Below are 144,179 nucleotides of genomic sequence, written 5' to 3'. Positions count from 1 at the left end.
TCTCTCCCTCTCAGCTCTCTTTTTTTTTTCTAACGGACATCTGTTCACAAATTTTTCATGAGGAGAAAAAAGAGCTGATTAACTGAGGATGAAACATCCTCAAGGGGAAAAGGAGGGAAAGGGAGGCATGAAAACACCCGCAGCACCGAGAGAAACAGAGAGATGAAAAGTGCCACTGTGAGGCCTTGGAGTCAAATCTCAGAACTCATTGTAAATGATTCAGTGGGTCATTTTTCGACATTAAAAGCAGCATTTGTTATTAAATTATTGACACAACCTTTGGCGAAAAAGAAAAACAATAAGAAGTTGACCTAAATGCACAATGAATGGCATTCTGTTCTGTTTACCAGACTGTTTTCAGTTTGTGGTCATTAAAGGACATTGTGTCCAAGTTTCCCAGTCTTAATCGATATATATATATATATATATATATTTTTTTTTTGTAATTCATCAGCAAGAAACCGTTACAAGGTGCAATGCGACATGCAGTTTGTCTGTTCATTCTGACCACAAAACTGCTGCTATTCTTAAAGGGTATATACCCAAAAATGAAAATTCTGTCATTAATAACTCAAATTAAGATATTTTGCCTTTTGATTTCAAATTAAGAAATCTGAGAGATTTTTTGTTCCTCTGTTGGCAGCTACACAACTACACTTAGATGCTTCAAAAAGTTCATAAAGAGATCGTAAAACTAATCCATATGAATCGAGAGGGTTAGTCCAAATTTTCTGAAGAAACATGATAGCTTTAAAGATGAACAGATTTCCAACCGAATGTTTTTGACGTGCGTGTTGCATTGCACAAGAATGAACCTCATTGGTTCTTCCGCATGTCAAGTGAACATGCTTGAGCTTCCGTTTACCTCTGATGTTGATGAATGTTTATATGTGAATAAAAGCCTAAATTCAATCTGATATCACATAAAGAAAATTTGGACTAAACCACTCAGTTCATATGGATTCGTTTTACAATCTCTTTATGAACTCTTTGAAGCGTCAAATTGTCAGTTGTGTAACTGTCAATGGAGGGACAGAAGGCTCTTAGATTTAATAAAAAAAATCTTCATTTGTGTTCATTTGGGTTTGTAATGACATGATGGTGAGTAATTAATGACAGAATTTTCATTTTTGGGTGAACTAACCTTTTGGAGAAGGATTTTGGACCAATGACATTGGGCAGAGCTAGATAATTTGACCCCAGTAATTACCATATTAAATCTGACTAACGAAGAAGTAATTTGCACAGAATGTATCTAGAATATCTATTTTCCATCATATTAAGCATACATTTTATTTTGTATTTCCATTTGCATGTTTTAGCACTGTAGCATTAATTTCTGAAAAAAATATTGTTTTTCTGATAAAGCAGGCATAGCTTTTTGCCTCCAAAACAAGGGAGTCTGTTCCTGTTTGTCATCTAATAAGAATGAATGGAACCAGCCAAGCTGAAAATATGCACCAGCACTAATATTTATAAAATGACTGCTATTATAATCCTCACAGCAGCACCCAGATATGACTTTCCTGCAGTGTAATTGCACTGCATGTATTTTGTGTCTGAGGATAGGAAACAGCATATGCTTCTTTATTTATTTATTTATTGTTTGTTTGTTTGTTTTTTAGCCATTTTGAAAAAGTATTTGGACAATAATAGGAATGGGAATAGTAAGGATTATAATTTATGGAAGATAATTTTTTAGGGAATTTTTTTGGTTCCAAATAATAATGGTGATTCATTAACAACTCTTTTAGTATTGGTCTATTGGTCTTAAAGGTGCCATAGGTGATTCTCTGCAGAGATCTTTTTATTTTATTTTTTTATGCTGGTTGAAAGTCTCCTCATATCCTGATAGCAATCACTCTGTTAAGCGGTTTAAATGTATTTTATAAATATGTTGTCTGTGGATGGCGCAGGACCATAAAATGTTCGTTCAATCGTTGCGTTAGGTCCGAATGGTCCTATAGCATGTGTTCCCTGTCGGTCAATGTGTGTTTGCATACCTATTCATGCAGACATAATAAGTCATCAGCGCGTTAACGTAAGCTGTGCAGACAGAGCGAGAATGACAACAAGTGGCACTGGCAAAGGATCTACGATCTATATATCTTCATCGGAGCCAAGCAGACTCTCATCATGGAAACCCTGTCATGAAAGAAATATTACTACACACTGACAAGTTTTGCTATAGCTGAACAAACCGAAAACTTGTTGCGCGAGGCTTTGGACGGCGATTTGCAGGGAGAGTGGGACGTGCGCTTTTACTGCTATCAGGCTAAAGTTAGCATTTTCCCAGATGTCCTTCAGCACTTTTAACTACTGTATATACTAAACAAAACAAAAAACAATCTTTTTTGTTTTTTTAATAAAGTGCCACTTATTACACCAAATCTTAATGTGTATCACATTTTCCCAAGTCTCACAATTCTTAAGTTCACATAATTCTCAGTTAATTTTGAGTTGGTAAGAAGTAATGATTTTGGTTCAGTGAGTGATTCTTTAGACTGATCCAAATGGCCAATTCATAAGTTCATTAACAATTTATGAATCTTTTTGACTGATTCATTAAAAAGAAATGTTTTATAAGAGTCATGTACTTTATGTACAATTCAGATCAGCTCAGCTCAGTTAAACATTTAGATTAGCAGTGCAATTACTGAAACTGATCATCATGATAATCATTCAGTTTTGGTATTATTTATTCATTTATTCATACATTTTACTTGTTCTTGAATCTGAACCTGATTCTCCAACCCTAATAATTATGAAAAAGATACACAATTCTTAATTTAGACAATTACTTCACACTGTTCCTCAGACAAAATTATCATATGGTTTCAGAAGACATGGATTTTAGTGCATAAGTCATATGGGGGGCAATTATAAAAAAAATACTTTATTGTATTTGAAACATATTCCCTTTTTCAATAGTACATTGCAAATATACTAACACAATTTTTTACTATCTTTAAATATATTAAAAGTATATTATATGCTTTTACCTATTTTCACAATACAACTCTTAACTCTTTAGTATATTTTCTAAAAATATGTTTTGAAAATGAAAATTCTGTTTATTTTTAAGTGTATTTGCTAGCACTTTACTTATTTTAGGTATATTTTAACTGTGTGCTGGAAATGATCATTGTAACAATGCACAATGCAGTATATTGTACAAAGTAATATTTGTCTATTAATGTGCATTTGTTATTGTGTTATGATGCAGAGCAGGAAGCAGGAAGCAGGATCCAAATGCAGCAGTGTTTTATTAAATAAACTTGAATTATGACAAAGACTAAGAATGAACTTGAACTAAGACTCCAGGACACAACAGACAACATAACAACATCAAGAACTCACAAAGACTGAACTAGACACAGGGCTTAAATACAAAGGCAAACAAGCTAAACAAGATAACAAGGGGGCGTGGCTAATCAGAGACACCTGGGGAGACCAATAGACATAACGGGGACTGCTAAACATGGAAAAAGACCGGGGAACACAGACAGAAAACATGACAGAACCCACTCCGTGACAATTGAAGACAAGTGTGCAATTTGTAATATTTGGAATAAGCCAAAGGAATTACTGAGCATATACTTTGTACATTTTTGCTTAACACCTTTATTATTACCTTTTCAGCACTTTGAATCAATAACGGTTTATTGAAACTTGTCGACTTGCAGTCCCATAGACATATAGCCTCTAGGCGTACTACGCTTTATGTCCACGTATAGCCTATATTATAACTAGGGCTTTAAAACTGCAGTAAGCTAAATTAAGGAACACGCTTGTGCTTTTAAAACGCAAACAAAATGGAAAAAGAGTGCTGGTGTCATGACGTGTTTTCAAAAGTTTAACTTTCAACTTGATAAGGCGTTTTAAAACATGGTGCGAGAAACTGAAAAAGCAGAAGAGCTGCAATAACGGTCAAAGACGGCCTACAGCCCCAGTCTAGCACCGCCACTGTGCTCACAGAAGCATGTCTGTGTATCTTTTAGCAGTAGCATGTCCGTACTTGCTCTGCATGCAGCAGCAGCGTAGCAGATCTAGTCCGCCAAGACAAAATACATTACATTGCCATTTACAATAACATGCTAAAACTATTCTACTTTCACTCACTCCTACGAGTCTACATCCCTACCAGAAGCCTACGATCGGTCAATGAGCGATCGTTGTACCATCACAGAGAGCCACAAAATCACTCTCCAGAACATTCTCATTCATGGTTCCATGCTGGTGGAATGATCTCCCCACCCTCATCCGGAATGCAGAATCCCTGACAACATTCAAAAGACAACTGAGCAATGCCTGAACTTTTTATTTTGAGCACTTTTTGCGTTGTTTTTGTCTCTTCACGATGACTCGCTTAATTTAGTCCTAATTTGTTAGTCGCTTTGGACAAAGGTGTCTGCTAAATGTAAAATGTATTCAGAGAGTTGTCATGTTGGGTTTGAAACAACATAAGGCTGTTTAAGGATGTCGAACAGTCACCGCCATGTCTCTGCTGACAGACCTTGTTAAAGTGTGTGTTTGTAAGAAAAATAGATATGCGACTAATTAATCTGATGAAAAGCACTATTTGTTTCTTTGTTACGCAGCCAGCCTCATTTCAGAATGTGTATACAGTAGATCTAAGTTCGTTGAAACAACAATCACTGCTGCAACGGTGTTTGGATATAAGCGAGCCTATCCAATTAATTAGCCTGTTCTATCTCTCATTTCAGCCCTTTAATTAGTTGTGAGTTAATGAGCTGCACACTAATGGGAGTGATTCCTTATCAATTGAATAGCTTTCAGCAATTAAGGCCGTCTCAAATCAGCAGGTGCAAGAAAAAAGGCCTCAGTCTCACATCCTGATATTGATTTGAGCATAAGGCGGTGATGATTCAACTGGACTTCATAGACAGTGGAAACCATTAGCACATCTTTAAGTAAGACACAAATCACACTACTCAACGGATGGCAGACATTTTAGTGGCAAACAAATTCAATGCATTTCAATGCAGGGTAATTGTGAGTTATGATGTTTACTATGGCGAGTCATGCTGTTGCACACAAATCTCTGCATTATATGTCACCTTTTCACTAATGAGCTTAGCAGCAATGACACATACAATTACACATCCATAAGCAAGTACGCTTTCTTTACATTTATTTTATATCCCTTGGTGCATAAGGGCACATCTTATGAACCAGACACTATAGACAGAAGTGGATGTCATTATCAGGCCTTGTTAGAGGTTGACAGATTTCATGATGCTCTCCTGATGAAGGCATGTTTTTTTTTTTTTGTTGTTGTTGTTTTTTCACCAGCCTCAGAATATGCATCAATTTAGTGTGCAGTTTACTGTCTAATTTGACTTCCTCCACTTCAGCATGTGTACCCTTGGGCGGGGGAAATTGGTAGCAAAAGCTTTGCATGCATTTTATGCCTTTTTGATCCAGCTGCTCATTTCTGTCTGATGAAGTTGGACTTTAATTCAAAGTGCCATTCTCAAAGCTGACAGAACCTGTTGTTTTGAAGTATTACCCGCGTGCTGTCAGAGAAACATTCTGGCTTCTCTGATTACTTATTACGGAATAAAAAAAGTTGACTTTAACATTTACCATTTCATTCTTCTTTCTAAACACTTGAAATCCTGATTATTCATAAATTATTATTCTATCGACCAATAAGGTAAAGCAAAAAGATGCATTTTCCACTTCATAGAAAGTAAATGTTTTGCAGATAATATTGTACACATATTTATAATATTTTACTATTTTCAGCAGATGGGTCTTTTGCAAGGGTATTGTCATATTTGGGATCCGAGGCATCAACAAAATTTTGTTCCACGCAAAAGAGAAAATCATTTAGTTTTAGCATTAGAAGGACATGAGGGTAAGTAAATAATGACAGCATTTTTTTTTTTTTTTTTTTTTTGTGAACTATCCCTGTAAGTGCTTACAGCTGTGTTATCAATTCCATTATTGAGAATAACTGATGTTTTTTAGCAAATGTAAAAAGATATTTATATATGAGCCTATGCAACACAATTCTGTTTTTCACTACTTAATTTCCCTGCATGCAGTTTAAATTTATAAACTAGTCTTTTACTTAGTCCATTCGCAATGATATATTTTTTGTTTTGTTTAGTCAAGGAACTTTCAGTTCCCAGAATGCAAAAACAATTTTTATTGTATGTGTTTTTGAGAAAGATGAGAGCAGGAGGAGACTTGTTAGTGTCTAATGTTTTGTTACAGTAGGTTGGGATTCAGAAGATGGTTTGTTATTTTGTGGTGAAGAGTGGAGCTTGTGTTCAGACTGATGACAAGCTTGAGTAGTAGTTTTGTATGCTGTTTTAATCTTTTCCTAACACTTACAACACAGTATACTTCACAAAATATAAATTTTTCGATTCATCCCAGTGAGTCTTTGTTTATAAAATAGATTTTCTTTTAATTGATGGAATATATTTATGCCAGTAGGTGGCAATAATGTGCATGTCTGCAAGTCTAAAATGAAATTGAATTTGTTCACAATATGTGCTATTTCTAGTTGTTAACTGCAAGAGATGTGTTGTTGTTGTTGTTGAAGAGTTGTTGTTACTGTGTCCACTCTATTCCATTATTTTCCCCCTATATGGAAAGGTTTTTAAGTACACTTTACAGTTAATTTAGTATTAAGAAACCCAATTTCCCTTGTGTGCAACCACTAATTGAGTTCAGCCAAAGAAATATTTTGTTAACGTGTTTGAGTCAAAAAGCTCCATATTGTCTGAAAATCTGCTGACCGTTTTTCTGTGATGGACACGCTGAGTCCCAGGCCAGGCCTCCAGAGGGATCTGGGAACCCTGTGACTGGTATTATTTGCAAAGAGGAAAAGGGCATACATTATAAACATCATAGACATCCTGAATGCTTGAGAACAGTGACTGTGGGAAAGGGCTTTGTTTAAACCAATCTCTCAAATACCATTTCAGACCATAGAGATATATATATATATTATTATAATATATATATATAGTGAGGAAAATAAGTATTTGAACACCCTGCTATTTTGCAAGTTCTCCCACTTGGAAATCATGGAGGGGTCTGAAATTGTCATCGTAGGTGCATGTCCACTGTGAGAGACATAATCTAAAAAAAAAAAATCCAGAAATCACAATGTATGATTTTTAACTATTTATTTGTATGATACAGCTGCAAATAAGTATTTGAACACCTGTCTTTCAGCTAGAATTCTGACCCTCAAAGACCTGTTAGTCTGCCTTTAAAATGTCCACCTCCACTCCATTTATTATCCTAAATTAGATGCACCTGTTTGAGGTCGTTAGCTACATAAAGACACCTGTCCACCCCATACAATCAGTAAGAATCCAACTACTAACATGGCCAAGACCAAAGAGCTGTCCAAAGACACTAGAGACAAAATTGTACACCTCCACAAGGCTGGAAAGGGCTACGGGGAAATTGCCAAGCAGCTTGGTGGAAAAAGGTCCACTGTTGGAGCAATCATTAGAAAATGGAAGAAGCTAAACATGACTGTCAATCTCCCTCGGACTGGGGCTCCATGCAAGATCTCACCTCGTGGGGTCTCAATGATCCTAAGAAAGGTGAGAAATCAGCCCAGAACTACACGGGAGGAGCTGGTCAATGACCTGAAAAGAGCTGGGACCACCGTTTCCAAGGTTACTGTTGGTAATACATCATGCATGGCACGGAAGGTTCCCCTGCTTAAACCAGCACATGTCAAGGCCCGTCTAAAGTTTGCCAATTACCATTTGGATGATCCAGAGTAGCCATGGGAGAAAGTCATGTGGTCAGATGAGACCAAAATAGAACTTTTTGGTCATAATTCCACTAAACGTGTTTGGAGGAAGAAGAATGATGAGTACCATCCCAAGAACACCATCCCTACTGTGAAGCATGGGGGTGGTAGCATCATGCTTTGGGGGTGTTTTTCTGCACATGGGACAGGGCGACTGCACTGTATTAAGGAGAGGATGACCGGGGCCATGTATTGCGAGATTTTGGGGAACAACCTTCCCTCAGTTAGAGCATTGAAGATGGGTCGAGGCTGTGTCTTCCAACATGACAATGACCCGAAGCACACAGCCAGGATAACTAAGGAGTGGCTCTGTAAGAAGCATATCAAGGTTCTGGCGTGGCCTAGCCAGTCTCCAGACCTAAACCCAATAGAGAATCTTTGGAGGGAGCTCAAACTCTGTGTTTCTCAGCGACAGCCCAGAAACCTGACTGATCTAGAGAAGATCTGTGTGGAGGAGTGGGCCAAAATCCCTCCTGCAGTGTGTGCAAACCTGGTGAAAAACTACAGGAAACGTTTGACCTCTGTAATTGCAAACAAAGGCTACTGTACAAAATATTAACATTGATTTTCTCAGGTGTTCAAATACTTATTTGCAGCTGAATCATACAAATAAATAGTTAAAAAATCATACATTGTGATTTCTGGATTTTTTTTTTTTTGATTATGTCTCTCACAGTGGACATGCACCTACGATTACAATTTCAGACCCCTCCATGATTTCTAAGTGGGAGAACTTGCAAAATAGCAGGGTGTTCAAATACTTATTTTCCTCACTGTATATATATATATATATATATATATATATATATATATATATATATATATATATATATATATATATATATACATATACATATACATATACATAGATTTCTCATTAGCAGCGGTTTCTATGGGCCACTATACGTAAGCCGTCCGCCATATTGGAACGGTCAAAGCCGGTCCGAGAAAATTAGTTGACTGAGCGTCTGCAACCGTATAGTTAGACACTTGAGCAGGTGACTTTGCTAAACTAACACAATACAACAAGACGAGGGCATCAGCTAACACGACATTAAAAAGATGTAAGTAAGTACAGTACCATAGTAAAAACCTGTAATTTGTTGTTAATGCATATAAAAACACAAACCAAAACATTCTCACATGTGAAAGGTTGTCCCCTTTTCTTCAGGAAAAATCTCAGCGGTTTCACAACCAGAAGCAGCGCAATGTTGTGGCATCATCGATTCTTAATGTGAATGACGTCACACTGACCATTCCAAGATGGAATGTGGCATCTAAGGATAATCTAATTTTAAAGGTCTTGTGGTAAAAGGGCATCAGGAATTAAATTATGAATGTGAGTGAGACTGGGGCAGAATTTCTTGCAGGTGACCAGACCACCATAGGTCAGCTTCCTTAGAAAGCAGCTCTATTTGACCTTGGGTGAAAACATTACTTGTTGGTAAATGTGACAAATGCCTAAAGGACAAAAATAACATGAATTCTCTTATTGCCTTGGTTGACTTACATAAACTGAGCCTTTTCCTTTAGAAGAATGTTCTATGGGGGACATTTTGCTTTTTTCCTAAACCAAGTGAGCTGCTTAACCAGACAGGAAGCTAACACGGATCCACGAAAACGATTAAAAACATTTAGTTAAACATGCCAGGCCAGTAGTTGGCGATGTCACTTTGTAAAGAAAAACGTACTCGGTTACTAACGTAACCTCGGTTCTCTCTAGAAGAGGGAACGAGTACTGCGTTTGAAAAACGCTACGGGAAAAGTCTCTTTTCACGAAACACTGAAGCAAAAATTATCCTTTCATTTTCATATATGTAAAACGCGTTGCGGCAGCAGCAGACAGCTGAAGCAAGACGGCTTGTCCGCTCATTGGCTGCTCTGCGGCAACTGCATAAGCCTATCGAGCGCAGGCTGATGCAACATCAGACCAATGAGGGCGCTTCGCGCCCTCCTCGCCACTTCCCGCCGAGACGGGCGTGGCTTACCTCTATAAAAGGAGCTCGAGAAGGCTGATTCACTTGATTTTGATCGCCGAAGCGAACCAGAGTGAACCAAACGCACGGCAAGGGAACGCAGTACTCGTTCCCTCTTCTAGAGAGAACCGAGGTTACGTTAGTAACCGAGTACGTTCTCTTACGAGAGTTCTCTCGTACTGCGTTTGAAAAACGCTACGGGAACCCCTTGCAAAACGCCGTGCGTGCTGGGATAAAAACACTGATCACCGGAAGCTATTTCAGGCATACAGTGCATAATCACCAGATAGACTCACACAGAGTCAGGGAATAAGGGGGGGAGCCTTAATTCCCTATACTGTAGCGTCCGCGGGCTTAACATGACCTCACAGGGAGAGTCTAAAGACAGGAGGGGTTTCCTCCGTCCTTATATAGACATGTCCACAGACGCGAATATGACATCACATAGCCAGGGTAGGGAGCCTGCACTAATGTGGGAAAACGTGGGTCTTACACAGTTCTGCCCAGTATAGTCGGTAGCGCATTGCGCCTGTAAATAGATTACACCGACAAAAGCTTAGCCTGTAAGGCGGGAACCTCTAGGTTATAAAACCTGATAAATGTAGACGGAGAGGCCCAGCCTGCCGCCGTACATATATCCTGTAAGGAAATCCCGCTGGACCAAGCCCACGAGGAGGCAACGCCTCTCGTAGAGTGCGCTCTGACTCCCAACGGGCATTGAATGCCCTTGGCAGTATAAGCCAGCGCTATGGCGTCAACTATCCATCTGGATAGACTCTGTTTCGAAACAGCCGTTCCTTTGGAACGTCCGCTGAACGAGACAAAGAGCTGCTCTGTCTGTCTGAAGGCAGCAGAGCGGGACATATAAGTTCTTAAAGCCCTAACAGGGCAAAGAAAACTCGAGTCCCCTTCCTCACTCGACGCCGGCAGGGCAGCCAGGGAAATAACCTGAGCCCGAAAAGGCGTGTTGAAGGATTTCGGCACATAGCCGTGCTTAGGTTTGAGTATGACTTTAGAGTCATTAGGACCAAACTCCAAGCACGTCGGGCTCACGGAGAGCGCGTGCAGATCGCCTATGCGCTTCACTGAAGCGAGAGCCATCAAAAACACTGTTTTGAAAGACAAATGTTTGAGGCTGATTGACTGGATAGGCTCGAAAGGGGCACCTTTCATGGCCGCCAGGACCATAGAAAGGTCCCACATAGGGACTGAAGGAGGTCTGGGTGGATTCAGTCTCCTAGCTCCCCTGAGGAAGCGGATGACTAAATCATTCCTTCCCAGTGACTGACCCAGCGTTGAACCGGAGAACGCTGAAATAGCCGCCACATACACTTTGAGCGTGGAAGGGGATCTGCCCTTATCCAACAGCTCTTGTAGGAAGGAGAGAACCTCCGCTACCTCACATTCGAGGGGTGAAAGGCTCCGAGCTGTACACCAGCCGGAGAAAACCGACCACTTTGAAGCGTAGAGCCGCCTGGTCGACGGCGCTCTAGCCTCCGTGATGGTATTCATGACTCCCTCTGCGAGACCAACGGGTATCCGTTGAGCGCCCACACATGAAGGGACCACAGTTCCGGGTGTGGGTGCCAGATCGAGCCCCTGGCCTGCGAGAGGAGATCTCTCCTCAACGGCACTGGCCATGGAGCGATGTCTGCTGACTGCATCAGAACTGGGAACCATGCCTGGTTCTTCCAGAACGGTGCTACAAGCAGCACTGGGCATTTTGTTTTCCTGACCCGTTCCAACACCTGAGGCAGGAGGGAGACGGGGGGAAAAGCGTATAGCGGGCAGCGCGGCCACCTTTGGGACAGCGCGCTGTCGGTCTTTGAAAAGAATGCGGGGCAGTGAGCGTTTTCGTGGGACGCGAATAGGTCCACCTCCGCTTTGCCGAATCTCTCCCACAACAGCGGACTGTTTGTGGGTGTAGAGACCATTCGCCTGTAGGAACGTTGTTCCTGGACAGTCTGTCCGGGCCCACATTCAGAAGCCCGGGCACATGTACTGCTCTCAGCGAGCGTAAGTTGTGCTGAGCCCATAGTAGGAGGCGTTTCGCCAGCCTGTACAGGGATATGGAATTCAGACCGCCCTGGCGATTTATGTAGGACACCACTGCCATGTTGTCCGAACGGACTATGACGTGTTGGTCCTTGATGTGGGGACAAAAACGCGTCAGCGCGTTGTGCACTGCCAGCATTTCTAGGCAGTTTATGTGTTGGAGCTTTTCTCGTTCCGACCATAGGCCGAAGAACGGTCTGCCCTCGAGCAGCGCTCCCCATCCCGAGGTGGATGTGTCCGTAGACACCATCCTCACCCTCGAGGAAGTCCCCAGGCTTACACCTGATTGGTACCAGTCGTTCGCCATCCAAGGCACCAGGGCTGTGACACAGTCCTGATCGACCTTGAGGCGTAAATGACCGGACACCCACGCTCTGCGCGGAACCCGCGCTTTCAACCAGGCGCATGCGGAGCAAGCCCAGCCGGAGAACTGACGATGCTGAGGCCATGGGACCCAGCATCCTTTGAAATTTCCTGAGCGGGGTGAAAGCGCCGCGGCGGAAAGACTTCGCCGCGCGCTGAATGTTCAGCACGCGCTGTGGCGACAGCCGCGCTGTCATAGACTGTGAGTCCAGAACTATACCCAGAAACGGAATCGTTTGACTGGGGTTCAGTGAACTCTTCGCCCAATTGACCGTGATACCAAGATTCTCGAGGTGATCGAGTAAAATGGCTCTGTGCTCTATGAGCTGAGATCGTGATTGGGCTAGGATCAACCAGTCGTCCAAATAGTTCAGCACTCGCATGCCTCTGAGTCTGAGAGGAGCGAGCGCTGCGTCCATGCATTTCGTAAATGTACGAGGTGCCAGGGACAAGCCGAAAGGCAGGACTGTACACTGGTATGTCTGACCCTCGAAGGCGAATCTCAAGAATCGCCTGTTATGTGACGCTATCTGTATTTGAAAATACGCGTCCTTCAGATCTATCGACATGAACCAGTCTTCCCGGCGAACATGCGCGAGAATTTTGCTGGTTGTGAGCATTTTGAAACGGCGTTTCACTAACACTCTGTTCAGTCGTCTTAGATCCAGAATGGGTCTGATACCGCCGTCCTTTTTGGGGACTAGAAAGTATCTGCTGTATATCCCCTGTTCGCTTTGAGCTCGGGGAACAAGCTCTATCGCCCCTTTGCTTATCAGTTTTGATATTTCGGCGCGAAGTAGGTGTGCTACTTTCAGCGGTACCGAAGTTTCGACGCGCGCTGTGAAGCGCGGAGGGCGTCGAAAAAAACTGTAGCGAGAAGCCTCTCTTTTTAATGCCTAAGACCCAGTCCGAAACCCCTGGAAGCGCTGCCCATGCATCTGCATGGTTGGCTAAGGGCCGGATACAGAGCGCGCTCTGTTCGCCGTGCGACAGTGGTGCTACGGGGCTCACAAACGTAGGTGTTATGCCTGCGGCATTTGAGGCGGGGGGCGCGCTTAATACAGCGGGCGGAGCGCTCGTCCTCGACCTTACAACAGTGCTTGGCTGAGTGAGGGAGGGCTGCGCGAGTCCCGTGGGACTCATGTGTGCGAGTAGATGTGGGCTGGGAGCGGACACATTTACTGCTTTGGGCGCGCTGCCTGTGTAAGCAGCGCGCGCGCTCATAGGTCTCGTTTTTACAGAGAGCCTGTGATCTGATAGACATAGTGTTCGTGGACACTGAGTAGTGGGCACTTTTACTATGTGGGGAGCGCAATCGACCTGAGTCGATTTTATTTGCGCGAGCCCTAAGTGCAGGGCTGTGCTTGTGTGTAGGGATGGGCACTGAGAAGTGGGCATCGACACTACATTTATAGCACCATCGGCCGTGGCCGGGACACCAGAAAATACCGTGAGTAAGTGTGGGCGCGGGAGAGCGGGCACAGTTACTGCAATGAGTGCACTGTCTGTCTGAGCAGAGTGAATGCACACAGGTTTCGTCTTTACAGAAACCACAAGGCATGCAGAACATAGTGTTTGTGGGCACTAGGCAGTGGGCACATTCACTATGTTGCGTGCGTGATCGACCCGAGTCGAATATATGAGCGTGGGCCCTGTGTGAAGGGCTGTGCTAGTGTGTAGGGATGGGCACTAGCAGTGGGCATCTTCTCTACACATATAGCATCATCGGCCGTGGCCGGGACTTCGGTAGAAGTCCGGCCATGTACCACGTGCTCGTGGGCTGCAAAAAACACGTCTGCAGTTGCCTCTCGGGGAACAAACAGAGTGATTTGCATTCGGCGGCATAAATATTTTCTGCCGGCCGGCCTGGGGTTCGAACCTCCGATCCCCTGCGCACAAGTCTAAGAATCTACCACTGGACCACAGTGAAGATACATAGACAAAGTCAGCGCGAGCATTATCCACACTGGCGTTTGCTTGCAGGCATGTACCACGTGCTCGTGGGCAGCAAAAAACACGTCTGCAGTTGCCTCTCGGGGAACAAACAGAGTGATTTGCATTCGGCGGCATAATATTTTCTGCCGGCTGGCCTGGGGTTCGAACCTCCGATCGCCCGCGCGCAAGTCTAAGAATCTACCACTGGACCAGTGCAAAATGCATCTCTGCAGTCGCCTTCAGGGGACTTACAGAGCAAAGCATTGGCGGCATAAATATATATGCCGCTAGACCGGGATCCGAACCCCGGTCTCCCGCGTGGAAAACCTATAATTCCACCACTGAGCCACAGGGGGATACAGGCTTTTGAAAGCGGCGTCAACAGACTCACTTGCTGCAATAATATTTCCAGTCGCCGAACAAGGAACTGAGAAATGTGAGAGAAAAGAGGTCAGACCGACCAACGGTGGGACTAAGAACACTCTTTTCTCCTTCGCCGGTGAATGACGCGTGCAGAGGCAGGGTAGCTTTTCTTGTAACGTAAAGAAAAACTAATCCCGCCATCCGCTTCCAGGAAGGGCAGCCTCGGAAGGATGCCCGGCGAGTCCTCAGAGTCACCGTAGGCAATTGGCTCGGAGTGAAGGCGTTCGCCGTCAGCGAGCGCGAGCGCTGCATGAGAAGGCATCTTGAAAAAGACGCAGCTCTTTTAGGGGTGTGTGTTGCAAAGCGAACACACACACACACACATACACAAGAACAAGAATGTAAAGGATATGGCGTCGGAAAGCGCAGCAGGTACGGCGGTAGAAGGCGGCGTTGGCCAGCGGCTTCAAGGGCTCGTCCCGCTGAAGTGCTTGCATCAGACGACGCGTGCTTCCTCGTGATCCAGCGATGCGTGCGCTTCGCTGAAGAGATTAAAATCAAGTGAATCAGCCTTCTCGAGCTCCTTTTATAGAGGTAAGCCACGCCCGTCTCGGCGGGAAGTGGCGAGGAGGGCGCGAAGCGCCCTCATTGGTCTGATGTTGCATCAGCCTGCGCTCGATAGGCTTATGCAGTTGCCGCAGAGCAGCCAATGAGCGGACAAGCCGTCTTGCTTCAGCTGTCTGCTGCTGCCGCAACGCGTTTTACATATATGAAAATTAAAGGATAATTTTTGCTTCAGTGTTTCGTGAAAAGAGACTTTTCCCGTAGCGTTTTTCAAACGCAGTACGAGAGAACTCTCGTAAGAGAACTACATGCTTATAGACTGAACACGGAATGCGCATGACGTCGCGGTTTGTTGTTTACACGGAGACAATAACAATATAATTTTCAAAAACTTGCATTTCGAAAGCCGGTTTCAAAGGTTTGCATTTTCAGGACCCCAAATCACTGTTATCTGTAAATAAACGGCCAAAACGCATAAAAAAGTTTTTAGTTGAAAACGCTGCTGTGTAAACGGCCCCTAAATAAAAACCAGCCATTTTCCCCATTAACTTACAATGCGACAAAAAAAATCTCATTGCCAGAGCAGTGTCAGAGCACTTTGTTGAAGGCTTTCCATTTCTTTGGTTTCTTCTCAGATGATGTAGTCGAAATCTGATGGGCTGGTTACAATGGCAAAGCCTTCTCCTGTGTTTCTGCTTTAATTAAACGCGCTCTTAGAGGAGTGACAGCACTGCAGCCCCATTGTGTCAGTTTCCAGGATGCAGATCTGGGGAAGTGGCTGATGCAGACTTTTTAGACTCAGTTTTGACAATGTACACATTATACCTCAGTGCACACAAGTGTCTTTCTATTTGCTTTCATCAGAGATGGGAGGGAAAAGGGGGTGACCCATTTCTTTAAAACTGTAGGATATGGGTCAGGAAACTGATTGTACAGTCTACATGGAAGCAGCGTTGGGAGGTATGTATGGTGCACTCCATCTTATGAAGAAAACTGCTAAGAAATATGGGTGATTTTCAAACAATTTGTTATCTCAACATGTTTGCCCTGAATACAAATGCATTTTGCTGAAAAAAATGAAATAACAATATAGCATGACCCTGTGTGTGTATGTATACCCTTACGAAAAAGTTTACTTCAAGTTAATTTTATGAAGTATACTTAAGTAATGTTCAAGTATATTTTAAGTATACTTTATGTAGTAAGTATACTAATATCAATGTGTACTTGTAGTAAACTTGTAAGTGTACTATTTCAATACTGCTTGGGACTAAATTGGCCCACTTTTAGTATATAAAAGCATACGTTTAAGTGTAGTAAACTCAAAGTACACAACTAGGTTTCTCAATTGTAATGCATCTGTTCTACAAGTGAACTTATACGTATACTAGTAGTTTACTATTTTAATACAAGTAGTACATTTTTTTTTAGTTTATAAAAGTACACACTGAAGTGTACTCTCAGTAAACCACTAGTTTAGTAGTTTATACTGCAAGTATACTTGTAAGTTTTCTTTAAGTGAACATAACATTATACTTATAGTTTACTATTTATATATTATTTTTGCACTTGCAGTACACTACTATGTTCAAATGTAGATATTATTTTTTTTATACTTGGGGAAAAATACCTTTAACTGTGCTTTAACTAATTTTAAAAACATTTTATTAGCTTCATGCAAAACCTTTTTTATCAACACTTGAATGTTGGTAAGTTTCATAAAGAAAGGCAACATTTTAAACAAAAAAGTTGAGAAAATAACATTTTTGTCAAAGACTACACCTTGATCAGATTCAGAAATGTGATCAAAACACAGATGGAGTAGATCGAGTCCAACACCCCCAAAGCTTCACAGTCGTTTTCTCTTCATGGGTTCGACATTTCATTTGGTAACATTAAGCAGTTTTGATTTACATGCTGTTTAATGATCACGTTTTTACGTTTGCGTGAGCAATCTTCTATCACTTGTTTCAGCTTCTTCTCCTGTGTTTTGATCCAGAGATTCTGTACTAGAAGATGTCATAGCGCCCTACCGTATAACAGTGATAGCTGGAAAATTCAGTCAATGGTGGGGAAAGAGTAAAGTAGAATTAAAGTAAATTCCTATGTACACTACCAGTGGACTAGCCTACACAAAAATTCAGATACGCAGAATTAGAAGCATATGTTTTATATCAATATTCTAATCAATATTTTCAAACAATGTAAGTTTCATAATGAAAAACAATGTAAAAAAAGTATATTTAATAGGCTACTCGATCAAAAGAGTTAACACAACTACAAGCCAAGTATACTTTGAATACTTAATTATACTTTTAAGTATATCTCGATCAAAAGATTGAGTACAAGTACAGGCCAAATATACTTGGACTTTTCTCTCAGTAAGTCAAGTACACTTAAGTGTAATTTTAAGTTCTGAGAAGTAAAATGTAGACTGAAAGTATACTTTCTTATTTTCAGTTTAAAAGAAGTATACTAATATAACACTTAAACTTCTTTTTCGTAAAGGTATGGATTTTTTTTATAAAAAATTAAAATAAATTAAATATATTACAAATAAATTAAAGAATGTGAGCTGTGTGATTCCTGATATGAAATTCTCACTGGTAGTAACAGATGCAGGACTGTGGAAACTGTTTGGAATTTTAATAATTTGAAGAACAGACGAACAAATCAATGGGCTGAACAAAAATCAACGAAGCACCTGGGAAATGTGCCATGAACATTTAAAATCTAGATCATCCCCCGCTCAAAATCCCAAACAATTAAGAGCCACACATCAGAACTATTATAAGGGAGACAATTCCAGGCCCTTTCCTTTCTTATTTGTTGCGTGTATCTATTCGAAGGCTTTGATGGAAGAGAGTGTGTAGAATTAATAATTTAAGACTGGCTCATCTAGCGTTCACCGGATATCTGCTGCTTTCATGGTGCCTTCAGATTTTGAGAATTTTCTTTGGGTGTTAAATTACAGCCACAATAAAAATGTTGCTTAAAGATGTAAATGATTGTCCGCTGTCTTCCAAAAACAAGACTGTAAATTCGATATTTGACAGGGTTCAGCTTTACTGGGCGACTATGGATTCCTCATTCTTGACAATAAGTCTTTCTTTCCCCATCGGAGTGGTTAATAATGCAGAAGTGCGGTATGTTAGATTGCAGCTGGTGGTAGACGAACACATTCTCAAAGAATGGTGTGGCTGAGATTGAGGCGTCTGCTTGGCCTGTAATCTACAGGAACGCATTACACTCATGAATAATCCTCTTTCAAGACTTCTTTCTGTGAATAACCACCACTCTCAGGCCAGAATTACATTTAAAAAACAATTAGTAGGACTAATATTTTGAATTAACTGTTAGTCTAGATGATAATTAACTTTTTCTCACAGGTGCTCTCATTCAAGGATAGAAAGGCTGATGTAAGTGGAGGCAATTCAGTGTCTCGCCATAAAAATTATTCTGAATTTTCCCAGGTGGGAGCTTCACAGCAGTGTTTCTACTGACGGCCACACAAGAAATGACATGAGTGAGAAATGATAAAACATGAAAGGTGCGTTAAAAACCTTCTTTAAGGAATCCCTAGAGAGGGTCAAAAAGCATACCCATTTCCATTTTGAATCTATGTGAATGTATTGAACAAACCTCTAGTCCTAAAAATTAAACTTTGGTGTCATGCTACAGCTACCTCAAATAATGTGGCTTGTTGCAGAGAGGTGTGTTATTACTTTTCAGAGTGATTGGATTTACAACTTTCCCCTTGCGCACGGAAAAACAAGTTTAGATTTGTGATGAATTGCAATAAAATTATACATTTTATATTGAAGAGATAATCTCTTCCCTGTATTAGGACTTGCGCTAGTAAAGAACGTTCTACCACGCTCTCACGCTGCATCCAAAATCACATACTGTATAGTAGGTACTACATTTGGTATGTTGGTAACACTTTAGAATACTGTTCCTTCATTAATGAATAACTACACATGAACAAATGAGTAATGCACTATTAACATTGTAGTAACTACTATTAACTAACAAGAAACTCTGATTAACGAATTAGTAAGTCATAGCGTTCAGTCGAATGTGGTAGTTCACTATTAGATATCAATAACAACTATTTTTCATACCTCACTGAAGACTACTAAGAACTACTATATACAGGTTCATAATTAATATTAATAATGCATAATATATAATAAGGTAATGGTAACTCATTAGTAATTAATCAAGTGTTACTACATCCTTCTAAAGGAACTACTAATAATTTGGATCAGTATTCTAAAGTGAAAAACATGATAAATACCTAATATTGACTGAAGTCATTGTAAGTTTTAAGGCTTTTGTAAGGTTTTGGATAGTAATGACTCAAGTGTTACTACATATTTCTAAAGGAACTATTAATTATTTGGATCAGTATTCTAAAGTGAAGATCACGGGAACACACTAGTAATGACTAAAAAGTTACCAAATCCACTGGAAGGAATTACTATTCAAAATCTTACAAAAATCTCAAAAGCTTACAATGACTTCAGTCAATATTAGGTAGTTATCATGTTTTTCACTTTAGATACTGATCCAAATAATTAGTAGTTCCTTTTGAATGATGTAGTAATACTTGAGTCATTACTAGTGGGTTACCATTACCTTTTATTATAAATTATGCATTATTCATGTTAATTATGAACCTGTAGATAGTAGTTCTCTGGGAGGTATGAAAAAAATAGTAGTTATTGATTAGCTAATAATGAACTACTACATTCATCTGAGCGCGATTACTTACGAATTTGTTAATCAGAGTTTCTTGTTAGTTAATAGTAGTTACTAGAATGTTAATAATGCGTTACTTGTTTGTTCCTGTGTAATTATTCATTAATGAAGGAACAGTATTCTAAAGTGTTACCGGTATGTTCTATGAATGCGTGTTGTATAGATGAAATTCAGACATACTACATCCACCATGTTGTCACTGTCATGTGACCTATGCATCAGTTGAGTTGGTTCACTGCCATTCACAACTCCTCTCAGTGTTCTCATGGGATAATAAAGTGTCCATCGAATGCACACTTCAGAATCTCTGCAGAATTAGACGAATACTCGAATACTATGTATTTGTAGTGCTGTCAAATCGATTCATCGAGATTAATCGCATCTAACATAAAAGTTTGTAATATTATGATATCGCATGTAATATGGTAGGGAAGTATTCAGTTTCGAACATAGCAAGGGTTGTGCCATTGCCATTGCCATCACAACAAACTGAGCAACTGTTTTCTTTCCCTATGTGATTCTGCCATTAGGTGGTTAATTACCTGAGATGTGATATGCACAAATATAGCAGCTTGTCTATGTATTACAAGTACACTCTTTTACTCTTTTCTAACTGTGATGTGAAAAGGATATATCGGGTATTCATGTTGACGTTTATTAGCTAGTGCTGCCTTCTTATCTGCACACTAAATCTGTCAAAGGCACAGATGAACAGACTGCCTGCCACCAGTAATGGAGGTGGATATGCTTGACAACATGAAAATAATAAAGACTTCATTTTTTAGCTAATGAGATTAAGGCATATCAGCCCGTGAGGCACATGTCATGCACTATACATTCTTGCAGTTCTTTTCTATTTATTAAACATCATTTGAATTGCAACTACCCAAGTTTTTTCAGTGTCACTGCTGCCTAATGCCTACGTGGGTAGTGATCTACATAAACAGCATGTAATGGAGATATTATAATCAACAAACACACAATGGTCTCTGTTACAGATTAAGTTGGCAATGCATCATATCACGGTTATCATAGTTATCCATAAATTCTATAGGAGATATGAAGAGAAATTTCCAATAGATTTGGGTATTTTAAGAATGGAAATCATGCTTAATTTTGTGGTATTCCTTTACAGTTAAAATGTAAAACAATAAGCTCTAAGAAGACTGCAGTGGACATCAGCAATTCAGAAATAAGACAACTATGGAATCACACATCTAAGTATGATTTATTTATTTATGTTTTTTTTTTTTTTTTTTTTTACTTTTATTCAGCAAGGATATATTAAATCAATTAAAAGTGACAGTTAAGACATTTATAATGTTACAAAAGATTTATATTTCAAACAAATGTTGTTCTTTTGACATCCTCAAAGAATCCTGAAAAAACAAAAACAGTTTTTAACATGATTTCTGAATGATCATTTGACACTGTAACAGCTGCTGACAATTCAGCTTTACCATCACAGGGGAAAAAATACATTAAAATATTTTAAAACAGCAGCCTCTGTAAGCATGAAAGACTGTTCAAAAACATAAAAACATCTTACCGACCCCACACTTCTGAACAATATTTGTATTTATATGTGTGTTTCATTATTTCGCAGATTTTATAACAAAAAGTACAAAGTACAGCTAAAAACAAAGTACAGCTAAAAATAAAACAGCTAAGTTCAGTCTAATGGAATTGTTTTTCCACCACAGTAAACCAAAGCCCCAATGTATGACAGGTTGCTGACTGTAACTATGACAATGAATTGAATCCATATCAATATCGATCATTAACACCAAACTGTTTCGACAGGCAAAATATGATGCAATTATGCTTATAATATAAAATAAGAGGATAATACAAAACCTGAAATGATTGAATTGCAGTGGTCTGATTTATTTCTTCTACTTTTAAAAATGATACTTCTTGGCCACTGTGGTTTTGCCAAGTAACACACATTCCTGGATCAACATATTTTGTTGATCCTGGAACAAAATTCCTGTCTGAACATTTTGTCCTATCCCAACCCATAACTTTTCCCAAAAATCAGAGGGAAATGATAGGTGAAAACACTGAGAGAAGCACCTAACCCTGGTTGTAAGCAAAAACTTGACATAGCCTAAACTGTAAACTTGTCCCTCAAATCTGATTGGTTGATTGAAATGTTATTCCAGGATCAACAAAGATGCTGATCCAGGAACTTGTTGTACTTAGTAAAATCACATTCACCAATGTTTCTTGCTGTTATGTGGGAGAAGTAAGTAGTTTAGTAGCTCAGTGATGCAACATCTTAATTTCCACTTAATTTCCACAGGAAGCTTTGGATTCAGACACTGATCGGATTTGGATTCAGACACTGACACTGGTCTTAATGTGGGCCATAATGAGATTTCAGAATTGATCATTCTTTTTTTGCAACCTAATTTCGCAATCTGAGAGCCCACCCAGTAGAACAGCTCTGTAGGTTTTGGGCTTATGTCTCTTTTATTTTTATTTTATTGTTTTCTATATGGATTCAGGATCAGCATCTGAAGCTAATAGGACCATTTTCTATCAAATTCTTGACTTGCTGGCATGACAAGTCTGTGTTTATACTGGCATGCACTATGCGTGGATCAATGCCATGGCCGAGGTCATTCATCTGAGCTGTCTGCTGTGTCCCAGAAACACTGAGTGAGAGAAAGATAGTGTGCTGTGAAAAAGGAGAGGGAGGTTTGACTCAAAATGAATTTGGAGTCTTTCAAAAAGCAAGGATTATGTGAAAACAAGCAGCAACATCTTTGAATCGGAAAATATCTCTCGGTCAGAGTCAGTATGGCAGATAATCAATCGCAAAGCTTATGATATAACACAGGGTCATGTCCTCATTCACATTTAGTGGTTTAGGTTGATACTCAGAGGTCTATTACCTCCTGATGTGACTGGAAGATGTTACAAAACATTTACTCAAGTGTATAAGTGTTTGAACCGGTATCTAACCTCAGTTAGACACTGGTTGTGTCCTAATCTGCATATATGCACAACACTGCAATGTCTAAAAACAATCTGCCTTGCACAAACACACATTTAGGACAGATAGTATGCAAATTGGTACACAGCCTTGGACTATAACTTTTTCTTTTTTTTTTTGTGATAGTGAGCCTATTTATTTGGTTGTGAATGTTTGCATTTAAAAAATAAAAATAAAAATAATACATATATACACATATACACATATACACATATATAGTTATGGTATGTTTATACTGTATATATTACTATTCAAGGCATGGTTTTGTGAAAAAAAAAAAAAACTCAAAAAGAGAGAAATGAGCTTTTGGGCTGTAGATTTCAACATTGTCTACTTTTGAAGCACAATCCTCTAAGTTGTAGTTTATTGTTTATTAATAGCTGCATGATCACAGGCTCTCAAGTGACATGAAGCTTATAATCTAACTCATCTAAATCTCTCACATCAATGGAAATATTAAGTATCGCTCACATGGCTCATTGCATGATGGATCTTTGTGGTATTTTAAATCTCAAGACATCATGATCAAAGGGCAATTAAACAACAGAGTAAGCAGCAAGGATGGGAGAGAATTCAGCCCTTTCATCCTCCAACCCCCTACCAAATAAATATGTAAATAATTACATCAGATTTCTGCTAGAAAATTGCTAACAAAAATGTATCTATTTTTTTTTTTCAGACCTGTATGGTTCATGTTTTTGGACATATAAAAACTAATGTGGTTGTACCATGATACAGAAATTATATCAGGTAATATAGTACACAGTATTCCTGGAAATACCATAGTACTTTGATGGAATTTTAGTACCATGGCATTTTTAAAAGTATCATAGAATTAACATAATTAGTAACACTTTGCAATAAGGATTTATTAGTTAACTACATTGGTTAACATGAACTAACAATGAAACATATTTCCACAGCATTTATTATTCTAAACTCATGTTAATCTCAACATTTAACAATGCATTGATTTAAGATCAAAAGTTGTATATGTTAACTTAACTTTATATAGCGCTTTTCTCAGTACTCAAAGCACTTTTACATGGAAGGTGGAATCTCCTCAACCACCACCAATGTGCAGCATCCATCTGGATGATGTGACGGCAGCCATATTGAGCCAGAACGCACACCACACACCAGCTTATTGGTGGAGAGGAGACAGAGTGATGAAGCCAATCAGTATTTATGAGGATTATTAGGAGGCCATGTTGGACAGAGGCCAAGGGGCAAATTTGGCCAGGATGCTGGGGTTATATCTCTTTTTCAAAGGACAGAGAATCAGGACCTTGGTTTAATGTCTCATCCGAAGGACGGTGCTGTTTGACAGTATATTGTCCCCATCACTATACTGGGGCGTTAGGACCCACACAGACCACAGGGTGAGCGCCCCCATCACTATACTGGGGCGTTAGGACCCACACAGACCACAGGGTGAGCGCCCCCATCACTATACTGGGGCGTTAGGACCCACACAGACCACAGGGTGAGCGCCCCCTACTGGCCTCACTAACACCTCTTCCAGCAGCAACCTGGTTTTCTCAGGAGGTCTCCCATCCAGGTACTGACCAGGCTCAACCCTGCTTAGCTTCAGTGGGCAACCAGTCTTGGGCTACAGGGTGATATGGCTGCTGGCTTTTTTTTTACTACCATTTACTACCATCAACAAGGGATAATAAATGTTGTAAGAAAATATTTATCATATGTCATGCCAGTTAATGCATTAACTAATGATAAAGGTGCTGTATGTAACTTTTTCACTCTACTAAAGTATAAAAATACCATAATATGTTTGCAGATATTTGGGAAACATGCTGAGTTCACATCGTTTCTCTGAAAAACACTTCTACAGCCAGTTATTTTCAGCCAGTAGAAATGTGCGTTCCATGTTGGAATGTCTGTTTTTGTTTTGGTCTGTGTGATCTCGCCCACTGCCAGTTCACCCAATAGTATTTTGACACCCCGGGATGCCAGTTGGCAGGAAACACAGCATATTGCAGCTAGCAAACAAACTGGGTCAGAGATTGCAGATTCTACCCAACCTAAAAAGCCCCGGTATCCATCTAAAAATCTCTATGAACGAGAGGATATTAAAACGCGGTTAAATCCACTTATCAACTTACATAAGTCTCCTCGGCTTCATTGTCAATTGTGCTCGTTCATGTTGCGTGTCCTCAAACTGGCAACCCGCGTGAGCGTCGAGTCTGAGGAGGAGGGGGCGGGGGAAACAACGATCTCCGATATTTTGAATTTGGACTGCAGTACCTATTTCTTACAGACTGCACCTTTAACAAATGAGACCTTATTGTAAAGTGTTACCCAATACTTTTTTGTAAGGCTCATATTTTTTGTAAGTATTGTAATACCATAGTATTATTTAAGTATCTTAAAGTACCATATAAATAACATATGTTAGTATGATAATCATTATCATGGTAATCAGTAGCCATACACTCAAGTTTACACAAGTTTTTAAAAGGGTTTTTTGCAGAACAGAAGAACCATATTCTGCAAAGAACCGTTTTAAAATAACCATTTGTGCAAAGAATATAAAAAAAAATCTAAAGAACCTTTTGTGCAAGGGAAAGGTTTCATGGATGTTAAAAGTTCTTCATGGAACCATAGATGCCAAATACTAAAAAAAACATCAGTGTACCACAGTACTGCCACAGACAGCAACATGGTGTCGGCCCAGATCCGGGCCACATCTGGTACGTGTGGATTCCACGTGTACCAGATGTCGACCGGATCTGGGCCGACACCATGTTGCTGTCTGGGAGTACTTTTTCTGTAAGGATTTCAGCAGTCATCTCTCAATCAGTGCATGCAATGAAGATTTCCTGTTCATGATGTGACCGTCAGGTTCCCCTCAAATGTTGCCAAAACTCTACTGGGAGTGTCAGTGTAAACAGAAAGCCGTTCATTTTTCTTGCCAATTTCTTTTAGCAGAGCATCAACAGTACTGTATCAGAGATGCAGGGGAGCATTACTCACTTCCTCCAAACATCTGAAATGTTCTTCCATCTTTTGATGGAGCGGTGTCTCCCAAAGGAATATTCTCAGATGTGTTTTTGGAAGACAAGTGATGCAACACTGTCAGGTGGAGGTAAAATGCTGCCTCCCTGACACTGAACCACAAACATAAACTTGTCAGAATTCATCAGTGTCTTCTGAGGCAAATTGAGGATGCCTTGAAAGCAGAAAATATAACTGCGGGAGGTTGCAGGAGGACGCTGCTGTGCCCAGACTAATGACCAGAATTTGAGAAAAAAAGTCCCAACCTACTGGGAGTCATATTATATACAAAATCTGTAAGTGATATTAGAAATATGAAATCCTCTATAATAAGTCATTTAAATTAAGGTGAGAGAGATTCTACAGTGGTTCATTACAAGTTTTCTTCTTTAATTAAACATCTAAGGGAGTTTGTTCTTGCTATAGTTGACTTTGGCTTCGCTCACTTTGGTTTGGATTTTGTTCTTTGTAAATCTGCGTTTGAATCGTTTGTATTGTAAAGTGATATTCAAATAATTTTGAACTGAATTGTATTGTACAGTGTTTTTGATACCCCATTAAATCAACCTTGGAATGCAGTGGTCTTCAGTCAATGCATTCAAGCATTGCAGATCTGTAATTAAGACTTAGTCTTTCTTTTCCTGGAAAATGAACCAAAAATATTGATCTAGTATCAAAGGGGCATATGCTAATAAAATACTCTCTAGAATGAGAATATTCTTTCCCTGGTTACTGTAGCAAATACATTTTTGTTATGAGAATTTCTTCCCAGATTCAGGAGTCACAGCTTAGTAAAACACTGTGAATTGGTAAGTGATTCAGTCTGAGTCATCTTGACAGTTCACTCATGAAATGAACTCTTTAAAAAAAATTGTAATGGGACACTGTATGTGTATATTGTGTATAATTAATTAACTTTTTCACTCATACACAGTGAAGCTTCAGCCCCTCCTCTTAGTTTCATGAGTTTAGCTCGTGATTATGATGTTGAAAGCTTTGACAGTGGCAGTGAAGAGTCTCTGAGTATGCGGACACGTATGGATCTGCATGCAGGTGTGATCCCACTAAAGCTCAGGTTTATGTGTGTGCGTTCAGGGGCTCGGATGTGCTGGACTTCCTAGTTCATATTGTCAGCTGAGAAGGGAGAGCTCTCTCCAAGGCAGAGCTGCTTCTAATCATGGCCTGCAATCAAACACCTGTCACTGGGGATGAATCCACCATCACAGCCCTGCACTGTCTGCACAGCTAAACCCAACCGCATCCATGATGACTTTAAGAGCCAGGAACTGCAGCCAAAACAATGTTCAGTATGAAATCTTAGCTCTGACACTGTGGTGAGATAAAGAAAACCATTTAAAGATAAGATGCTCTGAAATTAAGAGGCATTGTGAGAGTTTACAAGGCTCAGAGAATTTAGTTTCTCTTGCACACTGCAATCTATTGAACCGCTAACCATTTGTCAAACAACAAAGATTTTGTGGTGCTCCATTACCTTTGGCCCCTTTCTGGTTTTAACATCGGATCACAAGCCAACAGCTCTACATTAGAGGTGTAAACGGGGTCCAAAGCGTTTTGTGATCTGTTCAGAAGTTTTCATCACTGAAACTACCATATATGAATCTCACTGCATCCTCATTAGAACAGATCAGTACTCATGCCAATCAGAAACTAGGAAATCAAGCTTCGCAATAAACTGTGGACAGCTTGTGATTGCAGTGCAGTTGAAGTGTGTGGAGTATAAAACATCTTGGGTGAAGAGGAATGTATTTCCTTATGAAATTACAATGAAACCTTCACCTGCTGCATGTCTTGAGCAGTAAATGTCTTGTGCTGCACGTCTTATGCCGTAAACGTTGCTCCATTAAAGATTCATCATGACCTCGGCATGTGTAACCATGCACATTGACTCTAATGATGTCTCGCCTGTTGCCTGGGAAAAATATCAATCCCATGGGCCCGAAAGGGGAAGGCATGTGCATCCTCATTATCAACGCTTGCATACGCGGCCGCTTGGAGTGGGTTATTTAGTGTTATGAGCAGGCCGCAGTGCTAAAGTCAGCTTAGAGTACTGATCTTTTCTGAGTCACAGTGCGCTTGGTGCCCTGGAGCTCTGGATCATGATAGACACTTCTGATCCCAAGCTCTCTCATGCCTTACGCTGGGTAATGATGCCACTTACAGCTAACAATGACTGCATTCAATCTGTGAGATGTTATAATGGTGTTTTGAACGGATAGCTTTACGTTTTTTTCTTGTCAGTTATGCTGTTCGGTAATAGGTTGCCTACACCGCTTGCCGTGAATTTTCTTCTTGTCTGTCAGCTTTCATCATTAACCTGCTACAAAATTCAAGTCTAAATGACTGAAATGCCTGCTCAAAATGGAGCAAAATGCACATGCAATGATGTGGACAAAGGGATTTAAATTACAATTTTTTTTTTGTAGTACAAGGTTTACAGCCGAACTGCATTCTTTTTGCTCAGGAGTTTTGCAGCCTTTGCTGCTTTCCAAACAAACAAGCATCACAGGTTATCCAATCACCCAATAAGCAGTGGGCCTGTCACAAGAGGTCTCAGCCACTGCACAAGGAATTTTCTGTTGCTATAGCTACCCGTGCATACCTTCAAAAGCTACCCAGTCTCATGCTTTCATGGCCGTTCACTTGTTAAATATCTTGTTTTGTATCTGAGACATTTGTCAGATCATAAAAAGGCACACACACGGACCACCCACACACTTTCACTGACCGCCTGATGTATAGGGCGGTCTATACGGTATATGCGTGTATACGCACTGAATAGTGTGTATAAACACACTTTTATTCAGAAAGGAGTAACATCTCATAGCAAGAACTGGCAAATCTTTCTCAGTCCATTATAGTGGCCACTACTGACCCCCGCTCGAATCACGGACTCATTATTCCATTTCTGTTCATCAAATGTCTTTTCTAAGTTGTTGAAGCTCATGTTTGAACAGCTTATGTTTGAAAGTGGGAGGACATTTCTCTTCTTTTTTTTTTTTTTTGCTGAGTATATTAAGCAGCACAACTGTTTTCAACATTGATGATAATAAATGTTTTGTGAGCATCACATCTGCATATTACAATAATTTCTGAAGGGTTATGTGACACTGAAAACTGGAGTAATGGCTGGTGAAAATTCAGCTTTGCCATCACAGGAATAAATAAAACTTTAACATATATTAAAATAGAAAACAGAAAAAAATCTGGAAACATTCCTCAGAGATTTTGGTTCCTGCAGATTTGTCGGCTGCGCATCCATGATGCAGATCTCCCATTCCACCACATCCCAAAGATGCTCTATTTGATTGAGATCTGGTGACTGTGGAGGCCATTTGAGTAAAGTGAGCTCAATGTCACGTTCAAGAAACCAGTTTTGAGCTTTGTGACATGCTGTATTATCCTGCTGGAAGTAGCCATCAGAGACAGTGGTTATAAAAGAGATGGACATCGTCAGCAACAATACTCAGGTAGGCTGTGGCGTTAAAACAATGCTCAATTGGTACTAAGGGGCCCAAACTGTACCAAGAAAATATCCCCCACACCATTACACCACCACCACCAGCCTGAACCGTTGATACAAGGCAGGATGGATCATGCTTTAATGTTGTTTGCGCCAAATTCTGACCCTACCATCTGAATGTCGTAGCAGAAATTGAGACTCCTCAGAACAGGCAATGCTTTTCCAATCTTCTGTTGTCTAATTTTAATGAGATGTTTGTGCGTGAAAATCCCAGTAGATCAGTGGTTTCTGAATTACACACCAACAAACATACTACATTCAAAGTCACTTAAATTACCTTTCTTCCCCATTATGATGCTCAGTTTGAACTTCAGCCAATTGTCTTGACCATGGCTACATCCAAAAACTGAAAAATGCTGCCTTCGAAGGACGCATTCCAAGATAAGACATCAAGGCATGTCCGAATACAAGGTTAGCTTCACTTCCGGTCTCCTGAGATCCCTTCATCTGATAGGGTTTTGAAGGCAGCATAGATATATCCTTTGCTGTCTTTGATATCCCACAATCCTGTGCTTTCCATTCTGTGACAGTTGGGCTAAAAAAATAAAGATTGCGTCTGAAAGTTGTGGATGGTGGTCAGTTTGTGTGCAAACGTTTTTGACTAACGTTTTCCACTTTTGATGTAATTTCTAGTGAGAAATTTATATTGTAGTAATTAAAAATTCGCTCAGTTATCACCAAAGCTCACTCTATTTAGCTGTAGATCATTAAACCGTTACACTGCATCAGAAGCCTGTCCGAAATCAGTTTCGTGAGGTACCTTCATGTGCAAACGCTGCCTGCAAAGTCATTTTCTGATAGGGCAGCGAGGGAACAAGTCAGCTGTCTTAAGTTTTTGGATGCAGCCCATTTCTACATGCCTTAATGCATTGAGTTGCTGCCATGTGATTGGCTGATTAAATACTTGTGTTAACAAGCAGTTGAACAGGTGTACCTAGAGTAATAAGTGGCCGGTGAGTGTGTGTGTGTGGGTGTGTATATATATATATATATATATCACACTTTTAGAGTCACTAAAAGTCTGTCAAGCTTTATTCCTGAATGAAACACGATAGTAGCCTATGTTTGAATAAATCGATGAATGAATGATTCAGTGATTCACTCACATATATTTATTTCATGTAAATTATTTACCACGTTCCATACATATTTTCTGCTTTATGTTCCCTGACATGTCCTAAACTGATCAATAGAAAACGGAACACATGGTACTTTTTTTTTTTTTTGCACCATCCACCGTGGCAGCTAAATATTTCTTTCTAACTGAATTTAATTAAATTCATGGCATGCTGGCAGGATGGTATTTTGTAGTGGACACGTGTGACCTTTTGCGATCACTCCAATAAAACATGCTCTGTGTACACTCTCTAACATTTTTGTCTCTGAATTCAAACAGATTCATAAAATCCAGCATTTTAGTGTCTGTGACTTGAATGCCAATGACTTTGCATTTCTTTTTTTTCTTTTTTTGTGTGTGTGTTGAATATGTATAATTCATGTATAATTCACGTCTTGAGTTTTGTTCGCTTGAGGCTTATGTGCAGAACAGCGAATTAGAGTGTAGCCAAAGAACATATTAACATATATGTCAACCCATGTGTTCTGGGTTTGTGCCATTCATTTCAATGCAAACCCCTGCCAGTGCCCCTCTTAAATGTTAAAAGCCATTTTTAATTTATGAGCAAACAATATAATTATGTTGCCTGTGAATACAACCACAACGTTTGATAGATTTTTATTCAGTGTAATGTTCATGGCTGATATATTTACCCATCAGTTTGCTTAGTGAACGTGCATTTATTTAATAGACCTAATGATCAATGATCATAACTCAAAGCTTCATAAAATTACATATGCATTACATTAAACATGTCTTATGCATTTAACATGTGACATTATGCAGGCCTATTCAAATGTGTATAAAGGGTTTGTACATTTTAAGTACATTTAATGTAAATCAGTTCTCATGTCTCAGTGTGTGTTTGGGGTCAATACTATTCAAAATAAAATTAAAACTGGGACAAGGATGTCTGATCACTACTCGAGGCTTTGCTCTGAGAATGAATAAAAAAGAAACACTCAAAGAATGCTTGGCCTGGTCCTGTTATTTTCTGTGTTGTTGTTGCGACTCATTGAACGGCTTTCCTTTTTTTTTCTCTGCTTTGACGGTCATCAGACAGATGCTCTGTGAGCCATGATTAACACAATGGAACTAATCACACTGCTAGCCATCGGTGTGTCCACCAAACTTTACAGCCAGCTGTCCTCCCTGTATTAAAGTGTCCTGGCTCCTGATTAAAAGAATCTCAGCACACACAGAAGCTTGGTCCTAAAACCTATCGAGCTGCCTTTTTGTATACCGCCTACAGAACATCCGTGCTTGTGTACTGCTTTTGCACCCCAGACAGAAACCCAGTGTCGGCCCAGATCCGGACCACATCTGGTACAAGTGGATTCAACACATACCAGATGTGGGCCGAATCTGGGCCGACACTATTTTGCTGTCTGGGACTTGATCAGTGGTTCTCAAACTTTTTTTACTTGACAATGTTTACAGGCCCAATATTGGTTAAGATATTTTAGTTATATCTCTAAATAAAATCAATTTTTGAAATTTGTGAATCGATTGTGATTTTTAAAACGTCATCCTCTGGACCCCTTGGAAATTTACTGGTTGAGCAAACCACTGTTACATGAAGTTTGCTAACTGTTTTTACACGTTTGGTAGTTTTTAAGCACACGTTTTTAGAAACTTTCTTGTGACACCTGCATTCTGTTCCACACTGTTGTGCTCTGTCAAGCTGTTTTTCAATGCAAGAGTGCGTCGTGTGTGTGAACAGCCCCTACGGCATCATCAGCTGAAATGGTCGCTGATTTGGAACACTACGGTAATAACTCTCATGCTGCCTCCCAATTCGCCTACTTATACTATGCCCTAAAAGTATGTACTCTTTTTGTGAAGAAAAAGTACATACTTTTGAGTGTGTGGCAAAAGAGTAGACAAGCTTTGGTGCATATCACGTCATACAATTTCGTCTTTAACAGTCACTCTCTGTTGCATCCTGTCACTGTAAACTGGCCTGTCAATCATATTGTCACTGTTAAAATCCTCCACATTTCATTTCCTACCATATTGGAGAGAAATGCAGTAGCACTTTGATCTACAGTCGCAGGTATTTCATGCGGAGAATTCTCTTCATATTAATGCATAATGCATTTAAAAGGTAATGGCCAAATTGATCTTTATAAAGGTCCACATTGTTATTGCAGATGAAATATAACACGGATAACATTAAATAAATATTTCAGGTTAAACTTTGATTATTAGTCACTCAAACCCTGTATCTAAACCTCTCACCGTCGGTTGTGCATTTCTGCCATGTTTTTAGTTCTGAACCATGTAGTTGTGAACCTTGTAGTTCTGAACCAAATCCTTCTCCAAAGCTCAATGGGTTGTGGGCAATATTCGCCTTTATAGTGTGCATGGATCCACACTTTGAAAATCTACTGGAAATAGTAGACCAACCGGGGAATTTTGACACTCTTTTCAACATACTATGCTTTGGAACATACTTATTCTAATCTCATACTATTTAGGATGGACAGTAGGACATTGGGACGCAGGGTCTGTGTCATACAAATAGCAGTCCTAACTTATCTAAACTAACAAGGAGTGCCATTTGTGTCCACAACATTTGATGATGGACACTAAACACAAAAACTATGCAAGCTTGAATTTATTAATTTAAACTAATTATAAACTATTCATATCAAGTTTATCATGTAATTTAAAGAGGAGTATATGCATTTGAAATATGTCTAAAATCTTCTATACAAAATATACTGTATAAAAGTCTAAAATGTTTTATATGGGCTGCCATTTCCATGTGCATAAAATGCTGTAAGAAGCTCACTAGGTTTTGGAGAGTGAATATCTGATGGAGTCAGAGAACTTCATATGTCTAAAGGTGAGTGAACAACATTGTAGGTTATTCTTGGTGACAATGCAAATGTTGTGGGGACACATGAAAATGATTCATGATTAAAATGTGCATGATGTATAAGTACATCATTTTGTCAGACTCATTTGATCCCTAAGTAGTGCCCTTGTCTGACCAGTTAAAGAGAAAATAATTGCATTGTATAAAAACACTGACCTCTGACAAGACTTCATAAATATGTCTCATCTGTGCCTGAGGGACTGTCACAATGAGAAAGGTTGTGGAAATATTAATCAGAATGATTTGCTGAAATGCCATGCAGTATTAAAATACATCCCTTGTTACAAAATCTTAAAATAGCTTCTGTAAAATGGCAGCTATTTCTTTTACCCCCCCCCACCCCCCACCCCCCCCCCCCCCCCCCAAAAAAAAAACACACTCTCTCTCTCTCTCTCTCTCTGCATCACGTCTTTATTCCCTCTCAGTCTTTATTAGCATGAACAGCTGGTGTTTCTTCACACTCTGAAATCATGCCCAGAAACATTAACATGTATGGTGGACATGTGCCAAAAGATGTGGACCAAATAAACAAGAGCAGAAGTCTGTATTGATCTGTCTGAACAGGTTAAGTTAATTAACAGTCTTCTAGCATACCAGAAGAACTTTAAGAATAGCCTATATCTCAGAGGTTGCACTTTCAAAAAACACAGGATGTGTTTCATAAAAAAAAAAAAAAAAAAAAAAAAAGAATTCCCCCAAAATTTATTAGGATTTTCTTAGGATTTCAATGACCTATACCATTCTGTATAGATTATCAGTTTATCCTCACTGCAAGTGAACCTGCATTTAAATATCCCTTGGTATTTTTTCCTGGTTTGTAACTTTGTTCATGGTCTTGGATGAGCGCAGGTGATGCAATATGCAGATGTGCTGCGCATCTGCCCAGTTAGGCTGACTATTGTTAAGAGTTTGACTGGATGTAGGCTACGTTCAGACTTTGACAGCCACATCAAAAGATTTGGGAAGCTCCACTATTGTCGTGCTCATTAATATATAATATCATCATCGCCATCATTATCCTCAGTTTTCAATAAAAGCTCGAACACAATGAATAAAAAACAATAAATATGCACAACACTCTCCCTGTAAACTTCTTTATCCACCCACATGTTCCTACGCATCAGAAAACCAGCCGCTTCTCAGTCAGCAGTTGGGTTATGGGTGCTTTGTTAAACAGAACAAGGGTACAACACAGTTACAGTGTGCTTTGATCTTTGGTGGACCTCAATATGATTTATTTTTACATGCTGTAATGTTTTTTGAAAATATGTCATTACTTTAAATATGTTGGTAGCTAACCCACTGTTGAGACTTCAATGGTGTAGATGTCGCCCACCTGCTGTGAAAGAGGAAAAACTCAAACAGAGATGAACTTAGCCTATGTGGAAGCAGTGTAGGGAAAATACACGCGCAAAGAAACAAACAAAACAAAGCTTTTTATTGTTGCAACACTATAGTATTGAATAATAAAGACTAATCACTATTACACCGTGTCCTAACCAGACGCGATGCGATAAGATTCCAGCGACAAATAATTATGTGACGGACTGCGAGATGCGTCGAAATCAAAACCCACAGCCAATCAGAACAGTATGTGGGCGTAGTCTCGCGGCAAGTGCAATAGCAAATTCTAAAAAATTACATAGGCTACTGAGTTACTAAAACAATCTTTGTCAAATAACACACTTGTTTGTTCACAGTTTGAACGTTCTTGTTTCATTTGTTTAATTTCAAAATCTGAGGTGAATTATCCATTGTTGCTTTTACAGCTACAAAGCTGGGAGCACTAAATGATATTCAAAGTCAGTAACAAACATAGTTTAAGTTTATTGCAAAATATGCATATATATTCAAATATTTAAGTATTTTCAGGATCAGGGGTAATGTAGTTTTTCACCACAAATTCTGCTGTTAAACACGATTATTTTAAAACTAAATTGAAATGAGGTGGGTTAACGGCTTCAACAGAAGCAAATACTATCAATTAACAACCTCATAGCCCACAGTTATCGTTAAATATCAAAATCACAAAAATTGTTGCTGAAATCTTGAGGCCTCACTGCTGCTATAGGACGTATTTGGATGTCTCCATTACTAATGCACTGACTGATAGCCTGTCAAATTCCAGGACCGAAACAAACTGTTGTGTAAAATAACTTAAATTGTCTAGTCTTGGCTATATACCACAGCCCTTCATCACACCACATATCAGTTATGCATTCATCTTTCCTACATGAGTATTTGTCTATTGATCAAAACACCAACACTATACTGTTTTAATGTATAATCTTGCTATGCTTCACCTAAATTTATTACACTGTCCTTTGTTCTTTGACCTGTGCCATCCAGTTTTCATTGGTACAGCTAAGCAGCAGGGGAGGAATATGTGTTTGTAGGTTGTACTTTTCCCACAGTGGCTGAATAAAGAATTTTAAATATGATCAGCACCATGGGGACCAAATTTATGAAGGTGATTCAATTTGTTTCTTATTGACACTTGCGTTCCCCCCAGCAAGAATCCTTCCTTTTTATCGATCCAGTGTTTGTTTATGTCCCTTTGGGGTCACAGAATTTTGAAAGATAATTGGTAGTCTGTGACCCTTTGCTGAAAATCCAATGTCATCACTTCTTTTGTGTCTTGTTTAACACAAATGACAGGAGACAAGCAGCACTGACCTTGCAAATAGAATGGAAAATGTCCCATGCATGCCCAAACCAGACTTGCTGTGTAGTGGTCATTTTACCCCTGGCTCAGTATGAATATCGTTCAACAGATTTAACTGCATACATTTACATTTATTCATTTGGCTGACTATTTTATGCAAAGCAAATTGCAGTGAATTGAAGGTAAACATTAAGTTCAGCTTAACCCATAAGCTTGTGCTTGTGTACTTGTGCCATGTTCTACCACATCAGCTAAAGGTACACAGAACAAAAATGTGTTATGTTTCAAAAATGTCAGATTTTTTTTCTATGACATAGAAGGCATATGACATGCCTTTTTTATCTGGTAAACAAAACTAATAAACATGACAATGACCATAACAAAATAAGGTCCAGGTATCCTTTAAAGCTTCCTGGATAAGATGTCATGCCCTATGGGATGGCGTTCAACCAATGAGTGATTACACTTCTGTCACGACAACTCTCTGGGTGTTTGGCTTGGTAATGGATATGACAATGTTGATTTGTTTGGTCTTGGCGGAATAGATCTGCTACGCTGCTGCTGTGAGCAAGTAAGATATGCTGCTGCTATCCAAAATAACATTCATGAATTACTCCTAGCAGATCTATACAGGTGGAGCTGGGGAAGGTGAAGGGTTTCTGGAAGTGCGCTGCACTGCTGTAGCAAATGCTGACCGAGTATTTAAAGGTTGAGCAGCAAACACATTGGCTACTGATACAGCAGGAATAAATCAGCTGTGCCCTATAGAGAATGACGTGATTGTAAGCAGATTGAGTTAAGGATCTTTTAGCCTGCGGCATCTAGAGTTTCATTACAGAACTTTGTTTAATTGTTCAGACGCAGTCACGCAGAGGCATTCCCATAGCATCGTCATCAGACGCAGCATCTCGTTCCCTTCTCAGGGAACCAGAGTTACAGTTATAACCAAGACGTCTACACTATGAAAGCAGTCTGGTCAAATGTGTTTTTGACAACCTCTGGAAGTGGCCGAAATCGGACAAGCTCAAAATGGTTTTGATCCCATTTAATTTAGTGTCTTTCACTTGTGATCTGTTTGACCAAGAAGGCATCTTAATAATAGGTGTGAACAGGGCCTTAGACTGATCAAAGATTTTAGATATACAAAGATGGTGCACTCATATTACCATGAATAGGAGAAAGTGCAATGCGCAATATGGCGGAATAGTCCCGCTTTCTAAATAAAAGAGCCAATCGCTAATTGGTTAAGTCATTGCTTCACTGCAGCTGCCTTTAGAAGCTAGGCTTGCTATAGAAACCGTCAATGTCCTGAGACGCACGCTTAGGACTGCACATGTGCATTGGCAGGATTATAGATTTTTAAATTCTATTCGAGCATAAAAAAACAACATTTATTAGAAAGTTGTTGACGGATATCATTGGTGATTTAGATGAAATTAATTTGTAAGGTTGGACAGATTTGGGGAAATTGATGTTTCCCCATTCAAAGAGATAGGAGCTGTACTTGCATGGCTGAAATAGATGCGTTTCATTGATGGCCGCCAACTTGCGCCAAGTGAAATGACTTGCCTTAAAGGGACTTTGGACTGATTCAAACTGGCATGGTCTTTTTGAAATATTCATTTAAAAAACTACTAATAAATATTTAATTTTCACTAAATATTCACTTCATTAAAACATCTAGTTTATCCGTATAATTCAGTTAGCATTATCCATGAACATCAGAATAAAATGACTAGCAACTTAAGTGTGCACTTAAATCATATACAAAAAGAAGAGACGAGAGGTGCTTGCAGCCTATTAACCTCAGTACTTACACCTGTGTGCCGTGTGTGGCTTACTTCGCCCCGCGGTTAACATCACAGAATACTCAATGGGATAACAGGCACGACCATTTTTAAAACAAGGCAGCTCTTTATGCCCTGAGAACAAGAAGACATGCCATGACTTGTACCAAGTACATTTTTTCACTTGGGAAATGTCCTTGGATTGTTTTATTGAGTTACGTAGCATGTCATAGCTAAGGACGGAAAGTTCAAGGCAGTCTAGGTTTGCCCTTGTTCAATGTTTTTCTGTTCTGTGCTGCCCAGACATAATTATTTCCTGGGAAACAATTTTTTTTTGGTGCATTGTGCATTATTTATTTATTTATTTGTGTGTTGCTATTTTGTACACTTCTTTAAGGTGGTGCACACGTACGACCTTCATCCTCAAATAACATCTGCCCTTAAGCAGATTGTAACAGACCCTGAGCGATTTCATAGGGGATAAAATTAACTCAAAGAGACGTTCAGCATCTGAATGGCTAAAATTGGTTCTGGTCCCGTTTAGATGTATGCATAGCATGTATCGACCTTAAGCAATATCAAGTTTTCATCCTTGTCAGTATGAGTTCATTGTGTGAGAATTGTTCTCTCTCTTGATTTAATGGTGCCAGCATGTTGTCAAGAAAGGGTATCAGGATGTCTAGCAAGAAGCAATCTGCAAGATAATTACCCTGGTGGGGAGTCTTTCAACACTCAATATGGTAAACTGCCTCCTTCATGTCAGCCAGCATAACATGCACAATGCTAAATCAGTATATTTACTGATGCTTCAAACAAAAACCTATGATCTGTATTAAGCCTTTGCTGTTGTTATATACAGGTCGCATCAGAGAGGACGGTAAATCGTAATGAAAACCCAGTAATAATAGGCTTGACAGTAAATAAGGAGAAAGACAATTGTGATGAATTCACACAAACCAAGGCACATGTAAATGATTCATCAGAGTAGCTCTAAGGAAAGTTCTTCTTAATTAAGATTTAATCTATCCCTAAAAAGACACTTTGAAAAGAAAATATATTGAATATGAAAAGGGATTTGAATGATCTCTTTGGGATTCTGTTCTAACACCCTCATGCAACACTCTCATGTGTTTTGACTCATAATGTAGGCTAATTTATTATAGAGGAGGAATGTTTATTTAGAACTTAAAGTACGACATTTTTGATGATTTTCTTTGTATTTTTACAGTTACGGTAGTATACGTAAATTAACTATATTTACTTGTTCTCTGTGTTACCTGGACTGAGAAATTGACGTTTATTTGTCAGCAAAATCCAGCCTTTGACAGCTCCAGGACTTTCATGAAAGCTACAGATTATACAGTATTTCTGCATTTTTGTATCCTGGCCCAAGCGCCCACGGGCAGTCGGACCAACAGAGGGTTATTAATAGAACAGTTATTGTAAGAGTAGGTTTGAAAACTGTATCGTACAATATCTACTCTTTAAACAGCATTATGCTATAATGTAACGCTATAGCAATAGTTGTCTTACCTGTCCGCGACAACATTTTGCTTCTGACTGAACGGTTTCTTTCAGTTTTTCCCCTCTTTTTGGCCTAAAACACTGCGTTCATGGTAATACAGTTTGAAATGCTGAGTACAAACATGGAGGTTTTTCGGATCATCGTAGTGTTCTCTCCGTTCTGTCTACAGTCCTTTCCAGCCTTTAGCCGCTGCCTACAACGCGCTGGATTTTTCACTGGAAAACGTTTACTCTTTGGATTCTTCTTGCACCTGGGAACAACACAAGTTTGCTAAGAAGTTTTTCCAACTAAAGCAAGGCGGTATTTTACTCTGGTAAGCGAATCCATAACAGACTGGTGGGAGTGGCCTTGGAAGTTTTCCTATTTGGCCAAATGGGAGACAGAGTTGGAAGCACTACAGTGGCTAAAAAAAATAAAAATAAAAAAATTTTTTTAAAGAAAATTCTTAATAAAAATTATAGGCCTATAGACATATTAATAAATGATAAAAATGACAAAACCTTACAACAAAATGACTAAAATGTTAACTAAAATTAAAATGAAAACAGAAAATTTAAAAACAAATTCTAATTCAAAATTATAATAGTATATCAATTATAATAATACTGGTTGAATAATAAAATTAGCTGTATTAGCAAAACCATACTTGAGCAGTTGTTAGTTCAACAATAGAGTACAGTAAATTACAGGATTTTTATTGAGAAAAAAAGATTCCATTCATATTGTTCCAGTAAAGCAGTATCTCTTTTTTATCTGTTCATTTACTGTATGTTATATTTTTTTGTACAATATTTTTTTAAATAATCAAAATGTTTATAAATACATAAAATACCAGAACATAGACCTACAAAAAGTGCTTGAAGGGTTCCCACGTCCAAAATCCCAATTAACCTTTCACAGCAGTACCCATAATTTTTGCCATGAAATAAAATCAAATATGACAAGAATTTAAAGTAATTAATTTGAGTGATGGGTCGTCTGAGCAAATGACTACCGATTGTCTCAATGCACATCAGGAACGCAAGCAGATCTTGTCTTGCAGAGTCAAACTGACTAAAGATGTACTGTAGTTCTCTTAAAACCCACACTAAAGAGTCCCTCGCACCAGATACGAACCAGCAAGCCATGATAACGAGGAGCATCGCCCCACGTCCTCACTCATACGAATACTTCAAAGGATCTACGTCTGTGCCAGCAGACCATGTTGATTAAGAATGTTAGCCCTCACCCTAGCAGAGCCCTAAAGCAGCTCTCAAAACGCCAACATGTCAGGCTTTTTCCAGGAGAAACTGATGCCAGCATATGATAGAATCTGTCATGAATCATATGCTGAATTTAAACTGCAAGCGGAGTCCATGCCTGAAGACCTTAAGGCTAATGAGTGAATATATCTGTCCGTTGAGACAGACAGCGAAAGACTTACCAGAGAGATTTTATCTATAATAAGGACATTTGGGCAACGCACTTTGACAGCAACGTGATGAACCGCTCAGTGTGCTTTCTCTCCGTAACACAAACTTGTTATAGTTTTGAGATTAATAAAATAAGTGTACATATCATGTAGAGTAATTGTAAGATCAGCGTGGAGTGAAACATCCAATATCATATGCAGTTCATTTTTAAATTTATAGTCATAAAAACCCTATGAAATTAGCTAACAATCACCATTTTCTTTGTTGACATTTTTGCTTGAACGGGGGGCTGGAACGGGACACACTGAAGGGCTCGTATTAGTTTGTCAAAACTGGACTTGACAGCTTGTTCTGTCTAAATCAGTTTAAACTAAATTTAAAATAAACTTTCAGTTTAAATAAATTCCAGCCACTTCCTATGCAACTGATCAATGGGTGGGAAGTGTTAATGTACCCAATGACAAACTATGATTTGCTGAGGCTATTTATAATTTAGGGGGAGGGGATGTAGAGATCATTATTGGACAAAAGATTTTGTTGTGCAAGATGAGTCATTAATATTTTTGGTCCATCTTGAGAGACTGCACATTTTAAATTCATTTTCTTAAAAAAAAAAATGTATGGTGAAGTTCAGTATGTAGTTTCTGTGGCACCTTGCGGAATTAGTAATTCTACAAGCCTGCATTTATTTGATCAAAAATACAGAAAAAAAAAACAGGAATATTCAGCAAGGATGTGTTAAAAAAAGTGATAGTGAAGACTTTTTTAAAACAACTTTTTAATAATCAAAAATCCTGAAAAAAAGTATCACAGGTTATAAAATAAATATTAAGCACCATTTCTAACATTTGATAATAAATCAGAATATTATAAAGTTTTCTGAAGGATCACGTGACACTAAATTCAGCTTTGCATCACAGAAATATAAAGTATAGTAAAATAGAAAACCATTATTTTAATGTTTATATTATTTTTCTGTATTTTTGATCAAATAAATCCAGGCTTGATGAGCATAAGAGACTTCTTTCAAAAACATTAAAAATAGTAATGTGTCCAAACTTATGCACTGTGTAAGTAAAAATATACTACATTTAAAATTAAATGTTGTGTAAATAAAAAGGTTAGGAATCATATTTGTTTCAAGTGTTTTTTATTGGGGGTGGGGGGCCTCCAACATGAATTTTGCCTAGGGCCTCCTAATGTCTAACCGGCCCTGGGAATTACACAAATGCAGTTATCATTTTATGGCTTTTATTATATTCAGGAATCTTTTATATGTAAAACAGGAAACTTTTAAATGTCCTTCTATTCTTTAGACAGTTCACACACTTTAGGTTACCACCATTTTGTTATCATCTTTTTGTATATGTGATGAGAAAAATATAGATTTTGCCACCCATATCTGATTAGTGATGTCTGATTTGTGAATGAATCATTCTGTTGTTCAGATTCTGCTCTGTGAATCAGTTGAACAGGTTCGCAAATTAGACCAATGTTTTGTTCAGACATTGTAGTTTTCCAGTTCATAGTCAATGATCTGACCATCATGTTTGACTTGAAATGAGCAAGAAAAAGTAAACTGTGACTTATTGGTTATAATGAAATTGAATTTAAAAATAATTTCATTAATTGAATATTAAGGCTATAAAGGAGCATGACATAAAATAACTGGTTCACTGAAACAAACAGTTTGAAAGGAATGAGTTACCACCACCACTATTTATTTTCAATGCCAGTCTTGACCAACTGTAGTGGTGTGCATGTGTTTCGTCAGTGTGTATTTGCAATTAGGGAAGAGATGCAGACTTCCTCCAGACATGCCGTTCAGTAATAAAATCTCTCGCTGGCATTAAGATGGAGCCTGGGCGTCTTCCTGACAAGCTTGGCATTTATACTTAATTAGGAAAACACTCTGGTCTGCTGAACCTTTAATTACACACCATTCATCCAGCTGCTGGAGATGACCCAGACCAACCCTTTCCACACTCATCTGAAATTAGGCTTGTTTGGGGAGTGATACATCATATCAAACAAAGCGGTGATAACTGGCCAAAAATAAGTCGGTGTGACTCAGCTTTATCTGCAGCGAAGGTTAGAGTCCAGACATCAGCTTCCAAGCTGCTTCAAATATTGATTATCAAGTCCAGCTAATTAAATTACCATTAGTAGGCTATACTATTATCAGGATAATATCGCTTCTCAAAGGAGCTATTAAACTCTTTAACTACTCTTGACATTTAAAATGAATATAAGCGATCACATGACTCTTTGTTCTACTTTGTTGTACAAGCAGCCATGGCAAAGCTTAATCCAGTTTAAGTCCTGCAGATTAAAAAAGGCCGGTGTATTATTCATGTACAGTTTGAGGCTGGCCCAGGAAAGATGCTCTGAATTAAACAATCTTGCATTAGATTACATCTAAGAAGCTACATATGAGCTAATTAGACATTGATTTCTCTGCCCTGCACAGGAAATATGGTGAATACAGACATGACATCAGCGCTTAAATGGATTTTCCCTTGATCAAATTTGTTTACAATACAGTGTTTTAAAAGTAGTGGTACTTTTCCCCAATTAATAATAATTTTATTATTTTAATGCATGCTCAACATTTTAAGTCTTTTTTGTAGTAATATACAAAATAATTTAAAATTAAAAAATGTAATTATATAAATTAATATTTTTTTTTTAAAAATATTTCTTATCTTTATAATTTATTATTAGCATTATTGAAAAGATTTTTGTTGTTGTTGTTTGTTTTTTTCAAAATTGCAGAATATTAAATCGAATGATGCCTGTATGTTTCAGGTCTATTAGTTTTCTGTTTAATTGGTTGTATTTGGTGTAAAACAAATGGCATCACCTGAGATCCTCATTGTTTTTATACAAGATGAATACTGTTCTGATTGCAAAATAATGGATATAATTTATTAAATTATATCCTCTTTTTAAAAAGAGGACAATGTCAATATGTTTGATCTTGGCAGAATATACGCTGCTGCTGCTGCTGTTATTGCTGCTGCAGAGCAAATACGGGACTTTCTACTGCAATGTATACACAGAACGCTGCTGTGAGCAAGTAAGACATGCTGCTGCACAATATAGTGTACATGAATTACCTGTAGCAGATCTATACAGGTGGAGCTGGGGAAGGTGGAGGGTTTCTGGAAGCAAATGCTGACCAAGTATTTAAAGGTTGAGCAGCGAGCTCATGGGCTACTGATATAGCAGGAACCAATCAGCTGTGCCCTATAGAGAATGTCGTGATTGTAAGCAGATTGAGTAAGGACCTATCAGCCTGCGCCATCTAGAGTTTCAAGACAGAACTTTGTATTAGACAAATTATTGTAATGTAACTCTAGCCGTTTACAGCCTCCCAATGAGATGCGGCAAGCAGCGAGCCAGGCTTTTGACATTTTTATTAAGTTTTTAACAGAATTATAAAATTCAACACATATGCACCAAACATTTATCCACATGCACAGTTTTAGTATACAAGACAAAACAGTTACTTTTCAATGTGAAAATTTCATGTTATATGCAAGTCATCTCACAGAGATTATTCACTAATACATCAGTATTAAATTCCTAGGGCCGTGTGCAGTAGAAAACGTTAGGTTATCAATGCTGGCCGACTCTAAAAATATATAGTCACTATTTACATCAGGCCAAGGTCTCGTCATTTTTCATTTTAGATTACTTAGAAACATAATTGGATTGTAGCGATAAGATCTGTCATTAACAGCTCAGATTTTCATATTATATCAAAGTTTTGCCAAAGGGAAACCATAATGTGAAAAAATGAAACTCACTGATTATACAGCGTACACAAAATTAGGCAAATTAGACTTCACAATTTTAAGAGTATCAAAGAAATCATTGCTATTAAACAACAATTATTGTTTCAGTGTTTATACTGTATGCATCATTAAGCAGAGACTGTAACTGAGGGTTGATGGGACACATTAGTTGGAGAAAAAACAGCAAATGGAAAAACTAACATGTTATTTGTAAAGAGGGTGTCATAAGCAGCACTATTTTTAAATTACTGTAATATGAAATACTTATAGTACATATCAAATATCTATTTTCACTTTCCTATGCTGAAAAAAACAACAACAAAAAAAACGAACGAACAATGAATGCTATGTCTGAAATAATAGACAACTGTAATTCCAAAGAGATAAACTCAAATACAGAACTATAAAGAATACTTGACCATAAAATAAATGTAAAAATATTCATGATACTGGCTTAAAAATGAAAAGTGTTTGCAACCCACTTTACTTCTGTAATGTAACATAGGGCAGAATTCTATGTAATTTATCCATCAGGGATAACTTAGACCAAAAGCCATCTCATATTAAAGGAAGAATAAGAGAACTTGGTGACATCAGTCGAAATGGAAAGTTGTTTAAGGGGCGGAGCCTATTTGAAATAAGTCACAATGAAACCAGGTATGTGTATTAAGAAATGATTAAATGACTTCAATGATGCTTAAATGCATACTGCCATTCAAACTTTTGGTGTCAGTAAGGTTTACTTTTGAAAGAAATACTATTCAGAAAGGATTAATTACATTGATCAAAAGTGACAGCAAGACATTTACAATGTTACAAAAGATCGCTATTTCAAATAAATTCTGTTCTTTTGAACTTCCTAATTCATCCAAAAATCCAGAAAAAAATGATCAAGGTTTCAACAAAAATGTTAAGCAGGACTACTGTTTTCAACATAGATAAGACATGTATATCTTGGACACCAAATCAGCATATTACAATGATTTCTGAAGAATCGTGACAGTGAAAACTGGAGTCATGATGCTGAAAATTCAGCTGTCACAGGAATAAATCTACAATAATAAACAGTTCTTTTAAATTGTAATAACATTTCACAATATTACTGTTTTTACTGTCTTGTCTGGTCAAATAAATGCAGCCTTGGTGAGCATACAAGCCTTCTTTCAAAAACGTTCAAAAATCTCACCAACCCCAAACTTTTGAATGGTAGTGTATGTCTGCAAATCCTGAAATGTACTTATTTTTCCCTCGCACTGACTTGTTATATGTATCTAATTCTTCTTCAAGAAACACTTCTTTGTTCTCAGTATCTTTTTGCCAAATTCAAGTCCATCCGAAAACTGAATGGGAGAAGAGGGCAAGGACATCTCAGACACTCAAAAGCACAAACTCCACACAAGATGGCTGACAGAAACACCGACATCAGTCAATCAAGAGTCTGCACTGTGACAGAGCAGAAAAATCAATATCCCATTGACTGGGCCACTGCAGCCTAATCAAGGTGCCCAGACCTTTATGAAAGCTTGAAGGAGAACAGATAGGCTGTCCTGATTTGGACTCTGCAGCCTCTCTTTTTTAATCTCCCTCACTAACTTTTTAAACATGTCTTCATGGGCTGTTCTGCACCTGTTCTGGAGTCTTGGACAGAAAGGCTGTGTCACCGTGGTTCACTACCTTGTGCTTTCTTATGACTTTGAGAAGAACAAGTGCAAATTATGGACTCTACAGCCTGATACTGCCACAACAGAGCCAGGAACATATTGTCCAGTGAAGGCACTATTCCTTGGCAGCGAACCTCAGCATTAAAAGGTCACCCCCGAAGCGTCCCGGCCTCTTGTCTCATTGAAGGTACAAGTGAGAAATTCTGAATTCAAGGCGCATTATATGGGCATCAACATGAGATATGATCTCCATATTTTGGTAATGCAATATCATAATGTGACATTTGCACAGTAATACAGGATCAGGAAGGAGAACCACCTTGGTAGGGACCTCTGGGGGCTATCACACATTGTACTTGTTTGCAAGGCTTTCAAATCTTTTCACATCCGCAAGGCCATTAGAGCTATACAAATTTGATACGAGTCCCACTTCCAGCAGTGTTCCACATCTTGCCACTTAGTTTTTGACAACTTGTTTTGCAGTTTATGCCAGTTTACTAACATGCACAGAGACAAGTACAGGTAGACATGTATGAGTGCTTGAACTGCCTGAAACAAGTCGTCAGTAATTCCAGTCTCACTTCCTGCACAAACCTCTGTAGGTTTGTAATACATTTGCATAATCCCAGCCTACGGTCTTCATTGGCTGCCTGTGAACAACATCTACTTTGACCGGCCCTCAAACACTATAGTTTGTAGATGAGGCCTGGAAAAGTTTTTTGTGAAAGCAAATCCACTTCAAAAAGAATGACGACTCAGGCTTCAATTTATACGGTAAAACCGACGCCATCATTACAGTTCCTATCACTGTGTACACAAGTGCTGAGAAAGCCTCTGGATCCGAAATTCAGATATGGTAATTGTTGTTTCATTTCTGACACACGCTGTAAGCTGTAGATCAATCACAACAGACAAGGCCGTCTGACCAATCAGAGCATAGTAAGCTCACGGAAAGAAGCGAGAGACCGAATCCTTATTGAACCGTTTCAGAAACTGTGATAAAAGGGGTGATGCTGCAATGTATATTTAGCCTGACAAGTCAGACTCACATCAAGATGTTGGGTCTGGGAACACACCATTGGCAGGGCTCAATCCAAGGGGCGGGATAAACAGTTGTCTTTCAAATTCCCTCTGCACACAATAGGATAGCGCTACAACCAACTAGAGCATTTTCCCACCAGCGGAGCTAGTTGATAGATTAAACTTTTGCCGTATCCGGTCGGCAAAACTCCGAACACATCTTTCTTTTTTAAGAATGACTTCAGTGCCGTTCTTTGTTCTTTTCTCAAAGAAAAGCTTAACTCCAAGTCTTCCAGAGTCGCGGCTAAAGCCGATCTGAAAGACCGCTGTTCGCCAGCAGCAGCAGCCGTCTTCTTTGTTTTCAAGTAGCAGGGAATTCTGCCGTCATTATGTTAAGGCCGCCCACTGACTTCATACACGATGTGATTGGCCTGACAAGAGTTTGGTTTTTCCAGCTCGCAAGCCAACGGAGAGTTGTTAGACGACCCTGGCTGCAAAATAAAATTTGCTGCCGCTAGGGTGCATCTAGATTTCTAAGCTAATGTATATTATGTAAAAATTATAATTTAATAATATAATTTTTTTTTAAATATATATATTGGATGCATGTATACGGAGCCCCAAAAGTGACCTTTGCAAAAATAAAAATATACAGAATTTCACATGCTCACAAGAAACTTTCGCATGCACATGAGAAACTATCACGTGCGCATGAGAAACGCATCTCGTGAGCACGTAAAAATCTGTATATTTTTATTTTTGCAAAGGTCCATTTAGGGGCTCCGTACATGTAAACCTATTGTAGGAGACCTCCAAACTAAATTAGGAACCTTAAAATAGTATAATAGGGGCACTTCAAAAAGCATGAATGGATTGTGAATAGCAATATAGTGTGGCGGGACTAACAAAAGGAAATTAAAGTGTGAAACTGGTTCAGCTGGATGACGTATAAGGAGCAAATTCTCACTGGAAAAGTAAGCCTTAATTGTGCAGAGTGTCTAATGCTTAATGCATCAATAATTTAACTGTCATGAAGTGTCGAACAAAATGCTAATACCCATCAAAGAGACTGAGGGAGCCTTTGGAGTCGATGGCACTGTAATCAGGACGGGACAGCGACGCTCATTTCTTAACTAATGGAAGATTTCCATTTAGACAAATCAATGCTCAGCTTTGTTAACCCAGACCCAGAACTTAGTTCAGCACAAAAGAAGCCACAAACAGATCCAAAAATCTGCATTATATTAGAGCAACTTCCCACCAACACTGGTTTCTTAGCCCTTGTCCTCAACTGCAAAACTATTTTCTATATCTACTTTGGTGTGAACATGAATTTAAGGCATTGATTGTTCTCAAAGATCAGAGGAAAAGATGTTGCACACATTGGCACACTGCATAAAGAAGCGTATTATACAAAAAACAAAAGCTTTTTTCCCCCCTGGTGCCAAAGAAACATATCATATTATATGCAAAAAAAATATTTTCTTAAACTATGTGTTTGTCTTGTTTTCCAATTATAAAAATATCTAAACACTCCGAAAACAAGATAATTTTAGCTGTGTAAAACAATACGTATATTATAATATTAGTTATATAGTTATTATATAACCTAATTACCTATTATAATATAATATAATATAATATAATATAATATATATATATATATATATATATATATATATATATATATATATATATATATATATATACTCACCCCACTGAAAAATAGATTTTCCTTGTTTTAAGCACAACAAATTATGATAGCAAAAAAATTAAATAAAAAATTGCCAGAGGGGTAAGAAAATAATAAAAGCTATATAAAAAAAAGAGCTATATTCTCTGTAAAGAAGTCTTATTTTATGGTTAAGTTACTTTAATTTGAGTTAATTTTAACTCAAGTTAATATATTTTTTTTTTTTAAGGATGTTTAGATATTTTTACCGGAAAAAAAAACACCAAAAAAATTCTCATTAAGAAAATATTTTTTTGCAGTTTGTTCTAGTCCAACCCAAAACCCCTAATTACTCTTGTGCAGGCCTTTGCCATGTTTACTAAAGATGAATTTCCCAAGATTCCCATGACATTTCAGTATCCGGCCCTTTCAAACATGTTGCCAGAGCTGGGGAATCCCATCAAGTCAGACTGTAATGAGAAACATAAGCTTTGTATAAGCAAAGAGCAGAAAGTATGTTTTTCTTGGTGAGGCCTGGTCTGGTGCTCATGGGAGGTGAACATCAGGAGGCACTGAGCGTCGACAGAGCGCAGACGAGGAGCGGAGAGAGAGAAAGTGTGCACAGCCTTCCCGCTCTGGATCCACGTGCACCCATGCCTGTAAGCAAATGCAAACACAACCATTAAGAAACACTATTTAACCTCCCAAAGGAGAGAAAGACAGACAGAGCTTTGTAGTTTCAATTCGCAGACAGCTCTTTCCTGAATCAAAGAGCAATTGTATATAAGGTCAGCTCCACAACCTAAATTATTAGGCAATTTCCAAGAACAAAATATACTCTGAAAGTCTTAAAAAATTACTTTTTTTATTTTTCAAATAAATGGTCAGAAAATTGTCAGTTTCAGGGAGTCAAAGCCAATATCAATTAATATATTAGAATTTATAAATATATATAATCATATATTTTCAAAATATATCTAAACGCACACAACACACATATACATTATATTTATTATTAACTTACATTGACCCGATGAAACGGACTATACAATGCACATTTTTGTTTACGTATTTTATTTGAAAAACTATATATTTTGCTGCAGGAATTCTTTACATTATTTTAAATAATTGGAAATGTATATATATATATATATATATATATATATATATATAGCTGGATAGAATGGTAGAGCTTGACGAATGAAATGGAACATGATACTTTATAGATAGATGATAGTTTATCTAGCATATCTAATGGTTCTAACCACAACAATAATAAAATAAAAAAGAACGAGATTTGTGCCTCTAATGCTCATCATACCAATTCGTACCCTGTTCTTGGAAAGGGCCATTATTGAGGAAAGTATCCTGTGATGATAATGCTCGGGTTGAATCTGTAAGCAGATCTCTGTAAGAAGGGGGAGGGAAGTAGAGCATGTTTTGATTGCCGCCTATTTGAGGGAATGAAGGAATTGGGGGTGATTCTCACTCATTTATATGCCACTCGGGCTTCGCAGTGACAGAGATAGATAGCAGAGGAGTGTGCATTTCTTAAAAGGTCGGATTCTATGACTCGCTGAAAGACTGAAGCGAACAGAGCAAAATATTTAGGCGTGCAGACCGACTGAATCCCCATTAAGAGCTTATCAATGCCAGCGGAAGATGAAATAAAAGACGGCAACAGGAAATGAGAGACTTACTGAGTTGGTGGATGTGGATAGGCTCGCTTCCTTCCCCCAAGCCCCCTTCACTGAGGGTCTTGATCTGAATGACGTAGTTGTCATTTGGACTGAGGGTCAACTCCACCGAGGTTTTGTTGGTGATGACAGAGTACATGCCGTTATTCCGGTGTCTTCTGTACAGCACCTGCGGATGATGGCACCCCAATCAATCAAAGTTTCATTCAAAAGAACTAAAACTAGGGCTGTTAATCGTTATTTCTTTTTTTATTAATTACGTTATAAGTTCATCAATTAGATCTATTGCAATTCGTAATCTATTGCTATTGCAAACATACAGTGAGGAAAATAAGTATTTGAACACCCTGCTATTTTGCAAGTTCTCCCACTTAGAAATCATGGAGGGGTCTGAAATTGTCATCGTGCATGTCCACTGTGAGAGACATAATCTAAAAAAAAAATCCAGAAATCACAATGTATGATTTTTTAACTATTTATTTGTATGATACAGCTGCAAATAAGTATTTGAACACCTGAGAAAATCAATGTTAATATTTTGTACAGTAGCCTTTGTTTGCAATTACAGAGGTCAAACGTTTCCTGTAGTTTTTCACCAGGTTTGCACACACTGCAGGAGGGATTCTGGCCCACTCCTCCACACAGATCTTCTCTAGATCAGTCAGGTTTCTGGGCTGTCGCTGAGAAACACAGAGTTTGAGCTCCCTCCAAAGATTCTCTATTGGGTTTAGGTCTGGAGACTGGCTAGGCCACGCCAGAACCTTGATATGCTTCTTACAGAGCCACTCCTAGGTTATCCTGGCTGTGTGCTTCGGGTCATTGTCATGTTGGAAGACCCAGCCTCAACCCATCTTCAATGCTCTAACTGAGGGAAGGAGGTTGTTCCCCAAAATCTCGCAATACATGGCCCCGGTCATCCTCTCCTTAATACAGTGCAGTCGCCCTGTCCCATGTGCAGAAAAACACCCCCAAAGCATGATGCTACCACCCCCATGCTTCACAGTAGGGATGGTGTTCTTGGGATGGTACTCATCATTCTTCTTCCTCCAAACTCGTTTAGTGGAATTATGACCAAAAAGTTCTATTTTGGTCTCATCTGACCACATGACTTTCTCCCATGACTCCTCTGGATCATCCAAATGGTCATTGGCAAACTTAAGACGGGCCTTGACATGTGCTGGTTTAAGCAGGGGAACCTTCCGTGCCATGCATGATTTCAAACCATGACGTCTTAGTGTATTACCAACAGTAACCTTGGAAACGGTGGTCCCAGCTCTTTTCAGGTCATTGACCAGCTCCTCCCGTGTAGTTCTGGGCTTATTTCTTACCTTTCTTAGGATCATTGAGACCCCACGAGGTGAGATCTTGCATGGAGCCCCAGTCCGAGGGAGATTGACAGTCATGTTTAGCTTCTTCCATTTTCTAATGATTGCTCCAACAGTGGACCTTTTTTCACCAAGCTGCTTGGCAATTTCCCCGTAGCCATTTCCAGCCTTGTGGAGGTGTACAATTTTGTCTCTAGTGTCTTTGGACAGCTCTTTGGTCTTGGCCATGTTAGTAGTTGGATTCTTACTGATTGTATGGGGTGGACAGGTGTCTTTATGCAGCTAACGACCTCAAACAGGTGCATCTAATTTAGGATAATAAATGGAGTGGAGGTGGACATTTTAAAGGCAGACTAACAGGTCTTTGAGGGTCAGAATTCTAGCTGATAGACAGGTGTTCAAATACTTATTTGCAGCTGTATCATACAAATAAATAGTTAAAAAATCATATATTGTGATTTCTGGATTTTTTTTTTTAGATTAAGTCTCTCACAGTGGACATGCACCTACGATGACAATTTCAGACCCCTCCATGATTTCCAAGTGGGAGAACTTGCAAAATAGCAGGGTGTTCAAATACTTATTTTCCTCACTGTATTTGCTGAGAAAAGCCCCCAAATGTATATAATTTTAAGACATTATTGTGGCATTATAATAGATATACCGGACTTGTAAAAGTGCTTATTATTATTTTATTTTTTTATTAATTACACTGAATTAATGCATTAAATTGACAGCTCTAATAAAAACTGAAATGAATCACGTTCCTCCTTCAATACAAGCCTATTTTTTGAACTAACCCAAGTCAGATCGCTTTGAAAAATAATAACATACCTCTTCTCAAAAAGCTGCATGATTTGAGGCATCATTCGTGTCTGTAGCAGTTTAAGATTTAGAGAAAGTGGTTCATTAAAATCTCTATTCCTAAGTATAAGCAATAGCAGTGATGTTTGTCATGAAAGGAGTTAAATATATAGGTGATGCCCTGTTATTCTAGATAATGTTTACTGATGCTAATGGCTAGTACTTTCCCCCTGAGCTTCATGACTGTTTTCCCTTGTGGGGAAATTAGTAATGTGAGAGCTGTTAATTGCATGCATGTGTAATTAAGAGAGAGGTGGAACGAGACATGAAATAGCATATGCTATGCCCTTATCTATGAAAACACACAAATGAATGGGTTTCGGGCATATAACTGCCATATCTTTGTAGCTAAATTACTGCACTCGACAACCCTTATTATGTATATCAATAGTATCAGACGCAATAATGCATTGTAGTTCCTGCCATCATTATTTGGCTCACAATGTAGCAATGGATATGCCTGCATGCTAAAGGGAAAACAATGAATTACCTCCAGTAAAACTCTCATAAAACATCCTAATGTATTTTTTCCAAAGAGAGAGGTTCAAAGAGATAATGTCACTCACTATGTATCCGGTGACCTCAGATTCAGTTTCGAGAGCAATGACGGGATCCCACTGAAGCAAAAGCTGAGAGTCAATCAGATTCCACTCTACATTCTGAGGGGGCTGTCCAGGCGCTGAGGTTTGCGTGTGTGTGAAAGATATGGACAGAAGAAGAAAGAAAAGGTTCACAATGTGCAATCAGTTGTGTTATTGCATTCAATGACACAAAAATGTTTGACAAGCACATTAGTACCGTCAGCAGGGATAGTTATTTCAGCCCAAATCCATTGCTAAAACAGTTTCTCTCATAGATGGACTTGGAAACTGTGATTCATACCATACTAATTAGATAGAATTTATTTTGTTTTAAACCTATACAGTTTGATGCTGTCTGATATATATATCTCCTGTTCTGCCCTTTGGGTCAATTTCTGCTGTTTTTAAATGATTTATAAATAAACATGACTTGACTTAATTTGACTACTACAAAAATAGATGGTTGAAAACTCCTTCAGTAGGGAAAAAACACACCTTCAAGTCATGTCTCAGTGGTTTCTGTGAACGGTTTCAACAACAACACAAAATAAATTTACAAGCAATATGTAGATCTGTCCAAAAGTTATAAGTTATGAATATTTCACAGACATAACTCGCAGCACAATTCTGCTAGTTTATCTACTACTCGGTGCCTCAAGCAAAAATGTCTTTGACAACTTTAAAAGATTTGATGATCCTTAAAAAAACTCTGCTGAATGTTATGTGAGTTTATTCCTGCAGCAGAGTAAATAAACAAAAAAGTTAATTGAGAGAAGATTAAAAAAGGGGACCAATTATTCTCCTTTTCAAAGTCTTGATTTTGTTTTTGGGGTCTACTAGAATAAGTTTTCATGCTTGAATGTTCAAAAAACACATTATTTTTCACATTTTTATATTGTTGCTGCACCTCTCTTCGCCTTCAGTCAGTAACACTCCATTTAGTTCCTGTATCTATGAAGCCCCTCTTTCAGAAAAGCGCAATGTACTCTGATTGGTTGGCTGGACCAGTGTGTTGTGATTAGTCAACCACTTCGAGCGCGTTTCGGAAATGTCACGCCCCTTACTGTATGCCTTTGGTGGGAATTATTTATATATTTACTTATATACTTTATAATTATATAAAGAATAGTGTGACATATGTTTCTGGAAGAAAACACAAGACTACAATCGAGGCGTTTCAGGGAGTTCAGAATCATTGCGCACTGATATAGAGAATTACTCCCTTTGGAGTGAACTCTGTAACTTTGCAGACCTTTTTCACACTCAAACAGCAACATTACACACTAGAGAAAGTGTAAAAAAAAATAATTTAGGCATAAGGCATAATAGCACCCCTTTAAAAAAGAAATACATTCACACCTGTGAGATATAAAGTCGAAGATTATTTATAATTTTGGTAACACTTTAGTTTAGGGTCAAATTCTCACTATTAACTAGCTGCTTATTAGCATGCATGCTACTATGACATTGGCTCTTTTATTAGTACTAATAAAGTACATATTAATGCCTTATTCTGCATGACCAGATTCTACATCACTTAATCCTACCCACTACCTAAACTTAACAACTACCTTACTAACTATTAATAAGCAGTTATTAGGATATTATTGAGGTAAAAGTTGTAGATAATAGTTAGTTAATAGTGAGAATTGCACCCTGAACTGAAGTGTGACTATTCTTTTTATTCTCATATCGAAACAGGCTTCCATTGAACCTTCTTCTTACATCCAACAAAGAATATTTTACCAATATCTTCCAAGTCAAAACCCATTCATTGAATAAATGTCTAAAAATGGACTCACGTGGTTTTTTGGTGGTAACATTGACAGGTACAGACTGGGGGCCAGTTCCTGCAGTATTGAAGGCACACACCGCTAAATAATACTGAGTGTTCCCCTGCAGGCCGCTGACATTCACTGCTGTGTAGTTTCCAGTGATCCGCACTTTACCCACTGTATCCGGCTTGGTGTCATCTTCCCAGTACACCACCTGTTCGCCAGGACACACAACAAGGGCATTTTATATATCCTTGACTATGTTTTTACATGTAAATAGCTCTCTGCCAATACAATTACTCACTCTTGCAACCCAATGTGAACCTAAACATTGCAGATTTTTCACAAAGTGCTACTACGCAGATAAGAGTTTTTGGCATGTTCATTTAACTCAAAACTTATGAACTGAAATATGTTAACTGGGTTTACAGTGTTAAATATCAGGATAATATGCAAAGTAAATGCCAAATTTTTTTAATCTGCTGCCAAAGAAGGTGAGACATGATATGCACAAATTGCATTACACTTGGCATGAGATTTCTGATGAGTCTTTCAACATGATATGGTTTTACGAGATTTCACGATATTTGACTTCACCATTCACTTCATTCAGCTTATCATTTGTGCTTTTTCCACAGCTTACAAGCTTGAGAACATATCTCTGGCTGTCTGGATATATGATATTTTTGTAAAATTGTATGGAGATTCCCTTAAGGATATGAAATTTCAATTAACTTTTAGCTGTGTGTGCTAGGTGAAAAACAATTAGATAGCGGAAATGAAATAATCAATTATTAACCCTGAGTCCTAAGTAATATCAATATTGAGGTATTAAGTATTTGGTTAGATAATAATGAGATCCAGCCAAGGGAGGAATATTTCTAAATTATTTCTTTTCTACTTTTAGAAATGTTGTCCATACAGCAGGGTTGACAGTTCCTACATTTTAACTGAGACAGCAAACAGGTTGCAGAATTTTAATTCAAAATTTCAAAGCAATCAACAAATTCAAAGAAAGTCATGTGGCTGTATTTTTTAGATAACGGATTGTTAGACAGACAGACTTTTGAAATGCTACCTACAGTATAGACATTTTTGTTTACTCTACGGTTCAAAAGTTGGGAGTCAGTAATATTTTAAAATATTTTAGAAAGAAGTGTCTCTCCAATTTATTTGATTAAGAATACAGAAAAAAGTGATATTGTTAAATATTATTACAATTTAAAATAACTGTTTTCTATTTAAAAATGTAATATATTTCTTGACGGAGCTGAATTTTCAGCATCATTACTCCAGTCTTCAGTGTCACATGATCCTTCAGAATAGGTATTATATTATGTATGTATTCTGTATGATTCTGATATGATGATTTGGTGCTTAAGAAATATTTCTAATTATTATCAATGTTGAAATCACTTAATCTTTTTGTGAAAACCGTTTAAAAGAACAGCATTATATATTGTTTTGTAACAAATCAAAAGTCTTGACTGTCACTTTTGATCAATTCAGTGCACCCTAGCTTAAATTTTTTGTATTAATTTCTTTTAAAAAACTGAACTCAAACTTTGGAACGGTGGAGTATTTTATCATATTTCATAAACTTTTGTAGATCAGGGAAGACGAACACTTTCCCAGAATGCATTACATGTGTTGAATTACTATGATTTGCAATTCAAAGTAAATCAAAGTTTGCAAAGTAAATTCTTATTTCAATTATTCCAAATTTAATTAAAATTCAGCTTCCCGTGGGTGTGACTGAAAAGAATGAAGTCATGAATTGAAAAGAAGCATTAAATTAGAAAAATGCAAAATAGATGCATTTGCATTAGTGGTCTCAGAATTTTGGAGCTCACATTTGGGTTTTGTGAAAGAGGAAATGTAGTGATGGTTTATTTTCCATTTCAAATATTGCAGGTGCTTCAAAGGACCATGAGCACAAATAAATGGTATATACGGCATGCAGCGCAGTTCCTTGATCCATGCTGCTTTGATTTGGTCTTTCAGTCCTTGCTAACCAAAGACGAGACAAAAATAAAATCTAGAAAGTTTTCTTTTTTCCCCCTCATCTAGAATCCAGTGACATGAAAGTTCTATTCTTTCCAGACAATATGGCAGCTACCATGGCAACGTGGCTGTTTTGTGCCTCAGGGCAGGGGTGACAAAGATGGAAAGAGTGGCTTGTGAGAAAGCAAGGCTCTCTTTGCTTTCTTGAAAGGCCAGCGGAGAGCTTTCATCCAGCTTCTGAGAGACGCAGACATTTAACAAAGCACTGTCTAAACACTGGCATTCTCGATGTTTGAGGTGGCATGGGAGAGGTGAGAAGCACTTTTAATAATTGCTTGCGATCCGGGATTGCATTATTACAGGAAAAACATGACATTTAACGATACAGTGAACGGCAAGACAATTGAATCAAACCTCATATCCAAGAACCCTTTCAGGGGTGACCGGAATCGGCTCCCAGGTAACTTCGATGTCGGCCGCCGACAGACTTTTTGCTGACACCCTCTCTGGCGGTACGCTCGGCACTGCGAAGGAACAGAGAAATGTTGAGGCTCTCATTCAAAAAGCTTTCCAAAGCCAACGAGGTAAAATTGGATTAAGTCAGAGAATGAAGCCCCGGTCTCACCTGAGAGAGGCCCTACTTCATTTTAATGGGAACTGTGACTGACAGAGAAGGAGACAATCTGCTGGGAAAATTCAATTAACACTCTAGCACATGAATAGGCCTGTAAGTGTCTAGCAGGATTTGTTGTAACCTATAGCAGCAATAACTAATATGAGGTTGTCATTCGCAGCTTGAACGAGGGAGGAGGGACGAAAGCTGTCTCAATCAACTTATTCCATTATTCTCATTCAAGGTCACACCTGTATGCGTGAAGGGAGGGAACCGAGAGTGTTTGAGAATGTGAAGGGACTATTGCTGAGTCAGAATGCGTTCTTAATATTTTAGCTCCATAGGCCCACACAATGTATCGTTGACTGGCCTATATTAATATTTCCTGTTGATTAAGCCAGTTTTGAAAGAAGCTAACATCAGGGATTAGAATATGAGGCTTATATGTAGGACTAGAGATTTGGGCTAATTGTACTATTTTGCTATTATTTTCTATAGTAAATATTACTATTAATGTACCACACTTCCTCTCTTAACTTACTGCATTTTGTAAATGTTTCAATATATGATTTTACCTTAAAGGGGTGGTTGATTATGATTTCACTTTTTAACTTTAGTAAGTGTGTAATATTGCTGTTTGCAACATCTGCAAAGTTGAAAGTTCAAAGCAAAGGGAGATATTTTCTTTTACAGAAATCACTTTTTAAGGACTACAACAAACAGCTGGTAGGGACTACAATGAGCTTTATGGGTTAGTGAAATCAACAGGATTTATAGATTATCATATCATATTATGCTAATCAATGACTAGAAAATAGTTAACTCCACATCCGCTACATAAATTCATCAACTAATCATTCAGAAATGTCCTGTTGCATTCTACATGTTGTCACTTTTTCTCGAGTCTCTCCATCTTTGTCTGACTCCGGTTTGAACATAGAAGGCTAAAAGTTTTTGAAATTTTCAGTGTGTGTCTGTGTGAGGTAATCGGAGCTGCTAACACCCAAGCTCTTAAAGCTCCGCCCTCTGTGCCGGGAGCAGCAGCTCATTTACATTTAAAGGGACACACAAAAAAACAACATGTTTTTGCTCACTCCCAAAAAGTAAAATTTTTAACATGCTATAAAAAAATATCTGTGGAGCATTTTGAGCTAAAACTTCACATACACACTTTGGGGACATCAGAGACTTATTTTACACCTTGTGAAAAGGGCATTATAGGACCCTTTATAATAATGGCCATCACATTGTTATTTGGTCATTTAATTATATATTTATGACTGATAAGTAATTACCAGTTATCACTTCAAATCTGTAAAATAATAAGGTTAAGAAAGTTATTATATACACATGTGTTGTGAGTGTTGATGTACATCAATCCAGCTCTACCTTCTTCTGCGGAGAACACTGTTGCAATAGTGCTGAAAGGTCCTTCTCCGCGGTTGTTGAACGCTCCCACTTTGACATTGAATGGCGAGAATGGTGGAATGGTGTCATTGCGGAAAACGTAGCGGGTGGCGCTGGGTGCCGAGATCACAGCGCGGGTCCAAGTCACCATGCCCACTGGCCGGAAAGCAATGATATAACCAAAGCCCTCTCCGTTCTGCAACTCCTCTGGAACAGGCTTAAAGTGGAACACAAAACTATAGTGATATTAAAACAAATTGAGGTCAACACACCAAATGACCCACATGACAACAGGGCTTTATTAGCACTTAGTTTAAAGACCACTTTCTTTCTCAATTGTCTTTTTTTTTTTATTATTTTTTTTTTTATTGTTATGCATGCAAGTTTCATAACCTCAAATAGAGACTATATGGAACATTTAAAGGAATTAACTCACCTAAAAAAAAAAGCGATATGGTAATAAATATGGTTAAAAAAACCCCCACAATACTTTGTACATACACTGCTGTTCAAAAGTTTGGGGTTGGTAAGATTTTTTATGGTTTTGAAAGTCTTTTATTTTCACCAAGGCTACATTTTGTTAATTAAAATATCTGTTTTAGTTCAATACATTAAAATGTAATTTATTCCTTTGAATTTTCAGCATCATTACGCGAGTCTTCAGTGTCAGATGATCCTTTAAAAATAATTCTATTATGCTGATTTGCTGCTCAAGATAACATTTATTATTACAAACAATGTTGAAAACAGTTGTGCTGCTTAAAGGAGCTGTATGTAAGAAATCTATTTCAATTAATCATAAAATGGCCCTGATGTGTCACTAGACATTAAGAAATCATGTTCATTTCAAATACTTATATCACTGACAACAGTAGTATGGCTAGGATATTGTCATTTAAAAAGTGGACTTGCAGCCCTCAACTGATGTTGATGTTGTCATTTTGTGTTTTGGCCTGACGCGCCTCCCTCCACCTATCTACCAATCACGAAGTCAGTAGTGTTTCGGGATCCGGGTTGCCAGCTTTGCTCTAACCTACTCTAGTCGGTTAAAAATGTCTAACGTTACTAAATCAAAAAGACCTCGTTATAATTCAGAAATTCGTCGTGACAAAGTCCGAAATAAAACCAGAATTTGTATAGGAGATGCTTTTGAAAGATGGAGACGGCTGAAAACGGAGAAGAATTTGAACACAGACGCCAACGTTGCTAATTTTCTCCAGGACAGGTAAAGTTAAGATTTATCTAACTTATGCTTGGCTAACTTGTACTTGATGTCAATGGACATTTCATATATTCATGACAGTCGAACAAAGTTATGCATGTTCGTGCAAAGTAACGTAACGTTAGCTCACATGGACGTATGCTAACATTAGCAATGCATAGGAGCCCGTTTCTCTGTCATTATGCTTTTAGACGCTGAGGAAAACAACATTAGCACGCCCATTATGGCAATTTGAAACGTAATTGAGACAGAAGCCTAACTTTACCTCAGAAAAAATGATTCGACATTCGTTCTTCACGTATATCGTGGACTAAGTTACACATGCTGCAAGTTGACCTGTATTTCACATCACATATTTTAGCGTGTTAATGGAAGTGTGCTGCAGGGTAAGTAAAAAATACAGCTGGTCACTTTCACTTATAGCATCAGCTAAATGAATAGCTGTATCTTTGATATTGGTTACACATAGTGACATAGGCTTGTGCTTGTACTTACATTAATGACAGATACATAACGTTACAAGTTAGACTTACAGCTACCGTTCTGTCTGTCACATACGAGCATAACGTTACATCTTTACGATTATACTGTCACATACGAGCATACATCTTTACGATACTGTCACATACGAGCATAAATCTTTACGATTATATTTAACAAATGACAATTAGTAAAAATTTTAAATACATAATTACTTATCAAAATATCTCTCATGAAGCATAAACATAATCAACAGAAAAAAACTTACTGTGTACGTCTCGTCGGAAGCTCATTGAAGCAGCCTACGTTTCTGCTGAATTCAGCTTATCTGGCAACCTCGAGTCAGGGGGGAGGGGGAGGGGATACACCGCTCTATAGTATTTTTAAAGTGATTGCAGTACCAGTTTTGGCCACAATCCTACATACAGTTCCTTTAATATTTTTGTGGAAACTGTGATACATTTGTTTAGGATTATTTGTTGAATAGAAAGCTCAAAAGAACAGCATTTATTTGAAACATAATTATGAATGTATTAGTCACTTTTGATCAATTTAATGCATCCTTGCTGAATAAAAGTATTAATTGATGTATGTATTTCTTTAAAAAAAAAATTAAAAAAATATTTCTGAACTTTTGAAAAGTACTTAATCAAATCAAGTAAGACATCGAACTGTTGTTGAATAAGCAGCATTTCAAATGTCTTTTACTGTTTTTATTACTGAAATTGCTATTGTGCCACTTCACTGTTGAACCAGGACAGTTACAGAATAGTATGCAAAAATGGCCCTCCGACATGTGATAGTATTTAGGTTAGCTTAAATGCCCTAAATCACTGCTACAGTTCACAAAAGGCTTTGAAAGTCAAATATAGCAGCAAATTTCTGCAGAATTTCTTATGCCCAACAGCAAAAGAATGTCAGAATTTTCCCTTGCTAAACCCTTACTTCTTCCATTTTGTATCTGAACAGAATCAAGCCTATTTGTGAGAGAAATAAACTTCTAAGAAACTCTCTGGTCTTGAGCTGACTTCCATTTGGAGAAGTAGTAAAGTCTGGAGTCCAGAGGACAGGAGGGAGAGCTACAACGATCATAAAATGGCTACATTTCATTCTACACAATTAAGCACCGGCATTTAGCCCAGGCTGGCCGAGATAGCAGTAAAATCTGACAAATGACTTACCTCCCATGTTATCACTAATTCCGATTTTGTACCTCCTCCGCCTCCAACATCAGTGGGAGCCGTGTCAGGTACTGCAGGCAAAAACCCAAAGAAGAGATTAAAAAGCTGCCGGCAGAGCTCTGATTGGGATTTTTCATTGCAAGTTTGAGCATTAAAAGTGTATTTAAATTTTCATCACATTAAGACTCTAAACCATCACTCTCACAGAGGTTCTTACCTTCTTTAAACCACCCCCTTTAGAAATTTGTGAATAAAAGAATGCATAGATTTGAGTGTTGCATGTGCAGTAAAAGTGATGGATGTGACAGATGACGGGAGAATTGAGGATGTATGGTTTGCTCCAGTGCTTTCAATTTTAGTGCCTGTCTGAAATAGAAAGAGATCCAGTGGAGTCTCACACTAGCATACTCACCAGCATCTTCTGTTCTGATCTTGGTAGATGGGGGACTGGGCTCTCCCATGCCGACACTGTTACTGGCCAGCACTCTGAACTCATATTCCACCCAGGCGTTTAAACCCACTACGGTTGCAGTCAAAGTATTCCCATTGATCACCTCAGGAACTGAGGATAAGAAGAACAGTAAAGTACAATAGCAACTAACTTAAAACAAGTTCAAGTTTAAGCACTAAAATTAAAACAGAAATACAAATAAAATAAAACTAAATAAAAAAAATGATGGAAACTTGTTTCTGCCACTGAATAAAAAATAAAAAAGGTAATTGTGACTTTTTATCTAACAATTCTGCATTTTTTTTCTCAGAATTGCGTGATATAAAGTCGCAATTGCGTGTTATAAAGTCAGAATTGCGAGATATAAACTTTCAATTCTCACTTATCTCACAATTCTGACTTTCATAAAAATGTATATTGAATCCTATTGATTCATATCTTACAATTCTGACTTTATAACTCACAATTGCAAGTTTATATCATGCAATTCTGAGAAAAAAGTCAGAATTGCAAGATAAAAAGTTGGAATTACCTTTACCTTTTATTTTTTATTCTGTGGCAGAAACAAGCTTCCATAGAAAACAAATATACTAAAAACTAATATTACATACATTGTAGGCTTTATATGTTTATAAATATATATAACTTTATAAAATAAAATCATAATTCAGCTTTTTCATTGAGATTGTATTTTTTATTTTATTTATTATTTCCATGTGCTGATCACATGGATATTATTTCCATGTACAGACAAAGAGTTGGGCGATGTACCTGTGTCGACAGCTTGCCAGCCGACAGTAAAGGGAGTCCTGCCCTGGATGACATATCCTGTTATGGGACTTCCGTTGTCCTGGCCTGGGCTCCAGGACAGCTGGGCCGTGCTGTCTGTGACCTCCTCCACCACGACCAAGTCTGGGGGGCTGGGGGGACCTGACTCAATCACATAACCCATAAGGAATTGAATTAATTAGGAGCATTTGATTATATGTCACACCTGCTCAAATGTTACATTTGGCCCATGCACTGTGCATATTGATGACTTGGAAACTGCCTCACTCTGATTAGAAGAAGACTATTGTTTAGAAGTGTGTGTTCTAAGGTGTTAGTCATGGCAAGCTTGTGCTTGTGTATGTTTTCATCAGTTTTAGCAAGGGCAACAAGTTGTGTGTATGTGTGTATGCTTGTATATGCGCAACTAAATGATTCACATTTCTGCTCCAAACAACTTTCTGCCATTAAATGTTTTCTCTTCATTTGCACTGCATTCTAGGGCCTGTTGTGCTGCTTAGCCAATGTGTAAATGAGCCAATTAAAGACATCCTCTATGATAAACAGCTCCTCTCCAAACACCTGGGACAGAACCGTGATGTGTAATGACCATGAATAACAATGTGACTCACAAAAACGCAGCAGCAAAGACGAGGCCCCATAAAACATCCCAAGTGACACATTTAGCACTCTCTGAACTCTTGCTACATTAGCAGTGCCCTTTTATTGAAATACACACCTCGCAGGAAGCTCTTCACTGTGGAAGAAAGCAAATATTGTGCATGTAGACATAAACCGAAGACAATTTGTTCCTACCTTTAACAACTAATATTGCGTCAGCAGACAAACTCTCGACGTCTGTATCAACAAGGCAAACGTATTTCCCACCATGATTAAGCTGGATGTTTCGAATCATAAGATCACCGGAAAAGCTCTGTTGGAAAAGTGGAAACACGATACAAAGATTACTGCTTTAATAATTTATCATGTTGTTACAGCACAAGACACAAAACCCTATCTCTAATGATAAACACTAGTTTTATAATAAGTGTGATGCATTATCATTCATAACACCCAGGCAGCAACATAGAGTCGGTCATGGAATCCACACGTACCAGATGTGGGCCAGATATGGGCCGACACTATGTTGCTGTCTGGGCATATTTCATGAATCAATGCATAACCTCAAGCACTGTAATTTTTGGCTCGTGCCATTAAATTCTGGTACTATTTCCAAAAATGAGAGAAAAGGAGACGCAAACAGGTACTGTAGACTTGGAATTAAGTCTTTTTCCCTGTTATTATTTGATTCACGGAACTGGGCACCAGTTATCTTGCCAAGAAAAATCTTTATTCTTCACACATGTCAGCAGAGGAGAGAAACTTGAGAAGATGTTGTATTCGTGCTAGGTCTATGTGTTCTCTGTGTTTCTCTGCCACAGTACAGTAAGATTGAGCTTATATACACCACTGAGCGACTTTCAACTTCCTTGTAAGGTAGAAAAACATGTTGCTTATTTTTAAAAATGGAACGTATACTTCATGCTTACACATGGTACAATCCACTTTCCATATTAAGAAACTATCCCTCTGTGTATACATTCTTGGTACATTTGCATCAGTTGAAAACATTTCTTTACTTGTAAAGAAAATGCCAACTGTACACATTTGAAGTATCATCATCATTGGAACATCTCTGCTCAGTGAACGTTGCATTGCACACATACTTACTGTAAATGCAAAATATAGCCCATCCCATATCTCTGCTCAGCACACCTGTACAAACATACTCTGACTTCACAAAGTACATTATGAAATTATTATGAAAATTAATAAAGAAAAATAATACTAAAAAATAACATTAAACAGTACATTTTTAGTCTTCAGGTACTACAAATTAAACAGGACTCAATATAAATTATTTTATGATTCACACCAAAGGTAAATCAAGCATAAAATAAAGTTGAAATTGGCATTAGATTGATGTAAAAAAAAATAATAAAAAAATAAAATAAAATGCATGAGCCAAGTGTTCACACTAAAGTCAAACTACAAAAAAAATTATAATTCAGATTTATTCCCACATACGTAAGTGGCCCAGATCAGAATTGTAAATGTCACATCCAGTGATTTTTACTGTTTACACGGTCATCCAACAAACCAGATCTGTGTCACACACATATGTGGGACACTTGCAACTGCAGAGTTATTATAGCTTGAGTAACAAAGTACCTGTTTTCAAAAACAATATGTGCTACCATTTTATTATGTAATTATCACCAAAATAAAGGCAGGTGCAATAATGTTCCCTGTCATGCTATCTGCAGATTTCTGCATACTCATCCATCCCTTTAAAATGGCTGCTGTGCACTTGAGATATGTGTGGACCTTCATAAACAGCCTCGGTGAGTAGCCTCAGGGATTCACTTAGATCCAGCTCTCTCAGACACACAGGAGCTCAGTAAAACACACACACTGTGGCTAATTGGTAAGACGATACTAATTATTCCACAATTACATAAGCCAGGACCAGGTAAATGAACAAAGAACATGCAGAGAGAGAGAGTGAATATTGTTTCAGATAAGCATAAGCAGATAAGTCATAAAGACTCTGCATTTCTGGTACAGACTTCATTTTAAATGATAAGACACAGCTAAGCATAAGACAGCACAGCGTGCGAAAGAAGCAAATTAAATTAAATTTAAAGACTTTAATTGACAGGGTTTTCTGAATGAATGCTGTTGTTTTGATGAATTAATAAATAAACATTTTATTTATGCTATTTTTCCTATTAAGATAATAACAAAATATTTAAAATAAAATAAAACAATTATTTTTTTTCTTAAATAGAATAAATGATGAAACTCCAAGACTGCAGACACAATTTATCTCTGTGTTTCTCCCTGGCTTTTAAATAAAGTATGCCCAGAAGTTCATAGAAGCTAAATCCTACATATCACATTGATATCTCTAGTGGTCTACCATCCCCAAACCACAGACCACTACTCTACTGTAATAGTACATAAACGTGTCTGATGCCCTCCATGCTCTCAAAACACGACCAGCACTTATGTTTGACTGTGGTTTCCTCTCAATCAAGTTCAATTCCTATAAAAAAAAATGCCTTAAACTCAATCACTATCAATAAGAGAGCCCATTCCATGGTTCAATGGATTCCAAAATTTCAGGGTTGGACAGGGAAGACTGTGGAGCGGGTGATGTTTAATTATGGTAATGCACTCATCATAGGCTGCTAAGACGGAAGGTGTAATCTTTGGGGGCAGAGAAAGTGTGAATCCGTGAAAGCCATATCTCATTATAACCCCCATCTGCATATGTCAATGTCATGTGTAATTGCCCTTGAGAGAAGCCCATGTATGAACATTACGCAGCCACCATCACATGACAATAAAAGGCAGGGCCTGGCCGTGGGTTTGAGTGGCCCGAATCAAGATCATGATAATGGGCCCAAGGCGTGTGGGGGAAAAATGCAATATTTTATTTGTATTTATTTTATAATAAATAATATTAATATTTAATCATTTATTTTATAATATTCTATATACAAATGTTTTTAAAAGACATAAGTTATAGGACCATAATATAATATAATATAATATAATATAATATAATATAATATAATATAATATAATATAATATAATATAATATAATATCCTTTTTCAGCTCAATAAAATTTAGGAAGTTACGATTTGCCTATTAAATGAACCATCTAAAGGCCCTCTCAGACAGGCTTTCAAGAACCTTAGACTGCACCCAGGTTTCAAATCCTTGATTCTAAATGATCAAGAGCTGTTTATTATTCTGTTCAAATCCCAAGCCAACCAAGGAAAAATCTAAACTAAAACAGCTAAATGGAATGTGACAGCACAAAGCATTTCTTATAAGGCAGGATTTTAATTCATTGGAGTCCTGCTGCAATAAGGAATTGTCTACCCTGAGATGTAAAACGTCCTGTGAAACTGGAGGGGTAAAATGGGAACAAGACTCTTAATTGATCTGGCCTCTTTCCCTGGTTGAGTTTGTAAAGAACAGCTGTTTGGTAAACATGTTGAATCATTCACATTCAATGTAGTTCAGCAATAGAATGACCCAGAACAAGAAGGCAAAATTCATCCCAAGAATGGGATGAATATCAAACGACAGACATAACAGCTGGCAAATCTCTTTGAGGGAGATCATTCAAAGTCCAAATAGCTTGTTCCTGTCCAGCACAATGATTAGATTAAAACCCAGTTACAGTAGTCCAAGTGCTCGTGATTTATTCAATAAAATGAACTGCATTACATGCTGGGTTCTTTGGTTTGATTCAACTGATGAGCACAAAAAACAAAACAAAACATAACAAATAGATTTTTTCTATCTCCTCTGGCTCAAATAAACTCATCTTACTTTGAATTTGTTAAGAAATTACAACACGCAAATTCTTGTACAGACTTCTCCTGACAAATTTCTTGTACTTCATTAAAAGGACCATATTCTACGGAGCCCCTAAAAGGACATGGTGAAGAAGAAAAAAATGAGATGGGAGGAACACTTACTTGGCAGTGCTTTTGCATTCAATCGCAAATGTTTCGGGTTCCCCAGAGAAACGCGAACGCAAAGTGTCTCAGGGGAACGCAAAACTTTTGCGAGAGAGCGCAAAAACATAGATTTATTATTTTTCCTCCCATCTCATATTTTTTTCCACCACCAAGTCCCCTTATGGGCGTAATATTCTACAAATTCTGAGCATATTTATTTTTTTATGAAATACACTTGTGTTGCTCTGCACTGCAATTTAGTCTTTCATTTCAGACCTGTTTGCTACTGTTGCAGTCAAGTCTTCATAAATGATTTGTGAATGTTAGATTATGTCTACACAGTACATCAAACCCTTTTTTTCAAAACAGCAAGGAAAATCCTGTTTTCCAAGATACGCTCCCTATAAATGTTTCATGTTTGGAGGTGGTGGTGTGGGATGAGGGTGCTGAGGTTGCCATATTGCCCTAAAACCACAATACTCACCCCTCCCACTCGCTCGAAGTGGTTCACGTCTTGATGGAAATCGATGGGCTGACCGTTGAAGGCCCACGAGAAGGCCACGTCCAAGGCTGGATCGGCAGTCACCTGGCAGAGAAGCACGATGCTCTCCCCCACAGTGATTTCAGTGCTGCTGGGGCCCTGGCTGATCCTCGTGGGCTCTGTTAGTTACAGTGCCAACACAGTCTGTCAGTTTAGCTCTGGGACACAAACTAAAGCGAGAGAACTTCTTCTGTGACCAGGCAAATAACAAGACAATCACTCTGTTCCAAAAACCTAGCGAGCTGTCTCTGAAAGCATTTTAAGGCATCATGTTCCCGACCCAAAGGCTGTTCCAGAAGGGTAGGCTGCATAATTATTCTGCATTATAATACTAAAATCCACCGCAACAATTGAGACAAATGTCAATTATAAATACATTATTTATGTGTTTATATTTAAATATAAATATATGTATATTATTTATTTATATTTTCATTTATTTATATTTTCATAATGATTTATATATTTATATTTCACTAAATAATGAAATGCATCAATACAAATATTTCAAAATAGTTAAAAGTCACGTTTTAACCCAAAATTGCATGCAAATAATACACTAATAAATTCATTTATTTATAATACAAGGCTTGATTGGATGAGCCACATTTAAACTGTTAAAAAGTAAACAAAAGACTAAAATTATTATATTGAGGACATGAGGAAAAAAATATAGAAATGAATCAGCAATAATAATAATAATAAAAACATATTCCAGAGGAAAATTTGCTTATAACATATGATATAACATAAAATATGCATACATTTCATTTTTACAATTTAGAATTTTACACCACTAATTTAAAAATTAGACACCAATGTTATTTAAACATTATTTATAAATTAATTAAAATATTTTGTGATAAAACAAAAAAAATTGTTACAATATTTTACCTATATAATACATGAATTCAAATACTGTATGATTGGGACATAAAAATAATTTGCATGGTAAGAATGATCCTATTGTGATTATCATTATTATGTATATACATATTTTTAATATGTATATATGTATTGAACATCAGTGTATTACATTGCTATGGTCCTGATGAGCAATAGGCCATGCACTCGAGGCTGTGGGTTAGCAATTTTACCACAGCCTGCGGTGGTTTATTGCTGTAATAAATAATCATAATTTCTAGGTGCTATACTTAGATTTTTGGCTGCTGTCTTTCCATATGGGGACTATTAATTTGAGAAGAACATAAAGTAGATTTTAATAAGAGCCAAATGAATTGGCAGCATGTCTACTGTGAGCAGAATACAGTTGGGTGAAGGCACTTTGTGAGGGAAAGGTCATTTTAATTAAATTACATTAAGGAGGTCAACTGCCGGTGCATGACAAAAACATAATGAGAGAAAAATACAAGGAAGAGAAGAAAGAGAAACCCTGCAAAAAAAGTATGGGCTCACACAGAGGTCTCGATGGTACATGGCTAATGAGTTTCTTCTGATTTGCCATGAAAATACTGCTGATTAAACCCGTAAACTATGTGATGAAGAACAAATGTGAGGAATAACATTCATCCTATAGCTTAACGAGGATATAACAATCCACATGGATAATGGCCACAGCAATTAAGGATGACCTTAACAATGAGTAATTAGTGTAACATGGACTGAACTGTGTGGAAGATTGAAGCAAGAGGGCATATGAACTAAACTAGAGAAGAGAATGTTACACGTCCACAATATAGGCGGCTAACTTAAAGGGCCAGTTCACCCAAAGAGAATATTTCTTTTACTCAACTTCATGTAGTTCCAAAGCTGTCCAAACTGTATTTCTTCAGTGAAAATCACAAAATGAGAATTTAAGAAATTAATAAGAAATGTTTTTCATGCAATTACAGTGAGTCCAATCTTCATATTTTCTCCTTTTGTGTTTCAGTCATACGAGTTCTGAACAACATGATGATGAGTAAATGATGACAGAATTAACATTTTTGGGTGAACTATTACTTAAATTAGAGTTTGAAAAGATCTCTTAAAACTTTTAGACATAGAGACTTGACAACAAAAGCTATTTGTCTTTAAACAGAGCAGAGGCATTGTGTGAGACTTCTCAGTCTGCTTGATTATATAAAACAAATCTTATGCTTTGTGATTTTTTGACTTGAAAGGCTGACAATGATGACAACAGAAACTTAGAAGAATGAAGATGTCAGTTGGCTAATGCATTTCTTGAAACAGCTGAAGCAATGCATTTTGATACGTGCCAGATGTGGCATTTCATAGTTAAGCCATCAAGAGTACAGTATCTGAGTCAACAATAAGAGTGAACTGGGCTGTGTATTTTCTGCACAGCAAAAATAAAGCTGTTATTCATCCAAAGCTACTTTAGAGTCTAAAGCTAAATGTATGGTTATCAAAAGAATCCCAAAACATTTTTGAGAGAAAATGAATCAGATTTTTTTTTAAAACAATCATTGCTTGGAGAATAATATTTTTTTCTTTTTGTTTGGCTTTTTTCTTTTTTTTTCTTTTTTTTCATTTGTGATGGAAAATAGAAAAGGGGCACAGTAAATAGTGGGGTGAGAGAAACAGTGGAGAAACCGGATCTGGAAAATATTGCAAGCAGAATTCGAATCTCAATATGCACTAAAACACTTTGATCAAGAATATAAAACACAATGACTCACCTGTGATTATCAGTCTTCCTGTTGTGCTAGCTGTGCCAAACTGATTTTTAGCGATGCACGTGTAAGTACCTCCATCTCGCTTCGTTACGTTGGCGATCTTAAGAGTTCCATTGGGGAAGAGGGAAATCCTTGAGCGTAATAGATAATTGATAAATATCACAAAAAAATAAATAAATCACATGGCCAAAGTCTTCAGTGTGATAAAATATAAACTCAAAAGCTAAATACCTTTCGTTTCTTTGCAGTATCTCAGTCCCTTTTTTCCACAGGCTAATGGCTCTGGGTGAAGCATGTGGTCTGCAATCTAGGCTAACGTCACTACCCGAGCGAGCCTTAAGCACTCGGCTCAAAGGATTCTGGGAGAAGCTGGGAGCAGAGGCTGTAGGAGACAGAGAGATTTAGTCCTCAGACTCACACTCAATGGAATCTGTGATGAACAGCAATTGACGTTCAAACAGCCTCTGGCAAAAAAAAAAAAAAAAAAAAAGGAAGAAAGCCTTTTAGAAGAGTCTAAAGGACTTAACAAATAAAGCTGTCCACTTCCACTGGCTGCTTCCAGGCCATTTGTCTTTAACTAAACCTACATTTTGCTGTGCCATTCTGTGCTGTATCTTAAAAAGACGCCATTTTTTTTTACACTGGCCTCGCACGAACAATACTGATCAATGTGTTCTGATTAAAATGAATACATTTCAGAATCAATATGGGGAAATATGAGTGTTACAATGGAGCACTTAATCACATGGATGTTTTCAGTGCTGCTTTGTAATTTGAGCTTGGGCTGTGACTACTCAAAGTTTTATCATTCAAATGAAGGATGGAGAGCAGGCAGTGGGAACGCAGAGGTCGTACCAAGCACCATCAGTTCGGCGCTGGAATAAATGATGCCGTGCTTGTTCTCCGCTACACACTGATACATCCCGCCATCTGAGAGGTTTAGCGAGGAGATGGAGAGAGCGCCGTTCTCTATCTGCACTCGGCCCTGTAGACACATTCACAAACAAATCACAGGAAAATGGTTGCTATGTGGTTGATGGGTTGCTTGATTTCATGGTTGCTTACTGGTCAAAAGTCAAAAGATTATTTTGATTTGAATTAAATTAAGATTAAATTGATATTCTGGTCACTATAGATATGGTTTGGGTCCCTCCTTAAAAGCAGGGTTATTATAGTTAACTAAAATCATAAAAAAAAGTTATACATTTTTAAAAAACTTAAACCTAAATGTCAGCTAGTTGCCAATGAAACCTCTCGTTTTCATTTAGTTTAACTTGATGTACTAAAATAAAAACTAAGAAAAAACTATATATGCTTAAAAACTAATAAAATAATGATAAATAAAAGTAATTAATATGACAAAAACACAACAAAATTACTAAAACTTAAAAATGAAAACAGAAATTATAAAAACATTATTAATAAAACTCATAATAGTATCTCAAAGATACTAAAATAATGCTGCTTTACTGTAAGTCTATGGGATTTTGTCGAAATAAAAAATGTAAAACTAAAATCAATCATTTAAAAATGTACAAGTGAAATCATCCATTTCAACTTGAACATTAAAACTATGAAAATGGATATTAATTTTAAGATTTGTCACAAATTATACATTTGACAGAGTTATTAAATGATTTAAATGTAAAAATATGGGAACTGAAAAATTAAATATCCAATATCAGACAATGTATATTCAATATCAATCAATAAAAACACTTTTATAACACTGAAAGTCTGTCGGGTTGAACATCTACGGATGGGTTTGGAGAGGGTGGAGGAGGCTACAAAGCAGAAAGAGAAAAAAAAAAAAAAAAACTGCTGACCCTCTGCTCCGATGAACAGAAAAGAAACGTTGAACATAACAGTAAAATACTAATGGCCAATTCATTTGGCATGGGCGCCCAGTCGGAAAAGTATATGAGACAGGAAGGGAGGTGTTGAGTTGATGGTTCTGCTAATGGCATAGCAGACATTTAAGCCTATCGGCTGTTTTTAAGGGCTGACCTCAGCACAAAGAGTCACAAGGAGAGATTGACGTGATGTGTGATGGAAGGGAGGGGAGGAGGCGCGGGTCACTCTCGGCTTGAATGCAGGTCACATCTAATGGAGTCTTTCAGCTGCCTTATAACTGCTTTTGTTGGTTGATGGGAGTCTCTCCTACTTAAACAGATTTTACTTAAACTTTTTTTCCCCTCGCTTTTATGTCAGCAATGAGAATATGTTTGCATTGACCTTGAACTACAGTACAGTAAGAGCAGATAAAGCCCTAAAGTACCTCAGATATAAGAGTTTCTCCGTTCTTCAGCCAGCTATAAGAGGGCTTTGGTTTCCCATTGGCTTTGCACTCCCAAAACAGATTCTCCTCAATGGACAATGCTGTGTCTGTCGTTGTTTGCAGCCAATGAGGTGTGGCTGTGGAAAGAAAGCACATTGATCAATCAAACAATGGATAAAGGGTAGATTATGGACATATTAAATAATACACATAAATGTAATGTTACACTTGCATGTTAAAACCACACACATTACCCAAGGCTAATAGATTCCCAAGGCTGCCTTGATGACAGAAACAATTAAAGTAAAAGTTCACCCAATAATGAAAAATCCATCAGTTTTTTCACCCTATTCATTTCAAACTTATATGACTTTCTTTCGTCTATGCAAAACTAAAGGAGATGCTATATGCTTCTCCTGGTTGCTTTTTCCCCATACATTTACATACATTTTTTCCCCCATAAATTTTACTTTTAAAAAATAAAATCTTACTTCTCCTTAAACTTTTAAATAGTAATGTATATAATTTATCAATGTATACAAGGACATAACTCCTTTTGTGTGCCATAAATCAGATTCACGAGGGTGAGCAAATTATGACAACATTTTTCTATTCCTTCAAAGTTAGTTGACTTACAGACAGCAAATCCCACATTTAATTAAAGTGCTCTAATCACACAGTGTGACCCCTGAATTATTAATTATCATTATCAGAAAAGGCTGAAATATGACAACCGCATAACCCGCTTCACCACCTCCAAAAAGGCTCGCCATTTACTCATTCGCTAGTCTGTATAATATTGACTGCATGCTTGACACTCCTATAACAACAAACAATAGACGACCCATTTCACAAGAGCCATGTGAATATGAATCTAACTACTGAAGTAAGATGTTCAATGAATAAATCAATTCAATCACATGCTCACAATTCACATGCTCCGTTCCGAGCTACAAATCCTTTGACCTCCTTCTGAAAGCTTTATTATCCTTTTGGCTGGCAAACACTCCAGTGCCACGTACAGAGTCTTGAGATCAATTAACACATTCGTATGATTGCATTTCTCTTCACAAATGTTAATTTAAATAAACCTAGGATAAGACCTATGAATCCTTTAAGACCGACACCAATCCAGTGCTTTTCAAACTGCTTGTTTTCTGCACAAAGTCAAATAGTGGAACAGACAATCTACTTTGGCAAGGCAAACTCCCGTTTTCCTTTATCCTACAGAAGTGTTTTCAGTTTCACAGCATACGAATGCATATTTATTCATACAGTCATTGCAAAGACAGAAAATCCAAAAAGACTTCAGTGTGTGTGTTAGATATCTATGGAAGCTTGTTTCCGCCACAGACTAAAACATTACAAAAGGTAATTGCGACTTTATCTCACAATTATGACTTTTTCTCAGAATTGCAAGACTCGCAGACTCTCAATTGCAATTATAAAGTCTGAATTGCAAGATATAAACTCGCAATTCTGAGAAATAAAGTCAGAATTGCGAGTTTATGTCTCACAATTCTGACTTTATTTCTCAGAATGTGAAATATAACTTTTTTTCCTCGTAATTGTGAGTTTATATCTGCCAATTCTGACTTTAAAATTTAAAATCTCAATAAAAACTCGGGATTGTGAGCTGACTTTCTCCCCTAAGAACTGGACCTGATAACTCGCAATTGCAAGTTTATATTTACCAATTCTGAGAAAAACAAAGGGAATTTCTAGGTGTGTGTTTGTGTGTGTATGTATGTAAGTGTGTTCTGCATTTGGGATGTTCTATGGTCGTATCCTTTCATTTGTGTGTGTGTGTGTGTGCGTGTGTGTGTGTGTGTGTGTGTGTTCTGGAAAGTGGAAATAGGCTAATAAAAAACATTTTCTTATTTTCCCATTCATGCCTGCGAGGAAACAATTTGTTACTATTATTATTAGAAAAACTCCTTGAATCCAGTAAATGTTTTTGTGTGTGTTCCAATTTCTATTTCAAAACTAACAAAGTTTTGCACCACTCTGATAAACGCTCAATTTAAAAAAATTAAAAGAAAAATGATTTGAGGAGAGGATAAAGGTAAAGGTTATTAATACAACAATGCCATACATTTCAAATTAAGCTTGACTTTTCATGGAATGCCACTGTGACCTTCTACAATGAGGTGCTCATTGCAGAAGGTCACAATCACATGAATCATGAAATGTCATGTCTCTCAAGGACACAAGTCAAGTGAGACACTTGTTATGACGTCCTCACTGTGAGTTATGACATATATGGCATAGCAAGGTTGTGTGCAGCTTAAACATAATGTCATAATTGCCACTCCAGGTAGTATAGAACCGTACAAAACTGTTAATGAATCATGTCAAACTTACAATAGCTTTGCTTTCTTTCTGGTAAACATTATGATTTTTTAATTTATTTTTTGCTTTAAAATTGCTCCATTAACAAAAATATATATTTTTAGAAATAAAATACAAATAAATTATTTTAAATAAATAAATAAAGTTAACAAAATAAAGTAGCATTCTGTGCTGTCTTAATATAAAATGTTTTTATTGATTAAATTCATGTCTGTTTAATACATTTATATGGAGGCAGTTGGATCGCCTAAAAACTCAAATTAAGTCGACCATAATAATTTATCCTGTGTTCATTTTTCTCAAAAGATGAAACATAAATGTTCTTACTGAAAAAATATAATTATATTTCTATAAAACACCTCCAAATGAATACATATCTGCAGTATAACTGATGCCACTGTCTACTGATTTATTACTCCAGTTTCAAGGCAGGACAGAACTGCCATATGGCAAAAGACATATTTTTTCAAATTACTGTAAATCTTAATGAGACAAAGTTGATCTCTCAACAGAAGCAGGTAGAAGAGAATACCTGAATACCTTTGTTTTTTCTACAAAGGTAGAAAAAATACACAAAAAAGTGTATAACAATAAATTTAGGGAAAATGATGTTGACAAGGGTGTTTATGATATAAGATGGAAAGAGAAAGAGGTATTAAATGACAAATACATATAAGAAAATAACCTAGAAATCGAGGGTTAGTGTTAGAACAACTCACCATGGAAAGACACGCGACCCCTTGCAGCATTCTTTCCACGACTGTTTTCCGCTATGCACTCATACGTCCCTGTGTCCTCTTGTTGAAAACTCGGAATCTCCAGAATGGCGTTCAAATTTTTCAGTTTGACCTTGTTTGGGAATGAAACGTCACTGGTTCTTCTCCAGCTGATCTTAGGAACTGGACTGTGAAACCAAAGCAAAGCCACCAGTTAGACAAATTCATATGAAAGATACATTCACCTACAGCAAATATACTTTTTTAATTAGTATGTTAATTGCCTGGAAAACAAATTCATGACCTTGGCATTGCTACGGTAGAAATGTTTGACAAGCGCTTTTGTCCAAAGCAATATACATTGCATCCAAGATACGCATTTTATTATGAGTACATTATGCATTTACATTTATGCATTTGGAAAACACTTTTATTCAAAGCATTCAAGGTTTTTAATCATTAATGTATTCTGTAGGAATCAAATTTACGACCTTGGCATTGCAAGCTTCATTTTCTACCAGCTAAAGGAACTTTTTTTCATTCACACAATTCCATTTGTGGAATTACATGGTCTAGTTCATGAATTATGGTTAAATGTAATGTTTGGTGAGTGGAAATCCATTTAGCAGATGCTTTTATCTAAAGTGTCATACAATTAATTCTAACTATGCATTGATCATTTTTAATTATTGTTAATAATTATTATCAATTTATAAGTTCAGGGTCAGTAAGATTATTATTTCTTTTTTTAAATGTATACTTTTATTCAGCAAGGATGCATTCAATTGATCAAAAGTAACAGTAAAGACTTGTGTATTGTTATAAAATATTTCTGTTTAGAATAAATTCTGTTATTTTGAAAATATCATCAAATAATCCAAAAAATTATTAAGCAGCACAAAATCTCTTAAGCACCAAATCAGCATATTAGAATGATTTCTGAAGGAATTTTCAGCTTTGCCATCACAGGAATAAACTACATTTTAAAATATATTAAAATAGAAAGCAATGAATTTAAATGGTAATAAAAATGCACAATATTATGGTTTCTAGAGACTTCTTTCAAAAAATGTTAACAGATCTTACAGAACCCAAACTTTTTAAAGTAGTAGTGTACATATATGCATTTGGTTGATGCTTTTATCCAAATTGATTTAAATTTCATTCAATTTGATCAGTTCATGTATTTCAGGAATCCAATGATAGCGGAGTTGCTAGAACTATCTACAGGAACGTTGACTGAGGAACTGACATACCATAATGTTTGGCAAAAGAAAATCCATTTCCCCCTTATTTCTTCAAATATATACCCCATTAAGAATATCTGAGCGTGAATGGATCTTATTCAGAATTGAATCTAGGGTGACGCACTCCTTGTATAGTTTGAAAAGCCACCATCTCCCGCTTTTTGAAAACCTGCATTTCCCCCTTTCTAAAAGACAACCCTTCTGCTCTTCTTTTGAAAAGAAGCTTGCAGCTCTATTTCCACACTATTTAAGGAGGAAATCTTGCAGGTCATTGCTCTCTGCAAAGCAAGCCATTATAGTGAAAAGGCGTCTGTAAAAAGCTTCCGTGACAGATTGCAAATCGCATTAAGAAAGAACCTGAAGTGCTGATCACAAATTTGGTGTATTTTATAACGCAGGATAAAATGAAACAGAGCCAAGCAAGGGTGTGAACTCGGGCAACAGTTTGTAAAGAGAGGACGCAGACAGACCCAGGTGTGTGCATGTCGGACTTACTTTCCCAGGGCGAAGCATTCTAGCTTCAGTGTGGATCCTTTAGCAGCTGGAATGGTGTCTGGGAAATGAAGCTCTATTTTGGGCTCGTACTCTCCCATCGCTCCTGCCATGGGCAGACAATACACCACGGATGCAAACGGCTTTGTCATTCATGATTTACAATATACAAGCTTTGTACTCCAGAATACAAGCAAAACAACAACAAATGGCAAAACACAAAGACCTGTCAATGAGCTGGGGAACCGAGAAGATTGTGCCAAAAATACAGAGCCACGTTATTAAAGATTTATGGAACACACATAATAAAAACAGGATCCATCTCAAATGGAAATGTGGCCTCCTTTGAGACATTGTCAAGAGTGCAGGTTAGTGTTCTTAAAAGAGGCAGTTTAGCTTTCAAGACAGCGGCATGAATACATCTCTGACATTTACGAATGAAGATCTTTCAGACAATGCCACATGCTCTTTTGACCCAACTGAAAAATATCTGTGAAATCTGTGTTTGCCAGAAAATTACCATTAAAAAATATGGTAGCAACATTTTAAGTTTTACAGACTAAACAAATATACGTTAAAACTGCAATAATGTTGATATACCAAATACTAAAATATTTTTTTTAGCTTAATGAAATACTGACAACCACCTTAAGGTTTTATGTTACATCTCATGCTGTTAAATTAATGTTTATCACATTATTTTAGTGTGTTACCATGATGGTGGTTTGTTTTAGAGTGTATGACTTTAGAGTGTGTGAACTTTCTATATATTAGTATTTACCTCAGCTTGTCGAAAAGCTACTTGTCTTGAAGCTTTCTCTTTACCACCTGTGTTTTAATGTACATAACTGAAACTAAGAAGAAACGTGAAAAACGTGAGCTGTCACACTGAGAATTCTGGGACTATTTACGATTTTTTTACTGTAAAATTATAAGATGACTTGCTCTTTTTCACTCTTTTTCACAGTTTTTTCACAAAAACTGTAAATTTAACTGTATTTTACTGTAAAATTGCATGAAATGTCCCATTATATCTATTACAGTTTTTCACAACATAAAGTAAAGTTGCTTAAGCCCCCGATACATAGGGAATATGTCTTCGTTTTTTGCCTGGACCACAAAACCCTGGACCACAAAACCAGTCACATGGGTCAATTGTTTGAAATTGAGATTCATACATCATCTGAAAGCTGATGTATTTAACTGAGATACAACTATTTGAAAATCTGGAATCTGAGGATGCAAAAAAATCTAAACATTGAGAAAATCGCCTTTAAAGTTGTCCATTTATGTTCGCGATTGTGCTGCATCCACTCACAAAAATAAATGTTTTATACATTAACGGCAGAAAATTTACAAAATATCTTCATGGAACATGATCTTTACTTAATATTCTAATGATTTTTGGCATAAAAGAAAAATAGATCATTTTGACCCATACAATGTATTGTTGGCTATTGCCACAAATATACCCGTGTGACATGTGACTGGTTTTGTGATCCAGGGTCACATATATGAGCAGCGGTATACTGTTAATGAACATCCTGATGCTGCCCAAGCTGCTGAGAGCCGCCATTAAGATGAATATGTTAATATGTGCTGCGCGCTTTCCTCCCAACAGGAGGAAAGCCTCCTCCGGTTTCCTCCGGCTTTTCGAGTATCATTTGTACAGTCTTTTATCTTTAAAATTACAATAATCTTTTTTACAGTGTATGCTCCTATATGGTGCATAAACTGTACAGTATTTGACAGACAACCCTCTTACCATCGTTTCTCAGCACTAAAGGTGTCGGCGAACTGAAGACCCTCTCCTTGGTAATAGTGTTATTAACCACGCAGGTGTAATTCCCTACGTCAGATGGTTCCACTTTAGCTATGTAGAGATTCCCCGTCTCCTGGGACACAAAGCGCCGGCTGTCTTGCAGGACGAAGTGAGGGTACTCGTTGAAGACCCAGGTGAATGTGAGGTCTAGAAAGATGTCAGAAACAGAGAGTTATATTCTGACACAGACATTTATATTTTCAGAAAGGTGTAGAGTCACTTTGTTTGGTAAACTATAATCTCGGCTAGAAAGCGTACAGCGTGTCTGTATTACACCACTCGCTTTGCCTCGGGCTGACCTCCTTAGGGCAGGTGAGGTTCAGTCAACAGAGTGACTCTTCCTTTGTGAGGCGGCAGGAAAGGGAGCGAAACAAACTAGATTAAAGCGCCTCACTGGCACTCTTATGACACATGCACTGTCCGGCTTCACCGTGGCTGGGGACGAAGGCTTCTCTGCTGGCGTCATTCATGCATGGCTGGCTCTTGCTGAAAAAGGCTGAACCAGAGAAGACCGAAGGCCCTGCCACAGTGCATTAGCGTGTCATCTACAGGAGACTAAGAGGGGGAAGGGAATGGGAAAGAGAGGCTCGTGCACATGATGCAACTGTTGGAAAGGTGTACAGGATGGCTGCCACTCAAAAAGTGTCCCCAGAGACCGCGCCGCCTATCAAAAGACAGGGAAACACGCTGGCTGGCTGGCTGGATGTCGTGAAGTTAAAAGCAATTCTTTATGATCAGGTTGGCCCAGGAATCAGAGCTCTTTGTCAAATGCGCTGATCGTCGAACAATCGAAAAGAGAGAATTGTTACTGAAAACACTAACAAACCTGCTGTTCAGAACTACAATGAAAGTGCCCACCACTGGAAAAGTACATGACATGTCCTCGGTATTGAGATATAAGAGCTGTATTGATGCTCTATTCTGGCAATGTAAGGAAGTGATGCGTAATAAAAATGCTGGAGAAAATGACCTACAGCTTTAAAATAATGATGGACAAGGTCAAAGTCAAGAGATAAATGCTCTGAATGCTCTACAATTCATTCAAAATATGAATGCCAATACATGTAATTCATAAGAAATATATTCAGCAACAAAAAGAGACACAAAATCTTAACTACTCTAGCTAAATCGAATGCTACATTCCAAAGTTTGGGGTAAGTAAGAATGCTTTTGGAAAGAAGGCTGAATTTATTTGATCAAATATACAGTTTAAATTTTAAATAACTGTTTTCAAAGCGAATATATTTTAAAATGCAATTTACGGCTGTGATGGTCAAGCTGAATTTTCAGTATCATTACTCCAGTCTTCAATGTCACGTGATCACGATCCTTCACAAATCATTCCAATATGCTGATTTGATGATCAAGAAATTATTATTATCATTATTATCAATGTAGAAAACAGTTCTAACAGTTCCAACAGTTGTCTGTGGAAACCATGATAGTTTTTCCACCCCCAAAGGTTCTAAAAAATTATTTGAAATAAAAATCTTACATTGCTTTTACTGCCACTTTTGATCAATTTAAACATTGTTGAATAAACTAGATGTACCGCATGGCGGTACAAAATATGACCGCCGCTCAGGCCTGCACTGGCTTTCCACAAAAATAAATGACGTGGAGCAATTTGGCTGTATTGCGTGTTTATGTATATACCTAAAAAAAGTAGTAGTATGTGCATGTCTGTCTGTGTGTGTGTGTATGTGTGTGTGTTTGTGTATGTGTGTGTCTGTGTCTGTGTGTGTGTGTCTGTGCGTGTATGTATGCGTGCGTACATGTGTGTGCGTGTGTGTGTTTGTGTGTCTGTGCATGTGGATTTGTATGTGTGTGTATGGGTGTGTGTCTGTGCATGTGGATGTCAGTGTGTGTGCATGCTTGCGTTTGTTTGTATTCCTGCATGTGTGTGTGTGACAGTATCATCCTAAACCAGCAACCCTTCGCTCAACACCACCATCTACAGGCCGATGAGTGTACAGTCACTAAATGTGCACATAAATGAATTTATTTTATACCCCCCCATGGATGAAATTCTACGAAACTTAGCATACCCCCAGAGGATGTCAAGTTAATCATACACATGAAATATGGTGCAGTTCTGAACATCTCAACTGAAGATAGGGGCGATTAAAGCAGAATAATATTGCATTTTCATTTTTTATGGGAGGGGCGCAAATCACAAATGAGTGATTATGGGCTAGGTTGATGTGGGCCCTTAAGACCAACATACCATAAAAATGTCTTCATCCTCGGTGCCACGGTTCAGGTAGTTATTTAGGAAAAACTGCATTTTTTGGGTTTGGGGGGGCCCAGCGCGGGGGGGGGAGTGGCCCCCGGGGACCAAACGAAATTTTTCCGTAAAAGTCTAGTGGGGCTACATGCCCACCAAATTTCATGTTCCCCGGTATTTCGGTGTCCCTGGTATCGTTAAAGACCCACTCCGATGAAAATCATGTTTTTCTAGGTGTTAACATGTTCTTGTGGCATTTTTCTGATGTTAGAGGACATATCTTGAGAAAAATAAGCTCAAAGTTGTATTTCTGAGTATTTCTGCATTCAAATGGCTGTGAATCAGTAGCAGACGCTAAAATGCCGGCTAAAATAGACTGGAGTTGTGACGTAGTAACTCCACTGGGCGGTGCCACAAGCTCATACTCCCCTCCGCCCCCGCCCGCGCGGCTCAGGTTCTGAGGAGTAGAGAAGACGATGGCGGATCAACACCTATGTGCGGTAGCGGGTTGCAATGCTAACTGTACGTTCACACCGCCGCCGACTTGAGCGGCAAAGAAGCTCTGGCCGCCCTGTCAAGGACGCGGGGATCTCTCTCTCTCTGCTATCTCTCTGCGTTCTTATATGCCCTGTCAAGCGCGCCCTGTTAAACTGGCAGGACTTAAAAACACATGCAAGTGATAAACTTTCACTCTGATGGTTAAACTGCAATTAATCCGATAATGATAGGAAACCCAGCAACGGCGATGATCAGCTTCTCCTCCGTTTTCTCGGAAGCTCAAGTCGGCGGCGGCGTGAACGAGGGGGAGGGTCGTCTCCGTGCCAACGGCTCCGCCCACAACGCAGAGGCGAATTGCTAATGAGCTACTGCCGCTCTGCTGAAGCAAAGTCCCAGAAAACGGCACAGGTTTTGTGATTTTGGCTAAAAACGGCATAATCATCATTTAAAGACCACTGAGAATGTTTAAAAATAGCTCAAAATATGATCGGAGTGGGACTTTAACGAAAAATTCAGTAGATGACGAAAAAAAAAAAAAAAAAAAACTTTGACAATCCCTACATGACCGCTTTCGCTAGCTACGCTAGCGGCGGTCATAATGATCAGTTTCTTTAAGAAAAAAACGTACTGATCTTGAGCATTTGAACAGTAGTGTATGTGGATTGTGTCAGGGTCCCGCCCTGACAGTCTTGTCTGTTTTGTCACTGTTTAATGTTTCCTTGTTTGTCTTGTGTCTGAGCACATGGCTGTGTCTTTGTTGCCATGCTCCTCTTGTCCTGCCTCCTTGTTTCCCGTTACCACGCCCCCCTGCTTAGTCCATGTCCTCGTTTCACTAATTGTGCTCACCTGATCCTCATGTGCTCTGGTCCCTTTATAATGTGCCTCTTTCCTTCATGTCTTTGCTGGTTCATTTTGTGTGCTTTGTGGTGTAGTCTTGTTTGCTTGCCTTTGTATGGTTAAACATAGTTCCTGTTCTAGTCGAGTATTTGATCGTTTCTAGCAGTAGTGTATCCTTTTGCTTTTTCCTTCAAGTCTTGTTCTAGTTAGGTTTTGTCTTTTCTCTTTTAGTTTTATTTCTTCTCTAGGTTATCTTCTACAGTTTCTAGTTCCCTATAAGTTTGTTCTTTTGTTTTATTTATTTTTTGATTGCAAGTTCCATTTGTTTTATTCCTAGATCTTTTCTTTTTCCTCTCTAGTCTTTGTTCTGTTTTAGTTTTTCTTTATTTGCCTATTTAATTATACTCTTGTGCCTTGTCTGTTTATCTTGTCTTTTCTTGTTCATTGTGAGTCTTGTGTTTGTTCCTGCCCTGCCTTGCATCCTGAGATTTACTGGCCATTGACCCCCACTGTCTGACAGCTAGACTGTAACACCTTTCACATTGAAGAGATCATCAAGCCTCTGGTTCCTTGCGTTCCTGTTTGTGCTCCACACCATCATCCCACCTGGTGCTGCCTCTTCCTCTGCAGTCTTCAAGCTCTTCGTCACCCCAGTTCTGGTTTCAGTGATCATTCTTCCTGCCTGTCGTAGTGTCATCTGCCCTGCCCTACTGTTTGAACTGTCACACCTCACTCTCCTTGTTGTGCCCTGTCTACAGTATTGTTAATAAAACTTCCCTTCACGTTCGTTCTGCGTCTGGGTCCTCTCTCTTGCAGAACCTGACAGATTGATACTGTGCCATTTGATTTAGCAGATGTAGAGCAGAGAAAATGGTTTGATAACACACTATATTTTCAACAGATAAAACAGTTGCCCTGGGAAAAAGTGATTTAAATATTACTAGTGTAGAATAATATAGCTTCCTTCACTATGACAAAACAGGTTGGTAATAATAACCAATCATGGGTACTTTGATAAGACATTTTGATCTAGCAGGAAACTGCAAATGTGGAGCAGAGAAAACTTGCTTTTAAAATGTTTGATCACATGCAGTTTTACAACAATAAAAATCTTCAACATTGCTCTTAGGGAAAATAGCTTAGATGTTTTAAATATTACTAGTGTAAAACAATATAGCTTCCACAATAAAACAGGTTGGTAATAATAACCCATTTGTCTTTTGAGTTCAATATGCAGCCTAAATCTAAACAGATAAAAATCAATATTGTAATTCTTCAACTTATGCACAGCAAAAACTTTTATAATAGAATCAGTTTGAAATTTGCAAAGCTTAGCATTCTTGTTTGCATTCTTCAGTGAAAAACAATTGATTACCTACTTAAAAAAAAGCATTTGTCTAAAAAACAAACATATTTCCTATTAATTGGGGTGAGATTTCAATTTCAGGTCTTTATTTTCATTTGCCTCCAGATTCAGGTCTGATTGAAAAGAAAGTGATCCAAATGAGAAAACAAATTGAAGCCAAACAAACGATGGCAGGATCTGCGATCCATAGTAAATGAGTTTCTTTAGAAGGTCTAATGCTAACCAGCATGCTTACTCCAAGTAAAATGACCATCAGTGGTTCAGAAACGGGTCTGCTTCACAACAAAGCATTTTGAATAAATTTCCGGCCTTCTCGAGCTTTTGAAATATTTATTTCTGGCTTTTTAGTCATAGTTAGCCTACATTTTTAATCGCTTGTGACATTAAAGCCAAACATTAGAGTATTCTCATATGAAATGCTCCTCTTCTGGGTTCTCTAATTAAACAAATGGTTAATTACAGATTTATCTCAGCAAACTATAATTGCCAACCTATCAAACAAATTCACATCTTCTAATTTCTGACATCTCATTTGTCGCAGTAATAGTCACGACCTCTAATTGATATTGATGTTTCTCACTGCCTGGTTCTTGTTTGCACTTGGGGTCTAATGACTTCTGTCCAATTACAGCTGGTTGAATTACAACCTCAGTCTTGTCTAAGGATAGGCACATATATGCCTAAGAGAAGCACAATTACCATGCGAACATGCATTTCCGCCACTCCTGGTTCCAGCCTGTGAAACAACCAGGGGTGGATCTAGAAAATTATTTATGGGGGGTGACATGAGGACTGTGAGAGAGTGGGGGGAGAAACACGAAAGCAAGCAAGCATTCAATCATCGATACTCAATCTATATCATATGCTACATCTATACTATAATTAAAAACAAAATTCAGCCGCGGGCGGCAATCATCGGGGTGCAAGCTCCAATGTCCCATGTAAATGATTAATGATCCCATTGAAATTTATCTTATGATGTGGTTTGATTCAAGTTGGAAAAGTCCATCTCGAATCTTCACAGAAAGTTAGGCAACAGCATATATAGCATACATCATATATATATATACTGGTGTCTAAAGGGGCAACTGAATTTCAAAAGAAATCAAAAAAAAAAAAAAGAAAGAAAAAGAAACCCAAACCCAGTATAAAAATGTTTACTGTCATCTTAATAGATGTGGTGTATGTGTATCAACATTTAAAATGAGATTAATCACATGTCATAGGATGTCACAGAACAAATTCATATCATTTGTAGCTCAAAATCTTGAAGCATTTTTTAAGACTCACTTAAGCACCATTTAATTTAATTTATTTCTATAATATGTGTAGTCTAACCTTATGCTTGCAGTTTAAGTGTTTGCTTTATTATTCCACAATTGAAAATAAGTGTCTTTATAGAAAATGTATAATATTATCTTGAAAAAGACAAATAAAGTGGTCTCTTCATTTTAAATGGACAGATATTTAATCATGTCTGTCAATAAAAGTTAAATATTTAATGATCTATAACCATTTCACATATTTCTATGTACACTAATTATATAAAACTTTACTGCCAGTACGCAATATTTATACAAATGAACTAGATCAATGCATTTATTTCCATTCAAAGGGATGAAAAAATATAGAAAATGTGGCTTAAAAGATTCCTTATCCTGTTCATCTTTCAGTTGAAATGGCTCTAATAGATTAGAATTTGCAGTTAGCAATATAAATTCATTTGGGGTCCAATTCACTTTCAGTGTTTGGACCCCTAAAAAAAAAGCTTGTTAGAGTATAGGTCTGTCATTACTACATAAAGAAGAGTTTACTAATATTATGTAGGCTACTTGGATGACATACAAATCAAGTTTTAGTGCATCAAGTTTAAGAGCTACAAAAACATTTAAATTCGCTAGAAAAAAAGACCGGCAAAAATATCAAAGCAGATATGAGACTTCTGAGACTTTCAACTAGTAACAACTCAACAGTAACAACAAAGTCAAAATATAGCGAGAAGCGTTGCGCAAAATAATACCGCAATACCAGACTACGCGAACGGGATTGGATTCACGAACAAATGGAAAAACAGTAAATTTGTTCGTGAATTGAGCTACACTGGTTGTGCTGTGTGTTTTTGACTCACAAAAATAACCCGTTCATAAGAGTCAATGAAGTTGACTACACACATCGTGAGCAGCCGTGGAGCAGCCGTGTTTTCATGCCATTTTTACAGAGTACATCTTTTTTTATGTCATCACATTAAAGTGCAGCTGCTAAAGATGGAGTACAGAAAACACTGTTTACATTTATATTTTATACTGGGATAAATCAGAGGTAGCAGATGGGGTGGCAATGCTTTTTCTTATGCCACCCTCGGTAGATCCGCCCCTGGAAACAACATTAGAGTGTTCTTTATTATACTTCTCAAATAGTAGTTTCAATGGAGGCAACATGAACAATTGTTTTGTTGTTGTTGCTGGTGTTTTTTTTTTTGTTTGTTTGTTTTTTTACAATTTATCACCAACAGTTCATCTAAAAAAGCTCTATGCAAGTTTCATATGATGAAACAAGGAAAAAAATGGTTTCATGTTGTGCAATGGGATCAAAGGAAGCATTTTATGGTTTTAAGAGCAAGTACATGTATGTATCCAGCACTTCACAGATTCTGACTACTTTTTTGAAGTCAAAAGTGAATATTTGAAACCATTTGAAACCCATTTTACTACCATAATTTGACATTTTCAAGCAAAGCAGGATATTATACAAGAAAATGGTGAGAAGTGTTTGTCCCATACCAGAGTGTTAGCCAGACTGAATGAAAAAATTCACAAAAAAATTGGCTAAATATCTATTTGGCTATTGTTTAACATTATTTAACAACTTGTGCAACCCAGTGTTTTGAAATGAACCCGTGTTTTTTCAGTGATTGAAATGAAGCTGAAATTAAATTAAATAAAATATAGTTGCCTTGACAAAGCTACAAAGTAATTAAAAAATATCAGAAACTGATAACAAAATTACTAAAATTGTACATAAAATCAAAACTTAAAAAACAAAACTATGAAGTAATTGAAAATATGAATAAATATTATTATAGTATATAATGCTAAAAGTGGCATCAAAGGGAAAGCAATCTGATTGCAAAAGGAAGAGCATTTTGATTAAAGATTATGAAAACAGATCTTTTGCTTGACTAACCAATTAATTATTCACTATATGACAAATTGTTCAAATTGCTTTAAATGGCGAGATATACAGACTTACCTCCAGAATGCGAAGGTGTGCCACACAACAAAACAACCCCTTGGCCTTTCCTGACATTGACAGCACTCCTTGTCTGCGTTTTGAAGTTTTCCAGATCTGTAACAGAAAAATGTAAAAAAAGGAAGGAATGAAAAAGCAATGTTAACTGCAATCGTTTAGGAGCGCTCACATCTGAGAAAGTAAAAAGAAGGAAACGGAATCAAAAGTCCAAAGCATACAGTGGGTGTCTGACAATGCAGTCTAGTGAAACAATATGAGGCTGTATGAAAAAAGGAATGCTAACATTGCCTCCACCTACCAGCATTATTACCAGAGATATCTAAATCTCACCCACTGAGCAAGCAGCTTCCCTGTCAATACACGTCCACACGATTCATCCTCGCAAATTAACAGGAGGAGAGGAAGTTGGCAGCCTGCTCGTATACCTGGCATGATAAAAACCTCGTCCTTGTATCGTGACAGAGAAGGCCTTCTGTAACTGTGGCCTGCTGTGCCAATTCCACACCCTTAAGCAAACAAGCCAAGAGCCCGGCTCCCCAACACAAAGAATATAGAGTCAATGTGACTGATAAGACAAATTACAGAGTAGAAAAACAAAACAAGCAGAAGAAAACATCAGGATTAGGGAGAGGTGGTGGAAAACAGTGGGAAAGATTAATGAGAGATTCCCTGCCGAGTCCTGACTGAAAAGAAGTCCCACACAGTACGGAGCCGTGGTGGAAGTGGAAAGAGCAGGACTTGCTCGGCTCATAGTAACAGGATGAATGGCTTTAGAGCCTGAGCGGCAGAGCCACAGATGCTGATTAATGGTCTCTTGTGTTAAAATCTATAAGCCTGGACTCATGTGAAGGCTGTAGACTGGGTGGTAAGTCAGACATCTTCACAGTGAATGCCGTTACTTCATAAATGGAAAACATTCATATGTGAGGGTCAAGATGTGAGCGTTAATGGATTCATTCTGAGAACTTTTATTGATACTTTCTAATGAGATTGCAGAAAATTCAACTTCAAGATCCTGTTAAATTGCCCCTATTATGCTTTTTCGAATATTACCTTTCATGCAGTGTGTAATATAGCTGTTGTATTGAATGTACAAAGTCTGCAAAGTTTTAAAGATCAAAGTTCACGGCAAATAAAGTTATTATCTCCTAAAAGGAATTAAATGCGGAAATGAGTCATCAGTAATTCCGGTTGTAACAATGTAACAAATTTGCATAATGCCAGCCTATGGTCTTAATTGGCTGCCCACGAAAGATGTCTACTCTGACCAGCCCTCAAACACTGTAGTTGTAGCTAAAGGCCTGGAAGAGTTTGGTTCGTGTTGTCGACATGTCGAGAACATGCTGTTTTCAGTGCTGCAAATCCACTTTGCATGCACTTCAAAAGGTTAAGTACTCGTGCTGGAATTGATACAGAAAAATCGACGCCGTCATTAGTACAACTGTGTCATCAAGCCCTGGGGAAGCTTCCGGAGCTGAAATTTACATATGGCAATGGACGTTTTGTTTCCAACATGAACTGCAAACGGTAGGCCAATCACAACAGACTGGGCCGTCTGACCAATCAGAGCAGAGTAGAGTCGTGGAAAGGAGGAGTTTAGAGAGACTGAATCTTCGATCTAACCGTTTTCAGACTCATGATGTACAATGTATGTTATGAGAAAACTAAACAAACAATGATAAATTGGAAACTAACGAAAAATAAATTGAAATGGCAAATTGTAAAACAAATTAAAAATGAATTAAATTGAAATAGATTAAACCAATAATAACCATAGTTGCTATGGCATTGTGGTTGCCGTTCTAATCATTATTATGTGATTGCTAAGTGGAGTGGCTAGTGCATTGCTAGGTTTTCTGGGTGGATGCTGGGGTATTGAGGGGTGATAATATACAAAAACACAAATTAAACATGCATATGATCACCCCATCACAATGTATATGATAGTCTACTGGTTAATGATCCGACTAATCGCAGTTGTCACAACTAGGCTTTGAATTCTAGAGCGCTTGCGTGGGCCATGGTTTGTCAGGTCACAAATCTGCTCTGCTGCTATTGCACCCTTGAGAAAAGTACTCATTTCAAACTCGCCCCAGGAGAGGATTACCCCAATACACAGCCAATAGAAAGCCACCATGGAATAAATCTCCCAATGACAAATTTTACAGCATATATTTCACACTGGCTTGCAAACGCAATGGGATGCAGTTTTCAACAGCTGTCTGAAAGATAAGAAATGCCACAATGACATATTATCAAAGCCAGCGGCATTATCATCTTATTAAAATCATAATTCCCCTTTGACTAACCAATGATCAATATAGGAAATAAATGTCAAGCAAGTCCTGTTAACCAATCCCCTAAAGTGAGATTCATTATCCCACCCATAAAGATGATAATCTGTCTCCTAGGGGGGACGTATGATGCTCTGTGTGGATCAATAGGTAGACGGCAAGAGAGTGAGGAGTCTTCGCGACAGACAAAAGAAGTCCGTGGCCAGGTGTGTTCTCTTCTCAAACAATCCCGTCTTTGAGAAAAGATGATTTGAGCATCTGATTTCTTTAAGCATGCACAAGGACAGCATTTTAAATCAAAGGCACAGAGGCCAGGTGGATAGATGGCTTTCTCATACTTGGCAGTTTACTTTGAGGAGCAGACAGTACGGGTATTAATATTGTGAGTCAATTCGTAGCATACAAAGATGCTGTTGAAGCTGGTGAGTAATGAGAATGAGTGATGGAGTTTGAAGTCGATGAAATGGTGCTTCACCCTGTGAAATTGTCACATTTGACAGCTCGTTTGATTGCTCTTTCTTAAGTAATGCCATGTGAATACCAAATACCAAAGCTGTTGCTTTTACAATGTCGCTTATATACATCCAAGCGCTCCTCCCAGATGCCATTGATTGGACAAATTTTGAATCCCGCCCCAAACTCAATGGCATTGGTTGAGCTAATGTATATACACACATAAGCCCCTTTCACACATACAGTCTTTACTGGTAAATTACTGGTAAAGTACAGTTGGCATGAATGGTATCTTTCTGGTAAAAAAAAAAACGGTTGTGTGAACAGCACGGTTGTATATTTTCCGGAAAAGTCATTCTGGTCATTTTATGGTAATTACTGGGATTGCTGTGTGAAAGGGTCTACACTCACCTAAAGGATTATTAGGAACACCATACTAATACTGTGTTTGACCCCCTTTCGCCTTCAGAACTGCCTTAATTCTACGTGGCATTGATTCAACAAGGTGCTGAAAGCATTCTTTAGAAATGTTGGCCCATATTGATAGGATAGCATCTTGCAGTTGATGGAGATTTGTGGGATGCACATCCAGGGCACGAAGCTCCCGTTCCACCACATCCCAAAGATGCTCTATTGGGTTGAGATCTGGTGACTGTGGGGGCCATTTTAGTACAGTGAATTCATTGTCATGTTCAAGAAACCAATTTGAAATGATTCGAGCTTTGTGACATGGTGCATTATCCTGCTGGAAGTAGCCATCAGAGGATGGGTACATGGTGGTCATAAAGGGATGGACATGGTCAGAAACAATGCTCAGGTAGGCCGTGGCATTTAAACGATGCCCAATTGGCACTAAGGGGCCTAAAGTGTGCCAAGAAAACATCCCCCACACCATTACACCACCACCACCAGCCTGCACAGTGGTAACAAGGCATGATGGATCCATGTTCTCATTCTGTTTACGCCAAATTCTGACTCTACCATCTGAATGTCTCAACAGAAATCGAGACTCATCAGACCAGGCAACATTTTTCCAGTCTTCAACTGTCCAATTTTGGTGAGCTTGTGCAAATTGTAGCCTCTTTTTCCTATTTGTAGTGGAGATGAGTGGTACCCGGTGGGGTCTTCTGCTGTTGTAGCCCATCCGCCTCAAGGTTGTGCGTGTTGTGGCTTCACAAATGCTTTGCTGCATACCTCGGTTGTAACGAGTGGTTATTTCAGTCAAAGTTGCTCTTCTATCAGCTTGAATCAGTCGGCCCATTCTCCTCTGACCTCTAGCATCAACAAGGCATTTTCGCCCACAGGACTGCGGCATACTGGATGTTTTTCCCTTTTCACACCATTCTTTGTAAACCCTAGAAATGGTTGTGCGTGAAAATCCCAGTAACTGAGCAGATTGTGAAATACTCAGACCGGCCCATCTGGCACCAACAACCTTGCCACGCTCAAAATTGCTTAAATCACCTTTCTTTCCCATTCTGACATTCAGTTTGGAGTTCAGGAGATTGTCTTGACCAGGACCACACCCCTAAATGCATTGAAGCAACTGCCATGTGATTGGTTGATTAGATAATTGCATTAATGAGAAATTGAACAGGTGTTCCTAATAATCCTTATTATTAAGGATTATTAAGTGTATAAACTACTATTCAAAGGTTTGGGTTTGAAAAGTTTTTGAAAGTCACTAAAACCAATTTATTTGATCAAAAATACAGTAAAAACAGTACTAATGTGAAGTATTTTAATATGTTCCTTTGATGGCAAAGCTGAATTTTCAGCATACTCCAGTCTTCAGTCACATGATCCTTCAGAAATCATGAAGAAACATTTGAAAACAGTTGTGGTGCTTAAATTTTTTCTGGAAACTGTGATGCATTTTTCTCAGGATTCCTTGATGAATATATTTATCAGCATTTATTCACTTTTGGTCAATATAAAAGTTTCAATTCTTAAAAAAAAAAAAAAAAAAAAAAAAAAAACTGACCCCAATCTTTTGAATGGTAGTCTATGTATGTGTATGTATGTATGTATTGTGGCTTTGGAAAAATGCATTGTTGAATACATAAACTGACATCTTTAAAAATGTATGCATTTACATTACTCACATGCAAATTGTAGTGTGGCTCTCTTGCTGAGAATAGTTCCCCGGGCGTTGGAGGCAGTGCATTGGTAGACACCACTGTCTTGGTCTCGATCCAGGCCAGTAATGATCAGGTTACCTCCAGACAGGCGACGCCTCTCGTCACCATGAAGATCAATGAACGTTCCGTTTAGAGACCATCTGGAGAGACGCAAACACAATCAGGAGTGTGGTCTCCAGAGAAGCTAACTAACCAATATTCATCACATGCATCGATCTGATGAAGCCAGCTTCATTATACAGCCAGATTCAGCATAAAACAAAGCTCATTGCTGACATTTGTTTTCCTTCTTTGTTCTTCTGCAGTACAGCCTGACTAACAACTGATGAAAGCAAGCAAAACAGCACAAGAATCAGAAATGCCTAATTATTTATTGACCCTGAAGATGTGCAATGTGTAGTTGTGAGTTGGTTTTACTTTCTAAATAAAAAATAAAGCTTTCACACTCAACTATGAAAGGTTCATTATTTTTCAGTTATGTAGCTACACTTGCATGTGTAATATACAAACTTTTCAACATGGAGTGTGAAGAAAAAGAGCAAATTAGCAAATCGGACTGCTTGACAAAAAATAATGTGATATCTTAAGAAAATTCGGAATGCACTGTAATCATTGCTGGTTGCTAAATTATTTTTTTTTTTTCATTTTATATAAAATGTATGAACATCTGATCCCAACTATTAAAGGAAGTATAAAGTTAGTTCACCCTCAATTTTAGTAGACATGATGGACTATGGACATATAACATTCAGGAAACAAAAATGTACAAATACATTTTATGTTCATTTTGATTTTATGTTCATTTATGTTCAACTTCTTTTTGTAAGATAATATGCTTAAAAAGTGTGCTTGAGCTGTCTTTCTTTAAAATAAGTGCCATTTGGTTTAATAATTTGTTATCTAATGCAATGAACATTCCTACTTTCTGGGCCACTGTACATCCAAGAAGGCTGTAATTTGTGGGTTTATATTTTTTTCTACTTAAACAGTAGGAAAATCATATTACAAAGAGGAACATTTTCCATCAGAAAACCAACATAATCAATGAGCGCAATCATAAAATGTATACCAACTTGAATAAATTTGAATAAATTTTTACCTTTTCAAGTTATTCAATATCTAGAATTCAGAACTGACCTTAAAAATTGTTGTGCTAAATCAGGCATTTGTTGTTTGAGACAGTCAAAACTTGGCAGAAGACCTTAGAATTGACAGAAACAATGGGGGAAAAGGTGTGTGAAGAAAAAAAAAAATGAGTGGGGTGGACAACGTGGTTTCTCCCAGATCTGACAGGCAACAAAGCGTAGATCTACTGCAGCTCTTCAAAGCCCATTTCTACTGCATTATTTATTGATCTCAGTGTGGCAGTCGAGTTAATCTGACTCCTTTAGTCATCATTTGTGAGTCTAATATCATAGCCAGCCACTGTATTTGATATCATTTACTGTGACATTCGGCCTGCAGGGTTACACAGTTGATTACTTCGAGGCTGCTTGCTGTAAATACAGACAACATTTGTGTTCTCACAAAGTAGTCAAATATTATATTACAACATCAAACTAATCTAGTTTTCCATTACACTTTCAATAGCGTGATAAATCAACAAAGCTCCTACATCTAACATACGGTGGGGTCTTGTGTATATAAAATGAATGAAATAACCGGTCTATTATCCTGAAAGAATATAATATCATCTGTGTTGGTACATATTCGCCTGCACAAAATAATGTTGTCATCTATTTCTTTGGTTCTCAAACAATTTAGGCAACTTTAATCAAACCAGAACATCCACAGACCTCTTCCAACCTTTCTTTCATACCCCTTTCTCTTTGTCTTATGCAAGTGTTCATATAAATCTAGTTTTTTCAAAAGTTTTTTCTAGTTTTTTGCAACAAATTTTATTAACTATATATTTTCTATTGGGGGGGGATTACTAGTAAAAAATAGTATATTTAAAGTCGCAATGCAATGCAAGTAGAGTCTGATCTTTTCTTCTGTACTGTATATCCGAGTGAAATGGTTTATCAAAAAGAAAAAAAAATGTAGGGCGAGACTTCAATCCAATGGTTGTTGATTGGATAAAGGCAGATATGTATTTATAATAAAGGGGTGGGGTTTATGAAGACAAAATGCAAGTCCAACATACTGTACATTACCAGAAAAAATACATTTCTCAATGAAGATTAAGGTAAAAAAAAATGCATGGATGAATAGTTATAATAAAAAGTTACAATAAAATCAATAACATGCATTTAGAAAATAGACTTTAAGGGTGCAATACCTTGTTGTTTTTTTTGTTTTTTTTGTTTAATCTGACCATCTAAAAGTGGTAGGTTAAAGTAACAGAATTCAGCCTGATGGTAATTGGTGCATGAATGATCGTTTTTAAAGGCTAGACAAAGAATTACAAACAATCTAGTCTCCAAGGAGCCCCTTAACAAGAATCAAAAAGGCTTAGTAGTGACAGGGAGCCAAAGTATTTTCAGATAATGAGTATAAAAAAGTTCTCTGAGAAGTTTAATGGACAATTATGCTGCCCCCGCACAGCAGACTGTCCAAGCCTCCATCAGCATCACTGTCGTTATGATCCTCACAGCTATTATTACTGTCACTATTAACGTCACCTCATCATAATTATCATTATAATCTCTGTTATTTCAGACTACATTAACAAACTGCCCAGAGACAAAGTCTACACCTGGGGTCTCATTTAAAAAACTGTGCGTAGGATCCTTACTAAAGGCGTACGTACACCCGAAAGCCAAAAATGGCATACGGTAATAAATATTAAGACTTATAAAACCGTGCGTACACCAGAACCTGCGCTAAATTCCCTTTATAAATCATCAGTCAGTGGAAGATTGTGCGCACATGACTCTCCTCCCCGAAATAACCATATATGGAGCTTACAACGCCAGGTCTTGCTATGCATATCCTCATCTGCATAGCATTTGCATATGCATATTCATCCATGTGATACCATGTTTAACGGTACAAGACATTAGGAAAATATGAGATATGGATGTGCTGTCACATTACATTGCTAAAAATAATTTAGTAGCCTATCCTTGCCTTGTTTTTGAATAAACAAATCAAATAATATAAAATACATTTCAGAGAAAGTTTTTCTCATTCTTTTCCACTGGTCAAATAGTATTTTTAATAGCTTTATATTTTTAATGGAAACAGATAGGCCTTATTGTGCATTGTTTGCACGAAAATATTTTCTCAGACAATCTGCTATTAACATGATAAGCAATTCTCTCTGTAGTTAAAACATTAAAACACAGCATGCCACATGAAAAGTGTTCGAAAGCATTGCATCTACTACAAATATTTATATTTATTATATTTTTTGTAACTTCTCAGTAATGATTTCATGTAAGTTAAGTGTTAACTCCATTAATGAGAATGGCGTATTTAATTTAAATGTTTATATCAGATGTAAAACATAGTTTAAACATTATTTTATTTATTTAAACTGTTATTGTGAACATACACTGTATTTATGATTAGGACTCATAATGAAGATTTACGGTTTTCCTTCATCTGCAGTTAGATATATAGGCTATGCTATACACGCTTGCTAGCGCGGACATTTAAGAAGGGATGGATGTTTGCTTCATGTGATAGGCTTGGTGAGTGAAATTATATTTGTATTATCTTACTGTATATGTATAATTTTCTTTACATTTTCTGTCTAAAAGTGACCAAAAAGCCATTAACTCCAGCTCACCATCGGTGTCACCAAACTGCTCCATCTCCAAAATGTTTGCGTGTAGGTGCGCAAATTTTCCAGTCAAGTTTGTTTTTATAAATCACAACTTATGCGTCGGAAGTGGCGTACGCCTTTTTCAGGGCCGGTTTTGTGCGTACGCAACGGTTATAAATGAGGCCCCTGGTCATTAGAAAAAAGTATCATGAAAAATGGAAGTGAAAAGTGCAAAAAATAAAAACAGTCAGCTCCAATTATCTTTCCAAAAGAATGCTCCACACTTCTTCTTACAACCGGGAAAGCAACCAGCATTCAACAAAGATCACGGTAGAGCCGAGCTAATGAGGGCCGACACAGGAGCACCTCTGACTTGCTCAGTGTAATCTCTGCATTTTAACCAGCTCTCCTTCACATTCTCGTCTCTGATGACTGCCTGCTCCATGGACCAGGTTTCATATCCTTACAATCTCAAAAGCATCCTAGGCAGGCTGAAAAACCTGTCAGGTTAAGTGTAGGTTGGGAAAACACATTCTTGGCTTTTTCAAAGGATTTAAAACAGCACCAAAGGGAGGATTAAAGACAGAACTTTTAATCACTAACAACGCCAAGGTCATGGGTTTGATTCCCAAGGAATAGCCTGAATGCAAGTAGTTCAAACTAATGTAAAACTTACATGTACATTCTTGCTGTATGAGTGCTTGTCGACCACAAGAGCACACAAAGGATTGTGTCATGGAGTCATGGCTGTCCTATGGCCTCAATTTGCCTCACAGCGTGCTTTATCCCTCCCTGTGGACCCACGCTACCACATTAATGCAACTTCACTTTTGCTGGACCAAAAAGAACAAACCACAGAATACTAGAGAGATACAAAGGTCAGGGTTTTTACTGCATTGTACATTTTCGGCTAAATGTTGGCATGCTTTTACTCTGTGCTTTTATATGATAAGCGCTAAATGTTCTTCACAGCGCGGACCAATTATCTAAGTGGGGTGAATGAAGCCTTGTTGCATGCAAGGGTCGCATAAAGCACAGCAGCATGTTCTGTAGATATGCTAAAATATTATCGCTTTAGAAACACATCACAGGAAAATAAACTTTTTATCTTTAAAGCATTACAGGGGAAGTCAAACAACTCTGCTAAACACCTTAAACAGCTAGACAGCCTTAGCAAACAGCATTGGCAAAAAGTGGAGAAACACCAACAGAAATTAAGGCTTTTCAAACTACACATCACCACCCTTACAACAACTTATCATGGTTAAACCTTAGTAACAGTAGCCGGGCTATTTTCACAGAAATGTCTATTAGGAGGAGGAGGATATCTATTTAATTGTTATTACTGCGATTCTACAACTGTGATATTTAGGAGGAAGGCTTTTTGGCCTTCAGGACAACATACATTTTCATTAGAAGCAAAGTCAGTTGTGGTCTAGTCAAGGGTGCAGTCGGAACTAGATTTAACTTAATTAACATACACTAATATACACATCCACACGTTTTTATCCGAATTAAGTGATATCGAATGAAAAATGCCTTATGGAAACAGTAAAATTCGATTGAATTTCATGAATATCGACTCAAATGAAATACGTTCGGTCTCATCGGATTTTATCTTGATCGATATACGGCTTATGCGATAAACGCTGATGGAAACGTTATTTGTATAAATCCATTTTGTCTAGCAAAACTTTGTTCGCAAATGTTTGCTTGAATGTTGTGCGATTCAGTGCGAAAATGAATGGAAACACCTTAAAATGTCTCAAATCAATTCGATATACCAATTTGATCGCAAAACAGCATGTGACGTCATTACGCACAGGTTTTTATTCGCTTTAAAGCCGTTGGATGGAAACACACTTTCACCAGCTTTATTCGCATGAGTTTTTTTTACCGAACTTCAGATAATTCGATTGACAAGTGGATGGAAACTTAGCTACTGAAGACTGGAGTAATGATGCTGAAAATTCAGCTTTGCCATCACTGGATTTATTTTTATTTTTGAAGTTTTTTAAAATTGTAATAATATTTTACATTATTACTTAATTGTTTACTGTATTTTTGATCAAATAAATGCAACCATGGTGAGCATAAAGGAATTCTTAAAAAAAAAAAGGTATATAATTTCTTGGTTTTTATATAATCCTATAAGTGCAAAAGACTACAGAAACTCAATTTGCTTTAAAAAGCTTTCTTGAGATAAGAGCCGAAGCCAGCAAAGTGCACTTCTCTGACTCAGCTCTGAGTTACTTTTCTATGGAATCTGAAACTGAGATGCAAAATAGCCTGGCGCGTTGTGTTCTCAAAGTTCACACCGGCCCCTGCAGACACTGAAATACCACCAGTCTCTGTTGGAACACTGACTATTTCCTTTGACAAAGAAAGTAGTATTCTCATTGGAGACTCTTCTTCCTCTTACTGTTTTGAAGCAGAATTGGACAACCTTCAGACAACATTAGCTGGCTCAACTGTTCTGTTGCTAACACGCTTGAAATGACTGCTGGGGAGGACCAAACTTTTCGGGTGCCTCTTGACCAGATTGGATGTTATAAGACAAGCCTTGAAGAATTTAATGTGAGAGAGAACTCAGCAAATTTATTTTTTAAGGTCAAGAAATTATCTTCAGTCTTCAATCTCATCAGTGTCTGGGTGTATTGTTGTAAAGCTCATTGAATGAATGGTGTAGGTTTTATCAGACACAGAAAGAGAAAATGTTCCCAGAAAGCAAGACAATACACAGCTGATACATGTTGGGGAAACTTCTTTGAAACTGTAGCTTACCAAATTATTAATAGAGTACATTTTCATTATAAGTACAGTAGTTGAAGTATAGTAACACAAACTACTAAAAATATATAACTATCAAATGACAATTTATGATATTCAAAACATGGCACTAAAAAATGTCAATTAGGGTGACATGTTAAACTTGAACAGATACATTTACTCTATGTACAGATTTTTTTGAAATGTGAAACTTGAACAGATGCAACTAAAAAGAGACAGTTGAAAAGATAGCAATGTACAAAATTATAAATAATTATATTGAGGATTTATTAAGAAAATACATTTAAATTTTTATTAAAAAATCTTAAATAATTAATTAAATGAAGAATTAAAGAATTAAAATTGTGCACAGAAAATCTGTGATTTTTTTTTTTTTTTTTCATTTACAAGAACTGTACGAACTAATTCATTCCAACTTTCCAATACTTCGAATTTTCGAATAAATCAAATTTTCCATCAGAAAGGGCTGTTTGGTCATTCAACATTATTACTCATTTGACAACTGAACTACTGTCATGCTACTGACAAATGTAGTTAGAAGTACTATATTACCACTACTTTTAGCTGCTTCATGGTTGCTAGACAGTTTCCTCTCTTTTACTGTACAAAAATGAAACAGTTATATGTACAAAATGTTTAAAAGCAATCACACACTCAGCTGGTTCAGGAAAATGATTTTTATGACAATCCAAAACCAAATATACCTAATATCTGTGAGAAAGGAATTAAAGAATTAAGGGAGTGCAGTGTATTTCAGTGTGACAAAGCTGGAAATGACTATTTTGCATGTTGTTGAATATATGCATAAGCCTCTTCATTTCCTTTGCACCAGAGTTTATTTATGGTTACATATCTGCATAAAAAAAAATAAAAAAAAACAGGATCTGGGTTGAAAGTCAAACTTATTCGACCTTGGAGACTCTAGCTGTATTGTTTGTTCAAAAGTAAATGTAGCATCATGACTTAAACTGTCAGTGTGCTCTTCTTCTTTTTGAACATTGATACTCTCGTAATGTTCTGTTAAATTGGTGTTTTCCACAAAGATGCACTAAAAGGAAATGTAAGCGTTTAAATCGAATGTCACTCACAAGGTTATTATTTCCCTCCCTAGTGCTTGCCTGAGCATTTACATGATGCTGACCCAAGCTACGAAACACAATATACCACAGAGCTAGAGCACACTGCTATTTTCAGAGCAGATGCCTCACCAGGGAATATGCAGGACAGTATCTTAGAATCTCTAGCACAAATTAGTCATTTAGATCCCTCCCAATTTCAAAGCCAATTTCCGTCCTTACAGTAGCATGCATACCCCTCTCAGAAAGATAAATTTGGAATGCTAATCCCTAAAGCTCTTGCTGAGATGTGTACACAGAGTAATGGATTGTTGAACATATCTTCGGAAGTAGGCTAAATTGCCATTTTGTAATTTTTTTGGATCAGTCTTTAGCGAAGCTAGTTGATGCACATTTAAAATTGTTGACACTGGTGAAACTCTGGAAAGCAAATGAAAATGGGTCACAGTCAATACCACTGGGATATAGGCTGCTAGGAATACAGTAGTTTACTGGATTTATGCAATGGCAAACCCGAAGGACAGATAAATTGCCTCTCACCTGGAAATCAATAGCAATCAGTGCCAATCCTTTTCAAGTTGATCCTTATGGGAGTAAGCTGCCAATTTGCCAAAACCAACTGCTTAAATGGTTTGTAATAGCAATGAAAGGATGCATAAACTGCTAGCATTCCTACCTGTACTGAGGGGAAGGGACTCCAGATGCCTCGCAGGTTAAAACAGCCTCCTGCTCAGGGGAATGGATGGGCAGTATCAGGTCCTCTGGTTCCGTTTTCCAGCTTGGACCAATAAACTTTGTGTCTTCTGCTTCTGCTGATGAGACTGAGACAGAGGAAGTAAAAAACATTTTTTTTTAGAACCCAATGTCGAACTTTATTTTTTATTACAAAGTTTCTTATTTTGTATTATTCATACATCTATAGGGATAGTTAGGGATAGTCATCATTTACTCACCTTCAAGTTGTTCCAAACCTGTAAGACTTTCTTTCTTCTGCTGAACACAAAAGAAGATATTTTGAAGAATATGGGTAACCAAACAGCTGATGGGCCCCACTGACTTTTTTTCCATACTATGGAAGTCAATGGGGCCCATCAAATTTTGGTTACCCATTTTATTCAAAATATCTTCTTTTTGCGTTCCGCAGAAGAAGGACATTAATACAGGTTTGAAACAACATTAGGGTGAGTAAATTATGACAGAATTTCATTTTTGGGTGAACTATCCCTTTAAGGAAACTCAAAGGATTGGATGCATAAATGTATCTCAATGATCCATTCAATATCCAAATCTGGTGATTGTTGCGATAAGTCTTTAACCACAAAGACAAAACAGGGATCAAAGCATTATAATATATTACAAAAGAGTATAGTGCTTGTATTATAAAATATAGTGCTATAATAGATGTATAAAAAATGTAACTGATGCAAAACGGCAATATTGTTTGATTATATTGTGGATGCTTTGACGGCTGCTTTCATTTGAGAAAGTTGAACATATCCAGAACTACAGTAAATGCCATTATTTACACATCTTTTGCAGCTCCATTTGTAAGAATTTTATCTAAATAAATTCAAAACACTTGCAGCCATTATATTCTCTGTGTTCATTAACATTATACAGGGATACACCCTGCAGCCATATTTGTGAGACAGCCAGAGAATTCTGCAAACATGCTGAAACCCCACACTACAGGAAAATACACTCCTGTGTCAGCTGCTGTTGTGGAAATATCAACAGAAAAAAGTTGTGCGTTTCATTTCTGAAATTACACACCATTACTATACGTTATTTGATGCATGTACAGGTTATAATTGTTCTGTGTTTTGGTTTCATGAATACAAGATGAAAAGAAAATGATTAAGTCTTTATTTCTCCACACAATAGCATCTGCACTCTCATTAATCAAATGCTACTTCTGTTATAAATACTGCCAACAATGAACAAAAATAAGTGGCCTCTGTGGTCCATTTGTAATCCATTGCATCCAGAGAGGCAGGAAGAGGCAGCAGTTTATAATAAGATACAGACAAGCCTCCATCCCACCCCATAATCATCTTTGACAAACACGGGTATTGGGCCACAGCCTACCTGCCTTTGTGGAGATCAACCATAAATGGATGTATAAAAGGACTGGATAAAGAAAAAATATATTATATATAACCTACTGTTCACATGTTTGGGTTCAGTAAGATTTTCGCTTTTTGAAAGAAATTAAAAGGGTCCTGAATTGAGAAATAAAATTATAACTAAATACAAACTAAATATTTTGACATGTAAGAGGTCATTGTACTATAAAAACATCCTGAAACTCAAAAAACAGCTTTTATTGAAACCAAGCTCTGAGGATGACTTGTTTCGGATTTTGTCACATTATTCGTAAGCAGCAGCACAACTGTTTTCAGCACTGATAATAATGTTTGATTTCTGAGGAATAATTAATGATTTCTGAAGGAGCATGTGATACTGAAGACTGGAGTAATGGCTGCTGAACATTCAGTTTAGCTATCATAGGAATAAATTGCATTTTAAAATGTATTTGTTACATGTGAGGCTTCCTCTCTGCTTCCTCCGGATCACCAGAGGGAGCTCTCACCAGAATATTGACTGTTGCAATTCGGACTACAATTCCCATAGGCCCTCAGACCTGGGGCTGATTGTGCACGCACCTGCAGTTCATCTCACACACACCACCATTGCGAAGTCTTGATTTGCTAAGGTTGTCAATTCTGAGAGATTCTACTGTGGACTGTTATTCTGTGTTTGATTCTCTGCTGCCCGCCTCAATCATTGCCTGTCAATTGGATTGTGATTGTCAGCCGCCTGCCCAGACCTCTTGCCTGTCCTTTTGAAATATGTATGTTTTCTGCCTGTCTCAACCAAAGCCTGTCCCTGTTTACGATTCTGTATTGCCTTCTCCATTGCCCCTGCTGTGTCTCGACCCGGTATTGTTTGACTCTGACCAAAATAAAGCTGCAGATGGATTCTCACTCCGCTGACTCCTTGTTACAGTATAAAAAAAAAACGGTGACTTGTTATCAATATTACTGTATGTTTAATTAAATAAGTGAGAAAAAGATATACAGTACTATATATAAATATACATATATATATATATACATATATATATATATATATATATATATATATAATGAAAAATAACTTGAGGCTCAAAATTAGGGTTAGGTGTTATTTATTTATATTGTGTGTAAGTGGTGATTTCCTGTTCAAGTTAAGTATACTTAAAAATAAAGGATTACTTCCTCAATATATTTATATTTATTTTCTTGAATAAAATGTGATAATTCAATTCAAAGATATTCAAAACAACAATATTCTCAAGATGAATGTGTGTATCAACTCAGCACACCTCGTCTCAAACCTCCACCGTGGACTGAATGAATCGAAGGCTTAAGATCATAATGAAATTGTTTCTTGCAAGACAGTCCATTGCAACACATTCAGAAAAAAAAAAAAAAGAAAAAACAGCAGGACAATAATTTACCTGTGAGGCAGCCAATGATTGATAGCACCACAAGTCGTTTCCATAGTAACGTCATCTTTAGTTGCCAAGGGCAAGTACGACTCTCATCCAATTGCTTGTGAATGGAATGATTTCTCCCTTGAATGTGAGAAGTATAATCTGTGGGGGAAAGTAATTACAGAAATAATTAAAATAAGACATTTTGAATCATATATGCCAGACACGCTGCTTCTATCGACAGATCTGAAAGATTACACTCCTGTTTAAAAGTGTTCACCTTGACTGTAGGGACAAATGCTGGTGAAATGTTGTTGGATCAAAGAGAAAGTTAACAACTGAGTTGTTTTCAATGTGACGGCAACTAAAATATTAAAGCACTGCAAACTAAAGCCCTGTGCAAATCAATGCAATGATATTTTGAGTGTAAATGACAGATGGAAGTGTCGCTTCGATGGAAGAATAAAACAAGAAAGCAGACAGCTAGAATCCCCCAACTGTTAACTCCTTAAAAATATTCATTGCACATTTAAAAGAAAGTAACAACAATTTTGAGAATTTCTGCTTTTGTTGTGAAGCCTGATGCAGTCTAAATTATGCATTATTATTCACAATACCAAAGAAACAAACAGAAACCTGCAACATCAGAGAATTCAGGGGGCTGGAATTTGTTGACCTCAAAAGCTACTTTCTCTTGACTATTAATAGGAGCTAGAAGCCAACCTAAATACTGTTAGTCGCTTTCACTGGCACATAGAATTCCACCCACATATACAGACAAAATGACATCTTCGGAGGCCCTGCGTAGGGTTGAATCTGACACAATAATTCGCAATGACTTCTCGGAGGACCTTTCATTTTGATTACCAGAAATGCAGCCATTTACATATGTGGTTTATGCATATTTCAATTACAAAGTGATGCCATCTTGCAGGAAATATTCTTGCATTCGAAATGGGGCCTCAAAGTTTTTTGGTTTTTTTTATTAAAGTTGAAATACTTTAAACATCCTCAAAATACCCATTTACACCTGGTATTTTAATCCATCTCTTTTCATCTGTCATTCATTTCTTCTAGGAGGGTCTATGGGTGGGTAAATGTATGTTTTCCCCCCCCAGATCTTTCGATCTAATGGACATAATATGCTTGTGCAAATTACATATGAACGAGCCCAGGAACGATGGAAAAACATATTGAGGGCATCAGCTTTTGTTTCTGCACTGATAGCCTCAAGACCATGAAGAATGCTGTGAGTGTGTGTTAGAAATCAGGAATGGTGAGAGAACATTGTGCTTGGTATGTTTTTTGCCAAACCAAATTTGGGTCTTCAGCTTGAGCCCCAAGTTTAAATCCCATCTGGCTAGCGAGCTTCCCATAATGTTCCTTGCATTAGTCTTTTGTGGCTATTCGAACGCTTTTGACCACGCAAGCTTTTACACTACGAAAGCAATCCGGTCGAAACGCGTTTTCGACTACCGTTTTACACCTGTATTTAGCTTCATCCACTTGATCTGATCGACCAAAACGCATCTTAATACCAGGGCCTAATAACAGAGCCTTAGTGAATTATCTGTTTTCACAGCAAAGCCATAGAAGAACCATTTTTGGTTCCCCAAATAACCTTTCAGTGAACAGCTCTTAGAACCAGTTCTTAGTGTGAAGAACATTTTAATATCTAAAGAAAAGAACCTTTAAGATCTCTCTGTAAAATGGAAAGGTTCCAGGATGTTAAAGGTTCTATATGGAACCATAGATGCCTAAAGAACCTTTATATTTAAGAATGCATACTGATAATAGATCATCTATTTCACTTATTATTCACTATATAGCGATGCTTTATATGTTGATCTTTTATATGCTATCATATGGGCATCTGGATCAAAAAGCTACATTTACTGTATTTAATTAATACTCAGATGTTTTCTTGACAGACTGGAGAGCACTTTGGGATTTTTTATAACATTTCATGAGGAGCTCGCTCCTGTTAGTATTTGAGATTTTTATTTGCTTGATTTTGCTTTGAAAATCCCTAACTGTCACAGTTCCAGCTCTATGGCCTGAGGAAATATGATTTTTTTTTTTCTGTCTACAGAGCCAGTTAGTCAGCCTTTTTTAAACACCCTGAGGTTTAAAACCATTTGTATACACTCTTTTCTCAGTTCAGATTCATAAAGCTTACTCATTTCTGGTATACTGGCCCTTTAAATCAATAAACGCATGAAGGCTTAGAGGAAGGGTAATCTGCTATCTTTGCATTATAATTGCATAATCTTCAGAGGAGCCCCTTGTTTAGCGCTGTATCCTAGTGGGGATAACTGCTGGGTGTCTGTCATAATTGCAGGGACAGGGGGTCTCTGGGAGGATTTGCCTGGCGTCTTTTAAGTTTGGGGAAGCATTATGCCGCAGGAAACTCTGTCAGATTGGATTACACAGCTCGGCTTTTTACACAGGACAAGAGGGAAGAGGAACTGTAGCTACAGTCCTCCCATGAAAAGCATTTCAGTTGTCATTGTTTCTCATTGTGACCTCTGTATGTAACCTGAATGCAGTGGCGTTACTTTGTTTTAAAAAGTCGGTGGGACAGGAGTGTGTGTGTGCAATACATTCAGTACATTCAACTCAGTACATTCAGTTGAATTTATTGACATAAAACCCATGTTTAATGTCATAGTTTCATCCTTACATCTACTACTATAATACAATATATTGTTAGTCTCGAGTATTTACATTAGTGAATAAATATGTAGATTATAGATTTGTTTGTCCAAATGGACTGGTGGTTGCATTTTTGTTAAGAGTGCCAGAGGTTCTGGGGTCACATTTGTTCTCACTAAAACCAAAGATGTTCATCAGTGATTGTATATCAAGAGCAGGGACACGTTTTGTGCATTTTGTTTTGTGATTTCACCGGAATGAATAGAGAGTTAAGCGATATATTGAAGCGCTCGTCTGTGTGAAGACATGCATTTCATGAGTGCCAAGAGAACACTGTTGCCTTCCGCCGCGGCAACAAGCACTCAGCATGATTTCAAAAACAACACATTCCACCGCCAGAGCGCCTAATATTTAACACTAACGAACAAATTGCTAATCAACTAGAGATGTTTATTTTGTATTATGTACTTCAGTGCTGCGAGATGTTTAAAAAAAGTGGTTGGGACAATATCAACCCATGGCAAAAAAAAAGTGGTGGGGTGTCCAACCCGCAAATTACGCTTATGCTTGCATGCAACCCCCCAAAAAGTACACCAGCAGGCACATCAACAAAATAAAGGACAACTCACACCCCACAGCAAGGTTTTCAAGGGCAGATTTACGTTGAAAAAATGTGGGTTAACAAAAATAGATGTAGTTTTCAAATAGCTTGCATGTCACATCCAGCAACACGAGAGACAGGGCATGAATTGCAATTACAATTAATCTCTCATGATCCTCCCAAAAAACTGAGCTGGGGTGTGATTTTTCCACCAGCTTCCAACCAACTTATTAAGCAAAATTATGAGCATTTAACTGGCAAATATAATGAGGCAATGCGGCATCACCTCAGCAACAGTGTTATGCACCATTCCATGCTTCTATCGCACCAGTAAATGAGATCACTACTTAGCATTAACATTGTTTTGGCATATATATTTGATATAAGAAGTGGTTAAAGGCATATGTTTTGCCCCAAGAAATGATTGTAAAGGATCAAAGGTGGGTATTCATGCTGATTTCATACATACATGTCAAGATCTGAGGACTGGACCAACATGCAACATGAGGTCTACATGTAATTACAATCCACTTACACAATGTATTACATACTGTAGATGATCAACATGCCAAGCACTGTTGGTCTCATTATGGTGCATGATAGGCCAGCAGGCCACTGGTTGATGATGAAAACTATATATTGAGCCAATCATTGAGTAAATCTCCCACTTGAAGCTATAAAATAGATTCCACGATAGATGGTGATTTTGTGGCTGGTTATGCAATAAATCCTACGTCAATCTGATTCTAACATTGTTAGGCGATTTTGTCAAGTAGGACGTCTACTGATTCCTCAGTTAGTAGATTACTTATCAAAACAATACCTCAGTACTCGTGGTTTATGTTAGCGTTTCAAAAAGACATAAAAAGTAATAGTTTGTGTCAACAAGTGTTTATTAATTGTCAGCCCAATATTTGCCCCAATTATTTATCTTACATGTATTGTAAAAACATAACGGGTTTGTAAAATTGTGCAACATTATAACCTTAACATCTGCGTCTTTTTTGTTGAACAGTATGTGCATACATTATTAAAATTTTAACAGTTAGCACAGTTAGCCTAGTATGTAACATTAGCCTCGTCATATAGCATTTCACAGGTCTTCAGTATAAAAAGAATAATAGATCTGTACTCTCATCAGATCTTCACTCAACCAGTTCAAAATAGATCATAATAGAATAAGACAAAATCCATATAGTCTAATTGCTGTCATCGTCCTCCTGCCACATACTCTCTTAAGTCGTTGTCATGGCTCAGTGGTTTGCATTAAGTAAAACAAGCTTGTCAACATGTGAAGGATGCAGAATGGTTATTGTGTGCTCAAGTACTCAATTACTTCTGACAGCGCTAACTAGTGGTTGAAGTAATTGACTACCCAACTAGTCTATGCAAGCCCTAATGTGTTCCTAGATCAACATCATATTTTTTATAAACCAAATTATTTTTAGTCAATTCGATTTTAGGGTTACGTGTAGGCTAGTGGTTCTCATCTGTTGAGTTGCCATCCAGACAGCCCTGATAATGGTTTTTGGCTGAATTGTTGTTCAAAAACCAAAAACTAATGTTGATTAATGAACACGTCCTACTTGGCAAACTCAGTCATCTCTTGACAAGCTGAAGTTCTAGAGGGAACAGTCCCTAAAACCATCCCCGTCAAGCTCTTGAGCAAGCCACTTAACCCTAGGTTACTCCAGGGGGATTTTCTGTTTAATAAGTGTGCTTTAAGATGCTTTGGGAAAAAGTGTCAGTTGAACCTTAGCATTATGTGTACTTTTAATCATAATTACTGTAGATCAACTGCTTGGTAGTAACATTTGGTGTAGGAGCTGGTTTCATATTCCTGCTATAAATCATCAGCTTTTGTAACAATGTGCTGAAGTTGACTGTATTGTCTTTTAGCCAATGGTAATAAATCATGTTCCATGCATCAAACCATAGAAATTCAAGGTAGAAAGACCATCTGCTGCCAGCAAGGTTTGAAGATGATCTGACTCGAATTTGGTGAAAATTGGACAAATGGTCTAGGAAAAGTTTGTAAAAGTATTTTTTTTAAAGAAAATCAAAATGGTGGACAGGAAGTTCAGCCATAATTGGTATCTGTGTTCTCAGCATGACCAAAGGAATCTATTAAGTTTCATTACAATAGCCAAAATTAATGAAAAGCTATTTGTATTTAAATTTCATTATAATTTTTGATGACAAGATGGCGGTCTCGAAACCATTTAAGCACCTTCATTTTGAGACACTCAGTAATGATACGTTCATGAGTTCGTAACAGGTAGCATTTTACAAAAAAATTCAACACACAAAATTGGGTATTGTTTGACTTGGCATGCTGCACCGAATCTAAAGAGACCAGTTTCTGGTTTTCTCCTCACCGCTAAGAGGCACTGTGTCGAAACTGTGCAGGTATCATCAGGGCATAGGCTAGTTGTCATAACACACACCAATTTTGGTCTGAATAGGTTAAAGCATTGCGGAGATATAGCCTCAAGTTGATTCTGGCGTGCTCTTCAAATTCATTTGTGTGTTATTTAAAAATGGTATAGCAACGGTCTAGGAGGAGTTTGAAAAAGTTTTGAAACGCGCTGGTGAACGTGCGCACAGAACGGTGATTCAAAACATAAATACCCATGCCAATCCTCTCAGGATGCCTGGAATCAGTGTTACAAGTACCCCAGGCACATCATTTTACCATTTTTGTAGCATAAATACCATCAAAACGATGAGAACATCGGATCTTCCAATATTTCTCTATGGCGCTGAAACCTAAAGATGTCCGAGTTCCGGTCCTTTTAATCTTCCATTCAAAAAATTCGCAAAAATCTAACCTTTCTTTGAAACAAAATGGGATCTCCACAACTCCAAAACACGTTGGCCACAATTATTGGCGCCCCTAGAATTGTTTAGGAGTAAAATATCTCTGAAGTATATTCCCATTAATATTATAAAAAAAATTTTAGCACACCAGGGTGACTATGAAAATGAAATAATCTAGCTAAGTTTTTAACTTTGCCACATTTATTTCTCACCAAAAGTACAAAGTAAAAAAAAAAAAAAAAACATCCCTCATTGTTCTAATCCTACTCAGTGAAACAGTAAAGTTTGTAAGATTCATGAGCCAATCATGGCACTAGCCAACGATAAGGTATGGCTTTGCAAAAAAAAAAAAAAAGAACAGAAAAAGATACAGCGAAATGGCTATATCTGCAGAGGAGACCAACAGATCCTATGATGATGATAAGCATCCCTGGCCGCATCTTTCTCCGCTATTCAGTTTCCGAGGCAGTAAGGATAAAAGCTTTTTCATGAGCTGCAAACTCTGTCTGCCAAAGCATGTGGAAATATCAGCCTTTCACAACTCCTCTCTGAAATTGCGCAAACAAATTGAGGTAAGTCACTAGCAAACGGGCAAGCTGAAGTTAAATATGCAGAATAAGCTAGTAAGTTAGCCAAAATTAATTGAATTAATTTGATTATCTGTAAATTATATTTGTAAAATTGGTAGATCCGAACCCGTTTATTTGTTAATTGCTTAAACACTCTTTGTCAGGGGTTGTCCTGCAGTGAAACATGACATTGAAAATTGACTTACAGACTGTACAGTATGTGCCACTTCACCTAGAACCTGTAGGGCAAAATGAAACAGGGCATGCATTACTCTAAAGTACTAATTTTGTGAAAGCTTGAAAAAAGTCTTACATAGCTAGCATAGTTTAAGCAACTGCCTATCCTGCACTAGTATTAGTTATCAATCAGAGGAATAAAACTTTCAACAAGTAGGCTAGATTTTAAATGTTTCCCTGTAAATTATCAGTTAAATGTGTCATTACAGAGAAAGCACCCACAGAAAATGAAAGGTTATGAAAACTGCATTGCTCAGCGAATAAAAAATAATAAAAAAAGACTCCATCTTCTACATCTTCAAGCAAGCAATGCAGAATTGACCAGATCGTTTTTATTATTGGACCACGCTAGATAAGCTGGTCATCAGCTTTATTTGTGAAGGCCTTCAGTCATTCTCAGTAGTTGAACAACCTGCTTTCAAGACCCTGGTTAACTGGTGCGTTTGAGAATTCAAGAAGCTTGCATGTCAGAAAAGCCATAACAGCTACACTTAGAAACGTGGAGATTGTGTCAACAACAACAGACTGTCGGAGTGTGAGGCAGAGAAGCTACATCAGGGTCACTGCTCACTGGATTGATGAGACAGTAGACCGGAGATCTGCAGCTTTAGCTTGCAAACGTCTCAGAGGGAGCCACACATTCAATATACTTGCATCTACTCTTGATTATATCCACAGCCAATCTCGCATCCGTGACAAGAACAACTACAGACAGTGCGTCTCATTTTTTTAAGACCTTCAGAGTCTTTGGGGTGCAGGAAGAGACTGACGTGACAGTAGCTGACACTGAGGCTGATGATGACACTGATGATGACACTGAACATGAAGAGGAAGTAGAGTATCATTTTGGCAGATGATTCTGTTTTAGAATATCATCTTCCAAAACACCAGCAATGTGCATGCCAACTGTTAAACCTAGTGGTAATAGCTATGCTTCTGCAGCTGAAACTCAGAATGTGATCTACAGAAAGCATAATGCTCTGCTTTTTCTAAGTGCAATGCTATGTGGAACAAAACTGCAAGATCTTCAGCAGCTTCTGAGGTAGTAGACGCTGAGTGCCACCTGCAGTTTATAAGACAAACCAAACTCAGTGGTATTCACTACACCTGGCTGTCGAAAGGGTGGTCCATATAATTAAAGACCATGTTGAGGAGGCGATTCGGAATGTGTGTGGAGCCTTCAAAGTAAACATGTAACTGCTCTCTTAGTTATTTAACTGAATATTTTGCATTTGTAAGTCAAGGTTATTACTAAAGCTTGGTTTGCATATAAATATATAATATCTTGTAGGTTGAATGCCAGCTGAGATTGCATTTCTGGCTGAGTATGTAGCAGTGATGAAGCCTGTTACATTAGCACTCACTGTCTTACAGTCTGGGATGTTTGCTCCCAACTGTGTTCCACTAAGGGCAAAACTGAGGAGAATGGAGGCCTCCAGTAAATTATGTTTGTCACTGATGCAAGCATTACAAGAATGACTCCAAAAGAGATTTGGGAAAATGATGGACGACCCTGAGCTTATCGCAGCTACCATCCTTTTGTCAAGATTCAAGACTTTGTGGACATCTGACACCCAAATCATTGAAAGAGGAAGGATAACCTGACAGCACTTCAGGTACTGTTTGTACCATCATCATGCATGTTGCTCACATTTTCTTTTAACATTCACTCTAAACAGTTCAATGTATCACTATGGTGTTTTTTGTTGGGACGGGCTAAGTGGGGGCGGTCTTAATCTTTATTCTTTGAATAACTAACAAAACCAATTTTTAAATATGTTCAAGTTACTTTTGTATCTAATATGTTTTATGTATAATACATTTTGTGGGGCTATCTGTACCGTGCTGATCTTTTTCATGGTTCTGTTATTCCAGTCTACAGTACATCATTGAGCTTCTCAATCTTTTTCTTTCACTAAACCTGAAGTTACATACAGTATATTTGTATTAAATAAGTTTTAGATTCATTGATAAGGTTGTTTTCTGTAGATTTTACTTTAGACAATTCCAAAACATAGCATGCTGTTTAGATATCAAATATTTATTTTCTTTATTTTCTTATCTTGTCTTTTTGTAAAACATTTTGTTGCAGCTGAATACCATGAACACAAATCAGCAGCCTTCAGAACACTTTCATGAGGAACTTTTGCTAAAGACAAAACTGACTGTGTTATATCAAATTCCTTTGACATAATTTTGTGCATATTTATGATCAATTCAACATTTGTGCACTATATGAGAGGCATCTCTCTGTACTTGCTTTGGATGTGTGCACAGCACAAAAAAGCGCACAAGTGTCAAATTGAATTCCCTCCCTTCACGTCTTCTTTCACTTTAAAATCACATTAAGTACTATAATGTAGTAACTTGAGTAGCTTTTTAACATACTACTTATTTACTCTTACTTGAGTCATGTTTTTTGAGTCATGAGTCATGAAACAAGTGAATTGTTTCTTAAGTAGCAATGCTTTTACTTAAGTAAACATTTTCATTACTCTTTCCACCACTAGTGTTGAGGGGCAAGGAGAGGAAGTGCACTTAACAGTAAGATGGCAGCCAGCGATCCATCCCTCTCTTTTTGTGCAACAATGAATGGGGTCTCAAACTTTCAAGCTTCAAAAAGGATGCTAAATTATTAGTTTTATTTTATGGCTGATAACCATACAAATGCTGATATTACAATTATGTACTATTTTGTTAAAGTACATTAAAAATAAAACACTAAAAATGAAAATCATGTGAATTTAAGCATCACAACCTTAAAATGTACAGTGTGAAACATTTATTTTGAGAATGGCTACAGATTACTGTGTTGGCTAAAGATTAACAGTGTTATTAAATCATTAGTGTTTTTAAAGATTAACCTTAGGTGAGCATTAGATAATGGCAGAGGCAATCTAATTTTAAAAACTGAGTTTGTAAATGAACAATTAAATTTACAACACCAACAATACTGATAATTATAATTTAAAAAAAATCTAATATTGGCAGATAACTGATTTGGTAGGTACCGATATGCATTCATGTGAAATTGTGAACATATTGCTCTTTTGAGGCAAAACTCTGTTATATAAACTAACATTACTTTCATCTCTAATGAATTCCTCCCACATGTTCAAATTTATCTTTAGTCTGTCTTTAAATAAACTTTATACGCCACAATGAGATAAATAAATAGTCTCGGAGGAAGCCAAGCTGTGCTGTGGAGTGGTTTGACTGAATTCTGCACATTGCTGTTTCCCAGTGTTCTCACCTCTAATTTGGCTGTGCTTGTTAGCAACAAAATGAGATGAGACATGCATCCCAGATGCATCCATAAATAAACATGAACACACGAGAGAAGGATCCCATTCCTATTTGAATAGCAGATGTGGTGCGGATATAGAGAGCCGAATGTATTTTCTCCTGTGAGTCCTTCCTCTCTCTGTCTCACTCCTGCAATACATAATGGCACTAAAGTTCTCAAAGCTTAGTCACACCTTTGTGAGATTATAAACCAGGCGATAGAAGGAGTGTTGGCTGATCTGAGGAGAGGCTGATAGTTTATTGATCCACCTAACACTTGTTTGAGGGTTTACTTCAAAAGCAACCAACCCAGATCAGATCACTATCATAAAAGTATTACACAAGTATGGGTTTTACCCTCTCACTGACAATTGTGGGGTTCTCAGATTTTTTGACAAATTAATTTCCATGGTGTTTCCAGACATTCCTGGTTACTGTATGGAATTAGATTAAACAACTAGTGTACAATTGGCTCCAACATGACCATCAAAAGAGAGAATGATTTTTCATGCAGACAAGTAATATTCTATTTTTAAAAAAAAGAACAATATCTAACCAATTATATATTTAGAACAGAGTAAATGGGCTGGGCATGGAAGTATTCCTTGAAATGTCTCTTCATGGAATTCCATATACATGTAGCTTCTATTGTGTGGGATGCATTATAAGAGAATTGTGTTACGAGCGACTAGTATCAGAATGGAGATGCTGAAGAACAGCACCTGCCAGTTTTTATTTTTATCCCTTATACATTGTCTCTTGAGTCTGAGGAAATGTGAGGTTATCTGCAGTAAGAGTGATGTGTGTGCCCCATGTGATCTTCTGCCCTACATGACTGAGATCAGTATGCAGTTCACCTAATAAATCACACGTGCAGCTGCTACAAAAGCATATTAGGCGCTGTCAGAATTCACATATAATTCGAAAATTAAAAATGGCTGCAAAATACGCTTGTTTTAAGTGTTTACTTTCCCCCAAAGAAAGCTGTTTAAATTTGTTTAACAACAGCTGATTAAATTGTTTTGCACTGTTTTTGATTTATCATAGGTCAAAGAACATAAGGGAAATCATGCCAAGATGGCGGATGTAGTACTCATGGGCTATTGCTACCACACACCTGCATACCTGAAGAACGTCCATCATCGATGAAGAAGTAAGTCCTCACTTAAATTCAGTGCTTTGAAAGTAGGCCTACGAGGTTTCGGAGACAGATTTTCCTCCAGTAAATACTATTCCCGGCTATTCTACTATTCTACTGAGCTACATGCGCACAATCAGTTTGTTTATGTCAGTTTAGTCTGATTGATTCTCGAACAATGCGTTTATGATTAGCGAATCAAAAAACCTGTTATGATCTTAGTACGATCCTGATTCCCTTTTTAAAAAAAAAAAAAAAAAAAAAAATCGATTCATTTTTGTGATCCGATTCTTTTCAGTGAATAAAATGCAGCAGGGTAACCCGATTCCCCAACAATTAACAACTCTAATGAGCTGATTCTTTTGTTGTGAGTTGAACTAATCGCTGAATCGCAAGTTATTCGTTTTATGTCCGCTAAACAAACCAGGAACTGCAAGTCTATGTTGTACAGCTCTTGAGACTCAAATGTCAGTGTTGATAGGCTACACATGAACTAGTGTATGCATCAAATGACTGACTGACTGAATGAATGGAATGTCACATTGTGGTTTTTTTATTATTATTTGGTATTAATAGCCTACTCTAAAAAAAAAAGTCTGTAAAGTCTGTTTAAACGCCTTTTGAAAGAATTCTGTTTAAATAGTATACGATCTGTTCTTTTGAAATCAAAGATCGCATCGACTGCCGAGTAGTAGGCTAAATTCATTAAGAATTGCATTTCTTTTTATTTCCTCATATGTCTAACTTAAAAGTAGACTTAAAGATTGCTAGTGGAATCGTTAAGATTCGTCAGACTCAGAAACGTTGAATTCCTTCCCATTAATTATCAGTTCATTGCATTCTAGAAATCATAGGGGTCGTTGCCAGGTTTCCATGTGTAAAACTGCTCTTGATTTTCGTATTTAATAATTTATTATTCATTATATATCGATAATTTATAATTTACATTATTTGGCATCTCGAATAAAACTTGGGCTAACAGTTTAACTTTGAATAATCTTGCAGTGCATACTAGCTAATGAATCAACTCACCGAGTCACCGTGATACGCTCCCGTTCACTGTATTCCAAGTCAAAATTAGAGAAGACGTGGGAATTTACTCCATATTCAGTGATGGGATGAATCTCGGCACCTCTAACCCCATAATGTCGTCGGCAACATCTTTCCTGATATCGTTCTCTCACTTTTAGTACAAAATAAATGCCCTCTAAATCGAAGACTGTGTGGAGACGGTCAGGAGAGCGATATTTATTCCCTCTCGCGCACAGAGATGCTCCTCGTATTCCCGCAATTAGTCCACGAATTACAGCGCTCTGGTGTATCCACCGCACACGCGTGCCCCGTGATCGGTTCCGACCAGCAGAGTGATCCACAAGACGGTTGGTTAGGTATATATGATGCGTATCCCCTCCTCCAGCCGTCTCTCAGTGGATGAAATGCGCAGTTGTGGTACCTAACATACAACAGAGTGTCTCTGTAAGCACGCCCCAAATTCAGTGAGCAAAAGTGCCTCAAAGGGAAGATTTGTATGTGATAGTGATCATTTGCATCATTTGTCTAACGCCTGACCTCTCAGTGCCATTTGTGGTTTGTGATATTGTAATTAAAAATTGGAATGTCATAGACTGGACCCTTAAGAATTTCATTTGCAATATTAGAACTGTAATAGCTTAATGGCTCTGCTTTAATTCCACTTACATTTGCATAAAGCTTATCTATGTGTGCTATGCTCAGATATGGCAAGGGCAGCTCAGGATAAACCTAAAATGTAAGAAGATTCATTTGTTCCACGAAAGCTTCCTCCCTGTAGCATTTTCAGTTCACAGCTCGAATGAGATGGGTGCTAGTTGTCACACGTTTTATTCCTGTGAATATTTCGCAGGGCAGGTTTATTTTTGAAAATCAATTATAGGCACAAACCTTAAAGTCTTGGTTGCAAAAAAAAAAAAAAAAAAAAAAAGGCAATTAAACAGTTCATTGAACACACATCAATCAACCCAATAGGGCATGTTGTCACATTATAACAAAGTTCATGAAACAGCTAAATTATGAAAAAGAAAACATTTAAAGTATTTTAATTAATAAAGATAATTTACAAATAAAATTACATGTAAAACATACGTGACAACTTCAGTAAAATTAAAACCTACTTTAAGCTGTCATTTTGTGTTAGTTTAAAAAAGCAACAACTATTGAAATAAGATGATATTGAAATTTTAGTTTGGAGGACATAATTCTTTAATTATTATTATTTACTGTAAGATTGTTTTGTAACCAACGTAAAAAGTCACAGCTATAGAGAAAATATGCAATTGGACTTTTGCCTCAGAACCTTATAGCTACTGACATATAGCCCTTGCGACCCTCCATGTGTGACAATTAGCCCCAGTCTCCCATGATTTAAACTGACTAGGAAACTAGTGAATGTCAGAAAACCCTACTATTCAGGGTCAGTTGGAATTCAGCTACAAAACAGCACACCCTACTGCTGACTGCCACCATAACACAGTCACTTTTCCTCTTCTGAACCTTACACAACCTTTGTCCTTCAATGCTGTACACCACTGGAAAAAAATAGCTTAATCCAGCCTAAGGTGGTTATCTGGTTCAAGCTGGCTAATTTCTGCTGTCCAGTCTGGTTTGATAGTTTTGGCCACCTTGTCAGGCTGAGAGACCAGCTAACCAAACTTAAACCAGACTGAAAACCAACTAAACAGTGTTATAGTACTTGAGTTTGATCAAGTCCAGACTTAGAATCAAGTTCGGCTTAAGTTCAGAGTACAAGGCCTTATTTTCTGTGGCTATCAAACCAGTTTATTCGAGTCTAAACGCTCCTGAAATATGGACTTGAGATGGACTTGCATCTGAGTCTGGTCTTATCCAGACTTGATTACAACACTGCAATTCTTTTTTTTTTCTTTTTTTTTTCTTTTTTCTGCAATTTGGTCCAAGGCTGGTTTTATTTTTCAGCAAAAAAAATTACTGTTATAATTCAACCAAGTACTGCTCTTATAGTCTTTGCAAAAACAATATTTAACTGAAAATACCTCCATATAATTTTGCAGAGTGAACCAAACACTTAACAGTGTCAATAAGTAAAGCATGAGGTATCTGAAGATTGAATTCATGGCATGGTATTGTGGCACAAAGGTGTAGTTTTTCTTTGACCCTTTGTCAAAGGTCAGTGTGGTTTCTAAGAATCAAAGAAAAATAGAGGAGACCGTGATGAGAGATGGAGCAAAAGGTCTTTGAGAAACGTCTGGTAAATAATAGCAGAGTTTTTCATTTAATTATGTGCACTGGACCCCGAGGAGCTCCAAACATGTTCAGTTAAGAACCGCATGACCCGCTGCTTTGTGAAACAGTCAGTGAAGCCGAATGGTCGACTGCATCGGCTAGTGTTATAGCATGTCATATGCGACATTTAGCTTGAGGTGAGCATGAGCTGATATTTTACAGCACATAAACATTAAAGGAATAATTCACCCATAATGAAAATTCTGTTTAACCCATACCTCATGTCATGTCATTTTCAATGGATTACGTAAGCATTTCTCATTTCAAATGGTGCTATTATCATTGAATAAAGACTTTTCCTTACAAAGTTATCAAATGGTTTTAAAGATTTGGAATATTGTCTACTGGTCACATACTTGTATGATGCTTTTTTGTCCTTTTTGGAGCTTGACAGTTTTGGTCACTACACTGTAAAAAAGTAAACAAAGATTACGCATAATTATAAGTAACTAACCCTAAACCAAACACTAACCGTAACTCTATAAGTACATGTAGTGAATTAATATTACTGTCACCCTGAACTATTTATTCAATTTATACTATTTAGTCTTTAATAGTAACTTCAGGTTGGCTCATATGAATCAGCAATCTAAAGGTCTAAGCTAACAGTATTATGAAATGCAGCTAACCTCATATTTCATTATCCAAGCTTGATGATAAGACACTAGCTATGTGCAATAAAGACAAGTCTTCTCACGTTATTTCATCTTCCAATACAGAGGGGAAAATGGCATCAAACAGAATTTGATCCCTCATTTGGTGGATATCCTGCAGGGGTTCGTGAACTTCAAAGCTGGGCAGGTGACACAGATCCATCTGGTTCCCCAATAGGCTTTGAGTAAATCAAGGGCACCTCACTGCTTATTCAGCATGACGTTTTTTTTTCATTGTATTCTCTAGACAGTGCAGCATGTCTTACTTGGGCATTCTTGAGACACAGATGAGCTGTTATATCTTGAGATATGTTTTCTCTAATTTCTCTTCTGGTATCCACAGCTCAATCTACATGGATACTGTTAGAATACATTGTTTCCAAATGCAGTTGATGTTGATTTTATTAATTGTATATTCTTAAAGCACATATGAATGGATTGGGTTTAAATGAGGTAAATCAAGTCCCAAATCAAAGCAAGTCTTGTCAGAAGAGGGGTGTTAAGTTTGGTGTTATTTATTGATGGATCCATTAATCTCCATCTGCTAATTTGTTTGCAGTGCCATTTTACAATGCCCTGAATTCCAAGAAAATCGTTATTTCTGTTTTTTTAACATATATTTAGTAATGGAACTCCTGAATGACCTGTCAATCATGGCTCATCATTAATCATAACCAAATAGTTGGGGAAACTTTTAATGACTTGTCATCAATCATGAATTTCATAAGCATCAATCATAATCAAACTGTTGAGGGAAACTTAATTACACTGAATTCTTGACCTATATATTTATTTATTTATTTATTTGGTTAGTTTAAAAAAAAATCTTATTTAAAAATATATTGTAAAAATTAGCATTTGCTAAAATTATTTAAAAGCTGTAAAATGCCATTTTGTCTTAACCATTTAATATATGGTTTTCACATTTTCGCCTACGACCTTCATCAACTCATCAACCACAAATTTTCTTCCAGGGTAAATTTGATGAAATACAGTGAAAATATCAGCAAAACACTTAATCATTAGTGTGTCACAGTAAATGACATTGAATTCCAGGTGCTGTATACCTATTCATGCTTCCATCAAACTACACTGAACAAACACTACTCTTATCCAGTCCGAAAACCAGTCATTATCTGGTGTGACCACCATTTGCCTCACGCAGTGCAACACATCTCCTTCGCATAGAGTTGATCAGGTTGTTGATTGTGGCCTGTGGAATGTTGGTCCACTCTTCTTCAATGGCTGTGCGAAGTTTCTGGATATTGGCAGGACCTGGAACACGCTGACATATACGCCGATCCAGAGCATCCCAAACATGCTCAATGGGTGACATGTCCGGTGAGTATGCTGGCCATGCAAGAACTGGGATGTTTTCAGCTTCCAGGAATTGTGCACATATCCTTGAAACATGGGGCCGTGCATTATCATGCTGCAACATGAGGTAATGGTCAAGGATGAATGGCACAACAATGGGCCTCAGGATCTCGTCACGGTATCTCTGTGCATTCAAAATGCCACCAATAAAATGCACCTGTGTTCGTTGTCCATAACATACGCCTGCCCATACCATAACCCCATGCTGGATGTGGAGGTCCTGGGCTGGTGTGGTTACACGTGGTCTGCGGTTGTGAGGCCGGTTGGATGTACTGCCAAATCCTCTGAAATGCCTTTTGGAGATGGCTTATGGTAGAGAAATGAACATTCAATTCACGGGCAACAGCTCTGGTGGACATTCCTGCAGTCAGCATACCAATGGCACGCTCCCTCAAAACTTGCAACATCTGTGGCATTGTGCTGTGTGATAAAACTGCACATTTTAGAGTGGCCTTTTATTGTGGCCAGCCTAAGGCACACCTGTGCAATAATCATGCTGTCTAATCAGCATCTTGATATGCATCTTGATATGGTGGGCCACAAATCTTAAACATGCATGGCGGAGGGGAGAACGATTGCTGCTGTGGCTGGTATCCTTGATTAGTTTTTTTCCTTAACTGCTACTTTGCCTTGTCTTGTCATTAAAGTAGTGCATATTCACATGTATGAATATTCATTCATTGACACAATGTCAACCAAAATTCTAGGGTTTCATATTGTGATCAAACGTTAACCCTTTGTGTTTTGCTGTTATGTACTGATCTTTAATGACACAGGTATGATGAAGAAGTGACATGATGGTCAATGTTTGGTTATGGTGCAATACTGACCCATGTTGCTTGTGTTATTGTATATGTCATAACTACGGGCTGCTGGAACATTTCTGAACGTGTCCAGCTCACCAAAAAGCCCTATTGACTAAATTGTTTGATCCACAACAGTGAACGGAGAAAGAAAAACAGAAAACGAACGAGGCATCAATACAAACACACGTAGTGCCTTTTTTTTTTTTAAATGGCTGCATGGTTGACTGAACACTCATTTTTATGACTTCTCATTCAGAGGCTGTGACAGCCCACTGGTATTAATTAAAAAGAGAGGGAGATCTGTACCGCTCAGCTCTGACCCATGACAGATATTGCTCCCAATTAGGTGCCCTCCTAAGTCTCTCCCGCTAAGGCTTTTTGGCAACATGGTTTTCCGAGTGATGATTTGAGGTTGTAAATTATAGCACGGCTGTGGTCATGACTCCACTTTATTCCTAACACAATGCAGGGCTGTGGACTCTCTTGAAATGTCTTACACTCTACCCCAATAAAGTCTTGCTGAGTTGTTTAATATTAAATATTTTGTTCCAAATTTCCACCATGGAATAAAACAAAAAAAGTAATTGTGACTTTTTATCTCACAATTCTGTCTTTTTTTCTCTGAATTGCGACTTTATATCTCAGTTCTGTGAAAAAGAATTTTGCAATTAAAAAAGCAAAAAATAAATAAAATGGCAACACAATTGCGAGTTTATATCTCAGAATTTGGACTTTATAACTATTAGTTGTGAGTTTATTCTGTGGCAGAAACAAGCTTCCATACTTGACTGACTTCTTTCCGTTTAAGACAAAAGGAGAAATTATAAAGATTGTCGCTCTTTTGCATGCAATTAAAATGAATAAGAACTGAATCTTTCAAGCTTTTACTGATTGATTGGTCATTGATGAATGATTCTTTTATTAACAAATGTTTTATATGACTCTTTTTTTTCCCCAAAGAGTGACTTATTTCACCGTAGCCATGCATGTGCAATATTTCAGTAAAAAGAATAACAGAAAAAAAGAAAATTCTTACTTGTTTCATTCATTAGTCCCGTGAAAGCCAGTATGGAAAATCAAAATTATTTGTTTACCTTCCGACCGCGTCATCTGACTCATCAGACTTGGACTAGAAGACGTAGTATGGACTCGAGTGCTGAAATAATAAGAATACACTGTATTCCAGTGTATTCTCAAGAATAAAAGTGTGTATATGTTCCTCAGAACAAAGAAAGCCATATGGGCTTGAAACACAATGGTGAGTAAATGATGACAGAACATTCATTTTTGGTCTGTTTGGCTCAGACTCTCAATAAGCAAAGCCACATAAAATGTCTGTTGAGTTCTTTACATATGAAATATCTATTGTGCCTTTTTGAGTGTCGCATTTGTCAATATCAATCTTGTCTCTGCACAGTCTGAGCTTGTTTAGTGTCTGTGTTTGGTTCTTTTGGCAGATAGAAGAATTTTCCCCTTGGCTGAGCATGTTCGCAACATTCAAAAACCCAGTGCCAGCTATTCAATCCATTGCATGTCACTTCATCTTGAGATAAAACAATTGCTAGACCCTTTTTTACTGAAATACTTCAGCAATATGTCATTTAGTGCCATACAGCTGTACCCTGGTAAAATATTACTGATAATCAATCCTTGTCTGATGATGGAGATTAACCTGTACTGACCTGGGAATCATTTTCCTTGGTAATATTTCAGAAATATACATGTGTGTTTAACCAGCTGTGATACCACATTCGTAAATGGGCAACTCTGTCCCTCGAGATCTGGCCTCAAACCTTTATCTCCAACCTTGATCAAACACATCTGCCTGTAGCTGTCTAATCCCTAACTAAAGGAACTAAACAGAAAAATGGATCTTGAGGGCCTGAGTTGCCCACCCCTGATTTAAATGGTCAAACAGGTTTGCAAAAATGTCTAAAATCGTTTGTGATTCAGTTTGATTCATTCTGACACTGATTTCTCACACCGAAATAATGACGGGATAGCCTACTTTATAAGATGCTGGATTTACAGTCCATTGACTGGAAACAAAACTTGTAAATCATTTGTCAGTGATGAAGAATATTTTGAGCCAAGTGTATCTTGTGAACGATACTGTTGCAGGTAAGATGATTTATATCCATATACCCAATAACAATACCAAAAAAAGTGTATCAAAACATTGGGACACACTTGCTGATTCTAAATGGTCCTTCGTGGCATTCAGAGATGAGTTTTACATCTGTTTTACATGTTTTAAGAGAATATGATTATTTTAATATTCCATATGAGTAGGGGTGTTATTCATTTCATTTATTTATTTGAGTAGCCCTATTATTTTGTGATATATGTGATATTGACTAGCTGACTTATCCCTCACTAAACTGATTATCAGAGAGTAATGGGCCTATTCCTCAATAGCTGAGGATAACCACCATTCATTTTTCATTATTCAAATATTGTTGAAACACTGTGCAAATAAACAGCTTGCCTTTTTCAGTCTCTTTTTCTGGATTGGTACAAAGTAACTGTCAAATATAAGTGTACAGTATTCTACATATTTTGACACATGCTTATTTATAGCATGTATCATCACTAGGGATTCTGAGTTTCCTAAGGGGATCTTTAAAACTGGATCATACCCCAGGAGACCCCTGCTAGCCTGCATCTGACAGCTAAAAGATCACTACATTTATATGCTCAACAACAAATCAAATGCACATAGAAGCCAGAAAGGCAAGACCTTAATGCAAACTAGCAGTCTGAATTCATCTCCTTATCCTGCTCTGTTTGTAATATGAAGTGTTATAAATGATGCTGTATTCCCATGGTGCTGCTGTTCAATGGAAAACAGGAATTGAGTGAGCTTCTGATGTTTTCTAGCTTATCTTTCTCAATGTAGGTTAGAATAAGTGTGAGGCCCAGGTGGTGTGTGTGATTCACAGAGCATTGTCTGAACCAATACATATTAAAGTGTGGCATGTCTTTTGTTTACGCCTTTGAAAGGGAATACAATATGGAACCACCAAATGTATGCACAATTGTATGTGTGCATGTGTTCAACTTTTGGCTGTCCTCCATGGAAGAAACAGGATGCAGGATTTTATTTCTCACATCCTTTTCTCTCTTTCTTTCTATCTCTGATGGCAGTTCTAATTAGCATTTTTATTTAACATAACTTTGAATTTGCTACTCATCCGTGTAGGTGATACATTCTAGGGAAACTACAGTTGGTTGCTCTGTAGCGTTTATGCATATGGCCATTTTTTTATTTAAAATGTTCAATTACATATATCAGATCAATAAAATACATCTGACCACTTGCATCTGTCTGCAGCAAATCTGACCTCAGAAAACTGGGAGCTCTCTGTCAATGGTAAGACTTTGTAAAACTGGGAGTGTTTGTGTAATGTGCTTTTCAAAAGTCATTATTTTTGCTCATAGATCTTTTTAAAATGCCTAACCATAAGTAGTAAACACTGACACGTCATGTACATGCTCCCTGAAATTGTGGCTTGTTAAGGAAAGGTGTAATTTGGGAGTTTTGCCTGTTGGACAGTAAAAGAGGCAAACAAACTCAAATAGACTTACATTAAATGAGTGACCCAAATCATATATACAGGGAGCAGAATATTATAGAGACACCCTAGCAACCATAGAGCAACAATCATAAAGTATTTTTTGTTTTTTTACTTTGTCCATAAGCAACCAACCACTAATGACCCTAATAACCATGTATCAATGTACTTGTCAAGGTGGTAACCACCCACAACACTCCAGCATCATGAGATGTCCTTCAACATAGATGAGACTCAAATTAATGCTTCCTCGTTTCCTCACTCCTCTGTTCTCCAGTCTGTAGCCCTGAAACCTATCGAACTCCGCCATCTTCAAGGACATCTCAGTTCTCTAATTGCACAGCGAGGAGGCGAGGAATAAGGAGTGAGGAAGCTTCCCGAGGAGTCATGAGCGAGGATACACAGGTGTATCCTTCCATCGCATCCTAACAGGGTGGAGCTAAGACGCGAGGAAAGGAAACGAGGATGCACAAATAAGAAAGGAGAAGCATCCATGATTACGGCCTTGCTGTGATCACAACATTACAACCTATTGAGCAGACATCAATTCCGCACAGCCTCATTTCCTTCCAGCGAATTTTAAACACGAGTCTAACCTACGGACAGTTGACCTTTTTTTTTATTTGTCATGACCATATTCGATCAAATCACTTGTGAACATTATCTCCGAACTGATACTTTTACTCAATGTGAAGAGGGAAGACAGGCCATGAAGACAGTAGCGAATATCCCCTTATCACTCCTGTGCCTCATGAAAAAAAGCACCCCAGACACCACCGATATCTTCACTTATTCAGCATGGCATCCTTTCGAGCCAGGGCGCGCCATTCGCCTATTTATTTAAACGCCATCAATATTTAATTTGCGAACGTGTTGCGGAAGATCACAAGAGCACTCACAAAGGACCTCAGGCTGAATATGCAACGCCTTGATAAATATTTCAGCACTCCATTTCGCCAGCTCCCCCACTGACTCACTGTGTGCCTCGAGCTGATGCATGCAAGAATTAAACATGTTATAGCAGTATTTGTTCTTGAAAAAAGGAACACAACAAGCAGGGCATTGCTGAGGTGAGACATTCAGGAGAGGAGCATTTAGGTCTGATATCGCTTCATTATTGAAACAATTCTAGGCGCGCATTCAAACGCTCGCACATACTGAAAATCAATGTATTTCAGTCAACCTTTTCACTCACACATAATTTTGGAAGGAAAGCAGCTAATCAAAGCTCGCTAAATATGTTGTTTGAGTTGGTCTGTCTCACTATAAAACATTCCATCCTTTTTAAAAATATATATAATAAAAATTAACATATATCGAGGGTGTGTATAGCCTGCAAACTAGAAAATCCACAAGACCTCAAGGAGCAGCTCCTGTAAAGATTCTCTCCACTCATACGTGGGCATCCATCAATAAGGCAATTGTTTAAGCTCCCAGCAGAGCTCGGCTCTGCCTGTGAAATTTATGAGAGCCAGAGCAAACAGACGAGTGGATGAATAGCGAGGGAGAATCCAGTCCTTAACAATAACAACACAATCAATCAGGTCATATACACTTCACACTCAGGCCCAGGACTGATCCCAACATCCCCTCTGCATCTTCTGACTGGCTCATCATCATTGTGCATCATGGTAAAAGGCTATTGAGAATGAATAATATGGCACATGCTGCTTGTTTTTATACCAGATTTACTGGCTGAAAGGTGACATTTGTTACCATCATCAAGTTACTGAGCACATGGATGCAACTTCCTCTGCATATTTTATTTTGCTCTAGATATTGTTGCACATCTATAGATGATTGGCAAAAGATTTATGTTAAGGTAACAACCTGAAATGACAAAACTGAGTGTAGATAAGAAAGCAGTTTGCACTACATTACACAAATTCACTGTGTGGATGATGTTAACGTCTACACATCGTTTTCACACTAGAAAAAGCCTTGTGGTTAGCCAAATAGCCGTTGGCATCCAAACAGCAATCAGTCACTGTATTTTGCTCATTATGCAGCCCACAGGCTGCTGAGAGAAGCTCGGAGGAGGGCTTTATCCACATCGCAGCTGTGAATAGCAAAGCTTAGCCAGGGTTCGGGTGATGGCTTTTGAATTTACAAAGGGTACAGAACGTAGCTACAACTGTGCAGAGATAACTGCTAGCATGAAGACTGGAGGCAATGCAGAAAATCGGAGGTCTAGGGTTGCAAGTGCACATGGGGATCGAAGAACAGACAGTAGAAAGTCTCGCCACAGAGAGGAATTGTGTTTTGCCTACAAAAGATGATGCATCTTTTGAATGGAAAAGATGCTACAGGACCGAGGCACAATCCGTCCCCACAGCAGTGCGGTAACACGGCGCGGGGGGACTTCATTATAGTCTTGACTGTAAAAGTTAGCTATGATCGCAAAGAATGTTGTCGATTTGTTTCTTTTCTCTCTTGGCCTATTATTTGTTTAATCTCTGTCACTAGTGCTTTTCTGCCTAGCATGCATTTTGCTGCCGCCTGGCAACATTAATGGCCAGTCCTTCCTTAGCAACTGTGGCCATCCGCACTAATACCAGATAATACCAGACATACCAGATACCTAATACCAATTTTTGATCTTTTCAAAGGAAGTCTTTGAAAGTCCTGTGTCAATGGAATCTTGTGGAAATTATCCCGATTAGTAAAGCGTTGCTGCTGGGTCACTTAGTAGTAACCCAAAGGTTGTACGCTAATTTTTTTTTCCTTTTTCCAAGTCTTTAAATAAATCTTGTGACGTCCATGCTTAAACAGTGTGTCAGCCCACATTCCCAAATGAACATAAGATGTAAGGTATAATCAGCAATACATCTGCACCCATGAGGCTTAACTTGAATTAATTTACATATGAATATATTTTATTATATATAGTAAGTAGAGCAGTATAACATAAGGAGCATTTCTATTCAGTTACATTAATGATGATACTGTAATCACTATCAAATGGGCCTTTCCTTTTAGTTTTAATCACATTAATTTACAATCATTTACTGTGCAATTTATACTCTTCAAAGGTTTGTGGTAAGTAGGATTTAAAATAAATAAATAAATTCATACTTTTATTCAGCAAAGAAGCATTGAATTGATCAAAAGTGACAGTAAAGACATGAAAAGAAATGTATCATGGCTTCCACAAAAATAATAAGCAGCACAACTGTTTTCAACATTGATTATAATAAGAAATATTTCTTGGGCACAACATAATAGAATGATTTCTGAAGGATCATGTGGCACTTAAGACTGGAGTAATGGCTATTGAAAAATCACATTTGTCATCACAGGAATACATTACATTTTACAATATATTAAAATAGAAAACAGTTTTTTAAAATTGTAATAATATTTCACAATGTTACAGTTTTACAGTACTGTTGATCAAGTAAAGGCAGCCTTGGTGAGCATAGGAGACCTTTAAAAACATTATATATATATATAAAATCTTACCGACTTCAAACTGTTGAATGAGTGTAACTATTTCTTTAAAGAAATAGAGCAGATAATAATTATTTGCAATGTAGTTTCCTTCACATAATACAAATATCTATTCATGTTGTATCACTTTCTGAGCACTTCTTTAAAGTGAAATGCCTATGCAAACCCATACAAAGATTTAATTTAATTAATTGCACCAAATTAATCTGTTAAATTGACAATAATAATAAAATATGAAAAAATAATAATAATAAAAATTTGTATTTATTTATTTTATTACATATATTATTACAGTTGTCAATTTAAGAGATCACTTTAGTGCAATTATGTATTTATATATCCATGGGTGGCATGTGAATTAGGTAGCATAAGTCTGACCTAAGTGGAAACCTATCTGGTATAGTTTTATTGTTGTTTCCATTTAAATCCAGTGGTGACTATAGTGACTAATATTATACTATTTTCCATTCTGTGATATGGTGTGTCACTATGTATTTGTTTATCTACAGTAGCACATTGATTTAAACCTAAAATCCATGAAACATGAAATTGAAGCAGTGTTGTGTGTTTATGCCTGCAAGGCTCTCTGTAGCCTGAGAGTTGTGTGGAGTCTAGAGTTCTTAATTGTATTTCGGTGTTTGAGGAAGTGCTAGCATCACCAAGGCCAGTCAATTTAAGCAGATTTCTCCACACCTCTCTCTCAAATGAAATTTGGTTCAGACTCTCCAAAGCAGTTGTCTTGTTTTAGATGTAAGCAGAATAGCCTTTGCAGAATTGAATTTCTTTCTGGGTTGAATAAGACCAGAGGGACAGAAAGTTTCTCCTAAAACATGTTAAGCATCCTCAGCCACACACCTACTCCCTTTAAAAACAGAATATAATGCAATATATACCAGAGGCAAATGAGAAAGGCTTTTTCTGCCAGCACTTCACTGCTTCGAACTTTTTCAAAAGCTCTCATTTAAAATTGATCATGAAGTTCAACACTTGCTTAAAAGCTTAGAAAAAAATGCATATGTGTTGTTCTGTGAACACTTCCCCACAGAATCCATAAAATGTGCTCGTGACTATGACTAAAAGGTTGGTTAATGCCTTGGACTGCATTATGACAAGCCCTGCATACATTAAAGCTGCTGAAGAATTGCTATGCTGTATTGACTTGCACTGTGAAGTTGTTGTTTAGTATTCTGCATTCATGTTTGTGCTATTCTGCAATGCATTTACCTTAAGTAAAGCCATTGTGCAAATGAAAGGAATAGGAGGATTGTAATTAGCTGCAGTCATTTCTTAATTTCTCTGATTGATCAAGATAGTGTGCAAATTCTTCAATACATGCTCTTACGAGCTGTCTAAAAGCTAAGAAATGACACCTGCTCTCTATGACGAGCACAAACACATTGTTCTTATCCTTCATCTGTATTTATCTGCTTTGCTGCATGTGGGAATCCTAATAAACCCTCTCACCACCCTTGTAAATTATGAGAATGGGTACTTTTTAATGTTGCAATTAATCACATAATTTCTCAATCTGATGTTGATTATCTCTGATGGAGAATGTGTTGCTTGATGGAGTAATCCAACAAAGGTGTGAGAAATTAAATCAGTGTGGCTGTGTATAGTGGTTTGTATGGAAACTCAAAAATCTCGTGCACACAATTTCAGTGATCGTAAAGATTTCTTGTTGCAAAAATCAGGCTTAATTCACTTAGATTGTTCACACAGGTAATTGCCTTTGCAATGAATTTTAGTCTGCAACGAAGTTCTGACTGTAACTGAAATATTTGTCATGGCAGTTGTTACACTTTTTCAAAAGTATAACCATTAGCATTTAAATATTGCATGTGTATCCATGAAACAAACCAAAGTACTTTTAGGAAAGTCAGAACACTCAGCGACGACTTTGGTAAAATGCACATGCTGTTTATTTTCTAACTAGGCTAATGGTTCTCAAACTTTTTTAGGCCATGCACTTTGCATGCATATTGTTATTATTTTGCTTTTTGCTACCTCAATTCAAACTCATTTCAAATTCAAACATTAAATTTGAATTTAAAAGATAGTCTCCATGACATCTATGTTCCTGCAGTGACTTTTCTAAAAGAAGATATTTTAAGAAACGTCTCACTGTTTTTGCCCATACAGTGGAAGTCGATGGTAACCAAAATGGTTTGGTTACCAACATTCTTCAAAGTATCTTCTTCTGTGTTCAATAGAAGAAAGAAAGTCATACTGGTTTGGAACGACTTGAGGGTGGGTAAATGATGACAGAATGTTCATTTTTGGGTGAACTATCCCTTTAAGGACTGAGAGACATGTTCCATAAATATCTATATTTTTTTATGTCTTGATTTTCTATTTTGATTAATATCAATATTCCAAAATTAAATATATAAAAGTGGCTATGCTCAACACCTTACCTGTTTGCATCCCACAAAATTTCAGAAATCTTAGATGCACAGTAGTTTTATTAAATGAGAAATGTCAAACTATTTAAATAAAATGGCTATATTTTGTAGTATTGTACCACTAGGCAACACTGAATTTGGCTATAGGCATTTTAGCACATTTTCAGACAGTAAAACAGCAGGCTTCAAACATCTGTAGTGGGTGTAACATGAACATTGATGCCCCCATATAGAGACTCAGGAAAGCAGCAGTTACCCAGAGCCTCTTCAGGCATCTCAGAAACATTCTGGGCTGAGATCACTGGCTTGTGTAATCCTTTATAGAGACAAAGGGGTTGTGTTTAGTGCTTCACTGATGCTTTGCTTGGTGTAAGCTTCTTGTAAGTACTTTCACAAAGTCATTTCATCACAAAACCAGGATTTTGAGGAATTTACTGAATGACGTTTTTGCTGTCATTACAGCCTTTTTGAGTAGTGTTGGGGATTACTGCACTCTGCTAGCTGAAATAACAACAAAGGAACAAAGCTCTGATTGGTATCTCAGGCCAACAGGTGGAAATTTTGTTTTGGAGGTACTAGCGGCTGAATTGGGGAGGTCATTTCTAAGACATACTGGATAAATAACCATTGTGAACATGAAGAAATGGTTTGAAATTGTTATTTTATCAGCAATGTGGGGTGGGGTGGGGGGGTTGAGAAAGGCACATCAAATGTATTTAAAGACCTGGAAATGATTGTGTGCAATAACTTCCAGTTAATGCTGTGTTAACCTTCAATGTGGCCATTTAATCACAGAGAGTTACAAAGCATTTCAAAGTTTGTCTGCTATGACACTGAAAATCAAAGCTTTAAGCTTTAATAAGCTTTCATGAGAAAAATCTACATTATATTCATTATACTTGTGTCTTGTATACCCCCAGAACTCCATCAGTATGGCTTAAATACCCCTTTATCGACAGCTACCCAGGTTTGTGTTCTTTTGAACTGAATTAGCACTAATGCTATTATCATGAAGTTGGTGTTAACCCTTGTGCAGTGTTGAAAATCCTTTACTCTATGCTAAAGTTCACTCAAGCTTATTCACCTAAAAAAAGTGATGCGTAAGATCAGATCGATGAGTCTTACGATCAGTCATTTCCAAAAAGAAATACAAAACCTGTGCTAATTGAAAGAAAACAAGTTGATAAAAAGCAGCTTCCTCTCTCTTTAATAAAACACCTGAGCTTGTGTATCTTTCACAAGCAAATTTATTTATAAATTAAATCCAGGTATATGTTTTGGAAAGGTAAAGTCATTTGCACTCTTTATAGACCCCTTTTGCGCCGACGTCACAGTTACGTCACGGCGCTAGCTGGAGGCAAAACAAACGGAAAACTGGAGGCGGCCAATACAAACCAGCACAGATTCGGCTACATAATAAGGAGCTTAAATTATTATTTTTATTATTAAATGTCATCTTGTTGTGTTGTTGGGTGCAAGAATCGATGAAAAATGAGAAGGCTATGCTGTATCTGGAATTTTTTTTCCTAGAAAATATTCATATCATTAAAATTGCACCGTAATGTCACTCTTTACATTGTCGTCTTCTTGGCGCTGGCTAGGCAGAACTGCGGATCGTACCACACAAGTCTTTACATGACCATTCAGCACATAGTTATAGGCATCTAAATATATATATATGCCCTCAGTTTCTCTTTACCCTCAGTTTCTCTATGGGGTAGGTGTAGAAGTCAGGCCACTCAACCGGAGGCAGCGTTAACGTTAATCCTGTCAGATCGTCCATTGACTGAGCGTGTACGGTCATCTGGTTCCGTCCGTTAAAATTAACTTTTGCAAATAACAATCGCGGCCCTGGACAGTGAGTGACCTTGCACATTAAGATAAAATTGGATTTTCTCCTGTCATTGTTAAAAAACAAGCTAACAAAACTGGCAAACTAACGTTAGTGAAGCGGCCAGAAGGTTCTTTCTGCCTCCAGCTAAGCCCCGCCCACACAAATACGTCACCATGTTTACCAACTGTAAAAGGGTCTATAGGAATTTAAAAAGGTCTACAATATATAAAATATCACCCGTGAGCAAATACACTGTCATTAGTACAATCATAGTATCAATAATTTTACGTCTTAGCTTTAAATTTTGAATTTTTTAAAAAAAATTCTAAGGCTTTAAGCTTGAAAGCCTTAGTCCCTATTATTTAAATGCATGTACAAGAGCGACCAGTACAATTCTTCAAAATGTCTCCTTTTGTCTTCCACAGATGAAAGAAATTCATTCGGTTTTGTAATGACATGAGGGTGAATAATTGATGACAGAATGCTATAATTTTTCGGTGAACAATTATAGGCATATAAGTTATAGGCAGATAAAAGGATAGGGGCTCATAGAATTTGGCATATGCAGTAAAACACTGTTCAATCCATAGCCAGTTATGCCTATTCTGAAATGCAGTGTGCAGATGGATCTGGCTTCATAGAAAGATCTGTTAACTCAGTCTGTATGTTCTTTGTCCATCTGTGATTGCACTGGTTTCAAAATTCTGGCTTATATTTATAATATCCTGTTTACATTCTAGAAATTCAGAATAAGACTTCTGACATCAAGGCTTTGGTCTACAAATCTCTGTGACTCAGACATCTAAACTACAGTGGTCATGAGGGGCACTATGCACCTGCATTAATAAAGTTGTATAAAAATATGCAGATCATATGAGATAGTTCTCAAACATGAAGCCAGAAGGGACGTTACATTAAGGTATGAAAATAAATTTTACTGTTTAAAAATGTGTTTTAGTCAATCGGATCACAAGTAGACAATGCTAAATATAAGTTTCAGTATAAATAATCAAACAAAGATAACAACTTGTAATTTTGTTAAGAATTTACTTGTAAAGAAAATGTTCTTGCTTTTCTATGCGGTTTCTATAAGGTGTTCTCAGTGGTTTCTAGCACATTGGTATGCAGTTGTTCTGAGTGGCTAGTGTGTTGCTAGGGTGCTCCAGGTGACTCCCAGGGTGTTGCTAAGTGGTTGCCAGGGTGTTCTGGGTGGCTGCTAGGGTGTTTCTATGTGGTTGCTAGGTTATTCTTCTTTACCGTCCTAAGTCAAAAGAACCACCTCCAAGTCTCTGTGATAATATAGTCCCTAGACATAAAACATTTTTCCAAAGCATAGTTTTTCACATAGCCTAATTGATAATCAATTTTACACTTCAAAAGCACTGGCAAAACATCTACTATTTTATAATGAAATGTTTGTGATTAATATGGTGCTTACAATACATTTTATTCCATCAAAATACTATTTTTAAAACTATTTTCAGTAAGACAGGACACACAATAAGACATATGTATTATCAGAAGAAAACGCCTCGGTTACGACTGTAACCTCGGTTCCCTGAAGAGGGAACGAGCGTTGCGTCGAGAATGACGCTATGGGGAACGCTTTGCGTGATGACGTCTTGAAGCACATGTAAAATCAGTCCAATGGTGTAGCGGGACGTCAGAGGCGGGTGACGTCACGTACCAGGAAGCTATAAAAGCCGGCCCGAAACAGAAAACGAAAGCTTCGTAAAAGTCTGAAGTCGAGCTGACAGGCATGAAGGAGATATGGCAAGGCGACGCAACGCTCGTTCCCTCTTCAGGGAACCGAGGTTACAGTCGTAACCGAGGCGTTCCCTTTCAAGGGAACTCCCGTTGCGTCGAGAATGACGCTATGGGGAACGTCTATACCAACGCCTCCATAGCTACGAATGTCTGTCCTGTGTGTAATCTAATAGAGCAGCACTAGGATGACAAAACATGAGACCCTGGAGCAGAGTCTAGATCCAAAGAGTAAAACCTGACGAAAGTGTGCGGTGAGGACCAGCCTGCCGCATCACAGACATCCTGTAGTGAAACTCCTGAAATAAGGGCCTTAGAGGCCGCCATACTCCTTGTAGAGTGCGACCGGACAGCCAAAGGAGAAGGCTGCCCAGCCGCCTCATAAGCAAGTGAGATAGCCTCGACCACCCACTTGCTCATTCTTTGCTTAGACACCGGCCCTCCCTTGTTAGGGGAGCCAAAGCAAACAAACAACTGATCACTTCTGCGCCACAGGGCAGCTCTGTGGACGTAGGCGTCTAACGCCCGAACTGGGCAAAGCAAATTATTAGCCTCCTGGTCCGCATTCTGGAAGGGAGGAGGACAGAAGGCCTGCAGAATAATAGGTCTGGCCACATTAGTGGGGACCTTGGGGACATAACCCGGTCTGGGATGGAGAAAAGCTTTCACCATACCCGGAGCAAACTCTAAGCAGGACGGAGCAACCGACAATGCTTGAATATCCCCAATTCTCTTAAGAGAAGAAATGGCAAGAAGGAAAATAGCTTTCAAAGTCAGAAACTTTTCCGAAACCTCCTCAATGGGCTCAAAGGGGGCCAGGGACAGGCCTTGTAGAGCAATGGACAAGTCCCATGGCGGCACCCTAGAGCGGACTGCAGGCCTCAGCCTCCAAGTGCCACGAAGGAAACGAGATACCAGAGGGTCCTTCCCCACAGACATTCCACCCAAAGGAATGTGGTAAGCACCTATGGCCGCCACATAGACCTTTAAAGTGGACGGGGTCAGACCTGCAGTGAACCGGTCCTGCAGGAACTCCAGCACTGTACCAATTGGGCAGTGGACTGGGTCCAACCGACGGTCACTACACCAAGAAGTGAATACTCTCCACTTCAGGGCATAAAGTTTCCTCGTGGAGGGAGCTCTGGACTGTAGAATGGTCTCAACAACCTCAGTTGAGAGACCTGACTCTATGAGCTGGGCCCCCTCAGAGGCCAAGCCCACAGGTTCCACAGTTCTGGGCGGGGGTGAAATATTGAGCCCCCTGCCTGGGACAGAAGGTCTCTCCTGACGGGTAACTCCAGAGGATGCCCGTCGAGGAGGGAGACCAGATCGGGAAACCATACTCTGCCCGGCCAACGCGGGGCTATTAGAAGCAGGCAAACCCGGTCCCTGCGAACTCTCTCCAGAACTCCCGGGAGCAGAGCAACTGGGGGAAAGGCGTACAGACGTAGCCTCGGCCACGTCTGAACCATAGCATCCAGTCCCAGAGGAGCTGGATGCGTGAGGGAGAACCAAAGTGGACAGTGAGACGTCTCTCGAGACGCAAACAAATCCACTTGTGCTTGGCCGTACTCCCTCCATATCAGCTCCACCACCTCGGGGTGGAACCTCCATTCCCCGGGCCTCGGCCCCTGCCTCGACAGAGTGTCTGCTCCTATATTCTGAACCCCGGGGATGTAGGCTGCTCTGAGTGACAGCAACTTCCCCTGGGACCACAAGAGGATATGGCGTGCCAGATTTGATAATGGGCGCGAGGGCAAACCCCCTTGGTGGTTGATGTAGGCGACTACCGACGTGTTGTCCGTATGCACTAACACATGGTGTCCCCTGAGGTCTGTGACAAAGCTCCTCAGAGCCCGGAAGACAGCTAACATCTCTAGGCGATTGATATGCCAGGAACGATGATGGTCTTCCCACAGACCTTGAGCTGAGCGACCCTCCAGGATCGCTCCCCAACCCGTGAGGGAAGCATCCGTCGTTAGCAGTCTGCGACGACAAGAAGCTCCCAACACTGGGCCCTGGGACAGGAACCAAGGTTTCTTCCACATAACCAAGGCACGTAGGCATCGCCGCGTGACCTTGATTGTGCGAAATGGGTTGCCCCTCGGGGAAAACCCCCTGGTCCTGAGCCACCACTGCAGGGGCCTCATGTGCAGCAGTCCAAAAGGTATCACGTTGGAAGCTGCTGCCATGAGACCCAACAGTCTCTGGAACTGTTTGACAGTGAGTAGCTGGCCTAGCTTTACACTTTTCACAGCTGCAAGGATGGACTCTATACGTGGCGGTGACAGGCGCGCCTGCATCGACACTGAGTCCCAAACCACGCCTAGGAAAGTGGTTCTCTGGAGTGGAGAAAGCACACTCTTCTTGGCGTTCAGCCGTAACCCCAGCTCTTTCATGTGGGCGAGAACAACATCTCGATGTTGAACCGCCAACTGATGCGACTGAGCTAAAATCAACCAATCGTCGATGTAGTTCATGATGCGAATCCCCTGAAGGCGCAGAGGCGCCAGAGCTGCATCCATACATTTCGTGAAAGTGCGGGGTGATAAAGCTAGGCCGAATGGAAGAACACGATATTGGTATGCTTTGCCCCCGAAAGCAAACCTCAGGAACTTCCAATGACACGGACGGATGGAAATATGGAAATATGCGTCCTTGAGATCTATCGTGACAAACCAGTCCTCGGACCTGATCTGTGGCACGATCTGTCTCAATGTCAACATTTTGAACTTGAGCTGCATGACTGACTCGTTCAGAACTCGAAGATCCAAAATGGGACGCAATCCCCCGTCCTTTTTTGGAACTATGAAGTACCGGCTGTAAAACCCGGTTTCCCTGTCGGAGGGAGGTACATATTCTATGGCCCCTTTCTCTAACAGAGTGTTTACTTCCTGTTCCATAACCAGAACCTGCTCGGGGCCCACCACTGTGGGTAGGACCCCCATAAACCGAGGTGGGCGTTTCTTGAATTGTATCTGATACCCTTTTCCTACGGTCTGCAGGACCCAACGAGAAACATTTGACAGTAGCTTCCACGCTGTCAAAGATTCTACTAGAGGTACCAGCCTCTCGAGACTGGTTTCTGGATTTTGTTGTTGTTGAGCAGTCAATTCGACGCCCTGTAACGGCGCACCGGCAGGGAGCGACCGAACAGACTGCTCTAACACCCTCCTCGGAGGGGGCGGGCATCCCGAGGCCACTACGTTTCCGGGTGGTCCTTGAGATATGTGCTCGCCGGAGACCGCTGCGCCCTGTAACACCGATGGCGGCAGGGTTGGCAGAACGGTCCCCTGAGGGTACCGAAGAGAGACGGGCACCGTAAAAAGAGGTGTTAACCGCTCTGCTTCGGGGGGGACTACCCTCATTAATCCTGAGCCCTCGGACGTCAGGATTTCTTCCCAGCAGCCTTCTTGGCGGTAATAACGGTCCGCAGATCCGTTCTACCCCTCGAAGACTGCTGGGTTTGAGCGCGCCCTCCGTGTCCCCGAGATTTTTGTGGGGGAGCACGGGAGGACACGCTCTGCTTCTGAGTGGCACGATGCTCAGCACCCTTTTTAGAGGAGTGAGGCTGCTCCCGCTCAGCAGCCTCATAGAAAGAACGGCGGGGAAGAAGCTTTTGAAGAGCAGATGCTTGTTTAGCGGCTTCTTGTGATTTTGCAACCGCAATATTTACTGCCTCCCCAAATAACCCGGCAGTGGAAACCGGAGCGTCTAACAGAACATGCTTTTCTTTGTCCTTAATATCGCTCAGGTTGAGCCACAGATGCCTCTCAGTAGCCACCAGGGCTGCCATAGACCGCCCGATAGATTTAGCGGTCTCCTTGGTGGCTCTGAGAGAAACATCCGTGGCTCTGCGCAGTTCAGCCACAGTGTCGGGACCGATTCCCCCGCCCTCCTCTAAATCCCCCAATAATTCTGCCTGATAGGCTTGTAAAATGGACATCGTATGCAGACACGCTGCAGCTTGACCAGCGGCTGCATACGACTTATTAATCAGGGTAGATGTCAACTTTACTGGCTTTGAGGGAAGTGTAGGAGCCTTCAGGGAAGATGCCGTTGCTGGAGAGAGATAGCCCGCGAGTGTCTCTTCCACCTTCGGCATCTCCCCATAACCATGCTCTTTATATTGTGAAATGGTGGAATATAGAGAGGTGTGTGGTGTGTAAACTCTGTAAGAGACTGGTCTCCCCCACGATCTCGACACCTCGGTGTGGAGATCGGGGAAAAACGGCAGGCTCCTACGCTGGGGCTGAGCACGAGATGGCAGGAAGCGTTCGTCGAGTTTGCTTTTTGAACGAACGTCCTGCCTATCCTCTGGCCAACTCAATAGACAATCTGTCAACTGCTCTCGTGATCACATCGAGCAGTTCTTCAAAAGCATGAGACTGAGGTGGCGAATCCTCAGACTCAGCATCAATACTTACAACATCCAACTCCTCAGAGCTGGATAGTTGCAGTATTGGTGCCTCTATCGGGGGGGAAGTAACCGCAACGCGTGCTTCCACACCCTGATGAGAGGCACTGGATCTATCAGAAGGAGGCTGAGATAAGGCAGAGCCCGTCTCAACATCCACTGATAGATCCATCTGCGAACCCCAGGTCTGAGATCGACGCCGAGCCTCGGCAGCGGCGGGACCAAAGCCCTGGGGAACGTGGTCGGGATTGAACCGAGCCAAGCGGGATCGGAGCGTATGCAATGGAAGCGCACAGCAATGCTCACAGTCACCACCCTCGAGTGCTGACTGGGCATGCTCCTCTCCCAAACAAACAACACAAAGAGTGTGTGTGTCACCTCCCGTTAAATAACGCGGGCAGGGATGGACACACACTCTAAACTGCTGCTTGCTCGCCATACTGAATATAATATATATATATACAGACAACACCAAATAGGACAGACAGATTTCAACACAGAGCGCTACTGAAGACTCAGAAAGCTTTCGTTTTCTGTTTCGGGCCGGCTTTTATAGCTTCCTGGTACGTGACGTCACCCGCCTCTGACGTCCCGCTACACCATTGGACTGATTTTACATGTGCTTCAAGACGTCATCACGCAAAGCGTTCCCCATAGCGTCATTATCGACGCAACGGGAGTTCCCTTGAAAGGGAACCCATCATGATGTGCATCATGTCAGAGCTCATTGTCTAAATATTTGATTGGATTGTAAAATGTCTACTCCTTTGATAAAATTGTTTATGTTGATAACATTAAAAAGGTTTTTAATCAAGTTTAGTCTTAGAAGTTTTAGGAAAATAGGTCTAAAATATCGTAATATCTATTTTTAAAATATTAATAACTCAGGTGGTTTCCAAAATAAAAATAGCCAACAAAGCTGGCATGGCATTAAATCAAACAAACAAGTAAAACTATTTAATTTTAATTATTGTGAAGTGAAGTGAAGTGAAGTGAAGTGAAGTGAAGGCCAAGTATGGTAACCCATACTCAGAAATTGTCCTCTGCATTTAACCCATAGACATCATATAGAGCTAGACGCCCTATTGGCCGCTGGGCGCAAGAAATGCGGCCGCCATCTTAAACCGGTCATACTCCTATTTGCGTTGCATAGCAGCAGAAGACGCCAGAGCACTGTGCAGCATATTCCTGCTCAAATCGGCGGACCATCGCTCGGGGATTACTTTTCACTAGTAAGATTTAACATTTAACATTACCGTACTATTGGTTGTATTTTGTAAATAAAATATGCAATGTGTCCTGTATCATAGCTACATGTATGACCTTTGCAGCAAAAAAAACCGCGTGAAAATCGGTTCGGTATTCAGTGAGATATGATTAATTAAATGTGCTGACACCTGCCAAACAGATTACACTGAGCGGAGCGGTTGACCGGTTTAAGATGGCGGCCCCACGGCTCGTCCGTGCCAATAGGCAGTAGCGGTCGATAGGGCGTCTACCTATATGATGTCTATGATTTAACCCATCTAAGTTAGTGCACACACATTAGGAGTAGTGAGCAGTGAACACACACACACACACACACACACCCCGCAATCTTCAGGTTACCAGTCCAACTCTCTAACCAATAGGCCACGACTGCCCCAATGTTATATATTATAGACTTATATTATTATATTTATAATTATATTATACAAGACTTTGCAAAGAATGAGTGAAAACACAGGGCTTAAATAGGTAGGCATTAACAAGTTAATGAGACACAGGTGGAAGTAATCAAACACAATAAGTCCAGGCAATGGGTTATGGGCAAATGCTTTAGCAGTCAGATGTTATACAATAATTACAACATCTTCCAGCAGCTAACTCAGCCATGCTAACCAGCCAAACCTTGACCCCCTCCTAATTCAAAGAAATACGCACTTGTTGGATCACATGATCAGAATGCATCATCAGGGCATGACACATCTTCCATTACCAGTAAAAGATGGGATGCACATATGCAGAGCAGATAAAAAGAGCACATCAAAATCATCAAAGAAGATGTGACATCCTGCTCCTTAAACCTATCCATTGTGACAATTAAAAGCAAGCTGCTTAGGAAGATCAGAGAGGGTATACGATTCGGGTAGTTGAAGTGGAATTGCAATCCATGTCCACAGAAATATTTCTATATGAAAAATCCAGCACCTGACAAGCAGCTATGTCTTTGTATGTGACTGTGAGTGTGGAAAGGTGGGTGTACTGATACTAAAATGAAGGACAGGATTTTGACACAATCCTTGTTCTTATGAATCATCTTCACAGTCGGATAAAACATTATGGTGCCCTGTGGAATGCTATTAGTCACGTATTTATTTTTTAACTTAAGTATTACTCTCAGTTGCTTTGATGAGAATTTGGTTAGGAATTTGTGAATGTGTGCAGTCTTAAATTAAACTCAAGGTTTGAGTTCTTGATGAAACTGTATTTCAGAGAACAAGGACACACCAGGGCAGAGGCACAGCAGCCGTTTTACTTCTTTCTGACTTAATTGTCATGCACATACTGAAAGACAGTTGATGGAAACAGTTTGATGGAAACGCCATGTAACATCAGCAGCGTTCGCATTTCATTAATCATCCCATGTAGTTTCTTACAATCAGGGAACATCGACTGTGAAGAATTGACAAGGAAAGGACGAGTGCAAGGAAGTGTTGCAGTATATTGGAGTAGATTTAAACATTTAGAATTTTTTACATTTTTATTTATCATTTGTTAAAAAACAGAAGCTTGCTGAATAAGATGTCATGCTCTAGATGTTAAGACTGATTCCAGGAAGTGTGCAGGTCACAATTTAACCTCCTAAAAAATGGAAATATTTTTATTTATAAATATAAATATTTAAATAAATTTTGCATAATGGAAAAGTCCTAACTAATTATAAATAACTGATTTTGAAACTTATCGTAGTGTTACACATTTTGTTAAAGCAAAATATGATGATCTTCTCCTTCTCCTTCTCCTTCTCCTTCTCCTTCTCCTTCATCATCATCTTCATTCCTTGACAGGTTTTTGCGATATTCACTCTACATTGACATATTTCCACAGACATACATCATTTATTCCAGACATGATGGCTAAAATCAGACTCCAAGTTTAGCAACTTTTCTGACAATAATGTTCAGCATTATAGAGGTGGCGGCCCTCAATACCCAGAGAAGATGAACAATGAAAAGCCCGTCTCTGGGTTCAAACGAGAGGGAAGCGTGATTCATTATGCAGTTGAGAGTGGAGTTGTACAGCTGTTGAACATCACCCAGGACAGACAGAAGTGCCACCAAATTAATTTGAAATCCGCCCTCCATTATGAATGAGGGCCAGGTGTTTCTCATTAAAAGTGGGCGCACTGTCAGGAACACTTCACACTCACATGTGTGGCCACACACACATACAAGCACACACTTTGGTGGGTGTTAAATTATACACTATATAAGCTGGTAGCAGAATTTAAAGCTGCCAGACGATTGTGTGTGATTTTGCTATTCTTAGGGTATAAAATGTCTGAAAATCTATAACTTGTTACACAGAAAAATGCTGAAAATGTGTAGAGTTGTGATTAGTCTAGTAATTAGCCTATAACTAATTTCAAGGAAATGTGAGCGTTGTATGTCCATACTCGCTGCCATGATGCCAGGGTTTTGCTATGTAGCTTCTTAGGTGTTTTGGTAGTTGATAGGCGGGTCCATAACGCGCGTACACTCTGCTTATTACATACACAGGGATGCGTAGCAGCACACACACGTCAAATATAAAAAATAAATAAAAGGATTACAATGTAAAAGATAGGGAGATGAGACTCTGGTTGGTTTATTTCACGTTACGCCCAAAACACTCATTACTCATACTCATTACGGGCTCATTACTCATTAAGAGAATAGAGACAACTCTTTTAGACCATGCTCTGGGCGACCATTTTTCCCGTCGTTAAACTAGGAAAAGTGGATTCGGACACGCCCTAAGTGCAATTGCGCCCTGCGCTTTAGACCACGCGCTCAGATCGTTAAAATAGGGCCCAAAGAGTTGAGAATATGTGTGGCAGGTCTTAAAGTGACAGCAGACTAATACATCTGCTGCTGTCTGTCATTTAAAGATAATCAAAGAACAAAAGAAAAAGAGAAAATCTTTCTCTTGACTGAATAACATTTGTAGCTTTAATAAGGATTGATCTATATTTAATTTATTTATGCAGTGAACACTGTGAAGTGTTTGATAACTTAATAAAAGCTGCAGTCGGCAAGTCTGGCAGACTGAGGGGACTTAGCCAAAATTTTGAATGTTTACAACTCTCATGCCCCTCCCCCACTACCACCAAGCACCCTTCCATCGAGTTTGTGCTCTTCAGTGCGTGTGCACTAGATTTTCTGTGAACGCACCCTAGGGTTGTGCCTGATGGCTGACCGACATCACGATGGAGAGCCACCATTGTGATGCCACGCCCCCCCAGCCAGTCAGACCAGCCCAGTCTCACGGCAGTTTGTGAAAGGTCACTTAATTTAATCTATTGATTCGTGTACACCAGTGGTTGGGAACCTATGGGAACCGAGGTCTCTCACCCTTTACCAACAAACAATAAAAAAAATTAAGACACATCAACAGAGATCGGCTCTCTGCAGAAAAAGCAGCCAATTACAGTTCCCTTGTTGTACAGCCTACCGAAGTTAATAAAGTTTATGACCATGCTAATATTCAAGTTGTACCGGCAAAAGTACGCACTTCAACAGTTCAATGTTGTTTGCGAGTGTCACGAGTCACCACAGCAATCAACTAACCCCTTACGTTTATGTGGTAAGTTGTAACCTACAGCTCCTGCACTGGGATTCAAGCAGCTGCAGCTTGTTTAAGGTAATGGCAAAAATAATTTTAGAACAGCAGCGAAAATGTAAAAGTAGGCTATATAAACTTGAATATATCCTTTTATTGAAACGGGTTTCGACATTTCGAAACATTTCACCCGCTGTCCTCTGGTACTTTCACTTTTGCCGCAGAGACCCTTTATGTTCTCTAAATGTGTCGTATTTTTGATAATCCGCGCAGATTTCAGTTGACGATTCTGTTTAAAGTTATTAATAACAAAACATGAATGAAAGAGAAAGAAAAGAGCAAGATGTGTGTAGAAAAGGATGGTCAGTTGCGACCCCTGCTGGACACATTTATCCATTTACATCATACAGAAGGCAGTATAGCGAGAGAGTATTAGATTAC

At 38.2% G+C, this 144,179-nt stretch overlaps 1 protein-coding gene across 1 annotated transcript; it reads right to left on the bottom strand.

Moving 5' to 3' along the window:
• Window positions 1–49,180: 49,180 nt before the first annotated feature.
• cntn3b (contactin 3b) lies at window positions 49,181–116,855 on the bottom strand. Its single transcript, XM_084129139.1, has 23 exons — window positions 116,390–116,855; window positions 104,077–104,214; window positions 101,251–101,395; window positions 92,961–93,136; window positions 88,109–88,204; window positions 79,875–80,078; window positions 78,113–78,215; window positions 76,374–76,558; window positions 73,303–73,439; window positions 71,880–72,009; window positions 71,256–71,406; window positions 71,028–71,155; window positions 68,329–68,504; window positions 64,118–64,235; window positions 63,305–63,463; window positions 62,495–62,644; window positions 62,083–62,153; window positions 59,182–59,416; window positions 57,594–57,703; window positions 55,203–55,389; window positions 53,386–53,498; window positions 50,634–50,799; window positions 49,181–49,590 (listed from the first exon to the last, which is right to left on the bottom strand). Exons 2-23 carry the CDS (start codon window positions 104,129–104,131, stop codon window positions 49,496–49,498), a joined length of 3,090 nt encoding a protein of 1,029 aa, XP_083985265.1. The 5' UTR covers window positions 104,132–104,214; window positions 116,390–116,855; the 3' UTR covers window positions 49,181–49,495.
• Window positions 116,856–144,179: the final 27,324 nt, after the last annotated feature.

This window comes from Abramis brama (genome assembly GCF_963993115.1).
Source record: "Abramis brama genome assembly, chromosome: 11".
Taxonomy (NCBI): domain Eukaryota; kingdom Metazoa; phylum Chordata; class Actinopteri; order Cypriniformes; family Leuciscidae; genus Abramis; species Abramis brama.
The sequence above is the reverse complement of the archived record's forward strand: the minus strand, read 5'-3'. Positions and strand labels throughout refer to the sequence as shown.

Excerpts from the sequence above, each read along its gene's own strand:
- cntn3b (XM_084129139.1), bottom strand. The coding sequence starts at position 104,131 with ATGACGTTACTATGGAAACGACTTGTGGTGCTATCAATCATTGGCTGC. Across the intron at positions 62,154-62,494 it reads GATCAGAACAGAAGATGCTG|TACCTGACACGGCTCCCACT; the intron begins GTGAGTATGCTA and ends TTTTGCCTGCAG. Across the intron at positions 59,417-62,082 it reads AATTAGTGATAACATGGGAG|CCTGTTCCAGAGGAGTTGCA; the intron begins GTAAGTCATTTG and ends TTCCACTTTAAG.